The 144179-nt window shown below is 43.8% G+C and overlaps 4 protein-coding genes across 4 annotated transcripts; 2 read left to right on the top strand and 2 right to left on the bottom strand.

Moving 5' to 3' along the window:
* Positions 1–62858: 62858 nt before the first annotated feature.
* On the top strand, positions 62859–68042 carry LOC127313975 (T-complex protein 1 subunit gamma). Its single transcript, XM_051344448.2, has 14 exons — positions 62859–63020; positions 63291–63352; positions 63781–63853; positions 64278–64345; positions 64434–64503; positions 64870–64938; positions 65026–65097; positions 65217–65290; positions 65377–65654; positions 65771–66155; positions 66247–66372; positions 66821–66925; positions 67418–67492; positions 67577–68042. The coding sequence occupies exons 1-14, from the start codon at positions 62990–62992 to the stop codon at positions 67763–67765; spliced, it is 1677 nt and encodes a 558-aa protein (XP_051200408.1). The 5' UTR covers positions 62859–62989; the 3' UTR covers positions 67766–68042.
* Positions 68043–68384: 342 nt separating this feature from the next.
* Positions 68385–103674, bottom strand: LOC139833873 (uncharacterized). Its single transcript, XM_071824233.1, has 3 exons — positions 103434–103674; positions 102893–103344; positions 68385–68402 (listed from the first exon to the last, which is right to left on the bottom strand). Exons 1-3 carry the CDS (start codon positions 103672–103674, stop codon positions 68385–68387), a joined length of 711 nt encoding a protein of 236 aa, XP_071680334.1.
* Positions 103675–113234: 9560 nt separating this feature from the next.
* LOC127313973 (uncharacterized) lies at positions 113235–118577 on the top strand. The gene is made up of 2 exons (XM_051344445.2): positions 113235–116445; positions 117847–118577. The coding sequence occupies exon 1, from the start codon at positions 113236–113238 to the stop codon at positions 116434–116436; it is 3201 nt and encodes a 1066-aa protein (XP_051200405.2). The 5' UTR covers position 113235; the 3' UTR covers positions 116437–116445; positions 117847–118577.
* A 2917-nt stretch (positions 118578–121494) lies between these two features.
* LOC127313974 (uncharacterized) lies at positions 121495–122215 on the bottom strand. Its single transcript, XM_051344447.2, has one exon. It carries the CDS (start codon positions 122155–122157, stop codon positions 121645–121647), a length of 513 nt encoding a protein of 170 aa, XP_051200407.1. The 5' UTR covers positions 122158–122215; the 3' UTR covers positions 121495–121644.
* Between the last annotated feature and the right edge of the window lie 21964 nt (positions 122216–144179).

Raw genomic sequence — 144179 nt, 5'->3', positions numbered from 1 at the left:
CTCCCATCATCAGTCCAAGCCACTGCACCCCTCTCTCTTGGTCACCATGACCCAAAACACCACTTGCCCGTGCTCACCATGCCATCATCTTGTCACTTCCCCCTCTGGTCATCTCAGCACCGCACCACCTTGTCTATCGCCTTCCCCTGACCCTCCTGAAGCTGCTCGTGCACGCCGTTGACCGAGAAGAAGTCCGCACTGCCCAGGACCTGCGCGCCCAGACCACGCCCAGAGACGCCCACGCGCGCCAGGACACGCACGGTGACATCCCTGGACGCGACAGGACGCCGCCGTGCCCCGTCGACTCAGTGCTCCCCTCGACCTCTCCTTTCACCTACAGCCTCACCTCGACGTCAGCTACCTCACGGACAACGCCGCTTGGACGCACACGCCCTGTCGCCGTCGTCACAGACGACGACCGTCCGCCACGGTCCGCCGGTACACAGGGACGTGCCGCCTGCTCCTGACCACCCCTGACCTCGCCTGGATGCGCGTCGTGATCACCGTGACCCCAGGAACACACCTCGCCCATTCCTTGCCCCTTCAACGCCCTGGAACGGCGACGCCACCCTCAACCTGCCCGCTCCGCCTCGGCCTTGCCTCGCCTCTATAAAAGCCGACGCTCCCGCCTCCAAACTCCACACCAGTCACCTCCCCTACCTCCTCTGACGCTCCTCGACCATCTCCCTCCTCACATTGTGCCCTAGCTAGCCCCAATTGCTCGCCGGCGCCCCGCCGTACCCCAGCAACGGCGCCATCGATTGCGGCCACCATTGGAGCTGCTGCGACCACCGTCGGCACCGCCGTCGTCTCCAACGCCGATAGCCCGCCTCGCTGACCCCGCTGGACCACGGTAAGGCCCCTCCCTGGACCCTCCTTGCCGCCGGTAGGGTTTGCTCCCGCCGGAGCTCGTCTCCGACGAGGATGAACCGCGGCCGTCCGATCTCCTTTAATCCAACGGCCCCCAGCGCGGCGTACCGCTTCGGCGTTTTAAAACGCACTGACAGTGGACCCCACCGTCAGGCGGCCCGCTGCGTGCGTGGCACGCTAGCTGGGCTGGCCCAACTTTTTTTCCCCTCTACGGCCCAAACCCTTTCCCGCCAGCCCACAGTTTAAATTCAAAAATTCCAGATTAGATAAATATTACAAACTGGTGTCAACTTCAAAAATAAATAGGGACAAATCTACTTGGCCATTTTTAGTGAATTTCATATTTTTGGAAAGCTTAGAGTTTTCTCTATCAAATGCCACTGGATTCAAACCTAGATCTGTTATAGAATTAAAGTAGCAAAATAAACAAGACAGGGACTTTTCTGCCTTAGAAAAATGATTAAAAATCAACCCTTTTGAATTTTGAGGTGATTCCCCCTCTCATAATTCACATTTCACAAACTCTAATTGTGTATGTAAAAATATGATATAGGTTCTGTGTATGATCATGGCCTAGTTTAAAGATTGGCCCTATGGCTAAGTTCTAGATCATTTAAATTAGACAAGATAATTTATGAAAATATATGAGAGCCTCCCTCTCATTTAAATCTTGTCTCAACTAATTCAACATGAGGTAGATACCATGGTTAGTTAAATCTCATATTGAATTAGTTGATGATATTAAATCATTACAATGTGTTAGTAAAATGCATGAGGTGCACCACCTCATTTAAAATATGTTCAAAATTAGGATTTAAATCTATGAGGTGTAGCACCCCATTTAAATCTTTCTCACAAATGATATGAAGTAATGTGTTGACCCTTAAATGCTTAGGTTCATGCTTGCTCACTTGTAGATTTTAAATCAACATAGTATTTAAATTGCATTAGTTATTTAAATCACATGAGATGATGAATCTCAATTAAATCACTTTGCTCAAATAATAAATGTGAAGTGTTGACCTTGGTCAACATGGTATCATTCCTGTTATTTGAGAATATTAAATCAACTCAATAGTAGTTTCTATTTAAATTAGTTACAACTATATGTTAAATCATATGAGAGGTAATCCTCTCATTTAAACCTTGTTCTCAAGTAATTTAACATGAGATAATAACTATTCTATATAATCTCATGTTGAGTTATTTAGTGACATTAAATCACTACCCTGTTAGTATTAAATTGCATGATGTATGGAACCTCATTTAAATCTTAATAAGACATTGAGAGGAAATTATTTCTCTAAGTAATTAAAAGTAACACCTTATTTAGTATGAGAGGAAATTATTTTTCCTAAATAAGAAAACAACACATTTACCCACTTAATAGTAATGAGTGATGCTAGTTACTGGTGTAAATTATATGAGGTGTATCACTTCATTTAAATCTTGTCTCAAGTATTTTCATATGGAGTCGGAACCCCTGGTCAAACACTCTCACATGAAATACTTGGAGATTTTAAATCATAATAGGTATTATTAAATGGTATGAGGTATCTCTACCTCATTTAAATCATTTTCTCAAATGATGATGATGAATGGTTGACTTAGGTCAACATAAATTCATGTGGGATGGTTTGAGAAATTAAATCTTAAGAAGATTCAATGAGAGGAAATTATTCCTCAAGAATTTAAAGGAAACTATCATTTACATATATAATGAGAGGAAATTATTTTTCTTAAGAATAAAACCATATCAACCCACCTGATGACAATGTGTAAATGCTAGAATAGTTGGTGTGATTTATGTGTGTGCTTTTTATAGCTCTTGAACTTGTGTGGTGATTGTATACCTCGTATTCGTATTTATAGACGCTAGTTCCGAAGGCTACGAAGGAGGCAGCGAGAACATCTACGGAGAAGAAGGAGGAACATTTTGATCAATACACCAACCAAGGCAAGCTAGTATTCTTGCGAGCTATTACCAATGCAAGCAATGATTCTTGCTAAGTGCAAAGCTCTACGAGCAAGGCACTACCACAATTTACTCTATGCTTCATGATCCCATCCCAAGTTTTATTCTTACAAGCTTTTATTTTGATGATTATAGCTTATTTTTATAGTTAACTTTGGTCTAGAGATAGAGTACTACAAGAGTATCAAACTTAGCCTAGAAAGCTATAAGCTAAGTTAGCACCCCCCCATGACTAGTGCTAGTGCTAACAGATAAAATTGACTACTCTAGATGGGAACTTGTGAAATGAAATGACTTTGAAAACCTTGGAATGATTATTCATTTTATTGAAAGATTTTGAAGGTGAATATGACTTGTGAAGGACTTGGTGAATTTTACCTTAGTGGTTGGGTTCGGATGCGATACCATTCCAATTTACAAGTACCCCCACAATACCTGATTATGGGTAGGGCTTAACTGGAAGTTTATGTGTCTTAGTATGGGTTCCCTCTAAACAAGCGTCATCGGGGTTATGCCGAAAGCTGCCTCCACCACAAAAAGAAACGACGCTAAAGATGAGGTGAATGTCCGGCCCAAGCCCTGTGCAGTTCCCAGGTTGACAGTTGGTCTTCTTTGGGAGGCCAAGCTCATGGGGAGAGGTACCTATACTAGGAAATGTAAGTGAAAGGTTTTGGTTGATGATCCGCGTACTGAGTTACGATTATTCAGGGTTACTCCTGACGGATGTAATCAAAAGTTGTGGCACAAGTGTACAACCTCTGCAGAGTGTAAACCTATTCGAATAGCCGCGTCCACGGTTAAGGACGGTTGGAAAGGCCATACTATTTCCGCCATCAGACCATTTACAAAACTGTGACATATGATTTGTGATTTGAACTTGAAAAAGGGAATAGTGAGTTTGACTTGAATTTCAACAAATGTTGTGGGAATGACACTAATGTTCCCACTTGAGTTAGTTAGCATATGAAAGGTCTTGATTTCAAATACTTGTGAACTAAAATTGGCTTTATGCAAAAGAAACTAGAGCTTAGCACCCCCTTACCAGAAATGTTCGTACTTACATTAGTATTTAGTTTGCGAGTACTTTAAAGTACTCACGGCTGTGTCCCTGGCTATTCAAATGGCCAGACTATGACGAGGAGCAGCAGTATGAAGAGGATGGACAGCAGGACGTCTACGACAACTAGGACTACTCCTGACGTCAAGCGTTGGCCTGTGGACTATAGAGTCCCCTTCTATCTACGCTTCCGCTATGTATTTGTGATGTATGTTGGAAAAATAGTTCAACTATTATTGTAATATGGGATCAGGTGATCTCTTTGTAAGACGACTATGATATGTAATGAATGATGACTTATGATATTCAACTGTTATGTCTCGCAACAACAATATTCCTGGGATTGCGATGTATGGCATAACGGGCATCTGGACTTAAAAATCCGGGTGTTGACAAGTTGGTATCAGAGCCATTGTTTGACCTTAGGAGACCCTAGTTAGAATGGACGTCTGAAAAACTTAGTTTCAAAAACCAATGAAGTGCATATTTGGGAAAAACTTGTTCTTACCCTTATCCTAGAGATCCTTTTTCAAAAAGATGAGGAATCTATACACTACTTTCTTTACAAGCCTACATAAAATTTTGCACACCGGACTACTTCTTTAATTTACTCCTCCTCTTGGTTCACAGATGCCGTACCAATGGGAATCCTATCAGCTTGGTCCCGGAGGCGACCTAAGGTTTGAAAAGGAGTTGAAGCAACTAGTGGACTATCTAGGACACCCGTATCCCGAGTTCTTCGGAATACCCCTCAAAGCTCAGTTAGGAGAACCACCTCAGTGGGACGTTTCTACTGATCTACGAAGAAAGCTTGATGCCCCGGTATGGGAAACCATATGGTTTTCTGTAACGGAAAACACTTGGAAGGAAGGACTAGTCAAAGCTATGCAAGAAGCAATTTCCCGTCTGTGTGGACAAAATGAGGACAAGATCAAGAACACTCGTTTCATCTACTACCCAAGACATAACTCCATGGGAAGACCGATGACCATGCCCCCACCACAACCAAAGATGAACCCCTATGAAGCACCTCAGGACTTCAGGCAGTACAAAACCCGCAGGGATTTGGACAACGCCCTCACCTCTCGCCAATCACCTCACCCGTGAAGAAGAAGAATCCACCCTGAAGAGTAGTATCACTCCAGCACTTAAGTAGGTGTGAGTTGTATCAGGATCCCCTTGTATCGTAGAGCGAATGAATGGTTCTTCAAACCAACGGTGTGTTAGATTTGTAATGTGTGATGCTTGGTATGAATGAAAAAGTGTTGTTGGTTGTACCCCCTCAACACTACTCAAGTTTGGAACTTTTCAAATTTTATCTCAACCAAACCATAGAAATTCCCCCTTTATCTTATGATCTACCTCATTGTTCAGATGGCCCCTCCTACCCGCAACAACCCCCGTGCCCAAGCCAACCAGATGCACGTTAAGCACGCCAAGATGACTGACACCATCAACATCCTTGCAATGGAGCGCAAGGCACTTCGTCATCAGCACGCCAAGAAGGACTACCTCATTGCTCGCCTCCGCGTGAGGATAGCATCACTGGAGCAGCTCATCCCATTACCCAACCATGCCCCCAGAGACAAGTCCATTGTGATTTGCTATGCATGTGGTGTTGCTGGTCATTACTCTAAAAAGTGCCCGATGAAAGCCGCCAACAATGCCCCAAGGACTGGAAGCAATGCTGTACCCATTGCCCAAACGGACAAGTCAACGGTAACCTGCTATGAATGTGGAGTTGTGGGTCACTTCTCCAATGAGTGCCCCAAAAAGCTTGCCAGGATTGCCGCCAATACAGCTGCAACTGCCCAGCAGCAGTGTGTGCTAGCGGAAGAAAGTTTGCCCCAAACTACCCAAACAACCATAGCAACGGTCGTTACTACCGCTTGAATACCACCGAAGCACAGGAAGCACCCCAGGCCATGCCAAGTATGTTCCCCTGTTAATCTCACTACTCAATCTTTCTTAGGAACCTAACTTTTCATAAAATCTCGGGACGAGATTTGTTTAAGGGGGAAGGGTTTGTAACAACCCAAAAATTTCAAAACAAATAAAATGATTTTCCCTAGTTCCAAATTTTGGAACCAACAAAAACTTTTATTGAAATAAGATTGATACATATAGATCTTGTTTAAATCTTGTGTTTTGCCATGATGAGTGTTATTATGCTTATGTGCTAAACCCTAAAACCCTAAAGTGATCAAGTGAAGATCACCAACCCAATAAAATAAAAGAGAAAGAAATCAAATAAGAAAAACCTCAAACCCTAATCTTCTCCAATAATCATTTGGATCTGTTTTGAGAAACCAAAATAAAGTAGAAGACATATAGGGGCATATAACCCTAATAGGTAAATCTTGAACCCTACCTTTGTTATTTATACTAAATGGTGGTGAACCATTGTGAACCCCACTAAACCCTAAACCTCACCCCTCTCTTCACCACCCTAGTGAAATTATAATAAAAGGAAAATAAATAAGAGAAAGGCATATGTGCCTATGGCTATTTGTATAAAACTTTACCCTAAGACTTTCTACTTTGCTTAGAGGTTTGGAAAACCTTCATCCACCTTATCTAGTACTTCTCAAACCAATTCCAAGTTGAAACCAAAGAAAATAAAAAGAAACTAAAAATGCCATAGAGGCATATGAGAGAAAAATGCAAATTTGTGAATTTGAGAAGATTGACCCTAGGACTTGTTTTGAATGGTTGGATCACTTCCATATGCCATTTCAACACCCAACAACATCAAATGGGCCAAGAACACTCAAATCAAAAATCAAATTAAACATATGCATAGAGGCATATGAGACATATAGCCATTTCACCAATTTTTGCCCTATGACATTAACCCTTGACCAAATGGTGTGAGACCATCTCCAAACCTAATATAACACCAAATTAACCCTAACCCATGTCCAAGTAAAGCAAGGTGAACCCTTTTCAAAAATAATAAAACTTAACACACCACCTCTTATGTGTTATGGCCAATTTTGCAAATCCTTGATCAATACCTTGTGAAATGGATTCAATGGTTTGAATATGTTTCTAAACTAATAAGAATCACTTTAGAGTCAACAAAAGTCAAAACAAATGGAGAGAAATCAATTGGTGAGAAAATCCCATTTTCACTCAATTACACATAGAGCCAAATTTGCAAATCTTCAACCAAGGCCACCAATGCTTGATCCTTTGTTTGTAAAACTCTTATATGTGATAAACAAACACAATTGCATCAAAGAAACAAGAATCCAATCAAAGGAAATCTCATTTTCAAATCACATATGATAATGGTCATGTGACCCATTTATAAAATCTTCCCTACTTTACACCCCTGCATTTGACTTTTCTTCAACCAAACTTGGTCAACTATGACCATGTCATCCAAGACCATGTCAAGGTCAACAACTTCCATGTTGACCATCCCTGCTGAAGTTGACCAGGTTGACCAGTAGAGAATTGCCAAGTGGAGACTTTGAATTAAAGAGAAGATGAGCCACTTTTTGAATTCTTGCAAACCTTCACCAAAATGAGCACCACCACCACCAATATACTTCAAATATTATATGAATGCAATCCACCAAAGGAAATTCCAAAATTTGAAAACTTTTCTCTTTCGGCCATTTTCACAAACACCTTGTGTGCACAAGCTAAATTGGTGCCCATACTGAAATTTGGTTTGGACCAGGTCCAACCCTGACCATCTCTGAGGCCCTGGAACTCCATCACACCTCCCATCATCAGTCCAAGCCACTGCACCCCTCTCTCTTGGTCACCATGACCCAAAACACCACTTGCCCGTGCTCACCATGCCATCATCTTGTCACTTCCCCCTCTGGTCATCTCGGCACCGCACCACCTTGTCTATCGCCTTCCCGACCCTCCTGAAGCTGCTCGTGCACGCCGTTGACCGAGAAGAAGTCCGCACTTGCCCGGGACCTGCGCGCGCCCGAGACCACGCCCGAGACGCCCACGCGCGCCAGGACACGCACGGTGACATCCCTGGACGCGACAGGACGCCGCCGTGCCCCGTCGACTCAGTGCTCCCCTCGACCTCTCCTTTCACCTACAGCCTCACCTCGACGTCAGCTACCTCACGGACAACGCCGCTTGGACGCACACGCCCTGTCGCCGTCGTCACAGAACGACGACCGTCCGCCACGGTCCGCCGGTACACGAGGACGTGCCGCCTGCTTCCGACCACCCACGACCTCGCCTGGATGCGCGTCGTGATCACCGTGACCCCGGGAACACACCTCGCCCATTCCTTGCCCCTTCAACGCCCTGGAACGGCGACGCCACCCTCAACCTGCCCGCTCCGCCTCGGCCTTGCCTCGCCTCTATAAAAAGCCGACGCTCCCGCCTCCAAACTCCACACCGATCCACCTCCCTACCTCCTCGACGCTCCTCGACCATCTCCTCCTCACATTGTGCCCTAGCTAGCCCCAATTGCTCGCCGGCGCCCCGCCGTACCCCGGCAACGGCGCCATCGATTGCGGCCACCATTGGAGGCTGCTGCGACCACCGTCGGCACCGCCGTCGTCTCCAACGCCGATAGCCCGCCTCGCTGACCCCGCTGGACCACGGTAAGGCCCCTCCCTGGACCCTCCTTGCCGCCGGTAGGGTTTGCTCCCGCCGGAGCTCGTCTCCGACGAGGATGAACCGCGGCCGTCCGATCTCCTTTAATCCAACGGCCCCCAGCGCGGCGTACCGCTTCGGCGTTTTAAAACGCACCGACAAGTGGACCCCACCGTCGGGCGGCCCGCTGCGTGCGTGGCACGCTAGCTGGGCTGGCCCAACTTTTTTTCCCCTCTACGGCCCAAACCCTTTCCCGCCAGCCCACAGTTTAAATTCAAAAATTCCAGATTAGATAAATATTACAAACTGGTGTCAACTTCAAAAATAAATAGGGACAAATCTACTTGGCCATTTTTAGTGAATTTCATATTTTGGAAAGCTTAGAGATTTCTCTATCAAATGCCACGGGATTCAAACCTAGATCTGTTATAGAATTAAAGTAGCAAAATAAACAAGACAGGGACTTTTCTGCCTTAGAAAAATGATTAAAAATCAACCCTTTTGAATTTTGAGGTGATCCCCCTCTCATAATTCACATTTCACAAACTCTAATTGTGTATGTAAAAATATGATATAGGTTCTGTGTATGATCATGGCCTAGTTTAAAGATTGGCCCTATGGCTAAGTTCTAGATCATTTAAATTAGACAAGATAATTTATGAAAATATATGAGAGCCTCCCTCTCATTTAAATCTTGTCTCAACTAATTCAACATGAGGTAGATACCATGGTTAGTTAAATCTCATATTGAATTAGTTGATGATATTAAATCATTACAATGTGTTAGTAAAATGCATGAGGTGCACCACCTCATTTAAAATATGTTCAAAATTAGGATTTAAATCTATGAGGTGTAGCACCCCATTTAAATCTTTCTCACAAATGATATGAAGTAATGTGTTGACCCTTAAATGCTTAGGTTCATGCTTGCTCACTTGTAGATTTTAAATCAACATAGTATTTAAATTGCATTAGTTATTTAAATCACATGAGATGATGAATCTCAATTAAATCACTTTGCTCAAATAATAAATGTGAAGTGTTGACCTTGGTCAACATGGTATCATTCCTGTTATTTGAGAATATTAAATCAACTCAATAGTAGTTTCTATTTAAATTAGTTACAACTATATGTTAAATCATATGAGAGGTAATCCTCTCATTTAAACCTTGTTCTCAAGTAATTTAACATGAGATAATAACTATTCTATATAATCTCATGTTGAGTTATTTAGTGACATTAAATCACTACCCTGTTAGTATTAAATTGCATGATGTATGGAACCTCATTTAAATCTTAATAAGACATTGAGAGGAAATTATTTCTCTAAGTAATTAAAAGTAACACCTTATTTAGTATGAGAGGAAATTATTTTTCCTAAATAAGAAAACAACACATTTACCCACTTAATAGTAATGAGTGATGCTAGTTACTGGTGTAAATTATATGAGGTGTATCACTTCATTTAAATCTTGTCTCAAGTATTTTCATATGGAGTCGGAACCCCTGGTCAAACACTCTCACATGAAATACTTGGAGATTTTAAATCATAATAGGTATTATTAAATGGTATGAGGTATCTCTACCTCATTTAAATCATTTTCTCAAATGATGATGATGAATGGTTGACTTAGGTCAACATAAATTCATGTGGGATGGTTTGAGAAATTAAATCTTAAGAAGATTCAATGAGAGGAAATTATTCCTCAAGAATTTAAAGGAAACTATCATTTACATATATAATGAGAGGAAATTATTTTTCTTAAGAATAAAACCATATCAACCCACCTGATGACAATGTGTAAATGCTAGAATAGTTGGTGTGATTTATGTGTGTGCTTTTTATAGCTCTTGAACTTGTGTGGTGATTGTATACCTCGTATTCGTATTTATAGACGCTAGTTCCGAAGGCTACGAAGGAGACGACGAGAACATCTACGGAGAAGAAGGAGGAACATTTTGATCAATACACCAACCAAGGCAAGCTAGTATTCTTGCGAGCTATTACCAATGCAAGCAATGATTCTTGCTAAGTGCAAAGCTCTACCAGAGCAAGGCACTACCACAATTTACTCTATGCTTCATGATCCCATCCCAAGTTTTATTCTTACAAGCTTTTATTTTGATGATTATAGCTTATTTTTATAGTTAACTTTGGTCTAGAGATAGAGTACTACAAGAGTATCAAACTTAGCCTAGAAAGCTATAAGCTAAGTTAGCACCCCCCCATGACTAGTGCTAGTGCTAACAGATAAAATTGACTACTCTAGATGGGAACTTGTGAAATGAAATGACTTTGAAAACCTTGGAATGATTATTCATTTTATTGAAAGATTTTGAAGGTGAATATGACTTGTGAAGGACTTGGTGAATTTTACGAAAACTGATGGTTGGGTTCGGATGCGATACCATTCCAATTTACAAGTACCCCCACAATACCTGATTATGGGTAGGGCTTAGCGGAAGTTTATGTGTCTTAGTATGGGTTCCCTCTAAACAAGCGTAATGGGGGTTTTGCCGAAAGGTGCCTCAACCAAAAAAAGAAACGACGCTAAAGATGAGGTGAATGTCCGGCCCAAGCCTGTGCGATTCCCGGAGTTGACAGTTGGTCTTCACTGGGAGGCCAAGCTCATGGGGAGAGGTACCTATACTAGGAAATGTAAGTGAAAGGTTTTGGTTGATGATCCGCGTACTGAGTTACGATTATTCAGGGTTACTCCTGACGGATGTAATCAAAAGTTGTGGCACAAGTGTACAACCTCTGCAGAGTGTAAACCTATTCGAATAGCCGCGTCCACGGTTAAGGACGGTTGGAAAGGCCATACTATTTCCGCCATCAGACCATTTACAAAACTGTGACATATGATTTGTGATTTGAACTTGAAAAAGGGAATAGTGAGTTTGACTTGAATTTCAACAAATGTTGTGGGAATGACACTAATGTTCCCACTTGAGTTAGTTAGCATATGAAAGGTCTTGATTTCAAATACTTGTGAACTAAAATTGGCTTTATGCAAAAGAAACTAGAGCTTAGCACCCCCTTACCAGAAATGTTCGTACTTACATTAGTATTTAGTTTGCGAGTACTTTAAAGTACTCACGGCTGTGTCCCTGGCTATTCAAATGGCCAGACTATGAAGAGGAGCAGCAGTATGAAGAGGATGGACAGCAGGACGTCTACGACAACTAGGACTACTCCTGACGTCAAGCGTTGGCCTGTGGACTATAGAGTCCCCTTCTATCTACGCTTCCGCTATGTATTTGTGATGTATGTTGGAAAAATAGTTCAACTATTATTGTAATATGGGATCAGGTGATCTCTTTGTAAGACGACTATGATATGTAATGAATGATGACTTATGATATTCAACTGTTATGTCTCGCAACAACAATATTCCTGGGATTGCGATGTATGGCATAACGGGCATCTGGACTTAAAAATCCGGGTGTTGACACCCGGTATGGATGTCTAAGTTTTGAATAATCAATAGCGAGAAATCCAATGCGAGCTTTCTCCTTAGACCTTTGTATAGGCGGCATAGAGGTACCCCTTTGTGACACTTGGTTAAAACATGTGCATTGTGATGATCCGGTAGTCCAAGCTAATTAGGACAAGGTGCGGGCACTATTAGTATACTATGCATGAGGCTTGCAACTTGTAAGATATAATTTACATGATACATATGCTTTATTACTACCGTTGACAAAATTGTTTCATGTTTTCAAAATCAAAGCTCTAGCACAAATATAGCAATCGATGCTTTTCCTCTATGGAGGACCATTCTTTTACTTTCATTGTTGAGTCAGTTCACCTATTTCTCTCCACCTCAAGAAGCAAACACTTGTGTGAACTGTGCATTGATTCCTACATACTTGCATATTGCACTTATTATATTACTCTATGTTGACAATATCCATGAGATATACATGTTATAAGTTGAAAGCAACCGCTGAAACTTAATCTTCCTTAGTGTTGCTTCAATACCTTTACTTTGAATTATTGCTTTATGAGTTAACTTTTATGCAAGACTTATTGATGCTTGTCTTGAAGTACTATTCATGAAAAATCTTTGCTATATGATTTACTTGTTTACTCATGTCATATACATAGTTTTGATCGCTGCGTTCACTACATATGCTTTACAAATAGTATGATCAAGGTTATGATGGCATGTCACTCCAGAAATTATCTGTGTTATCGTTTTACCTGCTCGGGATGAGCAGAACTAAGCTTGGGGATGCTGATACGTCTCCGACGTATCGATAATTTCTTATGTTCCATGCCACATTATTGATGTTATCTACATGTTTTATGCACACTTTATGTCATATTCGTGCATTTTCTGGAACTAACCTATTAACAAGATGCCGAAGTGCCGATTCTTTGTTTCTGCTGTTTTTGGTTTCAGAAATCCTAGTAACGAAATATTCTCGGAATTGGACGAAATCAACGCCCAGGGTCCTATTTTGCCACGAAGCTTCCAGAAGACCGAAGAGGAGACGAAGTGGGGCCACGAGGTGGCCACACCCTAGGGCGGCGCGGCCCCTGCCCTGGCCGCGCGGCCCTGTGGTGTGGGCCCCTCGTGCCACCTCCTGACCTGCCCTTCCGCCTACTTAAAGCCTCCGTCGCGAAACCCCCAGTACCGAGAGCCACGATACGGAAAACCTTCCAGAGACGCCGCCGCCGCCAATCCCATCTCGGGGGATTCAGGAGATCGCCTCCGGCACCCTGCCGGAGAGGGGATTCATCTCCCGGAGGACTCTACGCCGCCATGGTCGCCTCCGGAGTGATGTGTGAGTAGTCTACCCCTGGACTATGGGTCCATAGCAGTAGCTAGATGGTTGTCTTCTCCCCATTGTGCTTCATTGTCGGATCTTGTGAGCTGCCTAACATGATCAAGATCATCTATCTGTAATTCTATATGTTGCGTTTGTTGGGATCCGATGAATAGAGAATACTTGTTATGTTGATTATCAAAGTTATGTCTATGTGTTGTTTATGATCTTGCATGCTCTCCGTTACTAGTAGATGCTCTGGCCAAGTAGATGCTTGTAACTCCAAGAGGGAGTATTTATGCTCGATAGTGGGTTCATGTCTCCGTGAATGCAGGGAAGTGAGAAATCTCTAAGATTATGGATGTCTTGTTGCCACTAGGGATAAAATATTGGTGCTATGTTCAAGGATGTAGTCACCGATTACATTACGCGCAATACTTAATGCAATTGTCTGTTGTTAGCAACTTAATCTTTGGAGGGTTCGGATGATAACCTGAAGGTGGACTTTTTAGGCATAGATGCATGCTGGATAGCGGTCTATGTACTTTGTCGTAATGCCCAATTAAATCTCACTATACTCATCATAATATGTATGTGCATGGTCATGCCCTCTTTATTTGTCAATTGCCCAACTGTAATTTGTTCACCCAACATGCTGTTTATCTTATGAGAGAGACACCTCTAGTGAACTGTGGACCCCGGTCCAATTCTCTATACTGAAATACAATCTACTGCAATACTTGTTCTACTGTTTTCTGCAAACAATCATCTTCCACACAATACGGTTAATCCTTTGTTACAGCAAGCCGGTGAGATTGACAACCTCACTGTTTCGTTGGGGCAAAGTACTTTGGTTGTGTTGTGCAGGTTCCACGTTGGCGCCGGAATCCCTGGTGTTGCGCCGCACTACATCCCGCCGCCATCAACCTTCAACGTGCTTCTTGACTCCTACTGGTTCGATTAAACCTTGGTTTCTTACTGAGGGAAACTTGCCGCTGTGCGCATCACACCTTCCTCTTGGGGTTCCCAACGGACGTGTCAACCACACGCATCATGCCCGCACCTTGTCCTAATTAGCTTGGATTACCGGGATTATCATCGCAATGCTCATGTTTTAACCAAGTGTCACAAAGGGGTACCTCTATGCCGCCTGTACAAAGGTCTAAGGAGAAAGCTCGCATTGGATTTCTCGCTATTGATTATTCTCAACTTAGACATCCATACTGGGACAACATAGACAACAGATAATGGACTCCTCTTTATGCATAAGCATGTAGCAACAATTAATTTTCTCATATGAGATTGAGGATATATGTCCAAAACTGAAACTTCCACCATGATTCATGGCTTTAGTTAGCGGCCCAATGTTCTTCTCTAACATTGTGCATGCTCTAACCATTAAATGAGTGGTAAATCTCCCTGACTTCAGACAAGACGGACATGCATAGCAACTCACATGATATTCAACAAAGAGTAGTTGATGGCGTCCCCAGGAACATGGTTATCGCACAACAAGCAACTTAATAAGAGATAAAGTGCATAAGTACATATTCAATACCACAATAGTTTTTAAGCTATTTGTCCCATGAGCTATATATTGTAAAGGTAGAGGATAGAAATTTAAAGGTAGCACTCAAGCAATTTACTTTGGAATGGCGGAGAAATACCATGTAGTAGGTAGGTATGGTGGACACAAATGGCATAGTGGTTGGCTCAAGTATTTTGGATGCATGAGAAGTATTCCCTCTCAATACAAGGTTTAGGCTAGCAAGGCTATTTGAAACAAACACAAGGATGAAGCGGTGCAGCAAAACTCACATAAAAGACATATTGTAAACATTATAAGACTCTACACCGTCTTCCTTGTTGTTCAAACTCAATACTAGAAATTATCTAGACCTTAGAGAGACCAATTATGCAAACCAAATTTTAGCAAGCTCTATGTATTTCTTCATTAATAGGTGCAAAGTATATGATGCAAGAGCTTAAACATGAGCACAACAATTGCCAAGTATTACATTATCCAAGACATTTTAGAATTACTACATGTAGCATTTTCCAATTCCAACCATATAACAATTTAACGAAGAAGAAACTTTCGCCATGAATACTATGAGTAAAGCCTAAGGACATATTTGTCCATATGCAACAGCGGAGCGTGTCTCTCTCCCACACAAAGAATGCTAGGATCCATTTTATTCAAACAAAACAAAAACAAAAACAAAAACAAACCGACGCTCCAAGCAAAGTACATAAGATGTGATGGAATAAAAATATAGTTTCAGGGGAGGAACCTGATAATGTTGTCGATGAAGAAGGGGATGCCTTGGGCATCCCCAAGCTTAGACGGTTGAGTCTTCTTGATATATGCATGGGTGAACCACCGGGGCATCCCCAAGCTTAGAGCTTTCACTCTCCTTGATCATGTTGTATCATCTCCCTCTCTTGATCCTTGAAAACTTCCTCCACACCAAACTCAAAACAACTCATTAGAGGGTTAGTGCACAATTAAAATTTACATGTTCAGAGGTGACATAATCATTCTTAACACTTCTGGACATTGCACAAAGCTACTGAAAGTCAATGGAATCGAAAAATCCATCAAATATAGCAAAACAGGCAATGCGAAATAAAAGGCAGAATCTGTCAAAACAGAACAGTTCGTAAAGACGAATTTTATTGAGGCAGCAGACTTGCTCAAATGAAAATGCTCAAATTTAATGAAAGTTGCGTACATATCTGAGGATCACTCACGTAAATTGGCATTATTTTCTGAGTTACTTACAGAGAATTAGGCCCAGATTCGTGACAGCAAAGAAATCTGTTTCTGCGCAGTAATCCAAATCTAGTATGAACCTTACTATCAACGACTTTACTTGGCACAAAAATGCACAAAACTAAGATAAGGAGAGGTTGCTACAGTATTAAACAACTTCCAAGACTCAAAAATAAAACAAAATTACTGTAGTAAAAACATGGGTTGTCTCCCATAAGCGCTTTTTTTTAACGCCTTTCAGCTAGGCGCAGAAAGTGTATATCAAGTATTATCGAGAGGTAAAGCATCAACATTGGTGTTGGGAGTTTTCTCAACTATGCATTTTATCTTATCTATGTGAGTTTCAGAGGCTCCCTTTTCATTATTCTTAGGTTTGCTATCCTCGTCAAACAAATTTTCAGGTACAAGCCAACCATAGTTATTTTCTAGAGCGTCACTCATTCCTAGGAGCTTACAAGGTATTGTTGTCTTAATCTCCCCACCATCATTAATATTATTAGTGTACCTTACTCTCTCCATGTCCATCTTTTCAAGGATACTAACAAAATTGGTATAAGAGCCAAGCATCTTATATTTAATAAAGACCTTTCTAGCCTCTCTTGCTACACCACCAAATCCTTTTAGAAGGGTTTCTAAAACAAAATCTTTCTTTTCCCCTTCTTCCATATCACCGAGTGTGAGAAACATGTGTTGGATTATAGGATTGAGATTAACAAATTTAGTTTCCAACATGCGAACTAAAGAAGCAGCAGCAATTTCATAAGTAGGAGCAAGTTCTACCAAGTGTCTATCTTCAAAATCTTCAACGGTACTAACATGATTGAAAAATTCTTCTATATTATCTCTCCCAATTATAGACCCACGTCCTACCGGTATGTCTTTTAGGGTGAACTTAGGAGGAAACATGATGAAATAAACTAAAGGTAAATAAAGTAAATGCAAGTAACTAATTTTTTGTATTTTTGATATAGCAAACAAGATAGCAAATAAAGTAAAACTAGCAACTAATTTTTTTGTATTTTGATTTAGTGCAGCAAACAAAGTAGTAAATAAAATAAAGCAAGACAAAAACAAAGTAAAGAGATTGGGATGTGGAGACTCCCCTTGCAGCGTGTCTTGATCTCCCCGGCAACGGCGCCAGAAATTTATTTGCTGGCGTGCAGTTGACGTGGGAGTTAGAAATCTCTGTGGTGTAATTTCCTTCTCGTCCCCGGCAACGGCGCCAGAAATTTAGCTTGACACGCGTACATCACGCGACCGTTGGGAACCCCAAGTGGAAGGTGTGATGCGTACAGCAGTATGTTTCCCTCAGTTAGAAACCAAGGTTTATCGAACCAGTAGGAGTCAAGAAGCACGTTGAAGGTTGATGGCGGCGAGATGTAGTGCGGCGCAACACCAGGGATTCCGGCGCCAACGTGGAACCTGCACAACACAACCAAAGTACTTTGCCCCAACGAAACAGTGAGGTTGTCAATCTCACCGGCTTGCTGTAACAAAGGATTAGATGTATAGTGTGGATGATGATTATTTGCAGAGAACAGTAAAGAACAATTGCAGTAGATTGTATTTCAGATGTAAAGAATGGACCGGGGTCCACAGTTCACTAGTGGTGTCTCTCCCATAAGATAAATAGCATGTTGGGTGAACAAATTACAGTTGGGCAATTGACAAATAGAGAGGGCATGACCATGCACATACATGATATGATGAGTATTGTGAGATTTAATTGGGCATTACGACAAAGTACATAGACCGCTATCCAGCATGCATCTATGCCTAAAAAGTCCACCTTCAGGTTATCATCCGAACCCCTTCCAGTATTAAGTTGCAAACAACAGACAATTGCATTAAGTATGGTGCATAATGTAATCAATAACTACATCCTCGGACATAGCATCAATGTTTTATCCCTAGTGGCACAAAGACATCCATAACCTTAGAGGTTTCTCTCACTCCCAGTTCACGGAGACATGAACCCACTATCGAGCATAAATACTCCCTCTTGGAGTTAAGAGTAAAAACTTGGCCAGAGCCTCTACTAATAACGGAGAGCATGCAAGATCATAAACAACACATAGGTATAAATTGATAATCAACATAACATAGTATTCTCTATTCATCGGATCCCAACAAACACAACATATAGCATTACAGATAGATTATCTTGATCATGTTAGGCAGCTCACAAGATCCGACAATGAAGCACATAAGGAGAAGACAACCATCTAGCTACTGCTATGGACCCATAGTCCAGGGGTAGAATACTCACTCATCACTCCGGAGGCGACCATGGAGGTGTAGAGTCCTCCGGGAGATGAATCCCCTCTCGGGCAGGGTGCCGGAGGTGATCTCCTGAATCCCCCGAGATGGGATTGGCGGCGGCGGCGTCTCTGGAAGGTTTTCCGTATCGTGGCTCTCGGTGCTGGGGGTTTCGCGACGAAGACTATATGTAGGCGGAAGGGCAGGTCAGGGGGCCACACGAGGGGCCCGGGCCGCGAGCCGCGCGGCCAAGACCTGGGCCGCGCCGCCCTGTTGTCCGGCCACCTCGTGGCCCCACTTCGTCTCCTCTTCGGTCTTACGGAAGTTTCGTGGTAAAATAGGCCCTGGGCGTTGATTTCGTCCAATTCCGAGAATATTTCCTTACTAGGATTTCTGAAACCAAAAACAGCAGAAAACAAAGAATCGGCTCTTCGGCATCTCGTTAATAGGTTAGTTCCAGAAAATGCATAAATATGACATAAAGTATGCATAAAACATGTAGATATCATCAATAATGTGGCATGGAACATAAGAAATTATCGATACGTCGGAGACGTATCAGGCCCCGGCCCGACCGGGCGCCTCGCTAGCCCGCTCTCCTCCGCGCCGCCCACACACTGCGGGCCGCCTTGCTCGCCCGCGCGCTGTAGCCCCGGCTGGGCCTCTCCCCCACGCGGCCCACTGCCTGGTGCGGCCAGCTCGCCTCCGCGTCGCCCACGCTCTGCAGGCGCGCTCAGCGCAGGACCGCACGCCCCCGCCCATCTGCTGCCCCCGTCCGGTCGGTGGTTCGGCTGGGCCGGACTGCTGGCCGGCCTCCTCGGCCTAGCATCCGGCCAGTCGGCCTGGGCCACCGGCTGGACTGTTTTTTCTGCGATTTTAAGTGTGTTTTTCCCCAACGGCCATTTCTCCCTCCCTTGCTATAAATAGCTTTCTCCCACCTTGAGCTTGTGCAGTTCTTCCCCTTTCTTCACCTCCATTGTTGCTCTTGGAAGAACTTGCTCTCCCCCTTGATTCCTCCCATGATTCTTGCCCATTCTTGAGGATTTGAGAGAGGAGATCTAGATCTACAATCCCCACCAATCCATTTCTCCTCTAAGTGAGGGGAACTCTTGGGGTCTAGATCTAGGAGTCTTTTGTTGACTTTCTCCATTGTTCTTCCTCTCCAATCTCATTCAAGCATTTGTTGTTTGGGTGGGATCTGAGTGTGAAGGACTTGTGTAACATCCCAAATTTCAATAAAAAGAAAGTTAGAAGAATTCCAGAGAGCAAAATTTCAAACCAACAAAAACTTTTTAAATTGCATATAGTGCCATACATAGGACTTGTGCATTTGAGTGATATGCCATGATGATTGTTATTATGTGTATGTGCTATACTCTAAAACCCTAATGTGATCATGTGAAGATCACCAACCAAATAAATCAAAAAGAGAAAGAAATCAAATAAAAGAAAAACCCTAAAACCCTCACATATGGCTTATGCCATTTTTATAAATTTTGACCCTAGACCGTTTTGGTCTTCACCATTAGTTGAATAATGTTACTAAACACTTATTACAACTTTTGGAATCAAAGAAACACAAATCAAATGAATTTCAAACTCAAATTTGGCTCACATATGATAATGGTCAAATCTGCCATTTTTAGTCTGATCACTACTTTGAGCCCTTGCAATTCAAAAAATTTAAACTAAACTTTGTCAACTCTTGCACCTCATCCAAGAGCACATCAAGGTGAACACTTTTTGTAAAGACCACCATGCCAAATTCTTGTTAGATCTAATACTATGCTCATCCAAAGTTGGAACTTTTTATTAAGTGGAACAATCTCACACTTAGCCAAATTTGCATTTCTTTGAATTTGACCATTCCACCACCACCTATCATCTTCTCTGGTCATTTACAACTCAACTAAACACACACATTTCAAATTGGGCAACCATTTGAACTCACTCAAAAATTGGACAAATTTGCAAATTGCAAATATGGAACTATTTGACACTATTTCAAATAGTGATCTACCCAACTCTAATCTACCCTAAACTACCCTATCTGGTCCCCTTGTCCCCTCTAACCCTAAATGCCCCATAGTAACCCTAAGGAGAGAGGCATGGCAAGCTAGGGCATGGCCATGCCGGCCATGTCGCCACCATGCCGAGCCTCCCCTCTCTCCCTTCGTCGCCAGCACTGGCCCTGGTGCCACACCTCGCCACCGTACTCCTCTACACCTCCCTAGCCAAGCCACGGTCCAGCTCGACGATGACCATCGCCGGAGATCGCGCGCCAAGATCGCGCTAGGATGCCGCTCGCGTCGCGCGTGGACACACCGCAGACCACCCTGGCCACGCGCCGTTCCACCAGCACGAGCAAGCCCTGGCCCCTCTCTCAACTCCTTGAGCATCACAGCGCCACCTCAGACCCGCCAGACACGCGCGGAACCAAGACCCTGGACCGCCGCCGCCGGAGACGATGACAAGATCCCGCGAGCGCCGCCCGCAGACACGGAAGCAATACGAGCGCCACAGACGCCGCCCGACCGTGCCGTCACCGCCATTAGCTTCGCCTGGACTCGTAGACCATTGCTGCACCCTCGCCTAGCCCAACCGCTCGCCGGAATCGCCGCGCCCTTGTCGACCTTGCCACTGCCCCGCAGCACCCTTGCGCCTCTATAAATAGAGAGCTTCCTGGACCAAACCAAGCACACCACCTCGCTCTCCACCCTTCACTGCCTCGCCTCACACTCTTAGCCAGTTCAATCATCGCCGGAGTCGCCGCAATTTGATGATCGCAGCCGCGGAAGCCTGGTGAACATCGTCGTCGATTGGAGCCGTTCCAGGAGCCGCCGCCGGTACCAGGAGCTTCGCTGTCGACTACCACTTCCTCACGCACACTGCCAACCCTCGCCGGACCTCTGGTTAACTCTCCGACCCCCTAGGTCCGCCGCCAGAGACGCGGGTTCTCGTCGGAGAAGACGATGAACCTCGCCCATCCGATTTGGATCTAATCCAACGCACCGCGTTAGCTCATACCGTTTCAGGTTTAAACAGCCGCTGACCTATGGCCCCCACACTGTCAGCAGGCCCACGCACACTGGATGCGTTGCTGGGCCGTTTCTCTCTTTTTCAAACCGTTTCGGCCCAGTTTCGTTTCCCGCCAGCCCAATAGTTCAAATCCAGTTTAATTCAATTCAAATAATTTCAATACTGAACCCCACTTTGAAAATCCATAGAATCTGTTTGGCTTGGCCAAATTTAACAAATTTGATACTGTTGGAAAGCTATGAAAAAGTTCTACAATATGCCACTGGTCCCACTTCAAGATCTGTTGTAGAAATAATCTGATAAAAAGATGAAGGCAGGGACTTTTCCATATTCAAATAATTATTAAAAACCAACCAAAATAGATATTAAGTTAATTCCAACTCCAATAGCTCACATTTGACTTACACTAATTGTTTCTGCAAGAAAATGGTGTGGTCACTTTGCATGATCATGCCCTAGTTTAATTAATGGACAATATGGCTAGTTTATGTAAGTGATATTGTCCAAAACTATTATGCAAATCATATGAAGTATTCTAATCCATTTAAATCTTGTCCCAAATGAATTCATGAGATGTTTGAACCCCTGGACAAACACTCTTATATGAAATACTTGGAGATTTAAATCATTTGTAGAATTATTAAATGGTATGAGGTGGTCTACCTCATTTAAATCATTTTCTCAAATGATGATAATGAATGTTTGACTTAGGTCAATATAAATTCATGCATGATTGTTTGAGAAATTAAATCTTAAGAAGATTTCAATGAGAGGAAATTATTTCTCAAGAACCCTATGGAAACTATCATTTACATATTAAATAAAAGGAAATTATTTCTCCTCAAGCAACACAACCAATGCACCCTAATTAGATTAATTGTATGCTTAGAATAGATTGTGTGAATATATGTGATGTATGGAATAGCCATTGAATTAGTTGAGTGATTATACTCGTATTTAAATTTAGACGCTAGCACCGGAGAATACCCGGAGGAAGAAGGTTGCTACCAAGAGGAGGAGGAGGAGAACTTTGAGAACTACCAAGGCAAGCTAATATTCTTGCAAAGTGCAAAGCCCTTTGGGGCAAGGCACCATAGTCTTACCTTTCTTACCATAAGCCTATCCCAAGTTTCTACCTTACAAGTTTTTACTTGTTTATTCAAAGAGTTACTTTTATAGTTAACTTTGGTCTAAGTTAAAGATGGTTACTAGAGTAGCAAAGTTAGTCTCAAACTAGCAAAGCAAGATAGCACCCCTCATGCTTAGAGCTAGTGCTAATTATTTAAAACTTGACTACTCTAGATGGGAACAATGTGACTTGAACTGAATTTTGAAACCTTGGAATGATGAAGCATTCCATTGAATGATTTTTGAAGGTGAATATGACAAAGAGAAGGTGGTGATTTTTGATAAAACTGATATTGGTTTGAATGCGATACCTTTCCAATATTGAGTACCCCCACAATACCTGATTATGGGTAGGGCTTAACTGGAAGTTTATGCATCTTAGTATGGGTTCCCTCTGAACACACATCATAGGGGTTATGCTTGAGGTTGCCTCCGTTGTTGAGAAAGGATGTGAATTGAGGTGAATTGTATGGCCAAGCCCTGTGCAGTTCCCAGGTTGACAGTTGGTCTTCACTGGGAGGCCAAGCTCATGGGGAGAGGTGCTCATACTAGGATTTGTAAGTGAAAGGTTATGGTTGATGATCCGCGTACTGTGTTACGATGATTCGGGGTAATCCCGACGGATGAAATCAAATGTTGTGGCACAAGTGTGCAACCTCTGCAGAGTGTCAATCTATTCGAATAGCCGTGTCCACGGATACGGACGGTTGGAAAGGCCATACAGTTTCCGATGTCAAATTCTTGAAAATGATGGTGAAATGAATTGTGAAGTGGTGAATTGAATTGAAATCACCACTTGAATGGTGGGAATGACACTAATGTTCCCACTTGAGTTAGTTAGCACATGAATAAGCTTTTACTCAAATACTTGCGAACTAAAATTGGCTTTATGCAAATAAACTAGAGCTTAGCAAACCTTACTAGAAATGTCTAGCACTTACATTAGTATTAGTTTGCGAGTACTTGAAGTACTCACGGCTTTGTCCCTGGCTATTCAAATGGCCAGAGTATGAAGATGAACATGGAGATGACCAGCAGGACGCCTACGACAACTAGGAGTCTTCCGACGTCAAGCGTTGGCCTGTGGACTAGAGAGTCCGTGTATCTTACGCTTCCGTTGTGAACTTATGTTTGTTCGTTGATCAATAGATCAACTATTCGTGTAATATGGATGATGTGATTCCAATTGTAAGACAATATGGTTTGTAATGAATGATGACTGTGATACTTAACTATTATGCCTCGCAACAACAATATTCCTGGGATTGCTGATATGTCTCCAACGTATCGATAATTTCTTATGTTCCATGCTACTTTATTGATGATACCTACATGTTTTATGCATACTTTATGTCATTTTTATGCATTTTCCGGCACTAACCTATTAACGAGATGCCGAAGAGCCAGTTCCTGTTTTCTGCTGTTTTTGGTTTCAGAAATCCTAGTAAGGAAATATTCTCGGAATTGGACGAAATCAACGCCCAAGATCTTAAAATCCCACGAAGCTTCCAGAACACCCGAGAGCCACCAGAGGAGGGCCCTGTGGGCCCCAGACGCCAGGCTGGCGCGGCCAGGGGGTGGGCCGCGCCCCCCTACTGTGTCGCCACCTCGTCGACCTTCCGACTCCGCCTCTTCGCCTATATAAAGGTCCCTGACCTAAATCTTCGATACGGAAAAGCCACGGTACGAGAAACCTTCCAGAGCCGCCGCCATCGCGAAGCCAAGATCTGGGGGACAGAACTCTCTGTTCCGGCACGCCGCCGGGACGGAGAAGTGCCCCCAGAAGGCTTCTCCATCTTCACCGCTGCCATCTCCACCGCCATCTTCATCACCGCTGTTGTCTCCCATGAGGAGGGAGTAGTTCTCCATCGAGGCTAAGGGCTGTACCGGTAGCTATGTGGTTAATCTCTCTCCTATGTACTTCAATACAATGATCACATGAGCTGCCTCACATGATTGAGATTCATATGAGTTTTGTATCACAATTCATCTATGTGCTACTCTAGTGATGTTATTAAAGTACTCTATTCCTCCTGCACGGTGTAAAGGTGACAGTGTGTGCATCGTGTAGTACTTGGCGTAGGTTATGATTGTAATCTCTTGTAGATTATGAAGTTAATTATTGCTATGATAGTATTGATGTGATCTATTCCTCCTTCATAGTGTGATGGTGACAGTGTGCATGCTATGTTAGTACTTGGTTTAGTTGTGTTGATCTATCGTGCACTCTAAGGTTATTTAAACATGAATATCGAATATTGTGGAGCTTGTTAACTCCGGCATTGAGGGTTCGTGTAATCCTACACAATTAGTGGTGTTCATCATCCAACAAGAGAGTGTAGAGTATAGCATTTATCTATTTATTCTGTTATGTGATCAATGTTGAGAGTGTCCACTAGTGAAAGTATAATCCCTAGGCCTTGTTCCTAAATACTGCAATCATCGCTTGTTTACTGTTCTACTGCATCTGTACTGCCTGCAATATTACCACCATTGACTGCACGCCAGTTGTAGCGTCAAGCTATTTTCTGGTGCCGTTACTATTGCTCATATTCATTCATACCACCTGTATTTCACTATCTCTTCGCCGAACTAGTGCACCTATACATCTGACAAGTGTATTAGGTGTGTTGGGGACACAAGAGACTTCTTGCTTTGTGGTTGCAGGGTTGCATGAGAGGGATATCTTTGACCTCTTCCTCCCTGAGTTAGATAAACCTTGGGTGATCCACTTAAGGGAAAATTTGTTGCTGTTCTACAAACCTCTGCTCTTGGAGGCCCAACACTGTCTACAGGAAAAGAAGCGTGAGTAGACATCAAGCACTTTTCTGGCGCCGTTGCCGGGGAACGAAGGAAAGCTACACCATTTCCTCCCTCGTCAACTACGCGCCAGTCCTGGACAGCAAAGCACTTTTCTGGCGCCGTTGCCGGGGAGGAAAGGTAAAAGGTACTCACACTCCGGATCTCGGCTACTAAGCTATTTTCCGGCGCCGTTGTAAGTACTCGAAGCTATTTCCTTTAGATCCTACAATTGCATCTTTTTGTTTCTTGTTTATCACTAGTTTGGCATGATGGAAAGCAACATGGAGCTTTTTATTCTTTTTCCTTAGTTAAGACATGGATGGTTTGATTCGAAAATTAAAAAACCCATGGAACATATTAGTATGAACACTTTGAACACCATTGTTGCTAATGATATGGAAAATTCTAAGCTTGGGGAAGCTGGTTTTGATGAGCATGATCTTTTTAGTCCCCCAAGCATTGAGGAGGAAATTTACTTTGATAATACTTTACCTCCTATTTATGATGATTATAATGATAGTGGTCTTATGGTGCCGCCTGTTATGGAGGATAAATTTGATTATGATTACAATATGCCTCCTATATTTGATGATGAGAATAATAATGATAGCTACTTTGTTGAATTTGCTCCGACTACAATTAATAAGAATGACTATGCTTATGTTGGGAGTAGTAATAACTTTATGCATGAGACTCATGATAAGAATGCTTTATGTGATAGTTATATTGTTGAGTTTGCTCATGATGCTACTGGACATTATTATGAGAGAGGAAAATATGGTTGTAGAAACTTTCATGTTACTAAAACACCTCTCTATATGCTAAAAATCTTGAAGTTGAGCTCGTCTAGTTTTCCTATGCTTATTGCATTATGCCTACATAACTTGTTTATTTACAAGATTCTTTTTCATAGGAAGCATGTTAGACTTAAATTTATTTTTAATTTGCCTCTTGATGCTCTCTTTTGCTTCAACTACTATTTCTTGCGAGTGCATCAGTAAAACTGCTGAGCCCATCTTAATGGCTATAAAGAAAGAACTTCTTGGGAGATAACCCATGTGTTTATTTTACTACAGCAATTTTGTTTTTTATTTGTGTCTTGGAAGTTGTTACTACTGTAGAAACCTCTCCTTATCTTAGTTGTGTTGCATCGTGTGCCAAGTAAAGTCTTTGATAGCAAGGTTGATACTAGATTTGGATTACTGCACAGAAACAGATTTCTGTCTGTCACGAATCTGGTCCTAATTCTCTGTAGGTAACTCAGAAAATTCTGCCAATTTTTGTGAGTGATCCTCAGATATGTACTCAACTTTCATTCAATTTGAGCATTTTCATCTGAGCAATTCTGGTGCCTCTTTAAAATTCGTCTTTACGGACTGTTCTATTTTGACAGATTCTGCCTTTTATTTCGCATTGCCTCTTTTGCTATGTGGGATGAATTTATTTGTTCCATTGACTTCCAGAGTTTTTGATTATGCACTAACCCTCTAATGAGTTTGTTTCGAGTTTGGTGTGAAGGAAGTTTTCAAGGGTCAAGAGAGGAGGATGATACAATATGATCAAGAAGAGTGAAAATTCTAAGCTTGGGGATGCCCCGGTGGTTCACCCCTGCATATTTCAATAAGACTCAAGCATCTAAGCTTGGGGATGCCCAAGGCATCCCCTTCTTCATCGACAACATTATCAGGTTTCTTCTCTTGAAACTATATTTTTATTCGGTCACATCTTATGTACTTTACTTGGAGCGTCTGTTTGTTTTTGTTTTTGTTTTTGTTTTTGTTTGAATAAATGCTTGTGTGGGAGAGAGAGACGCTCCACTGGTTCATATGAACACATGTGTTCTTAGCTTTTAATGTTCATGGCGAAGGTTGAAACTGCTTCGTTAATTGTTATATGGTTGGAAACGGGAAATGCTACATGTAGTAATTGGTATGATGTCTTGAATAATTTGATACTTGGCAATTGTTGTGCTCATGATTAAGCTCTTGCATCATATACTTTGCATCTATTAATGAAGAAGTACATAGAGCTTGCTAAATTTGGTTTGCATGATTGTCTCTCTAAGGTCTAGATATTTTCTGGTAAGGTGTTTGAACAACAAGGAAGACAATGTATAGTCTTATAATGCTTGCAATATGTTCTTATGTGAGTCTTGCTGTACTAGTTCATACTTGTGTTTGCTTCAAACAACCTTGCTAGCCTAAGCCTTGTATCGAGAGGGAATACTTCTCATGCATCCAAAATCCTTGAGCCAAAAACTATGCCATTTGTGTCCACCATACCTACCTACTACATGGTATTTCTCTCCCATTCCAAAGTAAATTGCTTGAGCGCTATCTTTAAACACTTCAAAAGTTATTACCTCTTATTTGTGTCAATGTTTTTTAGCTCATGAGGAAGTATGTGGTGTTTATCTTTCAATCTTGTTGGGCAACTTTCACCAATGGACTAGTGGCTTCATCCGCTTATCCAATAATTTTGCAAAAAGAGCTGGCAATGGGATTCCCAGTCCCAAATTAATTAACTCTCATAATTTTACAAAAAAAATAGACACTCCTCCATGGTATGTGATTGTTGGACGGCACCCGAGGATTCGGTTAGCCATGGCTTGAGAAAGCAAAGGTGGGGAGGAGTGTCATCTAAATAAAACTAAAATAAAAAGGCACTCCTTCATGGTATGAGATTGTTGGCAGGCACCCGAGGATTCGGTTAGCCATGGTTTGTGAAAGTAAAGGTTGGAAGGAGTGCCACCCAAAAATAAAATTTTCATGGGAGCCGCTCTTTGAAGGTTTGTCTGGCAAGGGGGTTAGAGTGCCCACTACCATTCGTTGACAACAACAAACACCTCTCAAAATGTTACTTTTAGACTCTCTTTATGTTTTCAAAATAAAAGCTCTAGCACAAATATAGCAATCAATGCTTCCCTCTGTGAAGGGCCATTCTTCTACTTTTATGTTGAGTCAGTTCACCTATTTCTCTCCATCTCAAGAAGCAAACACTTGTGTGAACTGTGCATTGATTCCTACATACTTGTATATTGCACTTATTATATTACTTTGCATTGACAACTATCCATGAGATATACATGTTACAAGTTGAAAGCAACCACTGAAACTTAATCTTCCTTTGTGTTGCTTCAATGCCTTTACTCTGAATCTATCGCTTTGTGAGTTAACTCTCATGCAAGACTTATTGATGCTTGTCTTGAAAGTACTATTCATGAAAAGTCTTTGCTATATGATTCAATTGTTTACTCATTGTATTACCATTGTTTCGAATCGCTGCATTCATTACATGTTCTTACAATAGTATTGATCAAGATTATGATGGTATGTCACTTCAGAAATTATCTTTGTTATCGTTTACCTACTCGGGACGAGTAGAAACTAAGCTTGGGGATGCTGATACGTCTCCAACGTATCGATAATTTCTTATGTTCCATGCTACTTTATTGATGATACCTACATGTTTTATGCATACTTTATGTCATTTTTATGCATTTTCCGGCACTAACCTATTAACGAGATGCCGAAGAGCCAGTTCCTGTTTTCTGCTGTTTTTGGTTTCAGAAATCCTAGTAAGGAAATATTCTCGGAATTGGACGAAATCAACGCCCAAGATCTTAAAATCCCACGAAGCTTCCAGAACACCCGAGAGCCACCAGAGGAGGGCCCTGTGGGCCCCAGACGCTAGGCTGGCGCGGCCAGGGGGTGGGCCGCGCCCCCCTACTGTGTCGCCGCCTCGTCGACCTTCCGACTCCGCCTCTTCGCCTATATAAAGGTCCCTGACCTAAATCTTCGATACGGAAAAGCCACGGTACGAGAAACCTTCCAGAGCCGCCGCCATCGCGAAGCCAAGATCTGGGGGACAGAACTCTCTATTCCGGCACGCCGCCGGGACGGGGAAGTGCCCCCGGAAGGCTTCTCCATCGACACCGCTGCCATCTCCACCGCCATCTTCATCACCGCTACTATCTCCCATGAGGAGGGAGTAGTTCTCCATCGAGGCTAAGGGCTGTACCGGTAGCTATGTGGTTAATCTCTCTCCTATGTACTTCAATACAATGATCTCATGAGTTGCCTTACATGATTGAGATTCATATGAGTTTTGTATCACAATTCATCTATGTGCTACTCTAGTGATGTTATTAAAGTACTCTATTCCTCCTGCACGGTGTAAAGGTGACAGTGTGTGCATCGTGTAGTACTTGGCGTAGGTTATGATTGTAATCTCTTGTAGATTATGAAGTTAATTATTGCTATGATAGTATTGATGTGATCTATTCCTCCTTCATAGTGTGATGGTGACAGTGTGCATGCTATGTTAGTACTTGGTTTAGTTGTGTTGATCTATCGTGCACTCTAAGGTTATTTAAACATGAATATCGAATATTGTGGAGCTTGTTAACTCCGGCATTGAGGGTTCGTGTAATCCTACACAATTAGTGGTGTTCATCATCCAACAAGAGAGTGTAGAGTATAGCATTTATCTATTTATTCTGTTATGTGATCAATGTTGAGAGTGTCCACTAGTGAAAGTATAATCCCTAGGCCTTGTTCCTAAATACTGCAATCATCGCTTGTTTACTGTTCTACTGCATCTGTACTGCCTGCAATATTACCACCATTGACTGCACGCCAGTTGTAGCGTCAAGCTATTTTCTGGTGCCGTTACTACTGCTCATATTCATTCATACCACCTGTATTTCACTATCTCTTTGCCGAACTAGTGCACCTATACATCTGACAAGTGTATTAGGTGTGTTGGGGACACAAGAGACTTCTTGCTTTGTGGTTGCAGGGTTGCATGAGAGGGATATCTTTGACCTCTTCCTCCCTGAGTTCGATAAACCTTGGGTGATCCACTTAAGGGAAAACTTGCTGCTGTTCTACAAACCTCTGCTCTTGGAGGCCCAACACTGTCTACAGGAAAAGAAGCGTGAGTAGACATCAATTGCGATGTATGACATAATAGGCATCCGGACTTAAAAATCCGGGTGTTGACAAGTTGGTATCAGAGCCATTGTTTGACCTTAGAAGACCTTAGTTAGAATGGGCGTTCTGAAAAACTTAACTTTGAAATCAAATGAAGAGAATATTTGTGAAATTTACTTACACTCTTGTCTTTGAGACTTTTCCAAAATTTGATGAATCATGTTCTATCTTATTTGAATCTACTTAAAAAAATTCCACACTTTTCACTCTCTAACTTACTCATCCAATTCTCTTTCAGATGGAGCCGAATGAACCCATCAACACCAAGTTTTACCAGCTTGGGAACGGAGGGAGCTTGATCTTCGAGCACGACCTCAACGCCCTTTCGGACTTCCTCGAGCGCCCGCACCCTGAGTTCCACGGGATTCAGGTGGACGACACTCCTGGAGGAGAGTTGCAGTGGATCATCACTGCCGACTTGAGGGGCAAGATGGAGCCTCCCACCTCGGAGAGGATCCTCTTCTCCTTCCGTGAGAGCAACTGGCTCGACGGACTCGCACGTGGCCTTCAGGAGGCACTTGCGCGCCTCTGTGGACAGAACGTGGTGCGCATCCTCGCTTCACGCATCTCGTGAGGCGTGATGCCATGGGAGTGCCCATGGAGCTGCAGCCGCACCCGCAGTTGAGGCACCATGCTGAGCACCTGGACTTCATGCTCTACCAGACTCAGAAGGACCTCGATGCCACTCGCGCTTACGCGAACCAGACCCATGCTCACATCATCGAGCAGGGTGAGGCGATCAAGCTACTCAACAGCGACCGCAAGAGCCTTCGCCAGCAGCGTGCCAAGAAGGACGCTATGATTGTGCGCCTTCGCGCCAAGATCGCGTCTCTTGAGGCCACTGTCAAGACCCAGGAGGATCAGATTAGAGAGCTGGAGGACGACGACGGAGGTATCGACCTTCAGGGAGGAGGAGCCTTCCTGAGCGACGACGACGACTTCGAGGACGACGAGTTCACCGAGGAGGAGGACTACGAGTTCCTGGAGGCAGGACCTGACGACTACGTCCCGATCGACGTCGAGGATGAGGAGTAGTTGCACTAGTTTCACTTATGTAGCTGTGAGTTGTATCCCGTCCTTTGTATCGTAGCATGAGAATGGTTCTTAAAACCATGGGAGTATGTGTGCGTTAGTTTGTACTATGTGATGAATGAATGAATGAATGTTATGTTTGTCATGAAAAGATTACAAGTTTCAAATGTTTTCAAACTTACTCAAAATGAACCATAGAAATTTTCCTCTTATCTCATGATCTTCTCTATCTTCAGATGGCCCCTCCCAATCGCACCAACGATGCGATGATGCAACTGCTGCAAACCCTGCTTACCGACAGGGAGACAGAAAGAGATGAACGCCAAGCCAACATCGCAGCCTTGCAGAACCTTGCCAATCAAGGCCATGGAAATCATGACCACCCCGGATCCAAGCTCAAGAACTTTCAGAACACCAATCCTCCGGTGTTTAGCAAGACGGAAGAACCCCTCGACGCCGACGACTGGCTCCAGACTATGGAGAATAACTTGGAAGTAGCCGGAGTGGAAGCCAATGAGAAGGTTTTGTTTGCAACCCATTATCTTGCCAGACCAGCCCGCGCTTGGTGCACAAGCACCCGTGCCATGAACGGAGGTCAGTTCATGACTTGGGAGGATTTCAAGCTCAAGTTCAGCAAGTACCATGTACCCCCGGGTCTTATCAAAAAGATGAGGGATGAGTTCCGTGAACTGAAGAAAGGTCGCTTGACGGTGGTAGAATACCGCGACAGGTTCCTTACACTGTCAAGGTACGCCCCCGATGAGACCGACACCACCGAGTAGAGGCAGGAGAGATTCCTGAACGGACTGCATGATGAGATGCAGACTGTCCTCGTCAACATCCCCTTCGCCGACCTTGAAGCCCTTCTTGACTCCGCCATCCAGATGGAGGGCAAGCTGAACCAAGCCAATGAGAACCGCAAGCGCCGCATGATGCATCAAAGTGGGTCTAGCAATGCCCAGAAGTATCGCCCCAGCTCAAGTGGAGGTTTCACTCCGAGAAACAACAACAAGCCGCCGATGCAGAACTCGCGCCCCGGTTATCAGAACCGGAGTGGAGGAAACTCCAAGCCAGGAGGCTACAACAACAACTACAACAACAACAACTACAACTACAACCGCGCTCCGCCCAGAGCCCCCAACAACAACAACAACACCAACACCGCTCCCAGAACCGGAAGCAACGCCATCCCCGTTGCGACCAAGGACAAGGCCACCATCACTTGTTACGAGTGTGGTGTAGTGGGGCACTACTCCAACGAGTGTCCTAAGAGGCTCGCCAAGCTCGCAGGCAACACCGCTGCACCTGCTCAGCAGCAACGCCGTGTCTCCACCGGCAAGAAGTTCGCCCCCAACAACCCCAATAACCGCAACGGCCGTCTCTACCACATGAACGCCGAAGAAGCCCAGGAAGCACCAGATGTTGTACTGGGTATGTTTTCTGTCAACCACATCCCTGCCAGAGTGTTGTTTGATTCCGGAGCATCTCATTCTTTTGTCACCGAAGACTTTGCATCAACAAGTAAAATTCAACCTATCAGTTTGAAGCATGTTATGATAGTTCAAATTCCCGGATCAACCACCAAAGCAAGAAAATTTTGCAAAAATGTACCCAACAAAATCCATGATGTAGATTTCTATGCCAATCTAATCATTCTGGGAACCAAAGGTTTGGAAGTCGTACTAGGAATGGACTAGATGTCAAAACACAATGGATTGATAGACTGTGCCAAAAAAGCCATCACCATGACTAGCAGCACCGGTATCATAGTAGAACATGTCTATGAAAGACTACCCAGAAAATTCACCTGCAACCAAAGTGTATCCAAGCCAACTCTGGATCAAATCGGGGTCGTTTGTCGCTACCCTGATGTGTTTCCGGATGATCTACCCGGTATGCCCCCGGATCGGGATATCGAGTTCATCATCGAGTTAATCCCCGGAACTGGACCTATAGCCTAGAGAGCCTACAACATGAACGCAACAGAGCTTGTGGAGCTGAAGAAACAGATAGATGATATGTTAGCCAAGGGTCTGATTAGACCTAGTGCATCCCCCTGGAGATCCCCAGTTTTGTTTGTGGACAAGAAGGATGGTGCCAATCGTTTATGTACGGACTATCGTAAGCTTAACGATGTCACCATCAAAAACAAATACCCCCTACCCAAGATAGAAGACTTGTTTGATCACCTAACCGGAGCCAAAGTTTTCTCCAAGATAGACCTTAGAACTGGATATCATCAGCAGAAGATCCGAGCCACTGACATTCCAAAGACTGCCTTCACCACCAGATATGGGTTGTATGAGTACAACGTCATGTCGTTTGGATTAACCAATGCACCCGCTTATTTCATGAATCTCATGAATAAGATCTTCATGAACTTTTTGGACAAGTTTGCCGTTGTCTTCATCGATGACATCCTTGTATACTCCAAGTCCGAAGAGGAACATGAACAGCATTTGGAGACTGTCCTAGAAACCCTTAGACACCACCAGTTGTATGCCAAGTTCAACAAGTGTGAGTTTTGGTTGGAGGAAGTAGGATTCCTGGGACATATCTTATCTGCAGGAGGTATTACCGTAGATCCCGCCAAGATCAAAACTGTTATGGAATAGCAAGCCCCAACCACCCAAACCGAGGTCCGTGCTTTTCTTGGATTAGCCGGATATTACCGCAGATTTGTAGAAGGCTTTTCGAGCATCGCTCGACCAATGACCCAACTGTTGAAAAAGGACAAGAAGTTTGAGTGGACTGACAAATGTGAAGAGAGCTTTCAACAGCTCAAGAGTAGACTGACAACAGCCCCAATCCTGATCATGCCAGACATCACCAAGCCCTTTGACGTATATTGCGACGCCTCCAAGACTGGTCTTGGATGTGTGCTTATGCAAGAAGGCAAGGTTGTATCCTACCTTTCAAGGCAATTGAAGCAGCATGAACAGAACTACCCAACCCATGACCTCGAGCTTGCAGCCGTGGTCCTAGCCTTGAAAGTTTGGCGTCATTACCTCATGGGTAATCGATGCGAGATCTACTCCGATCACAAGAGCCTGAAATATATCTTCACCCAGAAGGAGCTGAACATGAGGCAACGCCGATGGATCGAATTGATCAAGGATTACGACATGGAGATTCACTACCACCCCGGCAAGGCCAATGTGGTAGCGGATGCTTTGAGTCGACTGCCATGTCAGTTGAACTCCATGATCGCAACCGAGCAGCCCAGCCTGTATCAAGAGTTCGAACAGTTTCACCTAGAACTTGTTAGCGAAGGATTCCTAGCCAGCATAGAACTCCAACCCACCTTGGTTAGCCAGATCAAGGCAGCCCAGAAGGGAAACGCTAGCATCGACGGAATCAAGAAACAGATAGCCGCAGGAAAAGCCCCCGGATTCATCGTAGATGAAGCCGGAGTTCTTTGGTACAAAGAACGCCTCTGCGTACCATCGGACTCAGACTTGAAGCAAGTCATCCTGCAAGAAGCCCATGACACCCTTTACTCAATCCACCCCGGAGGTACCAAGATGTATCAAGAACTGAAGGAGCAATTCTGGTGGCATGGAATGAAGAGAGAAATCGGTAGCTACATCGCCAAGTGTGACATCTGTCAGAGAGTCAAGGCAGAACATCAACGACCCGCAGGACTGCTACAACCACTGCAGATTCCAGAATGGAAATGGGACTCCGTAGGAATGGACTTTATCACCGGACTGCCCAAATCCAGCAAAGGCAATGATTCAATATGGGTAGTTGTCGATAGACTGAGCAAGGTAGCCCATTTCATCGCCGTCAAGACCACGTACCAAGGCCCAAAGTTAGCTGAACTATACATCTCCAGAATAGTCGCCCTGCACGGGACCCCGAAGTCGATAGTGTCAGATAGAGGATCACAGTTCACCTCAAGATAAGGTGCATGAATGACTAGGAACCCGTCTAAATTTCAGCACCGCCTATCACCCTCAGACCGACGGACAGACTGAGAGAGTCAACCAGATACTGGAGGACATGCTGAGAGCATGTGTACTGGAGTATGGATCCAAGTGGGAAGACTGCTTACCTTACGCAGAATTCTCTTAGAACAACAGCTATCAAGCTAGCCTGCAGATGGCCCCCTTTGAAGCCTTGTACGGAAGGAAATGCCGTACCCCCTGAACTGGTCGGAAGTCGGAGAAAGCCAAGTTTTTGGCCCAGATGTTCTTCGTGAAGCCGAAGGGAAAGTGCACAAGATTCGCGAGTACCTCAAGACGGCGCAATCAAGACAGAAGAGCTACGCCGACAAGAGACGTCGGGAGATGACCTTCGAGATCGGAGACTTCGTCTATCTCAAGGTATCCCCCTTGAAAGGAATGCAGAGATTTCAGCTGAAAGGAAAGCTCGCACCCCGATATGTCGGACCCTTCAAAGTCCTCAGCCGCCGAGGTGAAGTATCTTATCAACTGGAGTTGCCCGAAGAAATGTCGGCTGTGCACGACGTGTTTCACATCTCACTCCTCCGGAAGTGCCTTGAAGTCCCTGAGAAGACCGAAGTGTTCAAGAACATCGATCACCGATCGGTGGATATCAACCAGGACCTGACATACCGCGAAGTGCCGATTCGCATCCTGGAGGAAGCTTACCGAACCACTCGCACCCGAAGCATCAAGTTCCTGAAGATACAATGGAGCAATCATACCGAAGATGAAGCCACCTGGGAACGCGAACACTTCATGAAGAAGGAGTACCCAGATCTCTTTAGTACCTAACTTTCTTTTAGATCTCGGGATGAGATCTTTTGTAAGGGGGAAGGGTTTGTAACATCCCAAATTTCAATAAAAAGAAAGTTAGAAGAATTCCAGAGAGCAAAATTTCAAACCAACAAAAACTTTTTAAATTGCATATAGTGCCATACATAGGACTTGTGCATTTGAGTGATATGCCATGATGATTGTTATTATGTGTATGTGCTATACTCTAAAACCCTAATGTGATCATGTGAAGATCACCAACCAAATAAATCAAAAAGAGAAAGAAATCAAATAAAAGAAAAACCCTAAAACCCTCACATATGGCTTATGCCATTTTTATAAATTTTGACCCTAGACCATTTTGGTCTTCACCATTAGTTGAATAATGTTACTAAACACTTATTACAACTTTTGGAATCAAATAAACACAAATCAAATGAATTTCAAACTCAAATTTGGCTCACATATGATAATGGTCAAATCTGCCATTTTTAGTCTGATCACTACTTTGAGCACTTGCAATTCAAAAAAATTAAACAAAACTTTGTCAACTCTTTGCACCTCATCCAAGAGCACATCAAGGTGAACACTTTTTGTAAATACCACCATGCCAAATTCTTTTTAGATCTAATACTATGCTCATCCAAAGTTGGAACTTTTTATTAAGTGGAACAATCTCACACTTGGCCAAATTTGCATTTCTTTGAATTTGACCATTCCACCACCACCTCTCATCTTCTCTGGTCATTTACAACTCAACTAAACACACACATTTCAAATTGGGCAACCATTTGAACTCACTCAAAAATTGGACAAATTTGCAAATTGCAAATATGGAACTATTTGACACCATTTCAAATAGTGATCTACCCAACTCTAATCTACCCTAAACTACCCTATCTGGTCCCCTTGTCCCCTCTCACCCTAAATGCCCCATAGTAACCCTAAGGAGAGAGGCAGGGCAAGCTAGGGCATGGCCATGCCGGCCATGTTGCCACCATGCCGAGCCTCCCCTCTCTCCCTTCGTCGCCAGCACTGGCCCTGGTGCCACACCTCGCCACCGCACTCCTCTACACCTCCCTAGCCAAGCCACGGTCCAGCTCGACGACGACCATCGCCAGAGATCGCGCGCCAAGATCACGCCAGGATGCCGCTCGCGTCGCGCTTGGACACGCCGCAGACCACCCTGGCCACGCGCCGTTCCACCAGCACGAGCAAGCCCTGGCCCCTCTCTCAACTCCTTGAGCATCACAGCGCCCCCTCAGACCCGCCAGACACGCGCGGAACCAAGACCCTGGACCGCCACCACCAGAGACGATGACAAGATCCCGCGAGCGCCGCCCGCAGACATGGAAGCAATACGAGCGCCACAGACGCCGCCCGACCGTGCCATCACCGCCATTAGCTTCGCCTGGACTCGTAGACCACTGCTGCACCCTCGCCTAGCCCAACCGCTCGCCGGAATCGCCGCGCCCTTGTCGACCTTGCCACTGCCCCGCAGCACCCTTGCGCCTCTATAAATAGAGAGCTTCCTGGACCAAACCAAGCACACCACCTCGCTCTCCACCCTTCACTGCCTCGCCTCACACTCTTAGCCAGTTCAATCATTGCCGGAGTCGCCGCAATTTGATGATCGCAGTCGCGGAAGCCTGGTGAACATCGTCGTCGATTGGAGCCGTTCCAGGAGCCGCCGCCGGTACCAGGAGCTTCGCCGTCGACTACCACTTCCTCACGCACACTGCCAACCCTCGCCGGACCTCTGGTTAGCTCTCCTACCCCCTAGGTCCGCCGCCAGAGACGCGGGTTCTCGTCGGAGAAGACGATGAACCTCGCCCGTCCGATTTGGATCTAATCCAACACACCGCGTTAGCTCAGACTGTTTCAGGTTTAAACAGCCGCTGACCTGTGGCCCCCACACTGTCAGCAGGCCCACGCACACTGGATGCGTTGCTGGGCCGTTTCTCTCTTTTTCAAACCGTTTCGGCCCAGTTTCGTTTCCCGCCAGCCCAATAGTTCAAATCCAGTTTAATTCAATTCAAATAATTTCAATACTGAACCCCACTTTGAAAATCCATAGAATCTGTTTGGCTTGGCCAAATTTAACAAATTTGATATTGTTGGAAAGCTATGAAAAAGTTATACAATATGCCACTGGTCCCACTTCAAGATCTGTTGTAGAAATAATCTGATAAAAAGATGAAGGCAGGGACTTTTCCATATTCAAATAATTATTAAAAATCAACCAAAATAGATATTAAGTTAATTCCCACTCCAATAGCTCAAATTTTACTTACACTAATTGTTTCTGCAAGAAAATGGTGTGGTCACTTTGCATGATCATGCCCTAGTTTAATTAATGGACAATATGGCTAGTTTATGTAAGTGATATTGTCCAAAACTATTATGCAAATCATATGAAGTATTCTAATCCATTTAAATCTTGTCCCAAATGAATTCATGAGATGTTTGAACCCCTGGACAAACACTCTTATATGAAATACTAGGAGATTTAAATCATTTGTAGAATTATTAAATGGTATGAGGTGGTCTACCTCATTTAAATCATTTTCTCAAATGATGATAATGAATGTTTGACTTAGGTCAATATAAATTCATGCATGATTGTTTGAGAAATTAAATCTTAAGAAGATTTCAATGAGAGGAAATTATTTCTCAAGAACCCTATGGAAACTATCATTTACATATTAAATAAAAGGAAATTATTTCTCCTCAAGCAACACAACCAATGCACCCTAATTAGATTAATTGTGTGCTTAGAATACATTGTGTGAATATATGTGATGTATGGAATAGCCATTGAATTAGTTGAGTGATTATACTCGTATTTAAATTTAGACGCTAGCACCGGAGAATACCCGGAGGAAGAAGGTTGCTACCAAGAGGAGGAGGAGGAGAACTTTGAGAACTACCAAGGCAAGCTAATATTCTTGCAAAGTGCAAAGCTGTAAGGGTATATTGCCCCTATGTGTGGTTTTGGTAATTAATGACGACCCCTATGGACTAATGTTTTCATTGAGTTTATATGAAGGAATATTCCATAGGTACTACTTGTACTCCATGTGTTGGATTCAAGTATGGATGCCATGAAGATAAAGGTATTCCTTGTGTATTGGCATCAAGATCATCGGTATGAAGATATATATATGTGATATGATCAAGAAGAAGAAATGAAGATGGAGTTCTTATGTGGAACTCAATATTAGCCATGCTCTATCTTAAGTGAGTATGTGAAGATACAAGGTTGAGTTGGGCAAGTTCAAGATGAGCATCTCAAGTGAATCACACGCTTGAAGCTTGCCGTCCATTTGGTGATAATGGACTAGTGAAGATTTGCATCAATGGAGCTTTCCCATCATAGTGTATGGGGGAGCATTTGTGAGTCTTCACGAAGCAACATTGGTCAAGTGAGGCATTCCGGCTTGAGTGAAGCTTGAAGAGTTATCATCAAGATCAAGCGGGATGCGCAAGGCAAAGGTATGGCCTTGCTAGGTTTTCCTTTTACCGGTCTCAAGGTGGATGTTGGGAGACCGGATTATAGGATAGATAGCCGCACTATTAAGAGGGGCTTTCGGTTGAGTAACTTGATCACATCGTCTTAGGGAGCTCAATCCTTTGCATACTTTGCATATCCTTATTGCTTCTTGGTGTTTCTCTGTGTGAGGTTCTTGAGCTTGTTGCTAGCTTTACAACAAGCCCAAGTTCATTGAAAACGGAGTTCGCATGCATCTTCTATTGTGTTTTCGAGGTTGGGTGATTTTACCGGTTATTCATGATATAAGGTTCTACCTTTTATATTCATGATAAAATTCCCTTCTACAGATTCTTGAGTTTGCACTTTCTATAGGATATCATTTGTTGTTATCTTCCAAACAAAATTAGTTTCATTCGAATCGGAGTTCGGGAGCATTAGTTATTAAAGAAAAAGGAAAAAGGGAAAAGAATAAAAAGGAAAAAGAAAAAAGGAGGAGGGGCAGCCGGTCGGCCACCCGGCCTGCCAGGCCATGCGCCGGCCCACCCGGCCATGACCGGGCGCCAACCGGACCGGGCCAGGCGCCGGCCCACCCGGCCAGCCAACCGGCCTCGGCCCCGGTCCGCAACCGCCCAGCCCGGCGCCCTCCCCGGCCCGACCGGCGCCTCCTGGGCCACCTTCGCCCGCGCGCGGCCCATGCGGCACGCGCGCGCCCATGCGCCCGCGCCTCCTGCCTTTTTGCCGCCCAGCGGCTGCCGCCGCCCGCCCGGCCAGTGGGCCGGCCCGACCGGGCGCCCAGCTGGGCTGGTCGGCGCCATTCCGGTCGGCTTGGCACAGCAGGTGGGGCACATTTTTGGGTCGTTTTTTATGCGATTTTCACACAGTTTTCTCCCCAACGGTTATTTCTTCCTCCCTTGCTATAAATACCTTTCTCCCACCTTGAGACAAGTAGTTCTTCCCATTCTCTCTCCTCCATTGTTCCATTTTGAAGAACTTGCTCTCCTCTTTGATTCCTCCAACCATTCTTGCTCATTCTTGAGGATTTGAGAGAGGAGATCTAGATCTACACTTCCACCAAACCATTTCTTCTCTAAGTGAGGGAATCTCTTGGGATATCTTGAAGTCTTTGGTTGACTTTCCCCTTTGTTCTTCCTCTCCAATCTCATCCTAGCATTCGTTGCTTTGGTGGGATTTGAGTGTGAAGGACTTGAACACCTCTAGTGTTCTTGCTTTGCATCATTGCATAGTGTTGAGCTCTCTACCACGATTAGTTCGAGTGAGAGACCGTGAGCTTGTTACTCTTGGTGGGAGACCTCCTAGTTGGCTTGGTGATTGGTGCTCCGGTGATCTCTTCAATAAGATTGTGAAGAGGCCCGGGCTTCTCCTTCGTGGAGCTTGTGAAGTGGTTGTGGAGATTGCCATCTCCGGAGCGGAGGAAAAGCTAACCATAAGGAAAGGGCCATTATCCTTCGTGGGTGTGGTTCGGAGAATAGGGTGAGCCTTCGTGGTGCGGGGAATCCTTCGTGGGACCTCCACTCCTCCAAACGTGACGTACCTTCTTGCAAAGGAAGGGAACACGGGAATACATCCTCGTCTCCGCGTGCCTCGGTTATTTCTATACCTGAGCTCTCTTTCCTTCTGATAGCCATCGTTCTTGAAGTACATATATCTTGCTATCACTTGTGCTACATATATCTTGTGCCTATCTTGCTTAGCTCTAGTTGCTATTGTTACACTTAGTTGAGCTTAGCATATTTAGGGTTTGTGCTTGTAAACTAAACAATAGTTTAATTCCGCATTCTTACAAGACAAATCCGCAAGAGTTTGTAATCGCCTATTCACCCCCCCCCCCCCTCTAGGCGACATCTCGATCTTTCAATTGGTATCAGAGCAAGGTCTCTCCTTGTTTAAGGCTTCACCGCCTTGAGAGTAAAGATGTCGGCTAGTATAGTGCACAATGACACAATTGTCTTTAATGGCACAAATTATCTTTTGGGCGAAATTGCTTACTTTGTAATCTTCGGACCTTGTGTCCACATATAGAGCAATTTCTGGATGTCGGTTTTTCTCCTCCGATGGATTCTCAAAATCTATCTTTAGCGGATGAGAAAAACTTACATCTTGAAGTTCAAGTATCTAATGAGCTTTTATTCTCCTTGAGACCCGATTTTCGTAGGTTCTTGATATATATAAAGCAAAAATCGTCTCATGAGATGTGGATCAAGCTTAAGGAAATGTTTGGTGGATCCACTTCTCAATTGGTCGGTGGTGACTCCGAGGAGCTCTCTTCCTCTTCACATCATGAAGAGCTCCAAGTTGCTTCCACCTCCGGTCGTGATGAGTTATCATCTTCTTCCACTTCACCAACGTGTAGCAAGACACGAGGTAATGATATGGTGAGTGGTGAGGAAAATTGCAATGTTGATATTGTGCTCAAGAGTGATGATTCTTCATCTCTATCCCATTGCAATGCTTCCTCTTTGGACTTAAACACATCTAGCATTGAAAACAATCTACATGCTTGTGTTGATAGTCCTTGCATATCATGTGTAAATTGCTTACATAGATCTCATGATGATATGCTTACCTTGTCTTGCTCCCATAATCAAAATGCTTATATTTCCTCTAGTTGTTTGTTGACTAACAATGTAGAGGAAACCGAACACTCTATGGATCAAGACATGTTTTCAAATGAGGATTCAAGAATTTCTTCATCTTCATCCTCCGGTATGCACATGTGCCTTATGGCAAATGGATCAAAGGTATCTCCTACTTTGACTCCTAACACATCCTCTAACGATGAGAATGATGATGATGATAATGATGAAGAATATAATACCTTGGTGCATAATATGGCAATGGTATATGCTTCTCTTCATGGTAATAAAGAAGCTCGTGCTAATCTTGAACACTCTATGGATACCTTGAATAAATATAGGGAAACCATAGTGGAGTTGGAGTCCCATGTTGAAAATGGGGAAATGAGATTCACCCTCCTCAAGCATGAGCTAAAAGATGAGAAGCATACTAATTTTATGCTTACACAAAAAATTGAATCTTATGAGCTTGAAAATAAAAAATCTATTGATGATGCTTGTGCTACTAACTCTAATTCTTTTGATGCATCTACCTTAGAGGAGAATGTTGAGCTAAGGGCTCAACTTGAGTTGCTAACTAGCAACTATAGGGAATTGGAAGAAAGTCATAAAAAGCTCTCAAGCTCTCATAATGATCTTCTAATTTCCTATGGTGGGCAAAAGTTAGCTCATAGGCTAGTATCACTAAGGTAACATCTTGTGAGCCTCATGTGGACATTAGCACAATCTCTACTACAAATGCTATATTGCCATGTGCTAGTCCTTGTAATCCATCTAGTCAAACTAGTGATACACCTTGTGTTGGATTACTCACTTTGCCTTGTTGCTCTAACAATGAAGCTTCTACTTCCTCTAGTACTTGTATTTCTACTAACCATGTAGAGGAAATCAAAGAGCTCGAGGCCCAAGTCCTTTCTTTGAAGAAGGACTTGGAAAAGCGTCATGAAGGGAAATCCACACTTGACAAGATGCTAAGTGTGCAACAATCCCCCAATGACAAGAGTGGACTTGGATTCAACTCCAATAACAAGAACAAGTCCAAGAGCAAGAGCAACAAGAAGAAGGGCCAAGACAAAGTCAAGGATCCGGCCAAGTTGGTTTGCTTCAAGTGCAAGGTTGAAGGGCATCATGTTAGATCATGCCCATTGAAGAAGAAGAAGCACTTGAGTGAGAAACAACAAGGGAAATGTTCACAAGGTCAAGGTCAAGCTCATGCTCGACCTCAAGTTGAAGATAGGCCACTTCCCAAGAAGAATCAAGATAATGTTCCCCAAGAGAAGAAATCAATAAAGAAGAGAAAGGGGAACAGTTGCTACTTATGCCGTGAGAAGGGGCACTTTGCTTCGTCTTGCTTAGGTGGTACCTTATCTAACCCTATAATTGTTGATGATGATTATTCTCTAAGGAAGGATAAGGATGGCAATGTGTTTGCTAAGTTTGTTGGAACTCAAAGTGGTTTCAAGAAAAGAACCATTTGGGTTGCCAAGCCTATTGTGACTAACCTCTTAGGACCCAACTTTGTTGGGGACCAACAAGCTCAAACTTGATCAATAGGTGTAGGTGGAGGTCATTGGAGACTTGGCTACTTCATGAAGAATTAAGGGATCTTCATATATTATATTTTGACCAAGTCAAGTCATATGGATTATCATCTATATCTTATATCCAATGTTCCTCTTTGCGGTAACTTATACTTCAACTCATCATATTTATTGTAAGTTACTTGCCCCTTTGCATGTTTGGTTTTGTACCAAATATTTGTGTGTATGTGTTGTGTCTTACTTACCTATCTTGTGTATTCAAGTATGTTTGTTTGACTCATCATATACTTGTGTATTGTTTTGGAGCCTAATGCATCTTGATGATATCTTATTTGGCTCTCCTTGAGTTATTAATGGAACATCCCATTTTGGGGGAGTGATATGCTTTGTGCATATCTCCTTCTATAAACTGTGGGCATATGGGTACCACCACTTAGTATTGATATTGCAAGATTATCTAGTCACTATGTGGTGTGTCATACTCATGAGAAATTCAAATTCTAATGTCCATTAATCATCTCTAGTCGAATTTTAGTTGCCTCTTGTTTAGAAGAAATGCTTTATCACATTATGGGGGAGTAATATGTTTTGTACATATCACAAGCCTAGAAAATGTGAACATATGAGGTTATGCCACTTAAAGTTGATGCTCTTAGTCATCTTGTTCTTAGGTGGCATGTTTGCTCAAACAAGCTCCACTTCTATTGAAAAACTTTTATTGCTCATCTTATGGATTCTTGTTTGAGTAAGAAATTCTTGGTACGGTTTTCCTCAAATACATATCTCTATATCTTATTTGGGACACCGCTTGCTTCAAGTTATTCTAATCATTGCCGTGCGTGATTGTTTGACTAGTTGAAGCTATCAAGAATCTTCATCCATGCATAATGCTTAATTCTATATACTTATCCTATGCCTTTTATTGTGAAGTTGATCCTTACTATCTTTGTCAATTCACCACCGGAAATTATTTCCAATATACTCATTGTCTTTGACAATTGATAACCTTATATGTGGTTGAATTTATGGATCACCTTCACCTTGGATTGCTTCTTATTGCCTTATTTTATTTCCAAGAAATCGTTGTTGCTCCCATGTGTCTTCCTTGTCCCTTTGAAAAATCCTATGATAAATTCTCTTAATTCATATCAAGTGTTTGTTTTGGAAGACAAATCTTTTCCTTACGGTACATTGTGCCATTGTGAAAAGTGTAGCGGGTTTGGTTTATTTGTTCGAACCTTGCTCCTTTGGGAGTTTTGCTATCTCATTTCTTCTTCTATGCGTTATTTGGTAAATGAGATAAATCTTCGAGCATGTTTGTTTTATTTCATCCTTTATGCTCAATGGTTTCTTCTTAGTTCATTTGTTGAACTTTGTTGAACAAATCTTTTGAGATTTGCATCTTAGATATAATTTGGACAACAAATTTGTTTTGTGACACCTCTATGACTTATTTAATTCTTTTGGTGTTTTGTCCAAAGTATATCTTTCTTGGATCTTTAAAAGTTTTGGTGCATGCTTATATGTAATTTGTTTATACTTGTAGCATGCTTGCTTTCTTTTGATCCATTATGTAGGATATACTCCATCAAATCCTAAATTGCTAAGATGTGCATGAAATTCAAATTTCATCTAAATATGCACATGTTTATATGGAGTGTGTCCTATATATTGTGGTTAGTCTAACCATGTTGGACCCAATAAGTTTGGGGACCAAGATGTACTTGAATGATGTTTTAGGTACATTGGAGATGCAATGGAGGCTTGTCTCATCTATAAGGAAGGTGTTGTCACCATATGAGAATTGGAGTCAAGCTAGGATGATTGATGAACTCTTATCTACTACATCAAGCCATTGCTATCTCGGTAACAAGTATCTTATTCATGCATTCTCATATAGCATCCAACCTCTTGTAGGTTGTATCTGGGCATGAAATTATTTATTTCGAAAATATTGTGGTTCTTGAAAAATCATTTTTAAAGTAAAACTTCTTATTGTACATTTGAGTAATTTGATAAGATGCATATGTTGGGAATATATATATATCATGTTTATGATTCACCTACCCAAATATGCCCTCTAGCAATTTATTGCATATCAATTCCTCAAAGAGCTCTTATGTGCAATATTGATGAAATTGCGAAATAAATCCATATTTATGATACTTGTTGCCTTTCTCAAAACACTCCAACTAGCTCTACTTCCCTTATTGTTAGTTGTGATGTTTTTGAGATCTAACTTGGTTGAAGCTCATTCATATACCATAAGTGAAAATTGGAGCCATAGGCTATATATGCTTCTTAAGCAAACATCCTTGGTGTATTTTATGACTTCATTTCGGATATCTAGTCTTATTTATTTTGTTAACCTCTTGTGTGTGCATGTTTATTTATGGATCATTTTGTCCACTTTAGAAACTTATATACATAAGAGCGTTAATCCATCACCTTGATATCCTTGTTCTTTGCCAACCATCTTCTTATCCTTTTGATTTTAGTGTTATTGGTAAAGAAGATTTATGAGTGCTTGGTTTATTTGTTTTTCTTCATGCACTCTCATATCTCGTAATTGTTGGACTCAAGTTGTTCTTGATAAGCATATTCTCTTTATCTTAGTTGTGTTCTAAATGATACATAGGGAGTGAGGATTCCATGTTTGTGCATATTGTATTCAAATGCAAACATTATAAATTGTGCACGAACCTTGGGGAGCTTTCTTATTTTATTTAGAGCATTATATCTCTCTTATCATGATATCTTTGTTTGTCCAATTGGATCTTTGATTGCTTGCTTTATTTGTTGAAGCTCACTTCACCATGTTATCTTTATGCAATCTTTGATCCTCAATATAGTTTGACTTCCTTCAAGTATTCATCATTGGATATGTGCACTTGATTCCACTCAAATTATGAAGAAGTGCACACTTTGGGGAGGAACTCACATTATATTGGCCTTCTAAATTTTTCACCCATTTTGACAATCGATGCCAATGGGGGAGAAGTTTAGAGGGTTTAAGGGAATGGTTTTATACTTAAGTTTGGTTTGTGCTTAAGGGTTTTGCCTCTCATGCATTCCATATTTATATGTCTTGCATGGTTGTATATATATAGTGGAAATTGTCCCAAAGGTTAATCTTGACAATGTATGCAATGAATTCATGTTCATCACACGTGCATACATTGTGGGGGAGCTTGCTCTATATATATTGGCTCTACTCACATCTCTTCCATTAGTTGTAGTTGTGTGAGTAGAGTTGGTTTGATATGGGATAGTATCTTTGTGTTACTTGACCATATCAAATACAACCTCTTGTATACAACTTATTCTCGGATAAGTTGGGTACTTGATACGCGTACAGCACGCGTCCGTTGGGAACCCCAAGAGGAAGGTGTGATGCGTACAGCGGCAAGTTTTCCCTCAGTATGAAACCAAGGTTTATCGAACCAGTAGGAGCCAAGAAGCACGTTGAAGGTTGATGGCGGCGAGATGTAGTGCGGCGCAACACCAGGGATTCCGGCGCCAACGTGGAACCTGCACAACACAAACCAAGTACTTTGCCCCAACGAAACAAATGAGGTTGTCAATCTCACCGGCTTCTTGTAACAAAGGATTAGATGTATAGTGTGGATGATGATTGTTTGCAGAAAAACAAGAGAACAAAGATTGCAAGAGATTGTATTTCAGTAAAGAGAATTGGACCGGGGTCCACAGTTCACTAGAGGTGTCTCTCCCATAAGATAAACAGCATGTTGGGTGAACAAATTACAGTTGGGCAATTGACAAATAAAGAGGGCATGACCATGCACATACATATTATGATGAGTATTGTGAGATTTAATTGGGCATTACGACAAAGTACATAGACCGCTATCCAGCATGCATCTATGCCTAAAAAGTCCACCTTCAGGTTATCATCCGAACCCCCTCCAGTATTAAGTTGCTAACAACAGACAATTGCATTAAGTATTGCGCGTAATGTAATCAGTAACTACATCCTCGAACATAGCACCAATGTTTTATCCCTAGTGGCAACAGCACATCCATAATCTTAGAGATTTCTGTCACTTCCCAGTTCACGGAGACATGAACCCACTATCGAGCATAAATACTCCCTCTTGGAGTTACAAGCATCTACTTGGCCAGAGCATCTACTAGTAACGGAGAGCATGCAAGATCTTAAACAACACATAGATATAAATTTGATAATCAACATAACAAGTATTCTCTATTCATCAGATCCCAACAAACACAACATATAGAATTACAGATAGATGATCTTGATCATGTTCGGCAGCTCACAAGATCCGACAATTAAGCACAATGGGGAGAAGACAACCATCTAGCTACTGCTATGGACCCATAGTTCAGGGGTAGACTACTCACACATCACTCCGGAGGCGACCATGGCGGCGTAGAGTCCTCCGGGAGATGATTCCCCTCTCCGGCAGGGTGCCGAAGGCGATCTCTTGAATCCCCCGAGATGGGATTGGCGGCGGCGGCGTCTCTGGAAGGTTTTCCGTATCGTGGCTCTCGGTACTGGGGGTTTCGGGATGAAGGCTATTTGTAGGCGGAAGGGCAGGTCAAGGGGCGTCACGAGGGGCCCACACCCTAGGTCGGCGCGGCCAGGGCTTGGGCCGCGCCGCCCTATGGTTTGGCCACCTCGTGGCCCCACTTCGTCTCCTCTTCGGTCTTCTGGAAGCTTCGTGGCAAAATAGGGCCCTGGGCGTTGATTTCGTCCAATTCCGAGAATATTTCCTTACTAGGATTTCTGAAACCAAAAACAGCAGAAAAACAAAGAATCGGCACTTCGGCATCTTGTTAATAGGTTAGTTCCAGAAAATGCACGAATATGCCATAAAGTGTGCATAAAACATGTAGATATCATCAATAATGTGGCATGGAACATAAGAAATTATCGATACGTCGGAGACGTATCAGCATCCCCAAGCTTAGTTCCTGCTCGTCCCGAGCAGGTAAACGATAAACAAAGATAATTTCTGGAGTGACATGCCATCATAATCTTGATCATACTATTTGTAAAGCATATGAGCTGAGATCAAATCATTCAAAGCAAGTATCTATATTGAAATAAGAGATGATAATGCAAGAGTTAGACAAGCTAAAAGTTTTCATGAACTATTGCTTTAAAGACATGCAACCGTACAAAGTTCATTAAAGATGTATTAAGTATTCAGCATAGAAGTTCTATCCTTCATTCCAAGCATCAAGTAAATTTTCACAACATAAGAAGGATTCAGTCAAGTAAACATAAACATGAACGTCATGAATCAACTGTTTCGAAGTCTACTCAACCGGTGAGCGCAAGCATTTGGTATTAGCACCAGGATGTTATGGCATAAAGAACGTTAATGGGGGTTTGGAAGGCCAAATGGAAGAAAGGCTTGCAAAGCTGTAAATGACCATTAGACAAGAGGAAGCCTTATGATCGAAGTTATGCAAGGAGTAGTGATTGCCATGCAACGGATGCACATAGAGCTATATGTGTATGAAAGCTCTCCAATGGAACTAGTGGGGGTGCATCCAACTTGGTTGCTCACGAAGACCTAGAGCACTTTTGAGGAGGCTCATCATTGGAATATACAACCCAAGTTCTATAGTGTAAATTCCCCACATAGTTATACTAGTAAAACATGAAAACTCTCTCATATGAATGTAGGTGCTGAACATGAGCACAAATGATGACTATGAATAATGCGGGTGCTAAAACATGAGCACAAGTGTGGATAAAAGATAGTAATGCTGCCCCCCTTTTTTCTTTATTCTCTTTTTTTCTTTTTTCTTTTTTTCTCTTTTTTTTCTTTCTTTTCATTTTTTTCTTTTTGATGGCCTCCACGGCTCTTTTCATTTTTAGGGGCAACATCCTAATATGACAACACACTTTTTGGTACAAATAACTCATAATGAATGAAACATGATGTATGAAACTGTATGCCTCTGCCAGTGTAGCAGGATGTGCAATGATCTAGCGTAACATGGGTAAACCACACATCAGCTGTATATAGTCATGCAAAGCAATATATAAATAATAAATGACAACATGGCATGTAATGTAAAAATAGATGTTGCATGGCAATATATCCCGGAACAGCTATAGAAATGCTGTGGTAGGTAGGTATGGTGGCTGTTTTGAGGAGATGTATGGGCTTATGTGTAGGAGAACAAGAGAAAGTTCTCCCACGGGTTTGGATGTACCGGCGAAGTATGCACAATTCTCAATGTGAGCAAAAGGCAATGCACAGTACCGAAGAGGCTAGCAAATTTGGATGGTGGAAGTGCCAAAAACCGTAGCTTAACATTAGTCAAAAAGAACTCACAAGCTTATTGCAAACAACTAGCAGGTTCATCATTAAGAGCATGATTAAAATTTACTCCAAGGAGGGCCGTTCACGGTGGCACAAGTACCCCGCTAGCTCCCTCGACCTTCAGCACAACTTAGTTATTACGATGAACTCTCGGACATGGAAAGCTATCAAGTCCAACTACGCCTTCAACTATTTAAATAGAGTTTGTAGTACGGCACAAGCTTAAAGACAACAATCCACTACTAATTTTAACTCATTTATCCAGCAAGCCTTACCATCTAAATATCTCAAAACATTTGCAAAGAATCAAGTTATCAAAGCTCAATGTTCTACAAGTATTTTATTATACACTACCACATGCAACATTTCCCCGTTTCCAACCATACAACAATTTAACGAAGAAGAAACTTTGCCATTAATATTATGAGTAAAGCCTAAGGACATACTTGTCCATATGCTACAGGGGAGCGTGTCTCTCTCCCACACAGTGAATGCTAGGATCCATTTTATTCAAACAAAACAAAAACAAAAACAAACTGACGCTCCAAGAAAAGCACATAAGCTGTGATGGAATAAAAATATAGTTTCAGGGGAGGAACCTGATAATGTTGTCGATGAAGAAGGGGATGCCTTGGGCATCCCCAAGCTTAGACGCTTGAGTCTTCTTGATATATGCAGGGGTGAACCACCGGGGCATCCCCAAGCTTAGAGCTTTCACTCTCCTTGATCATGTTGTATCATCTCCCTCTCTTGATCCTTGAAAACTTCCTCCACACCAAACTTAGAACAACTCATTAGAGGGTTAGTGCACAATCAAAATATACATGTTTAGAGGTGACATAATCATTCTTAACACTTCTGGATATTGCACAAAGCTACTGAAAGTCAATGGAATCGAAATATCCATCGAACATAACAAAACTGGCAATGCGAAATAAAAGGCAGAATCTGTCAAAACAGAACAGTTCGTATTGATGAATTTTATCGAGGCACCAGACTTGCTCAAATGAAAATGCTCAAATTGAATGAAAGTTTCGTACATATCTGAGGATCACTCACGTAAATTGGCATAATTTTCTGAGTTACCTACAGAGAATTTTGCCCAGATTCGTGACAGCAAAGAAATCTGTTTCTGCGCAGTAATCCAAATCTAGTATGAACTTTACTATCAACGACTTTACTTGGCACAACAAAACACTAAACTAAGATAAGGAGAGGTTGCTACAGTAGTAAACAACTTCCAAGACACAAAATAAAAACAAAGTATTGTAGTAAAAAAAACATGGGTTGTCTCCCATGAAGTTCTTTCTTTATAGCCATTAAGATGGGCTCAGCAGTTTTGATGATGCACTCGCAAGAAATAGTATTTGAAGCAAAAAAAGAGCTTCAAGAGGCAAATTCAAAACACATTTAAGTCTAACATGCTTCCTATGAAGAGGAATCTTGTAAACAAACAAGTTCAAGAAGCATAATGCAACAAGCATAGAAAGATAAAACAAGTGTAGCTTCAAAAATTTCAGCACATAGAGAGGTGTTTTAGTAACATGAAAATTTCTACAACCATATTTTCCTCTCTCATAATAACTTTCAGTAGCATCATGAGCAAACTCAACAATATAACTATCACATAAAGCATTCTTATCATGAGTCTCATGCATAAAATTATTACTCTCCACATAAGCATAATCAATTTTATTAGTTGTAGTGGGAGCAAATTCAACAAAGTGGCTATCATCATATATAGGAGGCATATTGTAATCATAAAAGAAAATTTTCTCCTCAATGCTTGGGGGACTAAAAAGATCATGCTCATCAAAGCCAGCTTCCCCAAGCTTAGAATTTTCCATAGCATTAGCAACAATGGTGTTCAAAGCATTCATAGTAATAACATTCCCATTAGCATGCATATAAAGTTCCATGGGTTTTTTAATTCTCTCTTCAAACACATCATGTCCTAATTCAAGATAAAGTTCATAAAGATCTCTCATATTTTTGTTGTTTTCCATTATGCTTAACTAGTGAAATAAAAACATGCATGATATTAAGTAAAGTAAAACAAGTAACTAATTTTTTTGTGTTTTTGATATAGCAAACAAGATAGCAAATAAAGTAAAACTAGCAACTACTTTTTTGTATTTTGATTTAGTGCAGCAAACAAAGTAGTAAATAAAACTAAGCAAGACAAAAACAAAGTAAAGAGATTGCGATGTGGAGACTCCCCTTGCAGCGTGTCTTGATCTCCCCGGCAACGGCGCCAGAAAAAGAGCTTGATACGCGTACAGCACGCGTCCGTTGGGAACCCCAAGAGGAAGGTGTGATGCGTACAACAGCAAGTTTTCCCTCAGTATGAAACCAAGGTTTATCGAACCAGTAGGAGCCAAGAAGCACGTTGAAGGTTGATGGCGGCGAGATGTAGTGCGGCGCAACACCAGGGATTCCGGCGCCAATGTGGAACCTGCACAACACAAACCAAGTACTTTGCCCCAACGAAACAGCGAGGTTGTCAATCTCACCGGCTTGCTGTAACAAAGGATTAGATGTATAGTGTGGATGATGATTGTTTGCAGAAAAACAGTAGAACGATATTGCGAGATTGTATTTGATAAAGAGAATTGGACCGGGGTCCACAGTTCACTAGAGGTGTCTCTCCCATAAGATAAACAGCATGTTGGGTGAACAAATTACAGTTGGGCAATTGACAAATAAAGAGGGCATGACCATGCACATACATATTATGATGAGTATTGTGAGATTTAATTGGGCATTACGACAAAGTACATAGACCGCTATCCAGCATGCATCTATGCCTAAAAAGTCCACCTTCAGGTTATCATCCGAACCCCCTCCAGTATTAAGTTGCTAACAACAGACAATTGCATTAAGTATTGCGCGTAATGTAATCAGTAACTACATCCTCGAACATAGCACCAATGTTTTATCCCTAGTGGCAACAGCACATCCATAATCTTAGAGATTTCTGTCACTTCCCCAGATTCACGGAGACATGAACCCACTATCGAGCATAAATACTCCCTCTTGGAGTTACAAGCATCTACTTGGCCAGAGCATCTACTAGTAACGGAGAGCATGCAAGATCTTAAACAACACATAGATATAAATTTGATAATCAACATAACAAGTATTCTCTATTCATCGGATCCCAACAAACACAACATATAGAATTACAGATAGATGATCTTGATCATGTTCGGCAGCTCACAAGATCCGACAATTAAGCACAATGGGGAGAAGACAACCATCTAGCTACTGCTATGGACCCATAGTCCAGGGGTAGACTACTCACACATCACTCCGGAGGCGACCATGGCGGCGTAGAGTCCTCCGGGAGATGATTCCCCTCTCCGGCAGGGTGCCGGAGGCGATCTCCTGAATCCCCCGAGATGGGATTGGCGGCGGCGGCGTCTCTGGAAGGTTTTCCGTATCGTGGCTCTCGGTACTGGGGGTTTCGCGACGAAGGCTATTTGTAGGCGGAAGGGCAGGTCAAGGGGCGTCACGAGGGGCCCACACCCTAGGTCGGCGCGGCCAGGGCTTGGGCCGCGCTGCCCTATGGTTTGGCCACCTCGTAGCCCCACTTCGTCTCCTCTTCGGTCTTCTGGAAGCTTCGTGGCAAAATAGGACTCTGGGCGTTGATTTCGTCCAATTCCGAGAATATTTCCTTACTAGGATTTCCGAAACCAAAAACAGCAAAAAACAGCAACTGGCACTTCGGCATCTTGTTAATAGGTTAGTTCCAGAAAATGCACGAATATGACATAAAGTGTGCATAAAACATGTAGATATCATCAATAATGTGGCATGGAACATAAGAAATTATCGATACGTCGGAGACGTATCAGTACTTGTTTCTAATATTCATTATATAAACCCTCTTATTGTGGTTGTCATCAATTACCAAAATGGGGGAGATTGTAAGGGTATATTGCCCCTATGTATGGTTTTGGTAATTAATGACAACCCCTATGGACTAACGTTTTCATTGAGTTTATATGAAGGAATATTCCATAGGTACTACTTGTACTCCATGTGTTGGATTCAAGTATGGATGCCATGAAGATAAAGGTATTCCTTGTGTATTGGCATCAAGATCATCGGTATGAAGATATATATATATGTGATATGATCAAGAAGAAGAAATGAAGATGGAGTTCTTATGTGGAACTCAATATTAGCCATGCTCTATCTTAAGTGAGTATGTGAAGATACAAGGTTGAGTTGGGCAAGTTCAAGATGAGCATCTCAAGTGAATCACATGCTTGAAGCTTGCCGTCCATTTGGTGATAATGGACTAGTGAAGATGTGCATCAATGGAGCTTTCCCATCATAGTGTATGGGGGAGCATTTGTGAGTCTTCACGAAGCAACATTGGTCAAGTGAGGCATTCCGGCTTGAGTGAAGCTTGAAGAGTTATCATCAAGATCAAGCGGGATGCGCAAGGCAAAGGTATGGCCTTGCTAGGTTTTCCTTTTACCGGTCTCAAGGTGGATGTTGTGAGACCGGATTATAGGATAGATAGTCGCACTATTAAGAGGGGCTTTCGGTTGAGTAACTGATACGCGTACAGCACGCGTCCGTTGGGAACCCCAAGAGGAAGGTGTGATGCCTACAGCGGCAAGTTTTCCCTCAGTAAGAAACCAAGGTTTATCGAACCAGTAGGAGCCAAGAAGCACGTTGAAGGTTGATGGCGGCGAGATGTAGTGCGGCGCAACACCAGGGATTCTGGCGCCAACGTGGAACCTGGACAACACAACCAAAGTACTTTGCCCCAACGAAACAGCGAGGTTGTCAATCTCACCGGCTTGCTGTAACAAAGGATTAGATGTATAGTGTGGATGATGATTGTTTGCAGAAAACAGTAGAACAAGTATTGCAGTAGATTGTATTCGATTAAAAGAATGGACCGGGGTCCACAGTTCACTAGTGGTGTCTCTCCCATAAGATAAATAGCATGTTGGGTGAACAAATTACAGTTGGGCAATTGACAAAATAGAGAGGGCATGACAATGCACATACATGATATGATGAGTATAGTGAGATTTAATTGGGCATTACGACAAAGTACATAGACTGCTATCCAGCATGCATCTATGCCTAAAAAGTCCACCTTCAGTTTATCATCCGAACCCCTTCCAGTATTAAGTTGCAAACAACAGACAATTGCATTAAGTATGGTGCGTAATGTAATCAACAACTACATCCTCGGACATAGCATCGATGTTTTATCCCTAGTGGCAACAGCACATCCACAACCTTAGAACTTTCTGTCACTGTCCCAGATTTAATGGAGGCATGAACCCACTATCGAGCATAAATACTCCCTCTTGGAGTTAAGAGTAAAAACTTGGCCAGAGCCTCTACTAATAACAGAGAGCATGCAAGATCATAAACAACACATAGGTATAAATTGATAATCAACATAACATAGTATTCTCTATCCATCGGATCCCAACAAACACAACATATAGCATTACAGATAGATGATCTTGATCATGTTAGGCAGCTCACAAGACCCGACAATGAAGCACAATTAGGAGAAGACGACCATCTAGCTACTGCTATGGACCCATAGTCCAGGGGTGAACTACTCACTCATCACTCCGGAGGCGACCATGGCGGTGAAGAGTCCTCCGGGAGATGATTCCCCTCTCCGGCAGGTGCCGAGGCGATCTCTGAATCCCCCGAGATGGGATCGGCGGCGGCGGCGTCTCTGGGAAGGTTTTCCGTATCGTGGCTCTCGGTACTGGGGGTTTCGCGACGAAGACTATATGTAGGCGGAAGGGCAGGTCAGGAGGCGTCACGGGGGCCCCACACGCTAGGGCCGCGCGGGCCCCCTCTGGGCCGCGCCGCCCTAGTGTGGCGGCGCCCCGTGGCCCCACTTCGTCTCTCCTTCGGTCTTCTGGAAGCTTCGTGGCAAAATAGGCCCCTGGGCGTTGATTTCGTCCAATTCCGAGAATATTTCCTTACTAGGATTTCTGAAACCAAAAACAGCAGAAAACAGCAACTGGCTCTTCGGCATCTCGTTAATAGGTTAGTGCCGGAAAATGCATAAATATGACATAAAGTATGCATAAAACATGTAGATATCATCAATAATGTGGCATGGAACATAAGAAATTATCGATACGTCGGAGACGTATCAGCATCCCCAAGCTTAGTTTCTGCTCGTCCCGAGCAGGTAAACGATAACAAAGATAATTTCTGGAGTGACATGCCATCATAACCTTGATCATACTATTGTAAGCATATGCAATGAATGCAGCGATCAAAACAATGGTAATGACATGAGTAAACAAATGAATCATAAAGCAAAGACTTTTCATGAATAGTACTTTCAAGACAAGCATCAATAAGTCTTGCATAAGAGTTAACTCATAAAGCAATAAATCAAAGTAAAGGTATTGAAGCAACACAAAGGAAGATTAAGTTTCAGCGGTTGCTTTCAACTTATAACATGTATATCTCATGGATATTGTCAATGTAAAGTAATATAACAAGTGCAATATGCAAGTATATAGGAATCAATGCACAGTTCACACAAGTGTTTGCTTCTTGAGGTGGAGAGAAATAGGTGAACTGACTCAGCATAAAAGTAAAAAAAAGGGCCCTTCGTAGAGGGAAGCATTGATTGCTATATTTGTGCTAGAGCTTTGGTTTTGAAAACAAGAAACAATTTTGTCAACGGTAGTAATAAAGCATATGTGTTATGTAAATTATATCCTACAAGTTGCAAGCCTTATGCATAGTATACTAATAGTGCCCGCACCTTGTCCTAATTAGCTCGGATTACCTGGATTATCATCGCAATGCATATGTTTTAACCAAGTGTCACAAAGGGGTACCTCTATGCCGCCTGTACAAAGGTCTAAGGAGAAAGCTCGCATCGGATTTCTCGCTATTGATTATTCTCAACTTAGACATCCATACCGGGACAACATAGACAACAGATAATGGACTCCTCTTTTATGCATAAGCATTCAACAACAGTTAATTTTCTCATATGAGATTGAGGATATTTGTCCAAAACTGAAACTTCCACCATGGATCATGGCTTTAGTTAGCGGCCCAATGTTCTTCTCTAACATTATGCATGCTCTAACCATTCTAGTGGTAAATCTCCCTTACTTCAGACAAGACGGACATGCATAGCAACTCACATGATATTCAACAAAGAGTAGTTGATGGCGTCCCCAGGAACATGGTTATCGCACAACAAGCAACTTAATAAGAGATAAAGTGCATAAGTACATATTCAATACCACAATAGTTTTTAGGCTATTTGTCCCATGAGCTATATATTGCAAAGGTGAAGGATAGAAATTTAAAGGTAGCACTCAAGCAATTTACTTTGGAATGGCGGAGAAATACCATGTAGTAGGTAGGTATGGTGGACACAAATGGCATAGTGGTTGCCTCAAGGATTTTAGATGCACGAGAAGTATTCCCTCTCGATACAAGGCTTAGGCTAGCAAGGTTATTTGAAACAAACACAAGGATGAACCGGTGCAGCAAAACTCACATAAAAGACATATTGTAAACATTATAAGACTCTACACCGTCTTCCTTGTTGTTCAAACTCTTTACTAGAAATTATCTAGACCTTAGAGAGACCAATTATGCAAACCAAATTTTAGCAAGCTCTATGTATTTCTTCATTAATAGGTGCAAAGTATATGATGCAAGAGCTTAAACATGAGCACAACAATTGCCAAGTATCACATTATCCAAGACATTTTAGCAATTACTACATGTAGCATTTCCCGATTCCAACCATATAACAAATTAACGAAGAAGATTCAACCTTCGCCATGAATACTATGAGTAAAGCCTAAGGACATATTTGTCTATATGCAACAGCGGAGCGTGTCTCTCTCCCATACAATGAATGCTAGGATCCATTTTATTCAAACAAAACAAAAACAAAAACAAACCGACGCTCCAAGCAAAGTACATAAGATGTGATGGAATAAAAATATAGTTTCACTAGAGGAACCTGATAATGTTGTCGATGAAGAAGGGGATGCCTTGGGCATCCCCAAGCTTAGACGCTTGAGTCTTCTTGAAATATGTAGGGGTGAACCACCGGGGCATCCCCAAGCTTAGAGCTTTCACTCTCCTTGATCATTTGATCATCTCCCTCTCTTGATCCTTGAAAACTTCCTCCACACCAAACTCAAAACAACTCATTAGAGGGTTAGTGCTCAATCAAAATTTACATGTTCAGAGGTGACATAATCATTCTTAACACTTCTGGACATTGCACAAAACTACTGAAAGTTAATGGAATCGAAAAATCCATCAAGCATAGCAAAACAGGCAATGCGAAATAAAAGGCAGAATCTGTCAAAACAGAACAGTTCGTAAAGACGAATTTTATTGAGGCACCAGACTTGCTCAAATGAAAATTCTCAAATTGAATGAAAGTTGCGTACATATCTGAGGATCACTCACGTAAATTGGCATAATTTTCTGAGTTACCTACAGAGAATTAGGCCCAGATTCGTGACAGCAAAGAAATCTGTTTCTGCGCAGTAATCCAAATCTAGTATGAACCTTACTATCAACGACTTTACTTGGCACAACAATGCACAAAACTAAGATAAGGAGAGGTTGCTACAGTAGTAACAACTTCCAAGACTCAAATGTAAAATAAAAGTACTGTAGTAAAATCATGGGTTGTCTCCCATAAGCGCTTTTCTTTAACGCCTTTCAGCTAGGCGTAGAAAGTGTGTATCAAGTGTTATCAAGAGATGATGCATCTACAGCGGGGTTTAGAGTTTTCTCAACCATGCATTGTATTTTGGATACGTAAGTTTCAGAGGCTCCCTTTTCATTAGTCTTGGGCTTGCTACTCTCATCAAACAAATTTTGAGGGACAAGCCAAGCATAATTATCATCTAGAGCTTCATGCATAGCTAGGAGCTTGCAAGGTATTGGTGCTTTAATCTCCCCACCATCATTAACATTATTAGTGTACTTAATTCTATCCATATCCATCTTTTCAAGTGTTCTTTTAAAATCGGTGATCATACCAAGCCTCTCGTGCTTACTAAAAACTTTTCTAGCTTCTTTGGCTATATCCTCAAATTCTCGCACTAGGACTTTTAGAACAAAATCTCTCTTCTCTCCCCTCTCCATATCAGAAAGTGTAAGAAATATGTGTTGTATCATGGGGTTGAGACTAATAAATCTAGCTTCCATCATGCGTACCAAACAAACAGAGGCATCTTCATAAGTAGGGACAACTTTTGCAAGGGGTATATCTTTAAGATCTTCATGCATACTAACATGGGTGAAAAATTCTTCTATATTATCTCTTCCAATTATAGACCCTTGTCCTACCGGTATATCTTTTACAGTAAAATTAAAAGGAAACATGATGAAATAAGTAAAGCAAATGCAAGTAACTAATTTTTTTGTGTTTTTAATATAGAGTATGCAAACAAGACAGTAAATAAAGTAAAGCTAGCAACTAATTTTTTTGTATTTTGATATAATGTAGCAAACAAAGTAGTAAATAAAATAAAGCAAGACAAAAACAAAGTAAAGAGATTGGATTGTGGAGACTCCCCTTGCAGCGTGTCTTGATCTCCCCGGCAACGGTGCCAGAAAATCTGCTTGATACGCGTACAACACGCGTCCGTTGGGAACCCCAAGAGGAAGGTGTGATGCGTACAGCGGCAAGTTTTCCCTCAGTAAGAAACCAAGGTTTATCGAACCAGTAGGAGCCAAGAAACACGTTGAAGGTTGATGGCGGCGAGATATAGTGCGGCGCAACACCAGGGATTCCGGCGCCAACGTGGAACCTGCACAACACAACCAAAGTACTTTGCCCCAACGAAACAGCGAGGTTGTCAATCTCACCGGCTTGCTGTAACAAAGGATTAGATGTATAGTGTGGATGATGATTGTTTGCAGAAAACAGTAGAACAAGTATTGCAGTAGATTGTATTCGATTAAAAGAATGGACCGGGGTCCACAGTTCACTAGTGGTGTCTCTCCCATAAGATAAATAGCATGTTGGGTGAACAAATTACAGTTGGGCAATTGACAAATAGAGAGGGCATGACAATGCACATACATGATATGATGAGTTTAGTGAGATTTAATTGGGCATTACGACAAAGTACATAGACCGCTATCCAGCATGCATCTATGCCTAAAAAGTCCACCTTCAGGTTATCATCCGAACCCCTTCCAGTATTAAGTTGCAAACAACAGACAATTGCATTAAGTATGATGCGTAATGTAATCAACAACTACATCCTCGGACATAGCATCGATGTTTTATCCCTAGTGGCAACAACACATCCACAACCTTAGAACTTTCTCACACATCGTCCCAGATTTAATGGAGGCATGAACCCACTATCGAGCATAAATACTCCCTCTTGGAGTTAAGAGTAAAAACTTGGCCAGAGCCTCTACTAATAACAGAGAGCATGCAAGATCATAAACAACACATAGGTATAAATTGATAATCAACATAACATAGTATTCTCTATCCATCGGATCCTAACAAACACAACATATATCATTACAGATAGATGATCTTGATCATGTTAGGCAGCTCACAAGACCCGACAATGAAGCACAATTAGGAGAAGACGACCATCTAGCTACTGCTATGGACCCATAGTCCAGGGGTGAACTACTCACTCATCACTCCGGAGGCGACCATGGCGGTGAAGAGTCCTCCGGGAGATGATTCCCCTCTCCAGCAGGGTGCTGGAGGCGATCTCCTGAATCCCCCGAGATGGGATCGGCGGCGGCGGCGTCTCTGGAAGGTTTTCCGTATCGTGGCTCTCGGTACTGGGGGTTTCGCGACGAAGACTATATGTAGGCGGAAGGGCAGGTCAGGAGGCGTCACGGGGGCCCCACACGCTAGGACCGCGCGGCCCCCCCTGGGCCGCGCCGCCCTAGTGTGGCGGCGCCCCGTGGCCCCACTTCGTCTCTCCTTCGGTCTTCTGGAAGCTTCGTGGCAAAATAGGCCCCTGGGCGTTGATTTCGTCCAATTCCGAGAATATTTCCTCACTAGGATTTCTGAAACCAAAAGCAATGACGAAACAAAGAATCGGCTCTTCGGCATCTCGTTAATAGGTTAGTGCCGGAAAATGCATAAATATGACATAAAGTATGCATAAAACATGTAGATATCATCAATAATGTGGCATGGAACATAAGAAATCATCAATAATATGGTTTGTAATGAATGATGACTATGATACTTAACTATTATGCCTCGCAACAACAATATTCCTGGGATTGCGATGTATGACATAATAGGCATCCGGACTTAAAAATCCGGGTGTTGACAACTTGAACACCTCTAGTGTTCTTGCTTTGCATCATTGCATAGTGTTGAGCTCTCCACCACGATTAGTTCGAGTGAGAGACCGTGAGCTTGTTACTCTTGGTGGGAGACCTCCTAGTTGGCTTGGTGATTGGTGCTCCGGTGATCTCTTCAAGAAGATTGTGAAGAGGCCCGGGCTTCTCCTTCGTGGAGCTTGTGAAGTGGTTGTGGAGCTTGCCATCTCCGGAGCGGAGGAAAAGCTAACCATAAGGAAAGGGCCATTATCCTTCGTGGGTGTGGTTCGGAGAATAGGGTGAGCCTTCGTGGCGCGGGGAATCCTTCGTGGGACCTCCACTCCTCCAAACGTGACGTACCTTCTTGCAAAGAAAGGGAACACGGGAATACATCCTCGTCTCTGCGTGCCTCGGTTATTTCTATACCCGAGCTCTATTTCCTTGTGATAGCCATCGTGCTTGAAGTACATATATCTTGCTATCACTTGTGCTACATATATCTTGTGCCTATCTTGCTTAGCTCTAGGTGCTATTGTTACACTTAGTTGAGCTTAGCATTTTAAGGTTTGTGCTTGTAAACTAAACGATAGTTTAATTCCGCATTCTTACAAGACAAATCCGCAAGAGTTTTAAATTGCCTATTCACCCCCCTCTAGGCAACATCTCGATCTTTCAGATCCCCTGCCGCCACCGCCTCCAAAAACCCTGTCGTCGTCATGTCGTCATCGACTTCATCCGCTATGGTCCTTGCTGCAGCACTCGGGTTTCACACGTGTAACCACAATGAGCTAGCTCATACATGTGTACTTGCCAGACCCTTGTTTGTTTAAAATACCACACGTGTATTAATGTTTCAACTTGATATAGTTATAACATGGTACGAAAGTATTATGAATATTTGAGATATAAATAATAAGTACTTCTTATTATTTGCCTCTAGGGCACTATCTCCAACATGATGTTGGTCGGTGGCCGACGAAGAGGAGGGGCGCGCAGGAGCAGTGGAGACGTCCGTGTGGAGCATTGGTGCGAGAGGCTAAAGATGAGAGAGATGGGCGAGAGGAGAAGGACGCGCCACCCAACCGGCTATGGCAATTTTAAGCTTTATATGATAGCCACAATCTATCTAATTTTTGGGTTCTATCGACTCTAATCCAACTCAACTAGTGTTGGGATGAAAACCTAAAACACCTACTTCCTCCGCCTTGAAAAGGATATCGAAGATTACCTAGATGCTATTTAGTGTACTAGTACGATATGTTGTATTAAAATGGAGGAGCAGTAAATAAATCATTTATTTGATTATATTGTCACTAATAATCTACAAAATTCATTACGGCTAGATGTATTTTGAGAGTGAGCACTTGTAGGTATCTACTAGTAGTCAGTGTTTACAAAGTAATCCATCTTTTCAAAAATATATTAATATAAATAGAATATGTGGATTTTTTTATGGCATGAAACTATGAATGACGGTAGCCCATTCAGCGGGCCCACCTGTCGGATCCCTAGGTCACCCTCAGGCGCACGCTGTTACCTGTTAGCACGTGAGGAGCGAGCCCTATGGTTGCGAGTGCGACCACTTCAAAACCCAAAACAAACCCTCCATCTCGAAAGATCGCGGGCCGCCGACCTCCTCCTCCTTCCTCTCCCCTCCCCCTCGCCGCCGCCGCCGCCGCACCCCGCCTCTCGCCGGACCGAAATGGCGTTGCACGCCCCCGTCCTCGTGCTGAGTAAGCTCCCTCCCCCCCTCGCCTCTCCCGCCCTTCCCCCATCCCGCCTCCTAGGGTTTCCGTCCCTCCCAATCCTCCGTATTTCCTTTTAGGTCTTGACAAAGGCCGGGTCTTGAACTCCTCGTAGCGAAACTTGCCCGATCCCGTGGAACGAATCCTCGATTCGGTTCTGTCTGTTCAATTTCATTGGTTTCTTAGCCCTGATCTGATCTCCGCCGCTTCCGTTTATGCCCGTTTTAAATCATGCGTTCTTGTTTGGATTTGGTGCAGAGGACTCGTTGAAGAGGGAATCCGGCGCCAAGGTTCACAAAGGCAACATCCAGGCCGCAAAGGTATGCGCTCATAAGCTCCGTGACACTGTTTCCGTGGGGTGGTGGTGTGTCGTTACCAGGCACCACGAGCTAGATCGTAGCCAATTAGTCCCACTGTAGGGAGCATCGCTGTTACAATGTCATAGATCTGCAAAAGGTGGTGCGAGTCGAGATGTCAAAGTGATCTGTTCCCTCCTTTGCCCTGGGCACCACATAGGTTAGGTGTCTTATTAGCCTAATAATCTGAAGTTTCAAGTTACGACAAACCTGCGATTGGTGATCTGGTTGTCTGGGAGGTCGGTTTTGGGTTGCCACTGTTTTAGCCCAACGAGTTCAGACCTAGCTTTAAGTTTGTGACTTGTGAGGACAACAGTTAAATCATTTATTTGTATATTCTTCTAGTGTTATTAGTAGGTAATAATAATTACTCTTAACTGTTCTATGTGCAGGCTGTGTCAGACATCATACGCACTACATTGGGCCCTAGGTCCATGTTGAAGATGCTCCTGGATGCCAGCGGAGGTACTTGCACATGCTCTAGCGTAGTCTTAACAGTCAATATCGCAATTTTTTTGTCATCCACCCTTTCCTTGGTAATAGTGACGAAAGCACTAAAATGGATAAACATATCAAGCTTTTGTTCTTCAGTAGGGTGTTTGTGCGGCCTTTTGGCTCTCTGTGTCAAAATATTTGCATCATGTATGAAAATTTGCTCATAACTACACATATATAATTAGCACGAGGAGTCTTGTACTGAGAATTGTTATTGGATGGAATTCATAGTGTTGCATTATGGAATATGTTTTTACATTGAGTTGCACTATACATTTTGCTGCATTAACTACACGTCACTCTGGAGATAATTCTACATTGTGTTGCATTAATAGAATATGTTTTTACAAGGTTGTAGTAGGTTATGTATCTGAGTCATTTTTTGCTTTTGAAGGTATTGTGGTTACTAATGATGGCAATGCTATACTGCGGGAAATAGACATTGCACATCCTGCTGCTAAGGTATGAGGAATGCTTGGTTACTGTTGACGAGTTTATCATTTGTTGTCAAGCCATATTGAATCTGACTCTACCTTTTCATTGTGTGCAGTCTATGATTGAGCTAAGCCGCACACAGGATGAAGAAGTTGGAGATGGCACAACGTCTGTCATTATTCTTGGTATGCATGGTGTCTGTCATACATTCCTCTCTGGCAATTGCTATTGATGAGTAGTTAACAAGATCATTATTTGCTAGCGTCCTATTTTTATTATTCTCATAAGCATGTCTCCTGAGGTCATCAAATTTTGGGATATTTGTCAAAGCTGTTTCTGGTTGAACTAAGCATATCGCGAGTCTGAGCTGCCAAAAAAACATATTTCTTTGTAGCTAAGTACACTAAGTTCAGTACTTCAAAGTTTAGCTAGTAAGAATGAGTAATAGATGCTCACCAAAATCATTGGGTACCTAAAAGTTAGCTTTCAGGCAAGCAAGCTTATTTGGTATTAGGCTTTTATTCTCCCGTACTAACTTTCACTTTTGTTAGCTGGTGAGATGCTCCATGTTGCAGAGGCGTTTATTGAAAAGAACTACCATCCCACTGTCATTTGCCGAGGTAGTTGTTGTTGCTTCTTAGCTTACTTTTTGTCCTTTTGCGATTTATGTATCTATCCTGAAGCTTTTTATTGTTTCTTGGTTTTAGCATACACCAGAGCTCTGGAGGATGCTCTAGCTGTCCTTGACAAAATTGCAATGCCTGTTGATGTGAATGACCGTAAGTCTCCATCCAGAATGTTGCAAATACTATCACTCTTCTTCTGGATAAATTGGTTCTCTTACATAAACCGTGTTCTATTTTGTAAACTGATGCAACTGAGATCTACCATGCTGTAGGTGTGGCAATGCTAGGGCTGGTGAAGAGCTCTATTGGTACAAAATTCACTGGTCAGTTTGGTGACCTAATTGCTGTAAGTGTCGTTCTTTTATGTCAAGTTAGCTACCAGCTAGATTCACTTCATGGTTTAATTTTGTTGAGTATTTGATATCTTCTCAGGACCTTGCTATAGATGCTACTACAACAGCAGGTGTTGACCTAGGTCAAGGCATGCGTGAAGTTGATATCAAGAAATATATCAAAGTAGAGAAGATTCCTGGTGGCCAGTTGGAGGATTCAAAGGTTCTTAAAGGAGTCATGTTCAATAAAGATGTTGTGGCTCCTGGAAAAATGAAAAGGAAGATAGTAAACCCACGCATCATCCTTCTGGACTGTCCTGTTGAGTACAAGAAAGGAGAAAATCAGACAAATGCTGAGTTGATGAAGGAAGAAGATTGGTAAGTGATGTGTAGATTCAAATTCTTCTGCCCATATGTATTATCAACTACAGTAATCCTATTGAGTTGCTATGGGTCTGGAGTGTATAGTAATGCTGTTAAATCTGCTATTACAGGCAGCTTCTGCTAGAGCTGGAGGAAGAATACATAAAGAATCTTTGTGCGCAAATCTTGAAATTCAAGCCTGACTTGGTTGTTACAGAGAAAGGTCTCAGTGACCTTGCTATTCATTATTTGAGCAAGGCTGGTGTTAGTGCAATCCGTAGACTTAGGAAGACTGACAACAACAGGATTGCTAAGGCTTGTGGCGCAGTTATAGTGAACAGGCCAGAGGAGCTTCAAGAATCGGATGTGGGAACACGAGCTGGCCTCTTTGAGGTTAAGAAGATTGGTGATGAATATTTTTCCTCCATTATTGACTGCCAAGATCCTAAAGCATGCACTGTTCTATTGAGGGGAGCAAGCAAGGATGTCTTGAACGAGGTGGAGAGAAACCTTCAGGTATTTTGTTCTTCTCCTTTAGACCTTGTTTTTTTTTAAAGTAAGAAGGTTTATCTTTATCTTGGCCTTTCTTTGTTTTTTTCCTTTGCAGGATGCAATGTCTGTTGCAAGGAACATTTTGAAAAACCCAAAACTTCTACCTGGAGGTGGTGCTGCTGAATTGACTGTATCGGCAACACTAAAGCAAAAGAGTTCTTCAGTTGAAGGTGTAGAAAAGGTATTGCTTCAGAAGTTTTATGCTAGTATTTTATGAGTAATGAAGTCATTTATGTGGAGGCCTGTTGTATGTTCACATAACTATGCACTACTGCAGTATGCTGAATAATTTTGTTTGGGATACGTGTGGGCATGTCCAGTCAGGCCTGAAAGCCCAATGTGTGGTCTTGGGCTTCAGTTTCCCACCTGAAGCCTGAAACTTGTGAAAATAGTTAAAATTTTTATAATAGGTGCATTAATTCATTTATATTTTTCGAAAATGATTAATTTAATATCTGTAAATGTGAAAATAGCCAATTTTTTGGGCCCTACTGGGCCCAGTCTTGGCATTTGAAGGTCGGGCGCCAGGCCTAGCCCAGGTCTACTTTGGGGCATTGCACAGATGGCAGCTTTCTGTTGCGATTATCATGCATTAGAGTTTCTGATTACTTTCTGTATATTTTTATCAGTGGCCTTATGAAGCTGCTGCTTTAGCATTCGAAGCAATCCCAAGAACTCTACTTCAAAATTGTGGTTTGAATGTTATCAGGATGATGACACAACTCCAAGGAAAGGTAATAGCTTTCTCTTTTTTATTGACATTGAGCTCTCTGGCCTCCATTTCAGCTGCAGATCTTGTTTAATACTCATTCCTTTGCATTATTCTTGATGTGGTTTTAGTGGAAATAAGCTGGGTAGAATTGCTTAGATTTAGGTTTTAGATTTTTGGATAGACCACCCTTTGAAACTCAGTCAGTTGGAAGACTAAGGCTTTGTTTGATACATCAATGGCTTTGATACAGTATTTCAAGTCTTCTCTTTTGAGCTACTGTAGCTGATAATCTTTGACAATACACGTAGCTAACTATTCCGTACATTCTTAAGCGCAGGCAGCTCAGTACTTTAATTGCAAATTGGTGCTTACAGTAAAATTATAGTTATCCCACGCCCAAAACGAACTAATATTCTGCATAATGCTTTTTTCCACTTAAAAAATAATTTTTTTGTGGCACTTGATATCTTTCCTTCGACTTGTTGTTTAAATGCCATATATTATATTGCTTCAGCATGCGAATGGTGAAAATCCCTGGGTTGGCATTGATGGAAGGTCTGGTGATATTGTTGACATGAAAGAGCGGAAGGTAACTTTTACTCTCTTCATAAATTGCGCTTGTATTGTGTGCATGCATGTCTAAGCAGAGCACAACTACCTTTTATTTTTGTAGATCTGGGATTCGTACAGTGTGAAGGCACAGACATTCAAGACGGCTGTCGAGTCAGCTTGCATGCTTCTAAGGATTGACGACATTGTCAGTGGAATCAAGAAGAAGCAGGCTCCAGGAGGCGGTGGCCCCAAGCAACCTCAGATCGAAACGGAGGGAGATGCTGACACTGAACAGATGATCCCAGAGTAGAACTGCTATGCTGTTGGAGTGAGCCTGCACTGTCGATCTTATGTACTGATGGCAGAATAGTTCCCATGGAGCGGAATGTTTTGTTAGCACGTGAAATCACCGTTGCCTGGTTGGATTTCTTGAATGTTTGTTCTGGGCCAGGTCTCCAGGGTCGTCTAGTATTAGTCTGAGCTGTAGCATTTTCGTATGTTTGAATGAGGGGTATGCTGTTTCAGTTGTGTGTATTGTATCAGTGTTTTTGGATCTGAGGTTTCGCAAGTCTGGTTACTGTTATTTTTGTCTTTGGAGTTAGACCGCGGCTATCAGAATGGGATTTAGTGTGCAGACACGATAATGTCAGTTTTAGGGTTTCAGTTGTGGATGGAAATCAGATTTTGACATTTTAAATTAATGTTTTAAAATTTATGTGAAATCTGGGAATTTCAGGACGGAAAGTCTACGTCAATTCTCCCCAATGTCAAAGTAGTCGATGTTTTTGGATACATGCCTTTAGTCAGATTGAAAATATTTTTTCTTGGTCATTAGATTGTATGCTCACTCAAAAATAGGTGTTTTACTTTTGTCTAGATACAGATTTACATAGAAGTATTTTAGTTATGGATACATCCGTACCTACAAGTTATGGATACATCCGTACCTACAAAAAATTAAAGACACGGTGTTTTAGACCAAGGTAGTGTAAATTACTCGCCAAAAATTGAAATATCATATATTTGTTACTCCCTCGTCCCGGTTTAGAGGGTCTATGTATATCCCAACATTATCAATTTGATTAATATAATATAAAATTTACACTACAAAATTTTTTACCATTAAAAAGCACAACATCTGAATTTTCTAATTATATATATTTTGTAGTATACATAATTATGTTGGTTAATTAGCAATCTGGGGACATGCGCAGGACCTGTGTAAACTGAGATGGAGGTAGTATATGGAGTGGGCACATATTTATTTGTTACATGGAGTGAGCATGTGCTTTATAACAAATAAATGTCATTTATTTGTTTTATGGAGTGGGCACATATTTATTTGTTATATGGAGTGAGCATGTGCTTTATAATGCTAGTTATAGTGCTAGCATTTTGGCTAGTATAATGCATACTATCTCCATTTCAAGGAATAAGGGATACTATCTCCGTTTCAAGGAATAAGGGGCACGCGTATTTCAAAACGAATTTTGACCATAAAAATTGAGCAACAAAATCTTGATTATATTATATGTAATTAATATAGTTAGATTCGTATTGAAAAGAACTTTTCAATAATACTAATTTCATACAAATAATGTTTATCTATTTGAAGTAATTTTTGGTTAAACAAAAAACACGTAAGACAAGGACGCCCTTATTTCTTGAAATGGAGGTAATATTGGTCTCACAAAAATGCTAATGTGGCACTTAATTAAGGATGAAAGAGGAGATTAGATTAATATAGGTGGATACCGTATCATAGCGCATATTACGAGAAAAATTAATGCCAAATAAATTTTGTACACAAATTTGAATTGAAATTATAAAAAATAATAAATATAGCGTAGCTATGATGCTATTCCATGATACCACCCAATATAGAGATAATATCATACACAAGTATCATATACATGATACTACTACATGATACTTAGAGCATCTCCAGCCGTTTGGACTCCCCACGCCCAAATTCGGCGATATTATCGTCCGGATTGGAGGAAACTTTGGCCTGGGGAGGCCCATTTTCCCAGCCGCGAGCCCAGGATGGATGTAACGGACTTCGGCGAATTCAGACAAAATTGGCGAGTTCGTTCAAACATATGCGAAATTTAATGATATTTATCATATAGAGGCGAGTTCGTACATAAGTAGGCCGAATTCGAACATATATTTGAATTCGGCGATGGCAAACTAAAATTTAAACTAAAGAACGGCCTACTACATGCCGAAATGGCGGTAGAACGACGTGTAGTCGCCGCCGCCGTCGTCGTCGCTGGAGCCGGCGTTGTCCTGGGGCGGCGGAGCCTCGTACCAGCGGCTCGTGCCCTGGCCAGCGTCGCCGGCGCGTGGCGGCGATGGACGGTACATGTCGTCGTCGCTGCTGTCCTCGACCTTGACCACCTCCCTGGGCGCGGCGTTCCTAGCGGCGGATGGTGTGGCGGCGCGGGCGGCGCGTTGACGCGCGGCAGCCAGATCCAGCAGCCGCCGTTGCTGCTCCGCCTCCTCGCGCTCCCAGTCCCGCCTGGACCACTCCAGTGCGGCGTCTTTGGGGAGGGCGTTGTCAGCGGGCACCAGGTCCTTCAGCCACCTGGCGATCGCCTCCGCCACCGCGGCGTCCTCCGCGCGCCTCGCCTCCTCCTCGGCGAGCTGGTTTGCGGCGTCCTCCTTCTTCGACGCCTTCCTCTTCCGCCCGCTTTGCGGAGAGGACGGCTGGTCGCGGATGACGAGGGCGCCGCTACTGCGCCGTCTTCTCGGCGGTGGCGATGACGGTTCCTTCTTGATGGTCGAAGGAGCCGCCCACTCCTGCTTGACGGTGGCCGGCGTCCACCCGCCGTGAAAGATCGAGATGTCGCCTAGAGGGGGGGGGGGGGGGGTGAATAGGCAATTACAAACTCTTGCGGATTTGTCTTGTAAGAATGCGGAATTAAACTATCGTTTAGTTTACAAGCACAAACCCTAAATATGCTAAGCTCAACTAAGTGTAACAATAGCAACTAGAGCTAAGCAAGATAGGCACAAGATATATGTAGCACAAGTGATAGCAAGATATATGTACTTCAAGCACGATGGCTATCACAAGGAAAGAGAGCTCGGGTATAGAAATAACCGAGGCACGCGGAGACGAGGATGTATTCCCGTGTTCCCTTGCTTTGCAACAAGGTACGTCACGTTTGGAGGAGTGGAGGTCCCACGAAGGATTCCCCGCGCCACGAAGGCTCACCCTATTCTCCGAACCACACCCACGAAGGATAATGGCCCTTTCCTTATGGTTAGCTTTTCCTCCGCTCCGGAGATGGCAAGCCCCACAACTACTTCACAAGCTCCACGAAGGAGAAGCCCGGGCCCCTTCACAATCTTCCACAAAGAGATCACCGGGACACCAACCAAGAGTAACAAGCTCACGATCTCTCACTCGAACTAATCGTGGTGGAGAGCTCAACACTATGCAATGATGCAAAGCAAGAACACCGGAGGTGTTCAAGTCCTTCACACTCAAATCCCACCAAAGCAACGAATGCTAGGATGAGATTGGAGAGGAAGAACAAGGGGGAAAGTCAACCAAAGACTCCAAGATCTAGATCCCAAGAGATTCCCTCACTTAGAGAAGAAATGGTTTGGTGGAAGTGTAGATCTAGATCTCCTCTCTCAAATCCTCAAGTATGAGCAAGAATGGGTGGAGGAATCAAGGGAGAGAGCAACTTCTTCAAATGCAACAATGGAGGTGAGAGAAAAGGGAAGAAGTTGTTGCTCAAGGTGGAAGAAGGGCTATTTATAGTCTAAGGAGAAAAATAACCGTTGGGGAGACAACCGGGTGAAAATCGGATAAAAAACGAGCTGGAAAAGTGCCCAGCCGGTTGCCAGGCCGGCCGACCGGCCTGGGCGCTGAGGAGCCCGGTCGGCAGCCTGGCCCGACCGGCCCAGCAACCGGGCAGCAGCTGACCGCGCTGGCTGGGCGGCGGAAAGCCTCACGCCGCTGGGAGAGGCGGGCCGCGTGGGCCTTGGCGCGGGGAGGCGGCCCAGTCCGGATCCCGGTCGGACCGGAGGGGCAGCTGGGCTGGCCGGCGCGTGGGCGGTGGCCGCCGGTCCGGTTGGCGCCCGGTGCGGACCGGGTGGGCCGGCGTGCGGCCCGGCAGGCCGGGCGGCAACCGGCAGCCTTCTCCCTTTTTTTTCTTTTTCTTCTTTTACCTTTTCTTTAATAACTATTGCTCCCGAACTCCGATTGACATGAAACTAATTTCGTTGGAAAGATAACAACAAATGCTATCCAATAGAAAGTGCAAACTCAAGAAACTGTAGGAGGGGATTTTATCATGAATATAAAAGGGTAGAACCTTATATCATGAATAACCGGTAAAATCACCCAACCTCGAAAACGCAATAGAAGATGCATGCGAACTCCGTTTTCGATGAACTTGGGCTTGTTGTAAAGCTAGCAACAAGCTCAAGAACCTCACATAGAGAAACACCAAGAAGCAATAAGGATATGCAAAGTATGCAAAGGATTGAGCTCCCTAAGACGATGTGATCAAGTTACTCAACCGAAAGCCCCTCTTAATAGTGCGGCTATCTATCCTATAATCCGGTCTCCCAACATCCACCTTGAGACCGGTAAAAGGAAAACCTAGCAAGGCCATACCTTTTCCTTGCGCATCCCGCTTGATCTTGATGATAACTCTTCAAGCCTCACTCAAGCCGGAATACCTCACTTGACCAATGTTGCTTCGTGAAGACTCACAAATGCTCCCCCATACACTATGATGGGAAAGCTCCATTGATGCACATCTTCACTAGTCCATTATCACCAAATGGATGGCAAGCTTCAAGCATGTGATTCACTTGAGATGCTCATCTTGAACTTGCCCAACTCAACCTTGTATCTTCTCATACGATGATCTTGATGCCAATACACAAGGTATACCTTTATCTTCATGGCATCCATACTTGAATCCAACACATGGAGAGCAAGTAGTACCTATGGAATATTCCTTCATATAAACTCAATGAAAACATTAGTCCATAGGGGTTGTCATTAATTACCAAAACCACACATAGGGGCAATGTACCCTTACAATCTCCCCCATTTTGGTAATTGATGACAACCACAATAAGAGGGTTTATATAATGAATATTAGTGACAAGTACGCAACTTATCCGAGAATAAGTTGTATACAAGAGGTTGTGTTTGATATGGTCAAGTAACACAAAGCTACTAGCCCATATCAAAACCGGCTCTACTCACACAACTACAACAAATGCAATGAATGTGAGTAGAACCAATATATATAGAGAAAACTCCCCCACAATGTATGCACATGTGATGAACATGAATTCATTGCATACATTGTCAAGATTAACCTTTGGGATAGTTTCCACTATATATATACAACCATGCAAGACATATAAATATGGAATGCATGAGAGGCAAAACACTTAAGCACAAACCAAACTTAAGTATAAAACCATTCCCTTAAACCCTCTAAACTTCTCCCCCATTGGCATCGATTGTCAAAATGGGTGAAAAATTTAGAAGGCCAATATAATGTGAGTTCCTCCTCAAAGTGTGCACTTCTCATAATTTGAGTGGAATCAAGTGCACATATCCAATGATGAATACTTGAAGGAAGTCAAACTATATTGAGGATCAAAGATTGCAAAAAGATAACATGGTGAAATGAGCTTCAACAAGTAAAGCAAGCAATCAAAGATCCAATTGGACAAACAAAGATATCATGATAAGTGAGATATAGTGCTTCTAAAAATAAGAAAGCTCCCCAAGGTTCGTGCACAATTTATAATGTTTGCATTTGAATACAATATGCACAAACATGGAATCCTCACTCCCTATTTATCATTTAGAACATGACTAAGATAAAGAGAGTATGCTTATCAAGAACAACTTTAGTCCAACAATTACGAAATATGAGTGCATGAAGAAAATAAATAAACCAAGCACTCATAAATTTTCTTTACCAACCCACTAAAAACAAAAGGGGTAAAAGATGGTTGGCAAAGAACAAGGATATCAAGATGATGGATTAACGCTCTTATGTATATGGGTTTCTAAAGTGGACAAAGTGATCCATAAAGAACCACGCACACACAAGAGGTTAACAAAATAGATAAGACAAGATATCCAAGATGAAGTCATAAAATATACCAAAGGATGTTTGCTTAAGAAGTATATATAGCCTATGGCTCCAATTTTCACTTATGGTATATGAATGAACTTCAACCAAGTTAAACCTCAAAAACATCACAACTAACAATAAGGGAAATAGAGCTAGTTGGAGTGCTTTGAGAAAAGGCAACAAGTATCATAAATATGGATTTATTTCGCAATTTCATCAATATTGCACATAAGAGCTCTTTGAGGAATTGATATGCAATAAATTGCTAGAGGGCATGTGTGGGTAGGTGAATCATAAACATGATGTATATATATATTCCCAACATATGCATCTTCTCAAATTACTCAAATGTACAATAAGAAGTTTTACTTTAAAAATGATTTTTCAAGAACCGCAATATTTTCGAAATAAATAATTTCATGCCAAGATACAACCTACAATAGGTTGGATGCTATATGAGAGTGCATGAATAAGATACTTGTTACCGAGATGGCAATGGCTTGATGTAGTAGATAAGAGTTCATCGATCATCCTAGCTTGACTCCAATCCTCATATGGTGACAACACCTTCCTTATAGATGAGACAAGCCTCCATTGCATCTCCAATGTACCTAAAACATCATTCAAGTACATCTTGGTCCCCAAACTTATTGGGTCCAACATGGTTAGACTAACCACAATATATAGGACACAATCCATATAAATATGTGCATATTTAGATGAAATTTGAATTTCATGCACATCTTAGCCATTTAGGATTTGATGGAGTATATCCTACATAATGGATCAAAAGAAAGCAAGCATGCTACAAGTATAAACAAATTACATATAAGCATGCACCAAAAATTTTAAAGATCCAAGAGAGATATACTTTGGACAAAACACCAAAAGAATTAAATAAGGCATAGAGGTGTTACAAAGCAAATTTGTTGTTCAAATTATATCTAAGAAGCAAATCACAAAATATTTGTTCAACAAAGTTCAACAAGTGAACTAAGAAGAAACCATTGAGCATAGAGGATGAAATAAAGCAAACATGCTCAAAGATTTATCTCATTCAAGCTAATAAAATATGTAAGAAGGAATGAGATAGCAAACTCCCCAAAAGAGCAAGGTTCGAACAAATAAACCAAACCCTCACTTTTCACAATGGCACAATGTACCGTAAAGAAAAGGTATGTATTCCAAAACAAACACTTGATATGAATCAAGAGGATTTATCAAAAGATTTTTCAAAGGGACAAGGAAGACATATGGGAGCTATAAAGATTTCTTGGAAATAAAATAAGGAAGTAAGAAACAATCCAAGGTGAAGATGATCCAAAAATTCAACCACATACAAGGTTATCAATTGTCAAAGACAATGAGTATATTGGAAATAATTTCCGGTGGAGTATTGACAATGATAGAAAGGATCAACTTCACAATAAAAGGCATAGGATAAGTATATAGAATTAAGCACTATGCACGGATGAAGATTCTTGATAACTTCAACTAGTCACACAATCACGCATGGCAATGATTAGAATAACTTGAAGCAAACGGTGTCCCAAATAAGATATAGAGATATGTATTTGAGGAAAAACCGTACCAAGAATTTCATATTCAAACAAGAGCCCACTAGATGAGTAATAAAATATTTTTATTAGGAATGGAGCTTGTTTGAGCAAACATGCCACCTAGGAACAAGATAATTAAGAGCATCAACTCTAAGTGGCATAACCTCATATGTTCACATTTTCTAGGCTTGTGATATGTACAAAACATATTACTCCCCCATAATGTGATAAAACATTTCTTCTAAATAAGAGGCACTAAAATTCAACTAGAGATGATTAATGGATATTTAGAATTTGAATTCCTCATGAGTATGACACACCACATAGTGACTAGATAATCTTGCAATATCAATACTAAGTGGTGGTACCCATGTACACGCATTTTAAAGAAAGAGAGATGCACAAAGCATATCACTCCCCCAAAATGGGATGTTCCATTAATCACTTCAAAGAGAGCCAAATAAGATATCATCAAGATGCATTAGACTCAAAACAATACACAAGTATATGATGAGTCAAACAAGCATACTTGAATACACAAGATAGGCAAGTAAGATACAACATATACAAACACATATTTGATACAAAACCAAACATGCAAAGGGGGCAAGTAACTTACAATAAATATGATGAGTTGAAGTATAAGTTACCGCAAAGAGGAACATTGGATATAAGATATAGATGATAATCCATATGACTTGGCTTGGTCAAAAATATAATATATGAAGATCCCTTAATTCTTCATGAAGTAGCCAAGTCTCCAATGACCTCCACTTGTACCTATTGATCAAGTTTGAGATTGTTGGTCCCCAACCAAGTTGGGTCCTAAGAGGTTAGTCACAATAGGCTTGGCAACCCAAATGGTTCTTTTTCTTGAAACCACTTTGAGTTCCAACAAACTTGGCAAACACATTGCCATCCTTATCCTTCCCTAGAGAATAATCATTATCAACAATTATAGGGTTAGATAAGGTACCACCTAAGCAAGAAGAAGCAAAGTGCCCCTTCTCACGACATAAGTAGCAAGTGTTCCCCTTTCTCTTCGTTATTGATTTCTTCTTTTGGGGAACATTATCTTGATTCTTCTTGGGAAGTGGCCTATCTTCAACTTGAGGTCGAGCATGAGCTTGACCTTTACCTTGTGGCCGTTTCCCTTGTTGTTTCTCACTCAAGTGCTTCTTCTTTTTCTTCAATGGGCATGATCTAACATGATGCCCTTCAACCTTGCACTTGAAGCAAACCAACTTGGCCGGATCATCGACTTTATCTTGGCCCTTCTTCTTGTTGCTCTTGCTCTTGAACTTGTTCTTGTTATTGGAGTTGAATCCAAGTCCACTCTTGTCATTGGGGGATTGTTGCACACTTAGCATCTTGTCAAGTGCGGATTTCCCTTCATGACGCTTTTCCAAATCTTTCTTCAAAGAAAGGACTTGGGCCTCGAGCTCTTTGATTTCCTCTACATGGTTAGTAGAAATACAAGTAGTAGAGGAAGTAGAAGCTTCATTGTTAGAGCAACAAGGCAAAGTGAGTAATCCAACACAAGGTGTATCACTAGTTTGACTCGATGGATTACAAGGACTAGCACATGGCAATATAACATTTGTAGTAGAGATTGTGCTAACATCCATATGAGGCTCACAAGATGTTACCTTAGTGATACTTGCCTCATGAGCTAACTTTAGCCCATCATAGGAAATTAGAAGATCATCATGAGAGCTTGAGAGCTTTTTATGACTTTCTTCCAATTCCCTATAATTGCTAGTTAGCAACTCAAGTTGAGCCCTTAGCTCAACATTCTCCTCTAAGGTAGATGCTTCACAAGAATTAGAGTTGGTAGCACAAGCATCAACAATAGTTTTCTCATTTTCATGCATATAGGATTCAATTTTTTGTGTAAGCATAAAATTAGTATGCTTCTCATCTTTTAGCTCACGCTTGAGGAGAGTGAATCTCATTTCCCCATTTTCAACATGGGACTCCAACTCCACTATGGTTTCCCTATATTTATACAAGGTATCCATAGAGTGTTCGAGATTAGCACGAGCTTCTTTATTACCACGAAGAGAAGCATAAACCATTGCCATATTATGCACCAAGGTATTATATTCTTCATCATTATCATCATCATCATTATCATCATTAGAGGACGTGTTAGGAGTCAAAGTAGGAGATACCTTTGATCCATTTGCCATAAGGCACATGTGCATACCGGAGGATGAAGATGAAGATATTCTTGAATCCTCATTTGAATTCATGTCTTGATCCATAGAGTGTTCGGTTTTCTCTACATTGTTAGTCAACAAGCAACTAGAGGAAATAGAAGCATTTTGATTATGGGAGCAAGACAAGGCAAGCATATCATCATGAGATCTATGTAAGCAATTTACACATGATATGCAAGGACTATCAACACAACCATGTATATTATTTTCAATGCTCGATGTGTTTAAGTCCAAAGAGGAAACATTGCAATGAGATAGAGATGAAGAGTCATCACTATTGAGCACAATATCAACGTTGCAATTTACCTCACCACTCACCATATCATTACCTTGTGTCTTGCAACACGTTGGTGAAGTGGAAGTAGATGATATTGTAGGATAACGTTGCATAGAAAACAAAAATTTTCCTACCGCGAACACGCAATCCAAGCCAAGATGCAATCTAGAAGACGGTAGCAACGAGGGGTTTATCGAGTCTCACCCTTGAAGAGATTCCAAAGCCTACAAGAGGAGGCTTTTGTTGCTGCGGTAGGCGTTCACTTGCCGCTTGCAAAAGCGCGTAGAAGATCTTGATCACGATCGCTTCCGGCGCCACGAATGGGTAGCACCTCCGTACTCGGTCACACGTTCGGTTGTTGATGAAGACGACGTCCACCTCCCCGTTCCAGCGGGCAGCGGAAGTAGTAGCTCCTCTTGAATCCGACAGCACGACGGCGTGGTGTCGGTGGTGGTGGAGATGTCCGGCGGAGCTTCGCTAAGCGTGCGGGACGTGGTGGAGGAGAGAGGCCGCTAGGGTTTGGGGAGAGGGGGCGCCGGCCACTATAGGGGTGCGGCCACCTTGTGGTTCTTGGGTGGCCGACCCCCTCCCCTTGGCCCCTCATTATATAGGTGGAACCCCAATTGTTGGTCTCCAAGTCTTCGAATAAGACCCGAACCAAAAACCTTCCATATGGTGGGGAAACCTACCCAAGCTAGGACTCCCACTAGAGGTGGGAGTTCCACCTCCCATATGGGGGGGTGGCCGGCCCCCTAAGGGGGAGTCCACTTGGGACTCCACCCCCACTAGGGTTGGCCGGCCATGGAGGTGGAGTCCCATGTGGACTCCACCTTCCTTGGTGGTTTCTTCCGGACTTTTCTAGAACCTTCTAGAACCTTCCATAGAACCTTCCACGTCATTTTAATTCACATAAAATGACATCCTATATATGAATCTTATTCTCCGGACCATTCCGGAACTCCTCGTGATGTCCGGGATCTCATCCGGGACTCCGAACAAATATTCGAACTCCATTCCATATTCAAGTTCTACCATTTCAACATCCAACTTTAAGTGTGTCACCCTACGGTTCGTGAACTATGCGGACATGGTTGAGTACTCACTCCGACCAATAACCAATAGCGGGATCTGGAGGTCCATAATGGCTCCCACATATTCAACGATAACTTTAGTGATCGAATGAACCATTCACATACAATACCAATTCCCTTTGTCACGCGATATTTTACTTGTCCGAGGTTTGATCTTCGGTATCACTCTATACCTTGTTCAACCTCGTCTCCTGACAAGTACTCTTTACTCGTACCGTGGTATGTGGTCTCTTATGAACTTATTCATATGCTTGCAAGACATTAGACGACATTCCACCGAGAGGGCCCAGAGTATATCTATCCGTCATCGGGATGGACAAATCCCACTGTTGATCCATATGCCTCAACTCATACTTTCCGGATACTTAATCCCACCTTTATAACCACCCATTTACGCAGTGGCGTTTGGTGTAATCAAAGTACCTTTCCGGTATAAGTGATTTACATGATCTCATGGTCATAAGGACTAGGTAACTATGTATCGAAAGCTTATAGCAAATAACTTAATGACGAGATCTTATGCTACGCTTAATTGGGTGTGTCCATTACATCATTCTTACAATGATATAACCTTGTTATTAATAACATCCAATGTTCATGATTATGAAACTAATCATCCATTAATCAACAAGCTAGTTTAAGAGGCATACTAGGGACTTCTTGTTTGTCTACATATCACACATGTACTAATGTTTCAGTTAATACAATTATAGCATGATATATAAACATTTATCATAAACATAAAGATATAAATAATAACCACTTTATTATTGCCTCTAGGGCATATCTCCTTCAGTCTCCCACTTGCACTAGAGTCAATAATCCTGATTACATTGTAATATACCTAACACCCATGGCATTCTGGTGTTGGTCATGCTTTGCCCTAGGGAGAGCTTTAGTCAACGGATCTGCTACATTCAGATCAGTGTGTACTTTGCAAATCTTTACTTCTCCATCTTCGATGTACTCGCGAATCGAGTGGTAACGCAGCTTGATATGCTTCAGCCTCTTGTGCGACCTTGGCTCTTGTGCATTGGCGATGGCACCCATGTTATCACAATAAATGATTAATGGGTCCAATGCACTAGGAACCACACCGAGCTCTACAATGAACCTCTTCATCCATACCGCTTCTGATGAAGCCTCTGAAGCCGCTATGTACTCTGATTCTGTTGAAGACTTTGCCACCGTGCACTGCTTCGAGCTTGCCCATCTTACTGCAGCACCATTCAATATAAACACGTACCCAGATTGTGACTTAGAGTCATCAGGATCAGTGTTCCAACTTGCATCGGTGTAACCACTTACAACGAGCTCTTGGTCACCTCCATAACAAAGAAACATATCCTTAGTTCTTTTCAAGTACTTCAGGATATTCTTGACCGCTGTCCAGTGTTCCATTCCTGGATCACTTTGATATCTGCTAGTCAAACTAACAGCATGTGCTATATCCGGTCTAGTACATAGCATGGCATACATGATAGATCCTACTGCCGAGGCATAGGGGATTTTACTCATCCTTTCTCTTTCTTCTGCCGTAGCCGGTCCTTGAGTCTTACTCAAGACTTTGCCTGGTAACATAGGTAAGAACCCTTTCTTACTTTCGTCCATTCTAAACTTCTTTAGAATCTTGTCCAGATATGTACTCTGTGATAGCCCTATTAGGCGTCTTGATCTATCTCTATAAATCTTGATGCCTAATATATATGATGCTTCACCAAGGTCTTTCATTGAAAAACTATTATTCAAATAACCTTTAACACTGCTTAATAGTTCTATATCATTCCCGATCAATAATATGTCATCTACATATAATATCAGGAATGCTACAGAGCTCCCACTCACTTTCTTGTAAATACAGGCCTCTCCATGACACTGTATAAACCCGAAGTCTTTGATCACCTTATCAAAGCGTCGGTTCCAACTTCTCGATGCTTGCTTCAGTCCATAGATTGAACGCTGAAGTTTGCAGACTTTGTCAGCATTTTTAGGATCGACAAAACCTTTGGGTTGTACCATATACAACTCTTCCTCAATGTCTCCATTAAGGAACGCCGTTTTGACATCCATCTGCCAAATCTCATAATCGAAAAATGCAGCTATTGCTAACAAAATCCTCACAGATTTTAGCTTCGCTACAGGTGAGAAAGTCTCATCGTAGTCAACTCCTTGAATTTGTCGGAAACCCTTTGCGACAAGTCAAGCTTTATAGACAGTAATATTACCATCAGCATCTGTTTTTCTCTTGAAGATCCATTTATTTTCGACAGCCTTTCGGCTATCAGGTAAGTCTACCAAAGTCCATACTTTGTTATCATACATGGATCCCATTTCGGATTTCATGGCTTCTTGCCATTTGTTGGAATCTGGGCTCATCATCGCTTCTTCATACGTCGCAGGGTCCTCATCATTGTTATCCACAATCATGACATTTAAACAAGGATCATACCAATCAGGAGTGGCACGTTCCCTTGTCGATCTGCGAGGTTCAGTAGTTTCCTCGTTCGAAGTTTCATGATCATTATCATTAGCTTCCTCTGTTGCCGGTGTAGGCGGTACAGGTACAACTTCGATGCTGCGCTACTGCGATCAACGAGTATAGATTCATCAATCTCATCGAGTTCTACTTTTCTTCCAGTCACTTCTTTAGTGAGAAATTCTTTCTCAAGAAAGGTTCCGTTCTTAGCAACAAAGATTTTGCCTTCGGATCTGTGATAGAAAGTGTACCCTATAGTTTCCTTAGGGTATCCTATGAAGACGCATTTCTCCGCTTTGGGTTCTAGCTTGTCCGGTTGTAACTTCTTTACATAGGCTTCGCAACCCCAAACTTTCAGGAACTGGTTAAAATTGATTGGGGACGCCATCTCTACAACATATATTTGCAAAAGTTTAGACTAAGTTTATGACAAATTGAGTTCAAATTTTAATTCAACATAATTAAAAATCTAGGTGAACTCCCACTCAAAACAATATCCCTCGCATTGTCTTAGTGATCACACGAACCAAATCCACCGCACCTAAGCCCGATCATCACGAGATAAGGTGTGATTTCAATGGCGAACACTCAAAGTGTTCATCATATCAACCATATGATTCATGCTCTACCTTTCGGTATCACGTGTTCCGAGACCATGTCTGTACATGCTAGGCTCGTCAAGGCCACCTTAGTATCCGCATGTGCAAAACTGTCTTGCACCCGTTGTATGTACTTGTTGATTCTATCACACCCGATCATCACGAGATGCTTCGAACCGACAAGACTTGGTAACGGTGCTACTAAGGATGAACACTTTATTATCTTGAGATTTTAGTGAGGGATCATCTTATAATGCTACCGTCGCGATCTAAGCAAAATAAGATGCATAAAAGGATTAACATCACATGCAGTTCATATGTGATATGATATGGCCCTTTTGTCTTTGCGCCTTTGATCTTCATCTCCAAAGCACGAACATGATCTCCATCATCTTCGGGCATGATCTCCATCATCGTCGGCGTAGCGTCAAGGTCAATGGCGCCGTCTTCATGATTGTCCTCCATGTAGCAACTATTACAACTACTTTGAAATACTACTCAAGATGAAATTTAAAGACAACCATAAGGCTCCTGCCGGTTGCCACAATACAATAATGATCATCTCATACATATTCATCATCACATTATGGCCATATCACATCACCAAACCCTGCAAAAACAAGTTAGACGTCTCTAATTTGGTTTGCATATTTTACGTGGTTTAGGGTTTTCGAGAGAGATCTAATCTACCTACGAACATGAACCACAACGTTGATACTAATGTTTTCAATAGAAGAGTAAATTGAATCTTCACTATAGTAGGAGAGACAGACACCCGCAAAGCCTCTTATGCAATACAAGTTGCATGTCGAACGAGGAACAAGTCTCATGAACGCGGTCATGTAAAGTTAGTCCGAGCCGCTTCATCCCACTATGCCACAAAGATGCAAAGTACTCAAACTAAAGATAACAAGAGCATCAACGCCCACAAAACCATTGTGTTCTACTCGTGCAACCATCTATGCATAGACACGGCTCTGATACCACTGTAGGATAACGTTGCATAGAAAACAAAAAATTTCCTACCGCGAACACGCAATCCAAGCCAAGATGCAATCTAGAAGACGGTAGCAACGAGGGGTTTATCGAGTCTCACCCTTGAAGAGATTCCAAAGCCTACAAGAGGAGGCTCTTGTTGCCGCGGTAGACGTTCACTTGCCGCTTGCAAAAGCGCGTAGAAGATCTTGATCACGATCGCTTCCGGCGCCACGAACGGGCAGCACCTCCGTACTCGGTCACACGTTCGGTTGTTGATGAAGACGACGTCCACCTCCCCGTTCCAGCGGGCAGCGGAAGTAGTAGCTCCTCTTGAATCCGACAGCACGACGGCGTGGTGTCGGTGGTGGTGGAGAAGTCCGGCGGAGCTTCGCTAAGCGTGCGGGACGTGGTGGAGGAGAGAGGCCGCTAGGGTTTGGGGAGAGGGGGCGCCGGCCACTATAGGGGTGCGGCCACCTTGTGGTTCTTGGGTGGCCGCCCCCCTCCCCTTGGCCCCTCATTATATAGGTGGAACCCCAAGTGTTGGTCTCCAAGTCTTCGAATAAGACCCGAACCAAAAACCTTCCATATGGTGGGGAAACCTACCCAAGCTAGGACTCCCACTAGAGGTGGGAGTTCCACCTCCCATATGGGGGGGGTGGCCGGCCCCCTAAGGGGGAGTCCACTTGGGACTCCACCCCCACTAGGGTTGGCCGGCCATGGAGGTGGAGTCCCATGTGGACTCCACCTTCCTTGGTGGTTTCTTCCGGACTTTTCTAGAACCTTCTAGAACCTTCCATAGAATCTTCCGCGTCATTTTAATTCACATAAAATGACATCCTATATATGAATCTTATTCTCCGGACCATTCTGGAACTCCTCGTGATGCCCGGGATCTCATCCGGGACTCCGAACAAATATTCGAACTCCATTCCATATTCAAGTTCTACCATTTCAACATCCAACTTTAAGTGTGTCACCCTACGGTTCGTGAACTATGCGGACATGGTTGAGTACTCACTCCGACCAATAACCAATAGCGGGATCTGGAGGTCCATAATGGCTCCCACATATTCAACGATAACTTTAGTGATCGAATGAACCATTCACATACAATACCAATTCCCTTTGTCACGCGATATTTTACTTGTCCGAGGTTTGATCTTCGGTATCACTCTATACCTTGTTCAACCTCGTCTCCTGACAAGTACTCTTTACTCGTACCGTGGTATGTGGTCTCTTATGAACTTATTCATATGCTTGCAAGACATTAGACGACATTCCACCGAGAGGGCCCAGAGTATATCTATCCGTCATCGGGATGGACAAATCCCACTGTTGATCCATATGCCTCAACTCATACTTTCCGGATACTTAATCCCACCTTTATAACCACCCATTTACGCAGTGGCGTTTGGTGTAATCAAAGTACCTTTCCGGTATAAGTGATTTACATGATCTCATGGTCATAAGGACTAGGTAACTATGTATCGAAAGCTTATAGCAAATAACTTAATGACGAGATCTTATGCTACGCTTAATTGGGTGTGTCCATTACATCATTCTTACAATGATATAACCTTGTTATTAATAACATCCAATGTTCATGATTATGAAACTAATCATCCATTAATCAACAAGCTAGTTTAAGAGGCATACTAGGGACTTCTTGTTTGTCTACATATCACACATGTACTAATGTTTCGGTTAATACAATTATAGCATGATATATAAACATTTATCATAAACATAAAGATATAAATAATAACCACTTTATTATTGCCTCTAGGGCATATCTCCTTCAGATATATCATCACGACCGGAGGTGGAAGCAACTTGGAGCTCTTCATGATGTGAAGGGGAAGAGAGCTCCTCGGAGTCACCACCGACCAATTTAGAAGTGGATCCACCAAACATTTCCTCAAGCTTGATCCACATCTCATGAGACGATTTTCGCTTTATATATATCAAGAACCTACGAAAATCGGGTCTCAAGGAGAATAAAAGCTCATTAGATACTTGAGCTTCAAGATGTAAGTTTTTCTCATCCTCTAAAGATAGATTTTGAGAATCCATCGGAGGAGAAAAACCGACATCTAGAAATTGCTCTATATGAGGACACAAGGTCCGAAGATTGCAAAGCAAGCAATTTCGCCACAAAAGATAATTTGTGCCATTAAATACAATTGTGTCATTGTGCACTATACTAGCCGACATCTTTACTCTCAAGGCGGTGAAGCCTTAAACAAGGAGAGACCTTGCTCTGATACCAATTGAAAGATCGAGATGTCGCCTAGAGGGGGGGGGGTGAATAGGCAATTACAAACTCTTGCGGATTTGTCTTGTAAGAATGCGGAATTAAACTATCGTTTAGTTTACAAGCACAAACCCTAAATATGCTAAGCTCAACTAAGTGTAACAATAGCAACTAGAGCTAAGCAAGATAGGCACAAGATATATGTAGCACAAGTGATAGCAAGATATATGTACTTCAAGCACGATGGCTATCACAAGGAAAGAGAGCTCGGGTATAGAAATAACCGAGGCACGCGGAGACGAGGATGTATTCCCGTGTTCCCTTGCTTTGCAACAAGGTACGTCACGTTTGGAGGAGTGGAGGTCCCACGAAGGATTCCCCGCGCCACGAAGGCTCACCCTATTCTCCGAACCACACCCACGAAGGATAATGGCCCTTTCCTTATGGTTAGCTTTTCCTCCGCTCCGGAGATGGCAAGCTCCACAACCACTTCACAAGCTCCACGAAGGAGAAGCCCGGGCCCCTTCACAATCTTCCACGAAGAGATCACCGGGACACCAACCAAGCCAACTAGGAGGTCACCCTCCAAGAGTAACAAGCTCACGGTCTCTCACTCGAACAAATCGTGGTGAAGAGCTCAACACTATGCAATGATGCAAAGCAAGAACACCGGAGGTGTTCAAGTCCTTCACACTCAAATCCCACCAAAGCAACGAATGCTAGGATGAGATTGGAGAGGAAGAACAAGGGGGAAAGTCAACCAAAGAATCCAAGATCTAGATCCCAAGAGATTCCCTCACTTAGAGAAGAAATGGTTTGGTGGAAGTGTAGATCTAGATCTCCTCTCTCAAATCCTCAAGTATGAGCAAGAATGGGTGGTGTTGTGGGTATACTTTATGGGTATATCAACGGCATGGCCTAGATCCGGCAAGCCCGGGTGGCCCATAGTTGGTGGTGAGGCATGTGGCCCATCGGGCGGCCCAGTCGCTGTAGATCATGAAGGATGAAGTCAGGCCCAGGAACAGGAAGCCGGATCTCAACCGACCTACGAAGGAGGCCGGATCCGTGACAGCCCATGAAGTATCCGGATCCAGCACGTACTTGAAGGAAGGCGGATCCTTGACGTACACGGCAAGACATTGTACCGTAGTTAGGCAACTTGTATTCCGGCTAGGACTCTCCATGTAAACCCTAGATCTGTGCGCCTTTATAAGCCGGATCCCGGGAGCCCTAGAGGCACAACGACAACTCATTGTAACAACGCGAAAGCGCCCAGATAATTCCAGACAAGCAGCAGTAGGCCCTGTCATCGTGCAGGTGTTCCGAAGCTGGGTAAATCGCGTACCACCGTCCCGAGAGCACTCCGCCCTATGGCCCCTACTTCTTCTCCCCCTCGTGAGGATCCCTCCTTCGGGATACCGTCGATTAGGCAACGACAGTTGGCGCCCACCGTGGGGCCTGTGGCGTCTGGAGGCCGGAACCGGGAGGGTTCCGCCATGGGAAGCTACGACGACACCATCGCTGTGGGGCGTGTCCTCTACGCCGGAAATCTGCCGATCGTCCCTCCGGATGAGTGTTGGATTCCGACTAGGACTAACCCCGTCAAGCTCTCCATCGTCCCAGTTGGCGGCATACACATCTTCATCGGGGAAACCGTCGATTCCGACGGAAACCCACTGGTAAGTAACGCAGACGCGACCGCCGCAGAGCTGGACGCTGTCGCGAAGATCCGATCTGAGATGCAGGAGCTTCCCAAGGAAGATTCCGCCTCGGATCTGGAATTTTCAAAGCCCACCCAATCCGCCCCTGAGCAGGAAACAACGGTGGAAGACCAATGCAGATCCGCCTGGGTCTCCCAGGTGTTAGAAAAGCAGAGGTGCCACTTCGTACACTTCTTGGCCCATACCGCCGGAACCGCCCCTCAAGAAGACGGAGCTGGTCCTGAGCAGGTAGAGGCACCGGAAAACGACGCGGATCCGGATCAGGCTGAGCCTGTCGGAGAAAGCGAAATTCCGGTTGAAGAGTCGATTTTGGGCAATCTGAGCCCAATTTCCGGAGATACCCCCTCCATGGATACTGACGAGTTTAACCGCAAGCTAGGGGAGTACGGTTTCGGTGATCAACCTGAGGTCGACTCCGCCCAGCCTAAGCAGGTTCTCGCAACCGTAGCAGCGCTGGGGCAACCTGGATCAGAAGAGGCAACCAACCAATCTGACCCTCAGCCATCCCGCCAAGGATCTCCACTGTCACGGGAGCGACCCCGCAGGGATTCTTCCTCGGAGGAACTCCTGTCAGCTGAAGAGATGGTTGCACGAGCAGTTCTTAACAAACCTATAACCCCGGGCGACGCCGTAGATCCGGAGGCTCTAGAGGCCACTAGAAAGGAAATGCTGGCCACAGCCAAGAAGCTCGCCGATGCCGCAGCCGCATTAAGGGATGAAAGGGCAGAAGCTGCAGGTTTGGTGGACCAATTCGACAGACAAGATCGCGAAATTGCTGCCACACTCGAGCATGTCAAGAGCATGGCGCAAGAGTGGGAAGTAAAGATGACCTATGCGCAGGCGGAGGCCGATCGAATTGTTAGAGAAGCAATTCCGCCTCGCAGAATCAACTTCGCCACGCCCGCAGAGCAGCAGTCGCTGGAAACCCCAAAGGACAACATGCTAAAAGCTGCGGAGCTGTTGAAGAAGAAGGACGAAGAGGTTGATATCAACTACCTCCGCAAACTTGTCGCTTCAGCAATGCAGCAGCAGAGCAAGGCGGATACTTCGCGCAGGTTAGAATCCAATCCGGATAACTGTGTATCCACCGCGCAGAAGGACGCTCGCGCCGATCGGCATCCCGATGATGAATCACACACCGGATCCTCGGAGCGCAGAAGAAGAACCAGGGAACACCCAAATCCGATCCCCGTTCCATCAAAGACGCCTTCGTCAGATCCAAGAAAGGGAAAGGATGCAATGTACTCTGGACGAGACAAATATCGCAACCCCTCTCCTCCACCTAATGGTTACCCGCGACCCCCTCGCCGCCGTAGTCCAGCCGGAAACACCAGGCCCCCAGGGCATGGTGGGATTGTTATCCGCGACAACGTGCTGCCAAGAAACAGAAACAGGGAGCGCTCGTCGGAACCTCGCCGGAACCAGAACAACGATCGTGAGCCCGAGCCCAGGAGGAGTCGGAACGAGGAACGCGACCCAGAGCCGCGCTGGAGCCGTGACCCGGAGCCTCGCCAGAGCCGGAACGACCAGGGCAGCCAGCGCCACGGCGAAGGCAGCCACAGAAGCCGGAGCCAACACCGGGAAGGCCGAGGAGAATCGGAAGGCGGAAGCAAGAAATCGGACCGACCACCTCGCAGGTATCCCTCACCACCACCTAGCGGTGGTGGCGGAGGTGGAGGCGGAGGCGATGGCCGGAGATCTCGCTCTCGCTCACAATCTCCTCGCCACGGCTCGCGCGACGCGCGGGAACGCCTTAACGAATACAGAACCGACTACATTGGTCCAAAGTGCTTTGGCAGGATGATTCGAGAGGAACCAAAGCCAAGGATGAACCTCAAGCTACCCGGAAACCTGAAGCATTATGATGGCACCGAACGGCCGGATACCTGGATTGAGGATTACTATAATGCAGTAACCTTTGCCGGAGGAACCCCTAACATCGCCTGCCGCATGCTCCAGTTGTACCTTGTAGGTCCAGCCCGGATCTGGCTCAGTGACCTCGAGAAGAACTCCATCTTTTGCTGGTTCGACCTGAAGACCGCTTTCGAGAAACACTTCAGAGGCACCTACAAAAGACCTGCCACGGCAAGCGACCTGCAAGCCTGCATCCAGAAGAAAGGAGAAACCTCAAGAAACTACCTCACACGATGGTTGGCATGCAGGAATGAGTGCGAAAACGTCGACCACACCACCGCCATGTACGCCTTCATTGGTGGACTGCAGAGGGGAGGATTGCTGAGGCATACGCTCACTCGTTTGGCTAACTCAAATAAGCTGACTTTGGATGAAATGATCTCCATTGCCAGTGATCATACTGCCGCCGATGATGACGCAGGCGGTGATCTCGCAGCTACAGCAATCCCCCTACATCAACAAAAGAAGAACCGTGATAACGGCAACAGCAGCAGCCATAAACGCAAGACCCTGATGACCAGAAGAGTGGCGGATCCGAGATGGTCGCCATGGCGTTTCAACGCGGAGGTTCAGGAGGCGGAAGAGGACGCGGCCATGGAGGCGGAGCCGGCAGGGGTCAGCAGCATGCCACTGAGGTCACGGTGGCGGATCCCGCGCCCCGCAAACCTACGAGGAGTACAGACATGCCTGCACGGCCCACCTGGATCCGGTTACAGGGAAGTCCACTCACACCAACCGCAACTGCAAGTGGGTCAATGATCTAAAAAACGACCCGGAGGCAGGATACAAGCGAGCCCGGAAGCACCGCCCACGCGGCAAGGGAGGCAAGGGCAAGAAGGACAAAGAGGAAGATAGTTCCGAGGCGATGGACGAGGATGATAACTCGCCGGATCCCAAGGTAGGATCCGCAGGTAAATCCAACCCATTCGAGAAAAAGAGCGTGGGGGCTTACCACACTTTCCTCGGAACCCCAACAGTCCGCGCTGCCAAGTCAGCTACCCGGATCCTGAACGCCACAGTTCCGGCTGTGCCGCAGTATGTCAGGTGGTCGGAAATCCCGTGCACATTTGATAGGGAGGATCACCCTGCCATTGTGCCAAAAGAATGCTACGCCTTGGTTGTAAGTCCCCGCATAGACGGGTATGACTTCTCCAAGTGCCTCATGGATGGCGGAGCCAGCTTGAACATCATGTACCTGGAGACTCTAGAGCGGATGAACCTCACCAAGGAACAGCTCAAACACAGCAACACTGAGTTTCATGGCGTGGTTCCGGGTAAGAAGGCGAATTCCCTCGGCAGCATCACACTTCCCGTGGCTTTTGGCGATGTTCACAATTTCCGCGAAGAAAAGATCACGTTTGAAGTTGTGCCATTTAAAAGCTCCTACCACGTCATCTTCGGCAGGCCCACCTACCACAAGTTCCACGCAAGAGCATGCTACATCTACAACAAGCTCAAAATTCCGGGTCCTAAGGGTATGATTACCGTATCCGGAGACTACAAAAAGGCTCATGAGTGCGAGTTAGGCGAAGCCGCCTTCGCAGAGTCTGTGATATCTGGAGAGGAGCTGAAAGGCTACAGAGCCGCGGTGGATCCGACTGAAATGCAGACCACCAAGAAGCAGATCTCCGAGCAGAAAACCTCCTTCAAGGCCGCGATAGAAACCAAGAAGCACGACCTCATCAAAGGCGACCCTTCCAAGCAGGTTTCAGTCGGAGCCAACATGGACCCCAAATAGGAAGACGCGCTCGTCGAGTTCCTCCGCGCTAACATGGATATCTTCGCATGGCAACCTTCTGACATGTCCGGAGTACCTAGGGAATTCGCCGAGCACTACCTCAACATAAATCCGGGGGCTAAACCGGTGAAGCAAGCTATGCGACGCTTTGGGGATAAGAAGCGCCGCGCCATAGGAATGGAACTAGCTAAGTTACTAGAGGCAGGTTTTGTAATAGAAGTTATCCACACCGATTGGGTCGCAAATCCCGTCCTTGTACCCAAAAAGAACACTGAAATACTAAGAATGTGCATCAATTACTCCGGCTTGAACAAGCATTGCCCGAAGGATCCGTTCCCCTTGCCGCGCATTGACCAAGTCACTGATTCGACGGCGGGGGCGGAACTTCTGTGTTTTCTTGATGCGTATTCCGGGTATCATCAGATCCAGATGAAGGAATCCGACCAAAAGGCGACTTCATTCATTACCCCGTTTGGTACTTACTGCTATGTTACTATGCCTTTTGGTTTGAAAAACGCAGGTGTCACCTACCAACGTACGATGCAGCGGTGCCTGAAGGACCAAATCGGCCGGAACGTGCACGCTTACGTCGACGACATCGCGGTCATGACCCGGAAAGGATCCGACTTGATCAGCGACCTCACAGAAACCTTCGACAACCTCCGCAGGTACAAGATGATGTTGAATCCGCTGAAGTGCGTCTTTGGCGTGCCAGCCGGAAAACTCCTTGGCTTCATAGTCTCTCACAGAGGCATTGAGGTTAATCCGGAAAAAATCAAGGCAATCCTGTGTATCAAACGGGCAACTTGTCTTAAAGATGTGCAACGACTAACTGGTTGCGTCGCAGCAATCAGTAGGTTTGTTAGCCGTCTTGGCGAGAAGGCGCTACCTTTATACAAGCTGCTGAAGAAAACAGACGAATTTGTCTGGGACGACGCAGCCGACACAGCTCTTCGGGGGTTGAAGGAAATACTCACCTCCCCACCTATCTTGGCAGCCCCAGCAGAGTCAGAGCCGATGCTCCTTTATCTGGTAGCTACCAACAAAGTCATCAGCCTCGTCATCGTGGTGGAGCGAAAGGAAGAAGGTCATGAATATGACGTCCAAAGACCTGTCTACTACATTAGCGAGGTGCTGACGGAGTCAAAGCAAAGATACCCTCACTTTCAGAAGCTAGCTTACGGAGTGTTCCTAGGTAGCCGGAAGCTGAGACATTATTTCCAAGAGCACCCAGTAACAGTTGTGAGCAAGGCTCCGCTGTCAACAATTCTCAACAACGCTGACGCAACAGGGCGTACGGCTAAATGGGGCATCGAATTATCCGCCTTCGACATCGCTTACAAGCCTAGGACTGCGGTCAAATCCCAAGTCTTGGCAGAATTCGTCGCAGATTGGACAGAAGCTCCGGATGCAAGTCTGGAGCCGGAACCAGAAACATGGGTCATGCACTTCGATGGATCCAAGCAGCATCAAGGCTCAGGAGCCGGAGTCACCCTGAAGTCCCCTACCGGAGAAGAACTGCAGTATGTTCTGCAGATCCACTTCGAAGCTACAAACAATATGGCGGAATACGAGGCTCTACTACACGGTCTGCGCATCGCTAAGGAAATCGGGATCAAGCACATCATATGCTGTGGAGACTCTGGCCTGGTGGCACAACAAGTAGCCGGAACCTGGAACGCCAGAAACTCCGTCATGGCGGCCTACAGAGACGAAGTTGACGAGATCGCCAAGTGCTTCCTCGGATACGAAGTCAAGTACGTCAGGAGAGACGATAACACAGCGGCAGACATGCTATCCAAGCTCGGATCCGGCAGGAAGCAAATTCCGCCTGGCATTTTCCTGGAGCATCTCCGGATACCCTCGGTGAAGGGCGCTAACCCGGAAAACCCAGAAGTGGCAGTGTCTCCGGCTAGGGAAGTGATGGCTATCATTCCGGCTTGGACACAGCCTTTCCTGGACTACCTCATCGATCAGAAGTTGCCAGAGGACGAGCTCCTCGCGCGACAGATCGTCAGACGAGCAAGATCCTACACAATTGTTGATGGACAGCTCTACAAACGAAGTGCAACAGGGGTATTTCTCAAATGCGTCTCCAATCAAGATGGCATTGAAATCCTCAGAGAGATCCATGCAGGGGACTGCGGGCATCATGCCGCCCCCAGGTCACTCGTTGCAAAAGCTTTTCGGTTAGGTTTTTACTGGCTCATAGCTAAAGAAGATGCTGACAAAATAGTCAAGACCTGCCGAGGTTGTCAGTACTACGCTACTCAACCAAACGCTCCAGCCCAAGAGCTGAAGACCATACCTATCACCTGGCCATTTGCGGTCTGGGGGCTCGATATGGTTGGTAAGTGATGTCTACGCCCCCTCCTTTTCCTGTAGACAGTGTTGGGCCTCCAAGAGCAGAGGTTTGTAGAACAGCAGCAAGTTTTCCCTTAAGTGGATCACCCAAGGTTTATCGAACTCAGGGAGGAAGAGGTCAAAGATATCCCTCTCATGCAACCCTGCAACCACAAAGCAAGAAGTCTCTTGTGTCCCCAACACACCTAATAGGTGCACTAGTTCGGCGAAGAGATAGTGAAATACAGGTGGTATAAATAAGCAATAGCAACGGCACCAGAAAAGTGCTTTGCCCAGTACAGTAAACAAGCAGTAGTAACGCAGCAATAGTAACACAGTAAAACAGTAAACAAGCAGCGATAGCAGTATTTAGGAACAAGGCCTAGGGATTACACTTTCACTAGTGGACACTCTCAACATTGATCACATAATAAATAACTCTTTCTCATATGTGCTACATACACTCTTTTGTTGGATGATGAACACATTGCGTAGGATTACACGAACCCTCAATGCCGGAGTTAACAAGCTCCACAATTCAATGTTCATATTTAAATAACCTTAGAGCATAATAGATCATTGCAAAATAAACCAAGAACTAACATAGTGCACACACTGTCCACATTACACTATGAAGGAGGAATAGATCACATCAATACTATCATAATGATAATTAACTCCACAATCTACAAGAGATCATGATCATAGCCTACGACAAGAACCACATGGTGCACACACTAGTCACCTTTACACCATGCAGGAGGAATAGACTACTTTAATAACATCACATGAGTAGCACACAACTAGTAGCGATACAAAGCTCATCATATGGATCTCAATCATGTAAAGCAGCTCATGAGATCATTGTATTGAAGTACATAGGAGAGAGATTAACCACATAGCTACCGGTACAGCCCCGAGCCTCGATGGAGAACTACTCCCTCCTCATGGGAGCAGCAGCGGTGATGAAGATGGCGGTGGAGATGGCAGCGGTGTCGATGGAGGAGCCTTCCGGGGGCACTTCCCCGTTCCGGCGGCGTGCCGGAACAGAGACTCCTGTCCCCCAGATCTTGGCTTCGCGATGGCGGCGGCTCTGGAAGGTTTCTGTGGGTTTCGTCGAACGTGTCAGGGTTTTCGCGACGGAGGCTTTAAATAGGCGGAAGAGGCGGCGTCAGGAGGTCGAAGGGGTGCCCACACTATAGGGGGCGTGGGCCCCCCCTGGCCGCGCCGGCCTAGGGTTTGGTGGGCCTGTGCCCCTCCTCTGGCGGTTCTCGTGTGTTCTGGATGCTTCCGGGCAAAATAGGAACCTGGGCGTTGATTTCGTCCAATTCCGAGAATATTTCGTTACTAGGATTTCTGAAACCAAAAACAGCAGAAAACAACAACTGGCCTTTCGGCATCTCGTCAATAGGTTAGTTCCGGAAAACGCATAAAAATGATATAAAGTGTGAACAAAACATGTTGGTATTGTCATAAAACAAGCATGGAACATCAGAAACTATAGATACGTTGGAGACGTATCAGCATCCCCAAGCTTAGTTCCTACTCGTCCTCGAGTAGGTAAACGATAAAAGATAATTTCTGAGGTAACATTCTACCAACATAATCTTAATCATACCATTGTAAAGCTTATGAGATGAATGCAGCGATTCGAAACAATGTAAATGCAATGAGTAAACAATTGAATCATATAGCAAAGACTTTTCATGAATAGTATTTTCAAGACAAGCATCAATAAGTCTTGCATAAGAGTTACTCATAAAGCAATAAATTCTTAGTAAAAGGTATTGAAACAACACAATGGAAGATTAAGTTTCAGCGGTTGCTTTCAACTTGCAACATGTATATCTTATGGATAGTTGTCAATGCAAAGCAATATAACAAGTGCAATAAGCAAGTATGTAAGAATCAATGCACAGTTAACACAAGTGTTTGCTTCTAAGATAGAGAGAAATGGGTAAACTGACTCAACATAAAAGTAAAAGAAAAGGCCCTTCGCAGAGGGAAGCATTGATTGCTATATTTGTGCTAGAGCTTTGGTTTTGAAAGCAAGAAACAATTTTGTCAACGGTAGTAATAAAGCATATGTATCATGTAAATTATATCCTACAAGTTGCAAGTCTCATGCATAGTATACTAATAGTGCCCGCACCTTGTCCTAATTAGCTTGGACTACCGGATCATCGCAATGCACATGTTTTAACCAAGTGTCACAAAGGGGTACCTCTATGCCGCCTGTACAAAGGTCTAAGGAGAAAGCTCGCATCGGATTTCTCGCTATTGATTATTCTCAACTTAGACATCCATACCGGGACAACATAGACAACAGATAATGGACTCCTCTTTTATGCATAAGCATGTAGCAACAATTATTTTTCTCATATGAGGTTGAGGATATTGTCCAAAACTGAAACTTCCACCATGGATCATGGCTTTAGTTAGCGGCCCAATGTTCTTCTCTAACAATATGCATGCTTAACCATAAGGTGGTAGATCTCCCTTACTTCAGACAAGACGAACATGCATAGCAACTCACATGATATTCAACAAAGGGTAGTTGATGGCGTCCCCAGGAACATGGTTATCGCACAACAAGCAACTTATAAGAAATAAAATGCATAAGTACATATTCAATACCACAATAGTTTTTAAGCTATTTGTCCCATGAGCTATATATTGCAAAGGTAGAGGATAGAAATTTAAAGGTAGCACTTCAAGCAATTTACTTTGGAATGGCGGAGAAATACCATGTAGTAGGTAGGTATGGTGGATTCGAATGGCATAGTGGTTGGCTCAAGGGTTTCAGATGCATGAGAAGTAATCCTTCTCGATACAAGGCTTAGGCTAGCAAGGTTGTTTGAAGCAAACACAAGCATAAACTAGTACATCAAAACTTACATAAAAGACATATTACAAGCATTATAAGACTATACATCGTCTTCCTTGTTGTTCAAACACCTCACTAGAAAATATCTAGACTCTAGAGAAACCACTCATGCAATCCAAATTTTAACAAGCTCTATGTATTTCTTCACTAATAGGTGCAAAGTATATGATGCAAGAGCTTAAACAAGAGCACAACAATTGCCAAGTATCAAGTTATTCAAGACATCATACCAATTACTACATGTAGCATTTTCCGTTTCCAACCATATAACAATTAACAAAGCAGTTTCAACCTTCGCCATGAACATTAAAAACTAAGAACACATGTGTTCATACGAACCAGCGGAGCGTGTCTCTCTCCCACACAAGTATTTATTCAAACAAAAACAAAAACAAGAGCACACAGACGCTCCAAGTAAAGTACATAAGATGTGACTGAATAAAAATATAGTTTCAAGAGAAGGAACCTGATAATTTGTCGATGAAGAAGGGGATGCCTTGGGCATCCCCAAGCTTAGATGCTTGAGTCTTCTTGAAATATGCAGGGATGAACCACCGGGGCATCCCCAAGCTTAGACTTTTCACTCTTCTTGATCGTAGTATATCATCCTCCTCTCTTGACCCTTGAAAACTTCCTCCACACCAAACTCGAAACAAACTCATTAGAGGGTTAGTGCATAATCAAAATATACATGTTCAGAGGTGACATAATCATTCTTAACACTTCTGGACATTGCACAAAGCTACTGAAAGTCAATGGAATCGAAATATCCATCGAACATAACAAAACTGGCAATGCGAAATAAAAGGCAGAATCTGTCAAAAACTGAACAGTTCATATTGACGAATTTTATTGGGGCACCAGACTTGCTCAAATGAAAATGCTCAAATTAAATGAAAGTTGCGTACATATCTGAGGATCACTCACGTAAATTGGCTTAATTTTCTGAGTTACCTACAGAGAATTTAGCCCAGATTCGTGACAGCAAAGAAATCTGTTTCTGCGCAGTAATCCAAATCTAGTATGAACTTTTCTATCAACGACTTTACTTGGCACAACAAAACATAAAACTAAGATAAGGAGAGGTTGCTACAGTAGTAAACAACTTCCAAGACACAAATATAAAACAAAGTACTGTAGCAAAATAATACATGGGTTATCTCCCAAGAAGTTCTTTCTTTATAGCCATTAAGATGGGCTCAGCAGTTTTGGTGATGCACCCGCAAGAAATAGTATTTGAAGCAAAAGAGAGCTTCAAGAGGCAAATTCAAAACACATTTAAGCCTAACATGCTTCCTATGCAGAGGAATCTTGTACACAAATGAATTCATGAAGAACAAAGTGACAAGCATAAGAGGATAAAACACGAGTAACTTCAAGATTCTCAACATAAAGAGGGGAAACTTAATATTATTAAGATGCATATAACCATATTTCCCTCTCTCATAATAACTTTCAGTAGCATCATTGATGAAATCCACAATATACCCATCACTTAAAACATTCTTATCATGGTTCATATGCATAGAAGTATCATTAATTTTGGCATAAGAAGAGTTATTCTCATTAATAGTAATTGGAGCAAGATTATTATCAAGAATTTGAACATGGTAAACAAGTTGCATATTAAAAGAATTGTTTTTGGTAATCCAATCATGACTATGACAAGTTTCATAAGGGTAGCTATAACCTATATCATAGCATTCTTTATAATAATCATCAAAGATCGGAGGCACAGTGTCATCATAAGAAATAGAATAGTTATCTTTCACAGTCGGTTTATCTATGACCATACCATCGTTGTTATTAGAAGGAGATGTATCAAACACATAATGATTAGTAGCAAAAGGATTTTCAAACACCTCTTCCCCAAGCTTAGAGCTTTCTATATCATTATGGGAGGAAGCATGGATAGCACAGACACTATGGCAATTATTATCATTATCATTTTCAGAATTAGTTTCCCAGAGATTTGCAATATCAAAAGTAGTGTGCTCATTCAAATCACGATCTCTAATGTATGTAAAGGGCATAGGAAGATCATCATATTTAGATTCATTATCACAATAATCATTAGGAGCAACATACTTACGGTTACTTAGCGTTATCTCATTCACGCGGGGATACGCCGTTACCTCTTTCTTTTTATTCTCCTTCTTCTTCTTCTTCTTCTTCTTCTTCTTCGTTCCTTTCTTCTTCTTCTTCTCTTCCTTCTCCTCATTTCCTTCTTTAGGAGGAAGAGGCTTGAAGGGTGGCTTGTCCGCATAACCTGATTTACTTTTAGAAACAATAGAAGAAACTTGGGAGGATTCCTCCTTTTCATTAATTAGTTCAAAACACATGGCGGTCCTATCATATTTTGGCAAGGTGTCATCTTCTAAAATATTTTGTATGTAAGTATTTGTATGGCTATTATCAATGCAATAAGAAAAACACCCATGCAGGACATCATCAATATCAAGATCACTCATATGTAACAAAGAGATTTTTCTCGACAGTTCTTCACACCCCAAAAATAAAGTAAGTTCATCATGCTGATTAGGAGTAATTTCATCATCACAATACAAATTTGCAGCACTCATTGGGTTCAAATTATCATTGGAGGAGCATTGAAAATTAAAATGACCCACTTCATGGCAAACTTCACAAATAAAAGGATAGAGGGCACAAACTTTTTTACCAAGATCATCTAGAGCCCTAAGCCACTTTCTAGTTTTTTCATTAATATGATGGATGCAATATTCATCTTTGACTTGATTAATTCCACAAGGTCTATGCATTCCACAAAAATTAACATGCTTATAGGAAATAGCATTCTTAGGAGTTTGAGCATGCTTATTGCAATAATTAACAACAATTTCATTCTTCATGCAAGCCTCTGTAAAAGGTTCATGATACTTATCGAAATTCTCTTTAGGCAATTCAAAATAAGAAGCAAAGGCTTTATAAAGATTTACAGCAACTTGAGAGTCAAGACCATAAGTAGCACTCATATTTCGAAATTTATCGGTATCCATAAAAGCTTCAATGCATTCATAATCATAATTTATACCTGACTCTTTACCTTTGTCGTTCTCCCATCCTTCAGCGTTGTCCTCAATCCGATCAAGAAGATCCCACCTAGCTTCAACCTCCTTGCTTGTGAAAGATCCCTCCGAATAGGCATCCAGATAGTCCTTGTGTTGTCCTGAAAGCCTCGCATAAAAATTGTTAACAATAACATTACGGGGTAGCTCATGAATGGGACATTTGAGCATTAGTGATTTCAATCTCCCCCACGCTTGAGAAATACTCTCTCCATCACGAGGATAAAAGTTATAAATATAATTCCTATCAATATGCACTTCATGAGGAGGATAAAATTTAGAATAAAAGAGAGATACAATTTCCTCCCAACCAAGAGAATGACTATTCTCCAACAATTTATACCAATGCGCCGCTTTACCGGGCAATGAAAACGGAGAATAGCTTCTTCTTCACTTCATCCATAGAGATACCTGCACACTTGAATAACCCGCATAATTCGTGCAAAAACAGTAAATGATCTCTAGGATGGACAGTTCCATCCCCTTTATAGTGGTTGTCCATAACACGTTCAATAATTTTCATAGGTATTTTATACGGAATACTTTCAGCAGGTGGATTTAAAAAATCAGAAGCATCATTAGAGTTATTGCATATGGGAGATAAAGTATTATCAGAGCAAATTTTCTCCCCTAAAGATGGGAAGCTAAAAAGATCACAAAAACTAGCTTCCCCAAGCTTAGACTTCTCCATAGCATTAGCAGTAATTGCATTCATACTAATAACATCGCTACTAGCATGCAAATAAGGTTCCATAGGTTTTTTAATTTTCGCATCAAACAATTCTAAATCAGGAAAAAGACTAAAAAGCTCACCAATTTTGTTGTTGTTTTCCATTATGCCTAACTAGTGTAAACAAGAAACAAAAAGTTGCAATTGCAGGATCTAAAGGAAATAGCTTCGAGTACTTACAACGGCGCCGGAAAATAGCTTAGTAGCCGGGATCCGGAGTGTGAGTACCTTTTACCTTTCCTCCCCGGCAACGGCGCCAGAAAATAGCTTGATGTCTACGCCCCCTCCTTTTCCTGTAGACAGTGTTGGGCCTCCAAGAGCAGAGGTTTGTAGAACAGCAGCAAGTTTTCCCTTAAGTGGATCACCCAAGGTTTATCGAACTCAGGGAGGAAGAGGTCAAAGATATCCCTCTCATGCAACCCTGCAACCACAAAGCAAGAAGTCTCTTGTGTCCCCAACACACCTAATAGGTGCACTAGTTCGGCGAAGAGATAGTGAAATACAGGTGGTATAAATAAGTAGTAGCAACAGCAACAGAAAATTGCTTTGCCCAGGACAGTAAACAAGCAGTAGTAACGCAGCAATAGTAACACAGTAAAACAGTAAACAAGCAGCGATAGCAGTATTTTGGAACAAGGCCTAGGGATTACACTTTCACTAGTGGACACTCTCAACATTGATCGCATAATAAATAACTCTTTCTCATATATGCTACATACACTCTTTTGTTGGATGATGAACACATTGCGTAGGATTACACGAACCCTCAATGCCGGAGTTAACAAGCTCCACAATTCAATGTTCATATTTAAATAACCTTAGAGCATAATAGATCATTGCAAAATAAACCAAGAACTAACATAGTGCACACACTGTCCACATTACACTATGAAGGAGGAATAGATCACATCAATACTATCATAATGATAATTAACTCCACAATCTACAAGAGATCATGCTCATAGCCTACGACAAGAACCACATGGTGCACACACTAGTCACCTTTACACCATGCAGGAGGAATAGACTACTTTAATAACATCACATGAGTAGCACACAACTAGTAGCGATACAAAGCTCATCATATGGATCTCAATCATGTAAAGCAGCTCATGAGATCATTGTATTGAAGTACATAGGAGAGAGATTAACCACATAGCTACCGGTACAGCCCCGAGCCTCGATGGAGAACTACTCCCTCCTCATGGGAGCAGCAGCGGTGATGAAGATGGCGGTGGAGATGGCAGCGGTGTCGATGGAGGAGCCTTCCGGGGGCACTTCCCCGTTCCGGCGGCGTGCCGGAACAGAGACTCCTGTCCCCCAGATCTTGGCTTCGCGATGGCGGCGGCTCTGGAAGGTTTCTGTGGGTTTCGTCGAACGTGTCAGGGTTTTCGCGACGGAGGCTTTAAATAGGCGGAAGAGGCGGCGTCAGGAGGTCGAAGGGGTGCCCACACTATAGGAGGGTGCGGGCCCCCCCTGGCCGCGCCGGCCTAGGGTTTGGTGGGCCTGTGCCCCTCCTCTGGCGGTTCTCGTGTGTTCTGGATGCTTCCGGGCAAAATAGGAACCTGGGCGTTGATTTCGTCCAATTCCGAGAATATTTCGTTACTAGGATTTCTGAAACCAAAAACAGCAGAAAACAACAACTGGCCTTTCGGCATCTCGTCAATAGGTTAGTTCCGGAAAACGCATAAAAATGATATAAAGTGTGAACAAAACATGTTGGTATTGTCATAAAACAAGCATGGAACATCAGAAATTATAGATACGTTGGAGACGTATCAGTAAGTTAAAAAGATCATCTCCTGGCGGTTTTGAATACCTCCTGGTCGCTGTTGACAAATTCAGCAAGTGGATCGAGGCAAAGCCAGTGAGGAAAGCCGATGGTGCTACGGCACTAAAATTTGTTTGCAGCCTCGTGATGAGATTCGGCATCCCACACAGCATAATCATAGATAATGGCACAAACTTCGCTCAAGGAGAATTGAGGGATTATTGTGAGACATTAGGGATTCGGCTGGACCTTGCCTCTGTGGCTCACCCACAATCCAATGGTCAGGTTGAAAGGGCTAATGGCCTAATATTATCAGGAATTAAACCGCGCCTTGAAGAACCGCTGCGACGAGCAGCTGGAGCTTGGGCTGATGAGTTGGAAGCTGTTTTGTGGAGTTTACGAACTACCCCTAACAGATCAACAGGGTTTACCCATTTTTCCTGGTATACGGATCCAAAGCCGTGCTTCCCTCCGACATCATCCATGATTCACCGCGCGTTTCCACCTACAATGAAGAAACAGCTGACGAGGCCAGACAGCTATCTGTGGACCTGATCGAGGAAGCTCGGAACTTAGCTGACCAGCGCTCCTCCATCTACCAGCAGAAGCTCCGACGCTATCACAGTCGTCGAGTTCGGAATCGCTCCTTCATGGCAGGAGACCTGGTCCTCCGCCTTCGACAGGTGAAAGACCATAAGCTGCAATCTCCATGGGAAGGACCCTTCGTCATTAGCAAAGTGCTTCATAACGGGTCGTACTACCTTGTTGATTTCCGTGAGCTGAAGGATAGACCTGCTAATTGGCACCGGAAACGCAAGCGTGAGGATCCGGATGACATCTACGACGAGACAGATCGCCCTTGGAACATCGCACAGCTACGTCCTTTCTACACTTAGCATATTTTTTCCGAGTTACAAACTCTGTAATAGTTATACATGATCAATGAAATAAAGCTTATGGTTCACTCTTTGAGTCTTTTACCTCCTTTACTTGTTCATTTTCGATCATGTATGTTTTTTCCGACTAAAACCGCAGAGCTGGATGTTTGCGCCTAGGCGCGTATGAAAGTTGTGATTTTCAAAATCGTCCCTTAGGACGTAAGCCTAAGTTTTCTGGTGGAAATTTTTTTCGTTGCGAACTCGTGGATTCCTGGTAGCGACTTCCGGCACCTAGGCTGGGGGCTTGTTTCCGCGGTTATGGACGGACGCCATTGGGCTTCGTCACCGCAGGCGAGCGTTTCCGGCCAAAGGTTTTCCGGCTTGTGGAAGGTCAAACGAGTAAGCCGGAAAATTAACAAACCAGCACTTGCTTTTAACAAACGAAACATGCAAATAATTCTAACGGATAGCAGGATAAGTTTTCCGCCCACGCATAATTGTTTCGTCCCTAGATACTTAAGAATTAAAGTTATATTACAAACCCTCGCTGGGGCCAAAATGATGCATTGTTTCTCCCGCAGGAATAAAAGTTTTCACTCCCCCTTAGCCGGAGAAGTCTTGCCCTCTGGATCTTTTTCCTTGGCGTCTTCGGCCGGAGATGACACGTCTTCATCACTTTCTTCCTCTTCTTCAGAAGCTGCAGCGCTGGTCTTGGGTTCCTCTCGGGGAGCGTCCTTGGAGCTGGTCCAGGTAAATTGGGTTCCGGATTCCGCAGGTCGCGCCTCCGCGTCGCGCTCCTTTTGAAGTTCGGCTTCCAAGGGCTCGTCCGCAGGAAGAACGACCTTGTCGTAGAATTCATCATGCCGGATCCTGCGCGCGATACGGGTGTCGTAGCCGCTCACTGCATCCAGGAGCGCGTTAACATCCGCATCCGGAGGAACGCCCGTGGTTACCTGCTCAAGATCAAGCTCCGGGTTATGTGCTAAGCACATAGTTAAGGTCATTGCAGCTGCGCCTCGGGCTGATGATGCTTGTAGATCCGTCACCAGCTCCGGAAGAACGTCCACTTTTCTAACAAGTTTGCGAACGTTGCAAGTGCGACTCCTCTTGATGGATAAGTTGTAGCATATCTTGCGGGAGGCGGAGATGAGATCTTTGCAATCATCGCCTGCAAGTTGAAGAAGGTCGTCTCGTGGGAACAAATTCCGACGCTTTTCCGGATACCCAAGCGGCTCTGCATAAGATAATCAGGATATAAGCATGCAATTTGAGCACAAAGAAAAAGGTCGGAGCAAACATCTAGACAAGGTTTCAGCATAGTACCCAAGATGTTCTCGTTGAGCAAGTCCCAGTGATGTTCCGCGGTCTCCATATATTTCTGGAACCCATAGAGCTCTTTCTGCTGCCTCTTGATGGTCTCGCTGTCAGCATTTCTTTTCAATATAAATTCGCCCTTTTCCCTGATGTGCTCGGAGTTTTTCTCCGCCAGCTGTTTCTCGGCCTGCTCCCTCTTTAGTTCCGCCTCCTTTAGTTTCGTTTCCAATTCTTGGTACGAGGAGCGCATGTTCTCAAGTTCCGACGAGGCTGTAGCAAGGGAAGAGGATGCGCCTATAATAACATAAGTCAAAAGCAAGTTCAAAGTCGGAATATGAACTAATGACGAAAAAGACGGAAACCAACCTTGGGCGTCCGCCAGTTGTTTGTTCAGTTCCGCATTCGCATCTTTCAGAGTCCGGATATTTTTCGCCTGATTCAGAGTAACGCGGCGCTGAAGGGCAATGTTCTTGTGCAGCTCGTAATGCAGCGCCTGCTGTTCCTGTAAAACATAGACAGGGCAGGAGTAAAAATTCGGCCTGTAACAGTGGTTTCCTTCAAAGCATTATTGCCGGAACCTTTCCGCCATAATGCTTGGGGGCTACTGATCCAATTTAAAAACTTTCCCGGAAGTAATCTTTCTCTAAGCATCTAAGCGCTAACTATTCTTTGAGTTTCCGCCTACATGCTTGGGGGCTACTGGGGAGTACCTTTTGCTTGCAGATGAGTTTGTCGAAGAACTGGCCGACATCCTTCTTAAAGTCCTGGATTTCCGATGTCGCGACGTCAGGCTTCCCCCAGGCGTTGTTCAGCATGGTGTTGAGCAAGTCTTGTTCAAGCTCCCATTTCTCCGCCTCGGTTAACTTGTTGAAAAACGTGGTAGCATATGCCTTGGGGGTGGAAGTGGTGTCAGCCGGATCTCCAAAGTTTTTCGGAAAAATGACGATGTCGCCAGCGCCATTTCCGGCCTTCTCAGAAGAAGTGACTTCAGCCTCTCCTTGGCCTTGTTCTTCTGCGTCTTCTTGGGCAGGGCCTTTGGCCTTAGGATCTTCTCTGCCCACTTTCTCGCTGCTAACCGGAATTATTTCCGGTGGAGTGTTTGCGGCAGGAGGGGGAGATTGATCAGCCTGAGGGGGAGACGGCCGAGGAGTAGGGTGGGAGGTACTTGGCGGAGCTGGAGTAGTAGGACCAACTGCCGGAGACTTTTTCATGTATTTAGTAATAGGCTCTTGGCTGATGGTCCGCGTGGCAGTGGTACTCGGATTCCTGCAAACAAGTGAAAGGGATCGAATAAGAAATAATTTCGCCAAAATAGAGGTGCACCATATTCGGAAACTTACGGGGCGCCGGGGATGATGGGGCGCGAGCGTTTGCCAGCTGTTGAAAGCATCTTCAGGCGTGCACATTTCGCTTTCCTCGAGTCTAGCGGAGGTGGCCTTATGGTCTTGGACTTCTTGGCGGAGGCCTCGCCGCTAGCTCCGGCTTCTGAGCCGGAAGCTTTGGCGCGGGGACGCTTCGAAGGTCGAGGGGCTGCCTTGCGGGGTGCCTGTTCCTCTTCCTCCTCTTCGTCCTCCGGAACCTCCTCCGCTGCGTCGCCGCTGACAGGGACACGAAGAATGGTGCGGAAGTTTTCCTCCGCCAAAGTGTTGTGCTGGGAGGAATATGAATAAAAGTCAAAGTTAACATCCAAAAACCTGTGAAGTTTGAAGCAACGAAAAGAACAGAGCTTACCGGAGGACACTGGTCGTTTGTGTAGATATCCTTGATCAGTTCCGGGACCGGTTGGCCCCGGCCTATCTTCACGAGCGTTTTGATTCTCCTCTTGAGGGAATCAGATGGAAGGTCGTGGCGGGTAGCCCGGAGCAGGTCGTCCGCCCCGGTGTATGCGCAGATTAATCGCGCATTATACCGAAGTGGCTGGATCCGCCGGGTGAACCAGCTAAGGGTAAGCTGAGCTCCGGTTAGCCCATCATGGACTAGCCAGGAGATTCTCCGCGCTGCCTTCTCCAAGATAGGGGTTTGGGCGAGAGAAGGAACAAAGCTCCAGCTTGCGAGCTCTTTCGGAGGCTCGTTGATGAACTTGGGCAAGCCATCGTGGATGTCCGAAACTGAGGCGTTCTTTTCATAGAACCATCCGGCGTTCCAGTACCGGACGGATTCGTGCGAATCGTGAGGAGGATACATGCGGCCAGGTCGGAGCATGAACGTCATACTCCCACAGTTCACCATTGCTTTGTTTTTCGTTTCCTTCTTCACCCGAAAGAAGAACTGCCATAATCTGACATCTGGTCGGATCCCAAGGTGCCCTTCGCAAAGAGTTACGAAGTTGGAGAGGAGGAGGTATGAGTTTGGGCAGATGTTGTGGGGCTGGAGCCCGTATGTGTTGAGGATGGAGAGGAAAAACTCCGAGCAAGGGAGTGATAGTCCGCGTTCCACCCAAGCCTTAGTCATGACGATTTCTCCGGCTTCGGGCTTGGGGACGTCAGAATCGCGTGTGAAGCTCCAGTGAGCGGAGATCATACCCTCGTTCTGGAGTTCTCTAAGCTCCACATCAGTAGTTTCGCAGGGCCACCACTGACCCCGCTCTCCTTCACGGATCCGGGCCTTGGACGCCCTCTTGTTTTCCGCCTCCTGTACTTTGGCTGCCATCCTAGCTTGTCCCTCGAGTTCTTCTTGAAGCTCTTTGAGGGAGGGGATCCGACTTTGGAGCGGTGCTGGAAGATGCGGAAAACGGTTGAGCTAACCTAATGTCGGAAACATATGGTGGCAGGTATGCTATGGGATCCGGACATATTGGTTCTAATGGATTGGGATCCGGGCTACTCGGAGAGCTACCAGTACAGTGTGATGAATCAAGTGGCATGCTTCCGGCTGCGCCCATGCAAATTATTTGAGTATCCTGATCTACACTAAGTTTGTCTTCTACGAGGCCGGCGCACGTACCGTTAATGGCGCGGTGGCTCGAGGGAGCTCCGGTGAAGTCGAGGTCGCCGGACTTGCAGGAAATCACCTCGCGTGACCGCGAATCGGCGGCGGGAAGGATTTCCCGTTCAACCGAAGGGGTCTTGGCGCGAGGAGAGGCTTGGACTGGCGGCGCGTGAAGCTCCCGTGAGGAAGGTTCGCCGGAGTTGAGATCCGTCGGGCGGCGCGGCGCGAGGAAGAAGATGAAGTGGTGAGGAGCGGTGAAAGAATGAAAAATTACCGAGCCGTGGGGTATTTATAGGCCACACGCGGAGATTCGGGATTTGGATCCGACGGTGGAAATGGAACGGTCACACCGTTGGATGGATGACACGTGTCTTAGGTCAAGTGCGGTAAAACGACGTGGAGGTAACTTAACCATGCACTCCCGAAAATTCCGGCTAAAAATTTGCATCTGCGAAAATTTAGCGCGGGAAAAGCGGAATCTCCGTTGCCATACCCAATCTGAAGATGAAGGACTTTCGAGTGAATGAACCCGGAATCAAGTAAAAGTTTTGAAGCTCTTCAAGATTCTCTTCGGATCCGATCTGAATGAAGTCGGAGGAATGATGAATCTCGGAGAACTTCGGGGACTACTGTTGTGGGTATACTTTATGGGTATATCAACGGCATGGCCTAGATCCGGCAAGCCCGGGTGGCCCATAGTTGGTGGTGAGGCATGTGGCCCATCGGGCGGCCCAGTTGCTGTAGATCATGAAGGATGAAGTCAGGCCCAGGAACAGGAAGCCGGATCTCAACCGACCTACGAAGGAGGCCGGATCCGTGACAGCCCATGAAGTATCCGGATCCAGCACGTACTTGAAGGAAGGCGGATCCTTGACGTACACGGCAAGAAATTGTACCGTAGTTAGGCAACTTGTATTCTGGCTAGGACTCTCCATGTAAACCCTAGATCTGTGCGCCTTTATAAGCCGGATCCCGGGAGCCCTAGAGGCACAACGACAACTCACTGTAACAACGCGAAAGCGCCCAGATAATTCCAGACAAGCAGCAGTAGGCCCTGTCATCGTGTAGGTGTTCCGAAGCTGGGTAAATCGCGTACCACCGTCCCGAGAGCACTCCGCCCTATGGCCCCTACTTCTTCTCCCCCTCGTGAGGATCCCTCCTTCGGGATACCGTCGATTAGGCAACGACAGGTGGAGGAATCAAGGGAGAGAGCAACTTCTTCAAATGCAACAATGGAGGTGAGAGAAAAGGTAAGAAGTTGTTGCTCAAGGTGGAAGAAGGGCTATTTATAGTCTAAGGAGAAAAATAACCGTTGGGGAGAAAACCGGGTGAAAATCGGATAAAAAACGAGCTGGAAAAGTGCCCAGCCGGTTGCCAGGCCGGCCGACCGGCCTGGGCGCTGAGGAGCCCGGTCGGCAGCCTGGCCCGACCGGCCCAGCAACCGGGCGGCAGCTGACCGCGCGCTGGGCGGCGGCGGAAAGCCTCACGCCGCGCGGGGGAGAGGCAGCCGCGTGGGCCTTGGCGCGGAGGCGGCCCGTCCGGATCGGTCGGACTGGAGGGGCAGCTGGGCTGGCCGGCGCGTGGGCCGGTGGCCGCCCGGTCCGGTTGGCGCCCGGTGCGGACCGGGTGGGCCGGCGTGCGGCCCGGCAGGCCGGGCGGCAACCGGCAGCCTTCTCCTTTTTTTTTTCTTTTTCTTCTTTTACCTTTTCTTTAATAACTATTGCTCCCGAACTCCGATTGACATGAAACTAATTTCGTTGGAAAGATAACAACAAATGCTATCCAATAGAAAGTGCAAACTCAAGAAACTGTAGGAGGGGATTTTATCATGAATATAAAAGGGTAGAACCTTATATCATGAATAACCGGTAAAATCACCCAACCTCGAAAACGCAATAGAAGATGCATGCGAACTCCGTTTTCGATGAACTTGGGCTTGTTGTAAAGCTAGCAACAAGCTCAAGAACCTCACATAGAGAAACACCAAGAAGCAATAAGGATATGCAAAGTATGCAAAGGATTGAGCTCCCTAAGACGATGTGATCAAGTTACTCAACCGAAAGCCCCTCTTAATAGTGCGGCTATCTATCCTATAATCCGGTCTCCCAACATCCACCTTGAGACCGGTAAAAGGAAAACCTAGCAAGGCCATACCTTTGCCTTGCGCATCCCGCTTGATCTTGATGATAACTCTTCAAGCCTCACTCAAGCCGGAATACCTCACTTGACCAATGTTGCTTCGTGAAGACTCACAAATGCTCCCCCATACACTATGATGGGAAAGCTCCATTGATGCACATCTTCACTAGTCCATTATCACCAAATGGATGGCAAGCTTCAAGCATGTGATTTACTTGAGATGCTCATCTTGAACTTGCCCAACTCAACCTTGTATCTTCTCATACGATGATCTTGATGCCAATACACAAGGTATACCTTTATCTTCATGGCATCCATACTTGAATCCAACACATGGAGAGCAAGTAGTACCTATGGAATATTCCTTCATATAAACTCAATGAAAACATTAGTCCATAGGGGTTGTCATTAATTACCAAAACCACACATAGGGGCAATGTACCCTTACACGCCGGATCTGGATGCCGACCGCGAGCCAGAGGAGGAGGACGGCGCCATCCTCCTCGGCATCCAGGAACTACCGTGCCGGCACGACACGGTAGCCGCCACCGGCGGTGGCATCCCCAGGACGGGGGATTTTCCGTCCTCGATGTGTGCGAGCACATTCTCGAGGGTGCGGTTAGGCGCGCTCCACCATCGTTTGCGGCCGGCGGCGTTGTTCCTTGCCGGAGGAGGAGGAGGGCCGTCGTAGGAGGCCAGTTCGCGCTCATACCTGCGCCGGAAGAACGCGATCCACGACTCGTGGTTGTCGGGGAAGAAACGCGGATCCGCGCGCTGCTCGTCACTGAGAGTGACGAGCACCTCGTCGATCGCCGCTTCGAGTGCGGCACCGCCCGTTGGCGGCGGCGGGATCGGCACGCCGCCTGCGCTCAGCCTCCATCCCCCCGGTGCGCGGAAGTCCGGCGGCGCCGGGTAGCCCGCCGCGTGGAGGAGCCGTCCCTCCCATTGGTGGAGAGAGCGGCGGCCGAAGCCGTTGTTGGCCGCGCCGTCGTTCGCCATTGCTCGTTCGAGTTCGGGGAAGATTTGGTGCAAGGCGAGTGAGGTGAATGCGGGGCAGACGCGGTAGTTCGGCGATAAATAGAGGTAGGCGCGCGTGATATCGAGGCGCCGGCATTAACTCGCCGCGTGGAAGCTACGCGGCCTGCGAATGCTGACCGGCGGCAGACTTTTACAGCGCGCGGAAGACGATGCGATGAGGACGACGATCGGTGTCTCTCGCCGACAAGTTGGGGCCACCAGACGCGCGGGAAGTTTCCTCGCCGTTTCGCGCGCTTTTGTTTCATCCGGAGTCCCCGAGAGCTCCCCGGGGGGCCGGGGATGGCGTGGGATCGCCGGATGAATTTAGGCCCAAATCCGGACGAAAACGAGGAACCGGGGGCGCGACTAGGCCGAATTTCGCCATCCGGATGAAAAAACGTCGTTCGGGGGCCTCGTCGGGGAGACGAGTGGAGATGCTCTTAGCACTATGGCCAGCCTAACAAATAAATGACATTTTAGAAGAGAATAATTAATTTCACTAACCATCCTTGCTCCGCATGCAATGTTATGTATTCTACCAATCATTAAACAAGGAATGCACCAGTATTTATTTCTCCTTACTTTATGCACATATCACAAAGTGTCACAACGCGGTCCAGGTTTCAAGGATATCGACCGTCCAGTTCTAAAAGCAAGTATAATAAATTTTAGTCAGATGACTACAAGGATTAAAATAATATATTTATGTTAGTTGGAGAAGAGAGAAGAGGAGAGAGATTATATTTAGGCTCTTATGTAAGAGCTAGCTCTAGCACGTGCTCCTAGACAAATTGTGTGAATGAAATGTGGTCATCCATTAAAAAAGCTGTACATTTTTATAGTCAACTATTATACTTATTGACTACATGTTGGCTATAAATGATATAACATCTTGCTTATAGGCACCAGTCGGCTATACTATTAGAATTGTTGTAAACGTTCACGTTAAAAAGCTTTCTCCCTTCTCTGGGCTTTCTCCATTTATTTGTTGCTTCCCCTATCTATTTTACCCACTGAGCGGAGGACAGGAGTTCGGAGAAATGGTTCCAAAATCCTTGCCTGTGTGAAACTCGTGTGCTCACTATCACTGGACAAACTGTGTTTTTAAGAAGAGACGTTAGCTTAGCTTTGATGTGAAATTACACTAAAAAGTTTATTTAAGCATAGCTCACAAAATCACACTTATCTACTCCCTCCGTCCTAAAATAAGTGTCTCTTTATTTAGGTACGAACGTACACTTATTTTAGGACGAATGAAATATTATTCTTCAACAACCTTGGAAGTGCACATAAAGAATCAGGTTAAACGATTGAAAAATACCTAGTAGAACACGAATGTCGGGTCCACATGAACCCAAATTTTAAAAAATTCAAAAGTCACTTTCCGAAGCTTCATTTTTTGGACATAAATCACGCCCGTACATACTGCCTTGATTGTTACCTGTGCAAAATTTGAAGAAATACTACGAAAATTCGTGGCCTACACAAAAAATAGGACATTGTATTTTTTGCACAATAAAAATCAGGGTCATTGTACTATTATTCGTACACTATCATTTTGGCACAAGTTAGATTCTTTATATTTTTGCACAATAAAATTTAACACGCACATACTTGCACACATTCATACACACCCGATTTATGTCGTATTATTTTTATTTTATTTATTTTATTTTAATTTACTTCATCAGGGTTCACATGGACCCGTGTCAAACAAACCTTGGTCGCTCAAACAATGACACATAATAAGTATGAAAACATACAATGATGCGTACAAGTTCGATAAACATAGCAAGTATATGTGTACGAGTTTGGTAAACGTAGAAAGTATGAAAACATATATTGATGTGCATAATTTCGGTAGACATAGTACAAGTACAAAATCATATAATTTTTCGGAAAAGTTCGGTAAACATAGTACAAGTACGGAACCATATAAGGATATGTAAAAGTTTAGTAAAAATAGTACGCATGAAAACATATAGTGATGTGTAAAACTTCAAAAGGATCCACGGGATTTCTTTAATATCGTAGCCACACTTGGTTATTTTTGTAGGTTTGACACAATATTTGTGAGACCAACAATTTTAAATCGTAAGATATTTCTTTTCTCATGCTTGAACATGAAACAACCTTTACAGAGCCGAGAAATTATTAAAAAAATGTTTAATTTAATAATTCAAATAATCAGTAGTGAACTTTGCATCTATTGCTTAAAAGCTGTTTGACACTTATCTACTCGAGCTTGTGAGGTCGTGGTGTTTTCGAATTTGAGATGATATGTGGCAAAGACTCGAATCATTCTGCACATGAATTTTGAACATTTGAAAACTCATCCCTTCCCTCGCCCCTCCCCTCCCCTCGCACCATTTTCATTGTTCCTTCTTGAGAGGTTTATGTCTAAGAGAATGCTGTCGCAGGATTTGTGTGAAACACGTGTGTTGGGTGTTTGCACATTTTGAAAGGAAATCTATGTCATTTGACTGATTTGATAATTTAAGTTTTTTCTTCTTGTAATACGTTTATTTTCGGTGTTAAAAAATTGTTTTTTTTTGAGGTGCATACGTATTTCATTAGATCAAAGCCGAGTACACAACACGTACACACAGACGCGGAATAGTCCAGAAGGACACGCAGGCCCGCACACTTTGCAGAAAGAACCGCCAAAACAGAAAAATTACAATGAAGTCCTCGGGGAACTCTGCACCAGATCCAATCCACCGCCCCCGCGGCGAACACCAAGAAGAGGAGCGACAGAAGCCAACATGCCTGAGGTCGACACAGCTCCATCGCCACACAACGGCTTTGTGAACCTCAATAGTGGAGCACCAGAAGTGCTCACCTTGTCGTTGGGGATCGTCGGTCGGGGCCTAGCCCCGAGCTCGTCGTCGATCTCCGGATACGAGCCATCCCGTGGACCATGTCGAGGGACGGCGTCGGATCCGCCAGTCGCGGACCACCAACCTCCCACGGACCTCGCCACCTCCAAGACCAGCGCCAGCCCCACAAAGCCAGCGACGACAACTCCTGTACATCTTCGATCTCCCCGACGGCGCTGGAGGAGACGCCGGCGTGACGCGGACGAAGATGAAGAACAAACTCCCCCAGCAGGATCCCCGCCAACGCCTCGACGATCTCGCCCGGGAACCCTAGATCCGCCATCAAACCTTGACGGCGGAGACAAAACTCCGCGGCTCCTCAACGCCGCACAACAGCGCCGTCGAGGCGGTGGCCCGGAAGAACTTATTCGCGGCGGCGGCGTCGACACCGACCGAACACCGCCCGCAAACCCTATCCTACACCTATCTACACGCCGGCCAAAGACCACCGAGGCTTCCTCCCCCACCCACCGCCGCCGGAGCGACGAGAGGAGGGGGAGAAAGCCCCTGTCTTCAGCGGCGGCGGACGGAAGGAAGCGTGTGTCTCCCCTTTTCGCCTCCCTTATCGCCTCGCGAACAGACGGGGGAGAAAAGTTCTTGCCATGATTATATTATATTATTTAGTTAGCGTGTTCAAAAATTGTTAGTAGCATAAAAATCCTGCAAAAATTGTTGGCAGCAATTATCCACCATAAATAACCTAGAAAACGGGGAGACCTGCAATTTTATAATAAGCCCCTCCAACTTTCACCTCTCAAGCCATTATGCCCCGACGCAAACCCCAACCGACGAGCAAGAAACCCGAGCGGCGTTCCCCACGGAAGCACCCCACCAAATCCGCCGTCGCCATGCCCGATTCCGCCTCCCCCGCCGCCGCCAAGCCCGATCCGGAGATGCCGCCCCGGAGATCCCTCGCCGGCGGCGGAGGAAAGCTCAAGAAGCCGCTCACCGGCAAGCTCCGCGCCGCCGCCGAGGAGCGCCTCACCCAGCTCCGCGCCAAGTTCCGCCTGCACCCGCCGGCGGCCCCGCCGGCCTCCCTCGCCGCCCACGAGGCCGCGCTCCGCTCCGTCGGCCTCCTCGATTTCGCGCGGCTGGACCTCCAGTCCGAGCCCGCGCGCCCCGACCTCGTCTCCCAGCTCGTCGCCTACTACGACCCGGCCCAGCACCGCAGCTTCGTCTGGGACACCCGCCTCGCCGTCTCCCGCACCGACTTCGCGCGCGCCCTCTCCCTCCCGCCCAGGCCCGCCCCCGCGGCCTCCCCGCCCGACGACGTCGACCCCGCCGCGCTGGTCTCCGCCGTCCTGGAGTTCATGCGCGTCTACGTCCTCCCCGCGTTCACCGGCGCCGACATGTGCGTGTTGCCGCCGGAGGTGGCCGCCGCGGAACAGGCGGTCAAGGACGAGTCCGCGCATAGGGTTGACTGGGCCGGCCTGATCTGGGGCCTCGTCGAGAAGGAGATCCTCGAGCTGCCCAAGAGGGATGACGGGGTGTGCTACTTCGGGCCGTATCTCCAGAGGCTCATCTTGGCGCAGAAGCCGGATCTGTTGAAGCCGCTGGAGGATGAAGAGAAAAGGGAGGCTGCCCTGGAGGTGGTGTCTTTAGAGGACGACGATGATGATGGCGATGTGGCCAAGAGCCCAGATGATCTGGAGCCGAGGGATGCGAATGCTGATGTGACAAGCAATCCTGTGGAAGAAGCATCAGAGATGGATGTTGCACCTGTGAGGAGCAATATCTTGGACGAGTCGGAGCCCGGGGATGCAGATGGTGACACAAAGAGCAAGATCTTGGAGGAACCAGAGATAAAGGGTGCGTCTTCGAGGATCAATGACTTGGAGGCGTTGAAGCCAGGGGATGCAGATGCTGAAATGAGTAGCAAGGAAATCTTGGAGGAATCAAAGATAGAGCGTGCACACAATAACTTGGATGAGCTGGAAGCGGGGGATGCAGCTGCTGACACGAGTAGCAAGGAAATCTTGGAGGAATCAAAGATAGAGAGTGCACACAATAACTTGGATGAGCTGGAGGCGGGGGATGCAGATGCTGACATGACTAGCAAGGAAATCTTGGAGGAATCAAAGATTAATCTTGATGAGTTGGAGGCAGGGGATGTAGATGATGATCTGAGGAGCAAGACCTTGGGTGAAACAGAGGCAGATGGTGCGCATTTGAGGAGCAGTAACTTGGACGAGCAGCTGGAGTCGGGGGATGCAGATGCTGAGACGAGGACCAAGAATATCTTGGAGGAATCAGAGATAGAGGGTGCACAACCTTTGAAGAGCAATAACTTGGATGAGCTGGAGTCTGGGTATGTAGATGCTGACATGAAGGAAACCATGGAGGAATCAAAGATAGAGCTTTTGAGTAGCAAGAACTTGGATGACTTGGATTCAGGGGATGTAGATGTTGATACAAGGAGCAAAACCTTGGAGGAATCAGAGACAGAGGGTGCGCGTTTGATGAGCAGTAACGTGGACGAGTTGGAGTCTGAGGATGTGGATCTGAGGAGCAAGAACATGGATGATTTAGAGTCGGGGGATGTGGATGCTAATGCAAGGAGCAAGATATCAGAGGCATCGATGGTGGTGGATGATGATGCAAATGACATGAACTTGGATGAACCAAATGTGGGGGATGAATTGGGTCTGGATTTTGTTGCACCGGAACCACTAGCTGTTATTCATGAAGCGAGGACTTCAAATGACGAGGTTCCAGGAAAGAAGTTATGCGAGGGAGATGAAGGTGTATCAGTGAGTCCAGCACAGGAGGATGGAAGTCCAGAGATGGTGTCTATGACACAGGAGGAAGTGCTAGCAGTGGCGGAGGAGGATGTGGAGGAAGAATGTGAAGAAGAGAGAGGCACAGCAGGGTGGATCAGCTCTGCCAATGACGATGACAGTATGGATGCTGAAGAGAATGCATTTGTGCAAAATCTGGATGAGAGCGATAATGAGGAGGGAGAGGAGTCAGAGCAGGATGGATTTGAGGGGTATAGGGGTGGGATGGAGATGGGTTGGAGGATGGAGGATGAGAATGGGGGTGAGGGTGCAACAAATTCCTTTCCGGGGATGCAGTTCGAGAACTTGAATAAAGGGAACGGAATGAGGGATGTCATGAGCTTTGATGATGGATTCTCTGAAAAATTGGGATCCTTGCATGGGATGGGATCAACGAACCTCCTTCAGGCAATGAATTCGATTCCCACGGAATACAATGGTACGGAGAACGTACATGATCTTCCCTCTGGAGAATTCTTGGCTATGGGAGCTGATGCACATAAGAATGGAGTGGACCTGGGGACTGGGAGTTCATTTTTATTTGGAAATAATGGGAAAAGGCACATTGGGGATATTGACGGGTACAATGACCAGATGGAAGCACAGCAGCAGTTTCTGCAGGGCAATCAACAAAAACGTGCTCGGAACTGCAACAATAGTGTATCATCTGGATCAGCATTCTTTAATGCAAATATTTCAGATCCAATACATACCTTGTTGTTGAAGGCCAGCATCTCCTATGAACAGAAGGATAGAGATATTCAAGAAGCGCTGTCACAGAAACAATATATGGCCAACTTGCTGCAGGAGAAGGACACAATTATTCAGACGTTAAACGCAGCCAGGTTTGAGCAAGAGAATAAGTATCAAGCAAAGCTTAGGTACTTTGAGCATGATCTGAATGTGATGGGCCAGTTGGTCAGTGGCTATAAGAAGGCTTTGAAACAGAGTCAGGCCTCTTTCAGTGAGTACAGAAAGAAGTTCCCTTCGAACAAGTTCCGTTATCATGATGTTCCTAATAGTGGAGGCCTTGTTGTTAGCGTCAATGAGTTGGAGAGGAAACGGCAGGAGGAAGAGCAGCAGAAACTTGCTGCAGCAAATGAGATGATTGAAAATTTCCAGCATCAATGGTTTTCAAAGGCTGAAGATTGGACAAACCAAATCGTCTCTTTGGGCAGCAACATAGAAGAGCTGGCTAGGGAGATTGATCTTCTAAAGGAAAAAAGAGAAGCGAAGTTTGCAACAGTGGCTACAGAAGAATTAGTTCTCTGATAGTTAGAGGTACATGGATTGGCTTATAACCTAATTTCTTACGTTCATGTACTATATGGAGTAATTCAGTGGTTAGGGGATAGACTAGTTTTTTGTATTATGGAGGAACCCAGGTGGTGGTTAGGAAACTGTCCTGATTTCGATATGACTGAGAAATTCTTGATTTGCTGAATGTTTTCTGGTTTAACATCTTAGGGCAGCAGAATGCTAAAGGTACTGCTGGAAGCATTTTTTGTGCATTTTTATGCAATATTGTTTAGCTAAGCAGCTACTAGAATAGGTAGTGATACTAATAGGATCAATAATGATAAACTTTCTTGTCTTGCCTTAATTTACTCAGCTCAGGGTGAAATATCAAATTTAGAATATTCACACAAACCTGCAGCTTGATATGAGTAATTTAGTAATTTTAGTAACTTATCAAATTACTAAATATCAAATTTAGTAATTTTAGTATATCGTGCATTCTTGATATGAGGTTCTGGGAAACTTCTAGTTGGTAGTGATTATTCGTCATATTACCTTGATGCGCTGCAGCTCATATGCTTCAAGATGGATGTGCGATCTAATGTTCTCAAGTTCATATACACTGCTGTGAACACTTGCATAATAACCTATAAAAAACTCACAATTACACATGAAATGATTGCTCATTGGTCATCCTGTAGTGTTTAAACCCTGTCCGTCATCTTAAAAACTTTAATAGAGTTATCAGAAGGGTTTAGTGGTTGTGAGTTTATGATTGTACAATTATGATGTCACATTTGTACCATGATGTCATGTACCAATCTCTCTCCTATATTATTGATTGCGTTAGCACAAATAAAGGAGTGGTAAAAATGACCTTGGTGGCTTTCGTTATTCCTACACCTACCATGCTCTTCTCCTAATTATTTAATATTTTAGAACAGGAGTACTCATTCGTGGAGAACTGCAAAATGTCTAATTTACTGAGTTAGGTGCATAGTAACCGGTCAAGAATATACAGCAATTCAGAATCCAAACATTGGCCATAATATCGAGAATTTTGTTTTTTCATTCTTAGTCAAGTCTACAAAAATTCCAATTTCGGTTTCATACTCTAGTGCCGTTACACGTTGGGATTGTCTATAGACCCACATCACTAGATAACCTTTTGATGTTTTTGCACTTCGAACTTCTTTTTATCTTGCCACCATTGGAACTCAAATCTTGTAGTAAGTAAGCACAACTAAACGGGCAGGACTTGTCAAGTGACCTTGTGGGGTTAGTATAGTATCATTCAGATTGTGAATATCCGTGTTGAGCTTTGATTATGCAGGATATGGTTTGGTTTGTTATCAGAACATGTTTTGTGCTCCTCACTCTGTTTTTTGTTGAGTATCGTGTTACTGTATGTCCAGAAACTGAAAATTGGGATCTATATCGCAGGTTGTAATGTGAAGATGGGACTCTTGGATGGTGCGCTCCAATTCATTCGATGCCTTGCATCAACGGCAGCCGCGAATCAGCAGCTGTAGCTACATTGTTGTGCATTTGTAGACTGTAGCGAAGACTTCATTATTCCAGCTGGAACTTAAATGTATCGTTGTCGAAGGACATTTTAATGACTAGTACTAGTGCTATATTAGAGGGCCTTTTGGTTCAGTTAATTGGCTCAATTCCTGCATATGGACTATGGTACTAGCTGTTGCTAGGTGGGCCTTGAGATGAAGCAAATCTCTCGAAGCTGATGACAACTTCAAGTCATAAACTGCAGACAAAAATATTTCTCTTCATGTGAGGAAGACGAAGTAGGGGATTCAGTCCAGGTGATTATCAAATTAAGATGAGATGTAAGTTCCAATATTCACAGGAAGTTCCTATTTAACAAACAAACCAACCAAGCATTTTCATTGCAGGTAATGCAGCTGTGCTCTAATTGAGGAACTTAGAGTTAAGTTCTGATCATGGCCTTTGGTTCTGTTAGAACTTAGAAATGATGTCGAGCTTTGTGCAGTAAACTCCAGAGGCGTATATTAGAATCAAGGTGTATGGCACCACACCTTCATGCTACCTTTTTATCATCTTTCATTCATGGCCAGGAATCTACGTACTTGTTATCCTATTCCGGACTTCTTTTGCCCATTTATCTGTGGTACTTCATGACCGTTAGTCAGTTACACAGCTGTACATAACTTGAAGGATGCGATATTGCTTCCAGTTGGTTTGAGCTTAGAACGCATGGTTTAACTTTGGCACTGATCCTGTGTCGGGTTTCTCATAAAAAAAATTCATGGACTAGTGCTTTATTTAGAGTGCTTTTTTGTTTCAGTTAATCGGTTCAGTTCCTTGATGGAGGAACATTCTAGGTGGGCGTTGTATGTGTGTTCACAAGGAGTAGAACAGTTCAGAGTTTGTTACTTATGCATCTATTTTTCTGTACTCGCTGACTTGTGCCAAACATTTTGTTCTCTATCTTCTGCACCGAAGTGGTCATTTTATTAAGAATATAATAGAGCCGAGTCTGCTTACAGGAAGCTAAAAGAGAACAATTAGGCAATCTCTTGTTAGTCACCAGTTTTTTGGTCGGAAGTTCTTTGAACCAGTTCTGTATCAAACTGCAACTTCTTTTTTCCAAACGGGCTATCCCCCTTTCCATTAATTTCTCAATGGAAATACCATGTCTTTTTTTTACAAGCACCAGCAAACAAAACAAAAGGAAAGAAAGGGGAAAGAACATGATAGCGCGTTTGTGTGGGACACTAACAGGAAACCCGCTAAAAGTCTTCGCCCTCGAATACCTCTACGGGACAAAAACTTGCTAAGGCATTCAGTTCAAACCAAAACAGTTCATACCACCAACATCAGTACCAGAATGTGCCACATCGCACAAGACAAAGAAAACAAAAACTGAATGAACCAGCATCTCAGCCATTGGTGATCATCAACACTCCAGGTACAACCGGATCTAGAGTAGGCCTTCCCAGATTATCTCAAGCAAGCTTCACGGCCACCTAAACAATCTGCTCCGCTCCGGTTTCAATTGCCGCCTTAGCCTCGTTGTTGTACAACCCTGCCCAGTATTTCCAAAAGGAGCACACTGTAAAAATCAGCGAAGTGGGATATCTCATCTTGTATCCAGCAAATGTTATCTTGTTTTATTTCTCAAATATTTATTCTAACAATTCTTTTCTAAAGCCCATCTCTAGTTTCCAACTTCCACCAACATTTGACCAACAAGCTAATATTGTGTTTTCGTAAGTCTTGACAACCAGACCACCCTTAGCTTTAGATCTACAAATTCTTCACCACTTTACCATATGGTACTTCCCCTTTTTTTACTTTTACTTTGCCAAAAGAATCTTCTCATATGTTTCACCAACTTCTACACAAAGGTTTTGTTCATAAGAAACATAGACATATAGTATAAAGGAATTCCAGACAAGCATGACTGCAATAAAGTCAACCTTCTCCCAGAAGTTGCACTATCACAAACCCATGCAGCCAACTTTTTCAACAATTTAACATCCACGAAATCCCATTCCACACTTTTTAGTTTAGAAAAAGATACAGAAACACCTAAGTTCTTCATAGGTAGACTTCCAACCTGACAAATAAACATGCTGGCATACAAAGCAGTCACATCATTATCCCCATTTACCACAAAAACTTCGCTTTTCATAAAATTTATCTTAAGACCCGAAATCAGTTCGAACACATACAACAAAAGCTTTAAATTGATAGCTTTCTTGGGTCATGCTCGATACACATAACTGTATCATCAACATATTACAATATCGCAATTCCGTTAGGGATCAAATCAGCTCCCAACCAACAAACAGACCATTTTTTTAGCCGTCAAGACATCTTAGTTAAACACTCACCAACCATATTGAACAAAGTGGGCGACAGCGGATCTCCTTGTCGAACCCCTTTTGCACTTTGGAAATAAGGACCTAACTCATCATTAATTTTTACCGAGACCATACCATTATGTAAATCTGATGCAACCAGTTGCACCAATGATCAGCGAAACCCTTTACTTTGTGACATGTTTTTTTAGATCAAAGGCCAAAAAGGCCCGAGGTTAAATTAATAACGCTCTCAACGGCGACAAGTTAGAAGGGGTTGAGCCTAGCTTACAACACACACCCACACACTCACACGAGTTGCCAACAAGGCTACTTTGTGACACTGGATCAACAAATCCCAATTCACGTTATCGTAGACCTTCTCGAAATCTAACTTTAAAACCACCCTAACTTTCTTCTTCAGATGAGTATGCTGGGTAATTTCGTGCAAAGTCATAATACCATCAGTAATGTTTCTATTTTTTATAAAAGCATTAAATGCATCTAAGTACGCAAATAGGACGAAACTGTTGAATTTTGTTAGCCTCATTCATTTTGGGTAACAAAGTAATCACTCCATAGTTAAGCCTTTGAACATCAAACTGCAACTTCTCAAGTAGTTCTCAGTTGAATCTTGTTCTTCTGGATGTTTGGCGTGAGATAATTTTCTTGCAGCTCTGGCAGGAAATTGGTGCTTGTTCTGGTGACGGATAGCCATAGGCTAGAGGCACTGTGAATGCAAAAGACTCCTGCAAACCAAATACCTGTTACGTATGCCCAAGGAAGATGCCGGACGCGTAATATTCAGAGCGCTGTCTTCATCTCTATGCAGTACCTGTGGTTTCATCTGATGGCAGTGACTTCTCAGACCGACTGAACCTATTTGTCGTGCAATAATCCGTTGGAAGTTATGCCTTTTACAGTCGCAGCAAACTAGTTTGATGCATGTCGCAGTAATCTCGGAATGGTTAGGATCCAGCTCAGTATGGGCTTTTAAGCAAGTAAAAAATTCTATGTTGTGGCAGAACCTACGATACCCTCGGATCGAAATCCAGTTTGGCTCTCAAATCCATATGAACTCATTGTTCTCCGGCGATGGAAGGGCATGCCACGGCGACACGTCTTCGGCTCACGCTAGTCTTGTAGTTACTGCTAGATGGTTTAAAGACCAATTTGTAATTTTATTACCTTTTGGATTCTTTGTACTACTATAAATAATTATCGGTGGATTTTTGGCAAAAAAATGTTAAAAATATCTCTTCCTCCTCCATGGAAGATTTATTTCTTCTAAAATAACTAAAATGTACAGGCTCATTTGCCCTTTCTGAGTTTCTGCTCACATAGTATTTGCCTATTTGGTAACTCTTTTCACGCGCATATTTCATCACTCATTGGGTCATTCCCACAGGCATATGGGGCTGTACACTTGCTCAACAGCGGAGGCCTCGCCGTACGTGTAATAACATGGTTCTCTGAACTCGTACCCTGCCACCATGCCCTCGCCGTGGACGTACCAGCCGCCCATGTCGTTCCCCAGCACTACCGGCGGCACCTCCTCCTCCCAGTACTCGAACGGCACGGCCGCCAGGGGCGGTGCCTCGGCCTTCGGGCTGCCGTCAAATTCCGACAGCATCTCTTCCAGTCCCCCGTCGTCGCTCATCGTCTCGTCCTCCGCTGCGGCCGGCGCTGGCGCCGGCCAACCACCGATCTCGGCCTCGAGGGACCGCATGACGCGGCTCAACCGGTCGTCGACGACCTCCTGCGGCTGGTCGGCAGGCGCCGGCGTGTCCTCCAGCAGCTCCGACAGCAGGAACGCCCCGCCGGCGACCTCGGGCTGCCCAGCTCCGCCGAGGTAGCGGAACTCTTGCGCAGTGCCGGCGCCACCGCCTCCCATGCTCTGGCGATCCATTACGCGTGTATAGGGAAAGAATCGATTTGTTGATCGTTGTGGTGGCTAATGGCGGGAAGGACGTGGAGCTATATATAGCAGCGGACGCGGGAAGGAAGAGGGTTGAGGGAATGGTATTGCGTGTATTATTGCTGCACACTTGCGTTCCCCATGTGCAACTGGTTTGAGACTCCACGCACTCAAAACGTCGCATTTCTTAGGTTGCTTTCTAGCTTTACGAAGAGAATATTATTTTGTGGTGCCCCGTGTACAGTGCTACCAGTACCCTCTCCTGCCCATAATATGTTGCGCATAATTTTTCATGTAAGTCAAATTTTACAAAATATAGATAATAATATGAAGATATACTATACCAAATCATATAATATGAAAATATATTTCATAATCTATACCTAATAATAAAGGGAGTAGTGTTTCCGTGGTTTGGTCCGTCGGATTGCGCTTTCGTCCGTTGAATTGCGCTTTCGTCCGTACCCCTAGGCATCTTACGTCGCTACTCCGGCTCACGTTCCCTCGCGTGGTTCATGCTCGTGAAGGAAAGCGATCGGGCCCGGGATCACTTCGTGCTCGGGATCAGTTCGTGCTTGTCAAGGATACTAATAGGTACTGTCGCCCCTCGTGTTCATGTTTGCTCGGTTCGTTCGTGCTCTCGCTTTCCCCTCTCACTCTCTCAGTCTTTTCCACCGTAACCTAAGAGTGTATGGAAGGTTTGGCTCGAAATAAAAGGAGCGTAAGGAAAGGTTTATCTTTGGTCCCTTCCAATCTAAATCTGAACCGGACCATGAGTCCATCATACGGCACTGTACTAACCTAATATAAACATAAACAAAGCCTGCGCACAAAGTTGTTTCGATCCAAAAATCCCGTCTTAACTGCCCACTTTTTTTGCGGACGGTGCCGGGGGAGGCCCTAGGTTGGTTTGCGATCATCTACGCACTGCTCGACAGCAGCCGTAAGCTGTGGGTTCGATGCTGCTGACAACGCGCCTACGCAGAGCTTGCGAACGGCCACGGTCTAAGGGTTGGCTCGTCGATCATGGACCCGTCGCTCGCAAGCTCGGGAAGATGTGAGCGGCCGATGTCGAGAATATCTGATGCGGCAGTCGCGTCCGGTAGACGACGATTGTATCATATGGTACTTTAGTCATGGCCGAATATCTGGTATTTTTATGCAGCAGCCGCGCGTCCGGCCGGCGTACATCAAAGGATGGTTGTCTCATACGGGACCGTCGTCCTGGCCGTCTATCTGATATTTTGATGGAGCAACAGAACAGGTCGGTGTGTCTTCTCGACAGAGTAGAATCTGATCACCTGCAACTGATCGACCTCGCTCATGCCGGCCGTTTCTAGGATCCATGCAAAAGAGCTTGAGAAATTTCCACCGGATTGGTCGCGCTGAATTTCTAGCTCGGCAATAACTCCGAGGTGTTGGATTACTGAAAGTACAACGATCTTGCCGCCCGGCTGCACGCACACAGAAAATGAAGTTTACTATGCTAATTAAAGCGAAGAGAAAAAATATGTCGGAGAAAGATTGGACTGATTCCAAATACTCCTTCTCTGCAGCTGAAGCATCTATTTATATCAAGGAAAAAAATAGCGCGCTATAACAAAATAGCGTGGATCTAAAAATACGCTATTAGCATGCTATATCGTGCTATTAACGCGAATAGCGCGCTATAGCGCCGAAATAACGTAACGTCGGCTCTCCAGATATGCTATAGCGTGCTATTAGCGTTGAAATATCGCGCTATTTTTTTCCATGATTTATATCCTTCCTGACGTGTAGTGCCTTTTAGATGATATTGGTGTTAAATAAAACATAGCTGACGACTCCATTTCTTCCAAACATATAAATGTTTTGTATCTTTTGCTAAAACCGTGAAATTTTGAAACAAATATATTTTTTACTGTACAAATTATTATTTTTAGCTGTAGCAACGCACGGGTTTTGTGCTAGTTATTCTAAAAAAACTATCAATTTATCATTGTATATGTTCATATTTTATCAATATCTATGATAAAACTTTATAAAGTTCAAATTGACAAAACTTTATAAACACCATATTTTGGGTAGGAGGGACTAGCTTATTCAAGGGCATATACAAAGGAGTGACCTCGTTCTTCTGGCATGCAAGAAAGCTGGTGTTTATGCTGTCCTAGCTTCTCCGAAGTGTTTAATGTATACCGAAAAGTAATGAACTACCCTACCCCTCGTTTCATATTATTTGTCATTGATCTAGTGATTTAGTATAACTAGTATGGAACCAAAGGAGTATTATATATTTTATTTTTATCATAAAGACTTAGATGAATATGAAGTATTGGCAAAGAGAAGTAGTATTTGTAAACCGAAAACCTTGGTCTTGGAGCGGAAAACTCCACATGTAAAAAGAAGAATATCATAGTGAACAAAAGTATTCTCTATATCCTTACAACGCGACACATGTACAGGTTAAGAGCATCAATATCTTTTCCAAATTTGGAAACTTAAAATGTTTTAACTGATAAATCCTACACTTTTTTACGATCCAGCTTCATGTTGGTTTTGTCTTGAGAAGATCTTTAAAACTACACCCCTTGTTGGTAAGTTTTATCAAAACAAAACAAAACAATACAAATACATCAAAGCCTATTGTCACCTTATTGATACAAGTTACCGTGTGGTACTAAATTCACTCTAAAACCTTGTTGCCTGGTAATGAAGGACTCCTAAAGGAGTTTAAAGCCCCCTGATACAAAATCAATGGTGATAGTAGAGGACTAATTACGTAGACGGGTTGGGGTGCAACGGGTTTGCCCGATCTTCACAGATCGACGAGGAGAACATGATGCTTCACTGCTCGTGGTGCTAACAGAGTATTGTTGGCGTGGTGATGCCCACATCAACATCATGCGCATACCGACTATGAGCCAGACAATCCGTGTTTGCGACACTGTTCTTGGCCAGCAGAGGCGGCAACATAAGAGAACTTCATTTTTCATGGAGCTCTCTGAGCACCGCCACAATCTTCGTGGTGAAAACTCCATGTTTGACTTTGGTTTAGGTTGGGAGCTTCTGTTTCTCAGTGTAGAGTTTGCTTTTGAAGAACCATCTCGTAGTTTAGGTGTTGCTCATGGCGGTGGATGTTCCTGCTATTGCGAGTTGTTGTTTCCCTCGGCAAAGTCTTTCTTTTGTTATAGTTTAATAACTTTGTGCGCCATAGTCATCACTTGCTCTTGATATATTGCTTCATAGGTAGTTGGTATCTGTTTGATATTAACTTATTCCATTCATCAGAAAAATATCTATTCAGAGGAGTATATATTCAAGGAGTATATATTCAAGATTTAACTAAAGAGTGTTCCTTATTCAGCCAAATATTCTCGTGCCCATAAATGTGACAATCTGGCTAGCGTCCCATTGTAGTGATTGTCACCTTTGTAAGTGCCTTTAATTTTCTCTAGAGTTTGACTCTTCTCTACAGTGACCTGCACAAATGTACGCCTTGTTTTGCCTACTTGTCTACGCGACAACTCGCGTCGGCAATTGTCTCAATCCTCGGAAATATGCGCCACCAAAGATATTTTCTTTCATTCTTTTTTTTCTGTTTGGTTTCAAAGATACAGGTCGATTGATAGTTGGACGTGACAGGTATTACCGTTCTGGTCGGCAATCTTAGTTCTCCCCCACTTCAAACATTTCGTTAGATGACACAAAATACACATGTAATTACTTATCTGCCCCCAAAATAACGAACGGCCCCACATGTCGGACGCATGTGTTGCCTGACTCAAATGTCACGAGAAATTACAGGCTAAATCATATCACGCCCAAAATTAACTAACACACTTGGGCTTAACAATTGTAATACTATCACAATCTAGATAGATAAAATGACTAAACAAGCCTATCCAAATTGCGCATTACATTCAAAGTCTGGGACGTTGCTTCAGCCGTTCATCTAACGGTTACCACTCCCGACACCATCGCTCGGTCTTTGACCTCGGATATGGAATATACAACACCAGCTCAGCCTACCACGTAGCCTACCACGTCTAGTTCACTGGAAACCACCTCAAGATAATCACCTGGCTGCATGGGAAGCTTCTCACCGCCGACATGCTTGCCTTCAGGGCATGGCCCCATGACCTCACTTTCCTTTGCCTTTGTGCCCCGGAAACCACAAGCCACCTCTGCAAAGACTACCCCTACACCTCGGCTATTTGGAACTGTAGGGATTCGTAGCATAGAAAACGAAATTTTCATATGCATAAACGAATAATCTTTCTCGTTGTAATACCACACTGATGACGCGTAAAGCACACGCTCGTTGGGAACCCCAAGTGGAAGGTGTGATGCGTACAGCAGCAAGTTTCCCTCAGTAAGAAACCAAGGTTTATCGAACCAGTAGGAGTCAAGAAGCACGTTGAAGGTTGATGGCGGCGGGATGTAGTGCGGCGCAACACCAGGGATTCCGGCGCCAACGTGGAACCTGCACAACACAACCAAAGTACTTTGCCCCAACGAAACAGTGAGGTTGTCAATCTCACCGGCTTGCTGTAACAAAGGATTAACCGTATTGTGTGGAAGATGATTGTTTGCAGAAAACAGTAGAACAAGTATTGCAGTAGATTGTATTTCAGTAAAGAGAATTGGACCGGGGTCCACAGTTCACTAGAGGTGTCTTTCCCATAAGACAAACAGCATGTTGGGTGAACAAATTACAGTTGGGCAATTGACAAATAAAGAGAGCATGACCATGCACATACATATCATGATGATTATAGTGAGATTTAATTGGGCATTACGACAAAGTACATAGACCGCCATCCAACTGCATCTATGCCTAAAAAGTCCACCTTCAGGTTATCATCCGAACCCCCTCCAGTATTAAGTTGCAAAGCAACAGACAATTGCATTAAGTATGGTGCGTAATGTAATCAACAACTACATCCTTAGACATAGCATCAATGTTTTATCCCTAGTGGCAACAGCACAACACAACCTTAGAACTTTCCTCACATCGTCCTGTGTCAATGCGAGCATGAACCCACTATCGAGCATAAGTACTCCCTCTTGGAGTTACAAGCATCTACTTGGCCAGAGCATCTACTAGTAACGGAAAGCATGCAAGATCATAAACAACACGTAGATATAACTTTGATAATCAACATAACAAGTATTCTCTATTCATCGGATCCCAACAAACGCAACATATAGAATTACAGATAGATGATCTTGATCATGTTAGGCAGCTCACAAGATCCGACAATGATAGCACAATGGGGAGAAGACAACCATCTAGCTACTGCTATGGACCCATAGTCCAGGGGTAGACTACTCACTCATCACACCGGAGGCGACCATGGCGGCGTAGAGTCCTTCGGGAGATGATTCCCCTCTCCGGCAGGGTGCCGGAGGCGATCTCCTAGATCCCCCGAGATGGGATCGGCGTTGGCGGCGTCTCTGGAAGGTTTTCCGTATCGTGGCTCTCGGTACTGGGGGTTTCGTCACGGAGGCTTTAAGTAGGCGGAAGGGTAGGTCAAGAGGCGGCGCGAGGGGCCCAGACCATAGGGCCGCGCGGCCCGGGCAGGGGCCGCGCCGCCCTAGGCTCTGGCTGCCTCGTGGCCCCTCTTCGTCTCGGCTTCGGTCGTCTGTCAGCTTCGTGGAAAAAGAGGCCCCGGCGCGTTGATGTCGGCCCCTTCCGAGAATATGTCCTGACTAGGATTTCTGAAACCAAAAACAGAGAAAATAGCAACTGGCACTTCGGCATCTTGTTAATAGGTTAGTTCCAGAAAATGCACGAATATGACATAAAGTGTGCATAAAACATGTAGATAACATCAATAATGTGGCATGGAACATAAGAAATTATCGATACGTCGGAGACGTATCAGCATCCCCAAGCTTAGTTCTGCTCGTCCCGAGCAGGTAAAACGATAACACAGATAATTTCTGGAGTGACATGCCATCATAATCTTGATCATACTATTTGTAAAGCATATGTAGTGAATGCAGCGATCAAAACAATGTATATGACATGAGTAAACAAGTGAATCATAAGGCAAAGACTTTTCATGAATAGCACTTCAAGACAAGCATCAATTAAGTCTTGCATAAGAGTTAACTCATAAAGCAATAATTCAAAGTAAAGGCATTGAAGCAACACAAAAGAAGATTAAGTTTCAGCGGTTGCTTTCAACTTGTAACATGTATATCTCATGGATATTGTCAACATAGAGTAATATAATAAGTGCAATAAGCAAGTATGTAGGAATCAATGCACAGTTCACACAAGTGTTTGCTTCTTTGAGGTGGAGAGAAATAGGTGAACTGACTCAACATTGAAAGTAAAAGAATGGTCCTCCATAGAGGAAAAGCATCGATTGCTATATTTGTGCTAGAGCTTTGATTTTGAAAACATGAAACAATTTTGTCAACGGTAGTAATAAAGCATATGCATCATGTAAATTATATCTTATAAGTTGCAAGCCTCATGCATAGTGTACTAATAGTGCCCGCACCTTGTCCTAATTAGCTTGGACTACCGGATCATCACAATGCACATGTTTTTACCAAGTGTCACAAAGGGGTACCTCTATGCCGCATGTACAAAGGTCTAAGGAGAAAGCTCGCATTGGATTTCTCGCTATTGATTATTCTTCAACTTAGACATCCATACCGGGATAACATAGACAACAGATAATGGACTCCTCTTTTATGCATAAGCATGTAACAACAATTAATAATTTTCTCATTTTGAGATTTGAGGATATATGTCCAAAACTGAAACTTCCACCATGGATCATGGCTTTAGTTAGCGGCCCAATGTTCTTCTCTAACAATATGCATGCTTAACCATAAGGTGGTAGATCTCTCTTACTTCAGACAAGACGGACATGCATAGCAACTCACATGAAATTCAACAATGAGTAGTTGATGGCGTCCCCAGTGAACATGGTTATCGCACAACAAGCAACTAAATAAGAGATAAAGTGCATAATTACATATTCAATACCACAATAGTTTTTAAGCTATTTGTCCCATGAGCTATATATTGCAAAGGTGAATGATGGAATTTTAAAGGTAGCACTCAAGCAATTTACTTTGGAATGGCGGAAAATACCATGTAGTAGGTAGGTATGGTGGACACAAATGGCATAGTAGTTGGCTCAAGTATTTTGGATGCATGAGAAGTATTCCCTCTCGATACAAGGTTTAGGCTAGCAAGGCTTATTTGAAACAAACACAAGGATGAACAGGTGCAGCAAAACTCACATAAAAGACATATTGAAAACATTATAAGACTCTACACCGTCTTCCTTGTTGTTCAAACTCAATACTAGAAATTATCTAGACCTTAAAGAAACCAAATATGCAAACCGAATAGCATGCTCTATGTATTTCTTCATTAATAGGTGCAAAGCATATGATGCAAGAGCTTAATCATGAGCACAACAATTGCCAAGTATCACATTACCCAAGACATTAATAGCAATTACTACATGTATCATTTTCCAATTCCAACCATATAACAATTTAACGAAGGAGAAACTTCGCCATGAATACTATGAGTAGAAACCAAGGACATACTTGTCCATATGCTACAGCGGAGCGTGTCTCTCTCCCATAAAGTGAATGCTAGGATCCATTTTATTCAAACAAAAACAAAAACAAAAACAAACCGACGCTCCAAGAAAAAGCACATAAGATGTGATGGAATAAAAATATAGTTTCAGGGGAGGAACCTGATAATGTTGTCGATGAAGAAGGGGATGCCTTGGGCATCCCCAAGCTTAGACGCTTGAGTCTTCTTGATATATGCAGGGGTGAACCACCGGGGCATCCCCAAGCTTAGAGCTTTCACTCTCCTTGATCATGTTGCATCATACTCCTCTCTTGATCCTTGAAAACTTCCTCCACACCAAACTCGAAACAACTCATTAGAGGGTTAGTGCACAATAAAAATTAACATATTCAGAGGTGACACAATCATTCTTAACACTTCTGGACATTGCATAATGCTACTGGACATTAGTGGATCAAAGAAATTCATCCAACATAGCAAAAGAGGCAATGCGAAATAAAAGGCAGAATCTGTCAAAACAGAACAGTTCGTATTGACGAATTTTAAAATGGCACCAGACTTGCTCAAATGAAAATGCTCAAATTGAATGAAAGTTGCGTACATATCTGAGGATCATGCACGTAAATTGGCTTAATTTTCTGAGCTACCTACAGGGAGGTGGACCCAGATTCGTGACAGCAAAGAAATCTGGAACTGCGCAGTAATCCAAATTTAGTACTTACTTTTCTATCAACGGCTTAACTTGGCACAACAAAACACTAAACTAAGATAAGGAGAGGTTGCTACAGTAGTAAACAACTTCCAAGACACAAAATAAAAACAAAGTACTGTAGGTAAAAACATGGGTTGTCTCCCATAAGCGCTTTTCTTTAACGCCTTTCAGCTAGGCGCAGGAAGTGTGTATCAAGTATTATCAAGAGACGAAGTGTCAACATCATAATTTGTTCTCATAATAGAATCAAAAGGTACCTTCATTCTCTTTCTAGGGAAGTGTTCCATACCTTTCTTAAGAGGAAATTGATATTTTATATTACCTTCCTTCATATCAATAATAGCGCCAACAGTTCGAAGAAAAGGTCTTCCCAATATAATGGGACAAGATGCATTGCATTCAATATCCAAGACAACAAAATCAACGGGGACAAGGTTATTGTTAACGGTAATGCGAACATTATCAACTTTACCCAAAGGTTTCTTTGTAGAATGATCAGCAAGATTAACATCCAAATAACAATTTTCCAGCGGTGGCAAGTCAAGCATATTATAAATTTTCTTAGGCATAACAGAAATACTTGCACCAAGATCACATAAAGCATTACAATCAAAATCTTTAACCTTCATCTTAATGATGGGCTCCCAACCATCCTCTACCTTTTTAGGAATAGAGGCTTCACGCTCTAGTTTCTCTTCTCTAGCTTTTATGAGAGCATTTGTAATATGATGTGTAAAGGCCAAATTTATAGCACTAGCATTAGGACTTTTAGCAAGTTTTTGCAAGAACTTTATAACTTCAGAGATGTGGCAATCATCAAAATTCAAACCATTATAATCTAAAGCAATGGGATCATCATCCTCAATGTTGGAAAAAATTTCAGCAGCTTTATCACGAAGCGATTTCAGCTTTTAGCAGTTTCAGGCAGTTTCTCGCGCTTTGCATTAGAAGTGGAAACATTGCTAACACCAATTCTTTTATTAGTATTAGTAGGAGGTGCAGCAACATGTGTAGCATTAGCATTACTAGTGGTGGTAATAGTCCAAACTTTAGCTACATTCTTCTCTTTAGCTAGTTTTTCATTTTCTTCTCTATCCCACCTAGCATGTAGTTCAGCCATTAATCTTATATTCTCATTAATTCTAACTTGAATGGCATTTGCTGTAGTAACAATTTTATTATGATGATTTTCATTAGGCATAACTTTCGATTTCAAAAGATCAACATCAGCAGCAAGACTATCGACTTTAGAAGCAAGTATATCAATTTTCCCAAGCTTTTCTTCAACAGATTTGTTAAAAGCAGTTTGCGTACTAATAAATTCTTTAAGCATGGCTTCAAGTCCAGGGGGTGAATTGCTATTATTGTTGTAAGAATTACCATAGCCGTTGCTATTATTATAAGGATATGGCCTATAGTTGTTACTAGAACTGTTCCGGTAAGCATTGTTGTTGAAATTATTATTTTTAATGAAGTTCACATCAACATGTTCTTCTTGTGCAACCAATGAAGCTAATGGAACATTATTAGGATCAATATTAGTCCTATCATTCACAAGCATAGACATAATAGCATCAATCTTATCACTCAAGGAAGAGGTTTCTTCGACAGAATTTACCTTCTTACCTTGTGGAGCTCTTTTCGTGTGCCATTCAGAGTAGTTGATCATCATATTATCAAGAAGCTTTGTTGCTTCACCAAGAGTGATGGACATAAAGGTACCTCCAGCAGCTGAATCCAATAAATTCCGTGAAGAAAAATTTAGTCCTGCATAGAAGGCTTGGATGATCATCCAAGTAGTCAGTCCATGGGTTGGGCAATTTTTAACCAGAGATTTCATTCTTTCCCAAGCTTGAGCAACATGTTCAGTATCTAATTGTTTAAAATTCATTATGCTACTCCTCAAAGATATAATTTTAGCAGGGGGATAATATCTACCAATAAAAGCATCCTTGCATTTAGTCCATGAATCAATACTATTCTTAGGCAGAGATAGCAACCAATCTTTAGCTCTTCCTCTTAATGAGAAAGGGAACAATTTTAGTTTAATAATATCACCATCACCATCTTTATATTTTTGCATTTCACATAGTTCAACAAAATTATTAAGATGGGCAGCAGCATCATCAGAACTAACACCAGAAAATTGCTCTCGCATAACAAGATTCAGTAAAGCAGGTTTAATTTCAAAGAATTCTGCTGTAGTAGCAGGTGGAGCAATAGGTGTGCATAAGAAATCATTATTATTTGTGGTTGTGAAGTCACACAACTTAGTATTTTCAGGGTTGGCCATTTTAGCAACAGTAAATAAAACAAACTAGATAAAGTAAATGCAAGTAACTAATTTTTTTGTGTTTTTGATATAGCAAACAAGATAGCAAATAAAGTAAAACTAGCAACTAATTTTTTTGTATTTTGATTTAGTGCAGCAAACAAAGTAGTAAATAAAACTAAGCAAGACAAAAACAAAGTAAAGAGATTGAGAAGTGGAGACTCCCCTTGCAGCGTGTCTTGATCTCCCCGGCAACGGCGCCAGAAATTTAGCTTGATGACGCGTAAAGCACACGCTCGTTGGGAACCCCAAGTGGAAGGTGTGATGCGTACAGCAGCAAGTTTCCCTCAGTAAGAAACCAAGGTTTATCGAACCAGTAGGAGTCAAGAAGCACGTTGAAGGTTGATGGCGGCGGGATGTAGTGCGGCGCAACACCAGGGATTCCGGCGCCAACGTGGAACCTGCACAACACAACCAAAGTACTTTGCCCCAACGAAACAGCGAGGTTGTCAATCTCACCGGCTTGCTATAACAAAGGATTAACCGTATTGTGTGGAAGATGATTGTTTGCAGAAAACAGTAGAACAAGTATTGCAGTAGATTGTATTTCAGTAAAGAGAATTGGACCGGGGTCCACAGTTCACTAGAGGTGTCTCTCCCATAAGACAAACAGCATGTTGGGTGAACAAATTACAGTTGGGCAATTGACAAATAAAGAGAGCATGACCATGCACATACATATCATGATGATTATAGTGAGATTTAATTGGGCATTACGACAAAGTACATAGACCGCCATCCATTGCATCTATGCCTAAAAAGTCCACCTTCAGGTTATCATCCGAACCCCCTCCAGTATTAAGTTGCAAAGCAACAGACAATTGCATTAAGTATGGTGCGTAATGTAATCAACAACTACATCCTTAGACATAGCATCAATGTTTTATCCCTAGTGGCAACAGCACAACACAACCTTAGAACTTTCTGTCACTGTCCCAGGTGTCAATGCAGGCATGAACCCACTATCGAGCATAAGTACTCCCTCTTGGAGTTACAAGCATCTACTTGGCCAGAGCATCTACTAGTAACGGAAAGCATGCAAGATCATAAACAACACGTAGATATAACTTTGATAATCAACATAACAAGTATTCTCTATTCATCGGATCCCAACAAACGCAACATATAGAATTACAGATAGATAATCTTGATCATGTTAGGCAGCTCACAAGATCCGACAATGATAGCACAATGGGGAGAAGACAACCATCTAGCTACTGCTATGGACCCATAGTCCAGGGGTAGACTACTCACTCATCACACCGGAGGCGACCATGGCGGCGTAGAGTCCTCCGGGAGATGATTCCCCTCTCCGGCAGGGTGCCGGAGGCGATCTCCTGGATCCCCCGAGATGGGATCGGCGTTGGCGGCGTCTCTGGAAGGTTTTCCGTATCGTGGCTCTCAGTACTGGGGGTTTCGTCACGGAGGCTTTAAGTAGGCGGAAGGGTAGGTCAAGAGGCGGCACGAGGGGCCCAGACCATAGGGCCACGCGGCCGGGCAGGGCCGCGCCGCCCTATGCTCTGGCTGCCTCGTGGCCCCTCTTCGTTTCGTCTTCGGACTTCTGGAAGCTTCGTGGAAAAATAGGCCCCTGGGCGTTGATTTCGTCCAATTCCGAGAATATTTCCTTACTAGGATTTCTGAAACCAAAAACAGCAGAAAACAACAACTGGCACTTCGGCATCTTGTTAATAGGTTAGTTCCAGAAAATGCACGAATATGACATAAAGTGTGCATAAAACATGTAGATAACATCAATAATGTGGCATGGAACATAAGAAATTATCGATACGTCGGAGACGTATCAGCATCCCCAAGCTTAGTTCTGCTCGTCCCGAGCAGGTAAAACGATAACACAGATAATTTCTGGAGTGACATGCCATCATAATCTTGATCATACTATTTGTAAAGCATATGTAGTGAATGCAGCGATCAAAACAATGTATATGACATGAGTAAACAAGTGAATCATAAGGCAAAGACTTTTCATGAATAGCACTTCAAGACAAGCATCAATTAAGTCTTGCATAAGAGTTAACTCATAAAGCAATAATTCAAAGTAAAGGCATTGAAGCAACACAAAAGAAGATTAAGTTTCAGCGGTTGCTTTCAACTTGTAACATGTATATCTCATGGATATTGTCAACATAGAGTAATATAATAAGTGCAATAAGCAAGTATGTAGGAATCAATGCACAGTTCACACAAGTGTTTGCTTCTTTGAGGTGGAGAGAAATAGGTGAACTGACTCAACATTGAAAGTAAAAGAATGGTCCTCCATAGAGGAAAAGCATCGATTGCTATATTTGTGCTAGAGCTTTGATTTTGAAAACATGAAACAATTTTGTCAACGGTAGTAATAAAGCATACGTATCACACACCCTCCTGTGACCTAGTCACGTGTTTGCAAACGGTAGAGTACGTATTACCGAGAGGGTCCAGAGAATATCTTTATGTTACTTGGATCGACACATCCCACTCTCGATAACATACAACCTAACAAGTATGTTATGGAAGACATTGAGATAGCTTTATAATCACCCAATTACGAAGTGATGTTTGCAACAAGCTATGCATTCTTCCAATACCCCGGAGTTGTATAATCTCATGGTCAAAGGAATAGTATAGATGACAATGGAAAATCTTCGCAATCGGAACTATGTAACACGATCAATTTCTACCATATGGTTAGGTCAAATCCATCATATTTTTCTCCTTAAAAATATGATCTCGCTAATAAGTGACACCATGTTCATGATGAAGGAAACCAATAACCAACACTTACTTAACGAACTAGTATAGAGGCATACTAGGGACACTTCATTTGTTTCTCCACACAAGTATTATGTTTCCGAATAATACAAACAAGCATGGTGGACAAATAATATAATGAACATGAATTGATGATAATAAATATCCTTTATTATTGCCTCTTGGGCACCAATTGACAAGGTATCAACTTGTCAATGCCTATGGATTGTAGGCTAGGGTTTAGTTGGAAGTAGAGGGTAAGTAGATCTCGAAGGTTTCAGCCGAAAAGTACTCGACGATTGTGAAGACTAGGGTTTGTAGACAATGATTCGATTATCTCTTCGTCCCTCGACTCCCCCTTTATATAGGAGATGGAGCCGAGGGATTCGTGCTATACAAGTTACAGAGTTCGGGACGGTTTCTAACTCATCCCGCCAGATTACAAATAACACTTCCTACTACAACTCTTAACTTTCCTTAATATATCTTGGGCTCCCGAATCTTCTTATTCTTCGGGTAGTGGGCCTTCAGTAAACCCCGGGTACTATCTTCGGCAGGCCCATTTGGGATGCCTATGTCAGTAGCCCCCGAGATTTTGCTTGAATCGTAGAGTCAGGGAAAATCTCCACTGTTTATTTTTATTCGAAAGCTTTAACCTTTTTATACTTCTTCACATAAAATTCTATATTGTACAGGGATAATGGTAGTTGGGGCTAGTTCATCTGACGGATCAGGTACTAGTTAACTGCTCTAGTGGCAATCCGCAAAAACCTACTTCAAGATCACGTCCCTGGACATGATCTCGGGATACTGGTGTAAACTTCGACAGGTGCCGCTTAAGGTCTTACCATTCTGTCGAGTCCCAGTCAAATTTATCGGGTACCTAACGCGTCCGTTAGGATTTTTCTTCGTATCTGTTGATACGGATAAAAGTAGCAGAGCGCAGTCTTTGGCGATACCACGCCCAGCAGAACGGATCTGGGGTCTTACCTTCGCAAATTTGCGGCATTCAGAAATTGATCGCAACTTTGGCGTTCTGAGAATATATTGTCGAGTGCTTTTCCGGCTGTTGGAATGGCACATTTTATCGAGTCAAATATGACTTATATTGCTTTCCCGATGGGAGTATATGTAGAGTTAATTATAACTCGAAATATACTCTCTTGCTTTTCTATCTTTTATTTTTGAACTTCATCGGGTACGCGAACAGCGTTCCCGATGGGAGTAGCCCCCGAGGCTACAGCCAAGAACTTGTGCTTGGTTGTAGGCTCAACATTTTAGTCCACCTTGTCACTATATTGTCATTATGTTCCAATATGATCTTCTTTTTATCTCTCGGGTGCGCGAACAGCGCTCCCGATGGGAGTAGCTTGAGGCTACAGCCAAGGACTTGTGCTTGGTTGTAGGCTCCATAATTTCTATCTTGCCATACTCAAAATTTTACTTTTTGTCGAAGTAGCCCCGAGCATTTGGGCAAAAACTTGTATTTGATCAAAGGCTCTGAAGTATTCAAATAACTCCTCCTGTCGCCAGTCTTCTATTATTTTCTTGTCGGCATGCTTCCCTTAATCCAATTTACTTCATCTCTGTTTAATAGTCGTGATTTTTCTGCCCTGTGGGTCCATTGCTTCTACCACGTTGACACGTCGTGCAAGTGGGGGACACACGTCCTCCGCTTTTCCTGGCGCACGTACGGTAACGCTTATCTCAGTAAAAATACCTTTTTACCTTTTTATCTAGAAGATTTGTTGTCACCACACGATTTCTTCATCCAACGGTGCATTGCTTCACCCGAGTCTTATATAAACCTTTCTTCAACCTCCGTTCACTCCCTCGCTTGCGCCGCACATCTGTTCCTCTTCGCAAAAGCTTCCCCTGCGCCCAACTCTCTCTGATCTTCCGCACTCACGAACATTGCTTTGCCCATTGCCGTTGATGCCACCGCGTACGCGACTCACTCGCCACAGCACTCCAGAATCCAAGATGGCCGCCGAAGATCTTGAGTGGGAGAGATCTAAAATCTCCAACCAGGACGTCAACACTCTGAAGAGGCTTGGCCTCATGAAGAAGGAAGACGCCATCCGCTTTCCCAGCGAAGAAAGCTACCCCAACCCTCCAATGGAGTATCGGGTTAGTTTCGTTGATCACCTCATCCGCGGCCTTTCGGCCCCAATTCACGATTTCCTCCGCGGCCTTCTTTTTGTTTACGGGATTCAATCGCACCAGTTGACCCCCAATTCCATCCTTCACATTTCCATTTTTATCACACTTTGCGAATGCTTCCTCGGAATCCCTCCTAATTGGGCTCTGTGGAAACGCATTTTCTGCCTCCGCCGCAATGGCTCCCACAACGCCACCTATAACATAGGCGGCGTTGTTATCTGTGTCCGAACTGATGTCGATTACTTCGACGTCAAATTTCCTGATTCTGTCCAAGGATGGCGCAAAAGGTGGCTCTACATTCACGAAGAAAGCGCCAACTCTATTGAACACAACATATATCCTTTCGACGGAAGTGCCAAAATTCAGCGCCGCCGCTCCTGGAATGCCGAAGCTTCCGATGAAGAGAAAAAGGCGACAGAGGCACTCATGTCTCGTATTCATCAGCTTCAAAACACTCGAGGCAAAGAGCTGTCTGGTGTTCAAATCACTGCCTACTTTCTTAGGATTAGAGTGCAGCCTCTTCAGGCTCGCAAAAATCCCCTTTGGACGTATTCTGGTGAAAACGACGCCAATAGAATCTCCAGTGATCTTTACGCAAAGGACTTGGAGAAATTGATTCGAAGAGTTTCCCTTTGGCCAAGAAGGATCCTATTCCCTCCTCTTGTCGCGTGGAACCATACAGCTCCGCCAATCCTCTCCCCGAGGTATTTTGTCTTCTCGAGTTTCTATCTTGTTCCGAATTTTCCCTGCATCTCATTGTATTGGTATCGCTCTAATTTTTCGTTTGTCGCTATTTTCTTACAGAACCATCCTACTATGACTTCCCTTCCTCCTCTTCCTGAGGATGGAGAAGTCGAAGAACAACTATCGTTGCCGAAGACATCCAAGGTTCTTCTATTCCTGAAAGTGAAGTCGCAGGTCCTCACAAATCTGCGGCTTCCCATGAAAAAGAAGTTGAATCTGAAGCCAGTGAGTCGACGCAATCCCTTCCTCCTGCTGTTTCCCCAAGGAACAAAAGGAAAAGGAATGATGCCGAGGATTCTGGCACTTCTAAGGCTGAAAAAGTTGTTCCTTCTCATCCGAAGGCAGCTTATGATCCTTATATTGAATCCTTCGTCAGCTCGTAAGTCGTCTTTATTTCTTCCTATGTTTGTACTCGAAATATTTATCTTGTCTTGCTTTTTATGCTGCCGATTTTTTGATCAACAGTGATGACGAGGAAGAAGTACCAACTGTTGACGTAGCTCCTCGGACAAGCACGTCATATACTGTACTTGCCTCAGACACGCTAGTTGAAGGAGAAGAATCCTCGCCTCCTCAGCAAAACGTCGTCACCACAACTCCACCAGCAAGCCCCCTTGCTCCTTCACCAAAAAGGACAAGGATTGAAACAAATCTTGAACCTGCCCTTCAATTGGGCAGCTCGTCGACTCTGCTCTTAGATGATGTAAGTTTGTCGATATCTATATTTCCGCTATTTTGCTTCTTCGCGCCTTCACTCTCTTTTTCATGCCTATGTTTCTCTTGCTGTGTTCTTCTTTAACAGCCCATGATCAAAGAGCTTCTCCGCATCGGATCCCAATTTATTGGGTACCGTGAGTATGCTAGCAGAGCCGAAGGTAACAACTTTTATACTTGCCGTTTTTCCTTGACTTTTTGCTCCTGTTGCTTGTCGCGATTTTTGATCTTTCTTCTCTCTCTTTTTTATATCTCGACAGAGAAACTTGCATAGGCCAACAAACGTGCCGACGCACTTGCTCAAAAACTTGAGCAAAGTGAGGCGGCTCGTAAGAAAGCCGAACTTGTTGCTAGCGAAGCCAAGGCCGAGGCTGATGAAGCCAAGGCAAAAGCTGCTAGTGTCGAGGAACTGCAGAAAAAACTTGAGGATACTGCATCTACCTTAAACGAGCACAAAGCTGCACAAGCTTCTCGTGAACAGGGGATTCTCAAGCGCCTGAAAACACAAAGTCGCCGCACTTTCAGTAATATTATTGATTTCTTCTATTTTTATGAGAGCCGCTGTTTCTTATTGTTTGACCAACGCTTTGTTTTCTTGACAGATCAAACAAACCAAGATTTTGATCTGGCGAATCCTGTCGATGACCCTCTCCTTGACGCACTTTCCTATCTGGAGCTGCATGGGTCCGAAATTCGTGAAGGCGTGGCAAATGCTAATGCAGGATTGTCGGCGTTGTTCCCCTACTTCTTCCCGAAGAAAGAGGAGCCCTCGACTTTCCTTAACCTTGCCAAGATGTTCAATTCACCAGAAGACCTTGGACTGAAGATGCGCCAAGAAAATATGAAAATTGCCGTCGAAAGCACTGTTGCTTTGGTTGCTGACAGTCAACAGGCTATTGATTGGACGAAAGTTGGCGACACCGAGCAGATAGAGCAATCAAGATGGAGGTCGCTGATTAAGGCAGCCAAGCCCAACACGAAGAAGATCTTGGCCTATCTCGGGATCAAACCAGCGTCGACTCCTAGCTCATCAAGGCCGGAGGTCTAGTTGCATGCCTCTTTATTTTTCTTTCTATGTTTCTTTTGCTCTTGTCGCCAAAGTAGTCATTTGGCGACACGTACTTCCTTAGCTCCACTGTAATGCCTTTGTAATTATTCCGAGAGATTAATGAAAACTCTATCTTTGCTTGTTGTTTGATGTTGTCTTGTCTAAATTTCAGTTGATATTTGATAACTATACTCCGTCTTCCGCTCCTTCCAATATTTCGCCTTCTTCTTCTCGCTCGAGGAGAGCTTTTGCCGATACGCACTGTCGAAGATACCTTGTCGCAAGAACTGGATGAACTTCGACAGCAACTTCAGTATGCGAAGAAACAAACACTTGTGATGATGGAGAAGTCTCATAAGTCATCTGAAGCCGAAAAAATTGCACTTCAGCAAGCTCGCGAGGCCGTGGCTGCTAAGGAAATTGCTGCTTCCGAGGCTGAAAAGGTGACTACTCGAGAAAATTTCATGCTCGAGTTAATGAATGAAGCCAGTACAGATATGTCGGGTATGCTTGTTTCATCCTCCGATATCTTTCATCTTCATGCTATGTCTCTTAAAGGTTTCTACTTCGTTGTTTTGATAGGTTCCTTTATTGATGCTGCTGCCGAGGAAGAGAGGGTAAATACTAGGACGAACCTCCTTGTTAACCTTTCCCTTGACCATGGTTCTCTATTTTGGGCTACTCCGGAGAGGACCCGCCAAATCGTCAGGTTTCAGGATCGCACCTCTCAAACTCGCGACTTCCTTGACTTCTGTACCAAGACCTTGTCTATGGTTTATAACTCCATGTTTCCTCGGAACATTCAACCAAAAACTCTTCTGAGTTAATGGAGAAATTCAAAGAAGCTCACAGGATCCATGACTTCGTCAAAGCTCAATTGGTAGCTGGCGCCAGATTTGCTCTTATCATGCTCCAGATCTGCCACTCAAATCTTGACCTTACCCAAGTTGTCGCGAAAGTTCATCAGAAGGTAAAACGTCGAAGAGTTGGTGTTGACCGAATTAACACGAAGGTTTCGCCTGTAGCCGAAGAAATGATTGAAGACCTTCTTCGGATGGACGCCGATTTTTTTGCCGATGGTCATTATGCTGATTTTCTTGGCGCTGCTCCTGAAGAGAACAGAGTTACCCTTGATGACATATTGAATCAAGGCTAGCTGTTTTCCCCTTGTAGATAATTCTTCTTTGTGACCCATGACTATGATTATATTGTGAAGCAATCATTATATTTCTATGTTTGTCTAGCCCCCGAGTGTTTTGGTGACTCTTTACTGTATTTGTATATTGCGAGGTTTTGAACCAAGGCATTTATGTATTTATGGCGAATATGAGCCCCCGAGCTTCTTTATTGAGTACTATTTTGTGTTTTTATTGACTCACGAGGTATTTTAATACCAAGGCGAGGCTTTTCTTTTTCGATGAACTATATTAAAATTCGTCGGAGCAGAGACTTTAAGCATGTCGATAAAGAAAAGGTTATATTGACACTATCTTTATTATATTGCAGCACCGCGAGCCCGCCTCATTAAAAACCTTTCCCGGCCCCACTCGGTGCCCCGAAAAAGGAAAAGAGTGCGTCTGAAAACTCACGGGTGTTTCAGTACATTGAAGTTTTACAAGGACTATATTTCAACTCTAGGCGTAGAACCGCCTGAGTTGCGCCACGTTCCAGGGTTTTGGCTCCTCCACCCCTGTCTTCTTGTCCTTTATACTGTATGCTCCTCCTCCGATTACTTCCGTGACAATGTAAGGGCCAAGCCATGGTGACTCGAGTTTTTCATGACTTTTTTGCGTGAGCCGAAGAACTAGGTCTCCCACCTGAAAAGATCTTGGCCGCAAACGTCGACTGTGGTAATTCTTCAAGTCCTGTTGGTATTTGGTTACCCGAGACAGTACTTCATCTCGAGCTTCATCAAGTGCGTCGACATCATCTTCTAGCGCTTTTCTCGACACTTCTTCGTCATATTCGATGACGCGTGGAGAGTTGTGCTCTATCTCGATTGGTAATACTGCTTCTGCTCCATGAACCAAGAAAAACGGAGTTTCCTGTGTTGCTGTGTTTGGTGTTGTTCGGATGCTCCACAATACACTTGGTAGTTCTTCTGGCCAGGTATGTCGAGCTTTTTCCAGTGGTCCTAACAAGCGTTTCTTGATGCCATTGCAGATGATGCCATTGGCTTTCTCGACTTGCCCATTGGTTTGAGGATGTGCAACTGACGCAAAGTGCAACTTGATACCCACCTCTTTGCAATAATCTTTGAATTCGTGGGATGTGAAGTTACTGCCGTTGTATGCGTGACGATCTTTGTGGGGCACTCCAAATCTGAAGACGAGGCCTTTTATGAATTTTACTGCGGATGCTCCGTCTGGTGAATTTATCGGCTTCGCTTCTATCCACTTTGTAAATTTGTCGACAGCTACTAGCATATACTCCTTTCCTCCTGGCCAGGATTTGTGTAACTTGCCCACCATATCAAGTCCCCATTGGGCAAAGGGCCATGACAATGGTATTGGTGCTAGCTCTGCTGCTGGAGAGTGAGGTTTTGCGGCAAACCTTTGACACGCGTCGCAAGTTCTTACTATGTCCTTGGCGTCCTCGATTGCTGTCAACCAGTAGAATCCTGCCCGAAAAACCTTGGCTGCAATAGCTCGACTACTTGCGTGGTGGCCACATATTCCTTCGTGTACATCCTTCAGAATTATTCTTCCTTCTTCGGGTGTGACACATCTTTGCAGGACGCCTGAAATACTCCGCTTGTACAATTCCCCTTTGACTACCGTGAAAGCTTTGGAGCGTCGAATTACTCGCCTTGCCTCAACTGGATCATCGGGTATTTCTTTCCTGAGGATGTACGATATGTACGTCTGCATCCATGGTATCTGTATCACCATGACCAGGTCCTGATCTTCTTCTTCCTCTTGCTTTTCCTTGGTAGCCCCCGAGGGTTTCTTCTCCTTCTTTTTTGATTTTGTCGATTTGGTGGATCTCTCTGTTATCTCTTCCCAGAATACACCTGGCGGGACTGCAAGGCATTGCGACCCGATGTTTGCAAGAACATCGGCTTCGTTGTTGCTCAACCTACTAATATGATTTACTTCGCATCCATCGAACAACTTCTCGAGCTCGTTGTACACCTCCTTGTATGCCATCATGCTATCATTGACTGCGTCACATTGGTTCATAACTTGCTGAGCCACCAATTGTGAGTCGCCAAAGATTTTTAGTCGAGTTGCACCGCAGGCTTTCGCCATCTTCATCCCGTGTATGAGAGCCTCATATTCTGCTTCATTGTTAGATGCGTTAGGGAACGTCATCCGAAGGATGTACTTCAACTTGTCGCCTTCAGGTGATATGAGTACTACTCCTGCGCCAGCCCCTTCTAGTCTTTTGGACCCATCAAAGTTCATGGTCCAGGTTCTCGACAAGTCTGGAGGTCCTGTGTTTTGCAACTCCATCCACTCTGCGATGAAGTCTGGCAAAACTTGCGACTTGATTGCTTTTCTTTTTTCATACGTGATGTCCCGAGGGGAAAGTTCTATTCCCCAAAGGGAGACACGACCCGTAGCTTCTGGATTGTTTAGTATATTTGACAAGGGAGCTTCATTGACCACTATGATCGGGTGTGCCGAAAAATAGTGGCGCAATTTTCGTGCTGTTGTGAACACTCCATATGCTAGCTTTTGGTACTGAGGGTACCTTTGTTTTGAGGGCGACAAAACTTCGCTCACGAAGTATACTGGCCTCTGCACTCCATGGATTTTCCCTTCTTCTTCTCTTTCAACAACTAATACCGTGCTAACCACTTGGGGTGTGGCTGCAATATACAGCAGGAGAGGTTCCTTTTCCTTTGGCGCCACCAAAATTGGTGGTGTCGAAATTGTGCGCTTCAAATCCTCGAAAGCTCTGTCGGCCTCTTCGTTCCATTGGAATTTATCTCCTTGCTTTATCAGAGCGTAAAATGGTAACGCTTTTTCTCCCAGTCTGGCGACGA

The sequence above is a fragment of the Lolium perenne genome, chromosome 7 (assembly GCF_019359855.2).
Source record: "Lolium perenne isolate Kyuss_39 chromosome 7, Kyuss_2.0, whole genome shotgun sequence".
Taxonomy (NCBI): domain Eukaryota; kingdom Viridiplantae; phylum Streptophyta; class Magnoliopsida; order Poales; family Poaceae; genus Lolium; species Lolium perenne.
This window is presented reverse-complemented; position numbering and strand designations above follow the sequence as displayed.

Coding starts and splice junctions, on each gene's coding strand:
- LOC127313975 (XM_051344448.2), top strand. CDS start 62,990: ATGGCGTTGCACGCCCCCGTCCTCGTGCTGA. Junction 65,291..65,376: donor AGTTTGGTGACCTAATTGCT/GTAAGTGTCGTT, acceptor ATATCTTCTCAG/GACCTTGCTATAGATGCTAC. Junction 66,156..66,246: donor AGGTGGAGAGAAACCTTCAG/GTATTTTGTTCT, acceptor TTTCCTTTGCAG/GATGCAATGTCTGTTGCAAG.
- LOC139833873 (XM_071824233.1), bottom strand. CDS start 103,674: ATGCGCTCCTCGTACCAAGAATTGGAAACGAAACTAAAGGAGGCGGAA. Junction 103,345..103,433: donor GCTCAACGAGAACATCTTGG/GTACTATGCTGA, acceptor TATCTTATGCAG/AGCCGCTTGGGTATCCGGAA.
- LOC127313973 (XM_051344445.2), top strand. CDS start 113,236: ATGCCCGATTCCGCCTCCCCCGCCGCCGCCAAGCCCGATCCGGAGATG.
- LOC127313974 (XM_051344447.2), bottom strand. CDS start 122,157: ATGGATCGCCAGAGCATGGGAGGCGGTGGCGCCGGCACTGCGCAAGAG.